The sequence below is a fragment of the Peromyscus californicus genome, unplaced genomic scaffold (assembly GCF_007827085.1).
Source record: "Peromyscus californicus insignis strain IS unplaced genomic scaffold, ASM782708v3 Scaffold_24__1_contigs__length_46423439, whole genome shotgun sequence".
NCBI classification, from domain to species: Eukaryota; Metazoa; Chordata; class Mammalia; order Rodentia; family Cricetidae; genus Peromyscus; species Peromyscus californicus.
In genome coordinates this window covers 31,221,220-31,365,398 of record NW_026294535.1, presented here as the reverse complement: position 1 = coordinate 31,365,398, position 144,179 = coordinate 31,221,220, and positions in this window count along the sequence as shown.

Here is a 144,179-nt window from a genome sequence, read left to right as displayed (position 1 = left end):
ATTAAGTTTACACATATAAATTCCAACATCAGTTACTTTATTGTCATGAAAATTACTTAAATCAACTTGCAGGTAGAGAGAGAATGAATGGTGAGAAATAAAGATTTCATTCTTTTTTATTTCACAGTTAAAAATATACTAGGATCAGTATTAATTTGTAGGGGGAAAGGCTTTATTATTTTTAAAACATATTTTAACTCAAACTTCAGACTAAAGTTTCTCTAAAGGAATGAACTGAGGTACACTTTCAATTATATAACCAATCTGATGTCATCATATTAATTTACATCTAAGTACAGAAAACATAAATAAGTAATCTGTGCTTTGAATGACAATTAGAATTCCTGCAATTGAATTTGTTAAGGTAGAATGTGGGATAAGAGGTGGTACAGTTGTGAGGGAATGTAGAAAAATTGTAAAAAAAAGAGAAATGCTTTAGGTAGGCTATCAATTTTTTTCCAGTTCCTGCTTCTTTTAACTCTAATTTCTTTTGTATCCTCATTCTTCTTCCACTTTGTCTTTACTCTGTCAGAAGAATGGATTTTTATTTTATTTATTATTATTTTGTTTTTGTTTTTGTTTTTTTGAGACAGAGTTTCTCTGTGAAACAGTCCTGGGTGTCCTGGAACTCAATCTATAGACCAGGCTAGCCTCAAACTCACCGAGATCTGGCTGCCTCTGCCCCCCAAGTACTGGGATTGAAGGTGTGCACCACCACCGCCTGGAAGAATGAATTTTAATTAGCAAGAACCTTATGCTTTTCTTTTTTATACATTCATATAACCTTTATATTTTTCAGTTACCTTGCACTTTTTGTTAATATGCCAAGTAGTAGGTTTTATTGGCATTAAAAAAAAACCCTGTTCTCATTGATTCTTCTTCTCTCCCCTGTCTTCCTCTTCCCCTCCAATGGAATTTTATTCAGTAGTGAAAAAAATCAATTGATCAGAGAATGGATGAATCTGGAAAGCATTATATTAAGTGGAGTGATCCAAATCCAGATAAAATTTAACATTCCATCTAGTACACTTACACGAAGTTTCAGTATATATGTGTACATATAAGTGGGTGTGATAGTCCAAAGAGCCTGTGAAACTGAACAGAAGAGCATGGGAGGGAAACCAGAGGTATTGGAGATGTGTGGAGGAGAAGGAGACATGTGGAATGAAAATGGAAGGATTCTGGGGGTGGAAGCAAGAATCTTCTAAGGAGAAACTTCTTCACACCCACAAACAAGACGGTGAATAAGAAAAAGGAAGGGCTCCAGACAGAGTCACCTGAATCAGTACTGTGAATTCTTATTGTGGTTAAAATGGGAAGCCTTCAGATGCCCTGGGAATGATACTGCATTGTAGTAATTGTTGCAGTTCTGCTAGATAGACACTGCTTCTTATTCTTTCCTTTTTAAAAAAATATTTTATTTTTTAGAGAATTCTTTTACTTAAATACTTTTCATATATTCATGTTTCTGTATGAGTTTGTCTCTATATAGTATCAGTCATTGGAATTCAGGTAATTTATGGTCATAATAATGACAAAAAATTAGTGTATAATAAGATCTTCCTTAAAACCTAAAAAGCAACTTCAGAACCAGACAAAGGACATATGTGATATTGGGGAAGAATTGCAGTGTGCTACCACAGGATGATTTAGGCTACTCAAGTAATCTTTACAAACCTAAAGCAACATCTATTATTTTGAATTATATTCTGTGTTGCCTTACATTTATAAAGTGGCCTGGAATTCAACAGAGTAGTTTAACTTAGAGGCCATATATTTATATCTTAACATTTAAAAGCTAGTACAGTAACTTAAGGCAAAGAATTAATAAAGAATTAAGACAGTGATCACATACAGAGGTACCACAGTTCAGAAATGGAATGCCACTAATTAGTTAACATTGATGTGTGGGCTTCCTTATAGTATCCTCTGTGAACCAGATCTACTAACATCCCATAGTTGGTAATTATTTTGTCTATAATTTTTATGACACACACACATATACATATCTATGATGTTATCTGCAATACCATCACATATATAGATAAATATATGCACATGTATACATATACACAGATGTATATTTTTGTAAATATTGCCTGTGCATAGTCTTCAAAAGTACAATACATTCTTTGCAATTTCAAATATATATACAAAATTGTTATTCCTTACTATAATTCTAGAACCTACTTTTTTCTGTGTGTGTGTGTGTGTGTGTGTGTGTACCTGTGCATGAGGGTATATGTCCATATATATTTACATGCATGTGGAGGTCAGCAGTTGATGTCAAGCATCTTTCCCAATCACTCTCCATTGTTTAAGCTCTTATGGTAATAGCAGTTCCTAGGCAATATTCAGAATTCTGTTCTTGGATAGGAGTAGATTCTCTTCTAGTTTTCATTATTTTAAAAATACACTAATTCATCACGTACTCTCATTTCCATATTAGTATGCCTGGTAGTGTACCTAGACAGAAAGCCCTAAGTCAAGACAAAAAACACAGTTCACACTGTAGTTGCCCATATATTCATAAAACCCGTGTTAAAGTGGATTCATCATTTTGATTTCAACAAAATGTATTGTTACTTTGGAGAGCTAATTAAATACTGTCATTGTTCTAGCAGAAGTTCACATATAAAAGCCAGGTTACATCTACAGGACATTCTTACATTCTTAAAGTGAGTAGGTGCTAAAATACCAATGTTAAAGCATGACTCGAGAAATTAACAACATTGTTAAAATGCATGAGTGATTAAAGCAGACATCGCAGTAGAAGTATTTATAGGATCTCCTGATGAGTTTAACAATGCTTCCAATATTTCTGTTTAACATTTGTGATATTAACTGAGGTTTTTCTAAATATGTCTTATAAAAATCATCCTTTCAATCCCTGTGATCAATAGGCCTTTTGTGCCAATCAAAGTAGTTTAATTCTCCATCTCCCAGTTATTTTCAAGTGTATTCTGCTTTCAGAAAATTAATGTAATCGTATACATTTCTGGATAATTGTTCTCATTCTAGTAAGCTGTTTCATAAAAAGATCCATGATCACATTCTTCAGAATAACTGGCTCCCTCAGCACACCTAAATGTTGATTTACACACACTAACAATTCGCACAGCAGGAAGCATTGGGAACAAAGGAAAGAAATTTAGAATAATGCTATAGACTGACTAATAGCTGGATATAAGAATCATGTTTACCTCAAATTTCTGAACTATATCAGTGATGAAGTGTGTGAATGCCTGAACAATTTTAAAACCTATGTCTACATTATGAGGTAAAATATACCTTCATTGTTTTCTTTTTCAAATAATTTAGGATAACCAGCAGAAATTTTCTCAGCTATCTTCAAATCAGAAAAAAAAGGTGATAATAATTTTCCTACTGCATAATTGTCAGCTACATTAAATTCGGAGGTATGAGTTGTTATAGATGCCCATGGCAACTTAATACGCCTACAATCACAGGGTTGGGAATAGTGATCAATAGAACACAGTGACTTTAATCAACATGCAGATTAATGAACAGGGCCATATCCATGAGGGAACACCAGAACAAAAACCAGTTGAGCATTTTAATTGCTAAGTTGCGGCTCAGTCTCAATTCCCCATCAATCTCCATCCATTACAACCATTGATGCATAGCAGACAGTAAGAGGAAAACAATAACATAATGATTCATAAGTGTGAGGGTGCAAATGAACAGTTAGCTCTGGGAAAAATCACTGCTGTGATTATGTCTTGGTGCAGACGGCCTAAAAGATTTGACACATTATTTCCAATTGTCATTGTTGCTTGGACCTGACCTGCCTGTATTTAATAAGTTATTTTCATGGAGCTAGTAGCACAGCAAAAGGTTATCTGAAGAATCTCTTCTCCAGCCATTTCAATATGGGTTTGAATCATCCCCTTAACAGAAAATCAGAGCCAAAGAAATTAGAAACGAGAAGTATTTATGAAGTCATCGAAAATAAAATCATCTGATAGGGGCACAGTTTTCTCACAGTAGAATTCATCTTTGTTTACTGGAATACTGACAATTCAGGTTACACATCTAGTTTCTTAATCCCATATCCTAGAAGATAACTTCCACGAGGTCTGTAAGTATATCTCTTGATGCAGACTGTAGGTGCATTGGAAGATAGAAAAATGGTTTCCTGTAAATTCAAGATTGTATTAGATCATTTACATGGTATTCTCTAATACTTACATTTTACAGGCAAAGTAACTCAAGCTTGATGACTTTCTCAAGTTTTACTTCCTGTAAGGAGTGAAACTGGAATCCAGAACCAGGATGTTCTGACTTCCAAGTGTGTGTCATTTGCCTAGACACTAAATGTGAAATCCGGTCTGAATTGAAAAGATTTTCACTATTGTACTGAGCATACAAAACATATCAAACTCCCATTTCCTAGTCCATCTTAGGGCTTTTGGTGGAAGTCAGCCCTTTACCATTGCATCTAACCTTGCATCCTTGCCTCTTTCCTGGATGGAATTTCTACAATTGCATGACCTCAATCTAACGGCACCTACTTGGAAATTTGAGCATCCCAAAATGTCAGGATTCTGGCAAGGTTATATCTTGATTTGTACAAACGTTCACCTTCACAAAATTCCTCTTATAAGTCCTGCAAAAACTGATCTGTTGCCTTCTCTGGGGATTAATACATTTTTGGGACTTCATTTGCTACTTTAGAAGTTGAAAATTATAATAGTGAAATAATTGTTCAAGGTTTTAAACTGAATTCATCTGACTGCTTTACTTTTCTCTGTTATTTTATGGCTTAAACCCAGGTCTGGTGCATGCTTGGCAAGTGCTTTATCAGTAAGCTACATCCCCACTCCCATTGGACTTGGACTGTGGTGTTCTAACAATTTCTACAAGCAAGCTTGGACTATGTCACTGAATGACTTGCTGAGAATGAATGTTTTTGCAATCCACCTCTATGGAAAGGGCTTCTCTTCGCTTCTTCAACTTCTCTAAGCAGTGGTACAGAGTTTTAGTATTGTTTATAGAAGCTCATACACTAGCAATTGTCTAAATAAGAATCAAGATAGGACTGTGGAGGTAGATCAATTGGTAAAATGCTTTCCATGTCAATATGAATTCAGTCCCTTTCAGTCTCCAGCACCCTTGTGAAAAGCCAAGCATGGCAGCACACATGTGTTACCCAGCTCTGGTGCATGCACAAGTGTGTGTGTGTGTGTGTGTGTGTGTGTGTGTGTGTGTGTGTGTGTGTGTATGTATGTGTTTGGTGGATCATTAAGAACACACTAGTCAGTCAGTCTAATTAGTCCAGGTTCAGTGAGAGGCATTATCTCAAAAACTAAGATGGAGAGTCAATGAGGAAGATACTTCACACCAACGTTTGGCCTCCACAAGCACATATGTGCACATATAAATGTGTGTATATGCACACACGTACATATAGAATATATACATATCATAAACACACAAAATATAAATTCATTTTTAAAAAAATCAGGCTGTTTTCAGAAGTAGGATGCTGATATTTAACTGGACCTTGCAATGATGCAGGATTCCAGCAGAGAAATTAGTAGACAGAGAGTCCAGCCCATGTTCTGTCAAACCTGGGACCTTGGCCTATCACTTTAAGACTTAAAGTGATATAACTTTAAAACTTAATGTTTAGGTTTTTCTGGTATGGTACACATTATCAATGAATTCCTTCATTCCTTTAAGACCACTTGATCTGATGATGCTTCCCTCATAATTTCAGAATAATTACGCAGCCATATAAGAACTCATACACACACACACACATATATAAAGTTGTTAGTGCTCTCAGCCATTCTTTATTGCTACATTTGAAAATTGATCCTCCATTACTTTTACACTAACTAGAGATCAATACATAAGGGGTAATTTGAATCTTGAAAGCACTTTGCCTTTCTGAGGGCATTTCCTTCTAAACTGGATCTCTGGCTGCTTCCACATGATCAGAGGGTTAGCATATTGTGTCGCCTTCGGTTCGAGAGTCATGGAAGTGTGGCCGTCAACTCCAGAATCTCAACTCAGGGACTTCCACTGTTAGATGATGGTCCTTCTTGGATGTCTATTTCTTTCCTACCATATTTAACCCCGGAGTCTATATCCTTTGCTAGTGTGTAATACACCTTTCAATTATGAGACAGCTGTGATTTAATTAACGTGCTGTTGACTCTCATCCTTTCACAGGCCATTAGTGAGGAGGTTAAAGCAGAACTGAGGGATTTTTACCTGGAGTCTCTGGAGGACCTGTGGAATAGGTTCTCCATGACATTTTTTTTAAAACCATTTTCATTGCTTTAAGAGTTCCTGCTGCATGACAATGAATATATTTCAGAAGGACAGCATCTGAGGTGCTAATGAAATGTTTGAATTTTACCAAGAGAATCCCATGTTCTTCAGTCATGTTGTAATTTTTTTTTTCAGAGACCATTCCTCTGGTGGGAATTGCAATCTGTGGTTCAGTGGCATATTTCTGGAATAAGTCATTGATTTGGCCTGTGGGGTGCATAGAGAAGGCGGTAATTGGTATGACATCATCAAACCATCTATAAAACTCAATTGCATAGAAGGTGGTATGGTCTGAGACAGTCACAGGGGGCTGTGGGAGGACTGAAGAGACAGGTAATAAGAACATCTAATAAGCAGTGAACCATTTTAAGTTTATGCTATTATCAGTCTGTTATGTTGGCAGCACAGCTACTCTATAAAATCAAGGGTTTATATTTCAGTACTTATACTTTTGTGTAATGATAAATATAACCAGATATGTCAGTATTCATTCAAATTGGCAATGGAGGAGGTTAGGCATTTTATCCACAGTTTTCCTAAAGGAGCAAAACAAATATTGAATAAAATATTGGATTCCAAAATACAGCTTTACAAATCTTTCCTTTTGGTAACACAATGAAAAGTTTTAACTGTGGGGAAAAAAATTACCTGTAAACCCCAACTTACAGTGTGATTATACCCACTTCCATTTGAATTGCTTTGGCTACTGGTTAAATATACTATGATTTCCAATAAAAGAGTGGTAGGATACGATAAGCATGATAGAGTTGCAAAAGTACCACTGCTCACTCAGACTCCATATAGAACATTTTTTAAAAGCATATTTGGTCCTTTCTGCTAATGAGAGGTTAAAGGGGTGCAGGTCTTGAGCAGACAGGGGAACTAAGGGAAGAGTGGCCTTTCAACCTTCTTTCATAAGAGCATGTTATTGCCACAATGATCCCTCAATGGAAGGATTTCCAGAGAATACACATGCCATAGTTTTCCTTTATTTTCAATTTGTTTTCCTGCTTATGATTTCTAATAATTGCAGAGATGATTCAAGTAAAAGAGAATTTCTTCCTATTCTGAAAGGTAGCATAAAATGATTTATAAATTTGGAGGGTTCCTAGAGTAAATTATTGCAATTAGATTGCTTGAAGTAACGGAAATGGGCACTATCTCACTTTTGAGGTCACAAATCTGGCAATATCACTGCCGTGATCTCTCTCGAGGCTGACAGGAAGAATCTTTTCTTGCTTGATGTCTGTGGATGTTCCTTGAATTGCTGCTGCCAAGCTTCAACCCACCTTCTTCTTCATAAGGCCTTTTCATCTTTTCTGGGCATCTCCTCTTAACACATTTCTCAGTGGGTCAAAACCACCCTGATAATCCAAGGTGGCATACTCCCCAAAGCCTCCATCAAATTATGCTTTCAAAGACTTCTACTTCTTTTCCAGATAGGGCCATGTTCACAGGTAGCTGGACATATTTCATATCTTTTGGAGAGTCACTCTTCAAGGTAATATGGTAGAAAATACAAGAGTAAACAAGAATGAACAGAAGCCATTTTTATAATTGAAGAGGGAAAGATAGAACTTGCCAATACATGGTTGTGCCATACCATTTAAAGAAACTCATCTTCCAAAAACTAATCGTGAAGTGACCTGTTTATTCCAAGGCAGGAGATAATTATCAGATGCTTTAATTGTATATGGTATGTTCCTAACTCAATAGGTAAAGCAGTATATGGAAAAGTTTAGAGAGAGGTAATGTAGATGGAAAATTCTGTAATTCTGGCTGCCAGTGGTCTTAGCTTTTTCCCTGTCTTCGGGTTGTTAAACAGGGAAAGTCTTCACATTAAGTCATCCAATTCCAGGCTGAACGAGAAGAACTGAGTAATGTTCAGGGAGAATAGGTCATGGATGCAAGCAAACTGTACCTACTCTATTTGAGTCAGAAGAAAGGTATACCTGTGTCCAGTTGTAGAGAAAGATAGAGACAAATTTGAAACAGTTGAATCAAAGACACTGAGACACAAGGAAAAACAACGCCACCTGCAAGAAAAACACAGTTCCCGTTGGAAAACATCTACCTTTGCAAGCTTTTCAATTAAATTCATTTGTTTCTTTCAATTTAGCATACACAATTCATCGCATTTGCTTGGAGCCACTGTGAATGGGATGACAGCATTGAGCAGAAACAGACAAAAAGCCTTTCTAATTTAAAATGGGGAAGTTAGAAAACAAGAAAAAAATAGTTGATTGGACAAAGCACTAAAAAGATACTTAGGCAGAATAGAGTGGCATGTTATAGTTTTAAATAGGACACTTAAAGTAGGTATCAAGAGGCGTACATTGTGCCTCTGAAGCAAGGGATGAAAGGTGTGGTCATATGACTGAAGAGTAAAGACCTGAAGACAAAAGGCAAAGGGGCAATTAAATATGCTGCTGAATTGTTCAAAATTCATCAGGTATAGGAAACTGCTGAACAATCATCTGAACAACTACATAAGGAAAATGAGGAGGTGGCTTAAAAAATGACCAGAGCAAATGGCTGTTCTAATAGAAAAGTCTAGGACTGCACAGACACTGAGAGAATGCGGCAGTGTGCTTCCAGAGAGCCCAGACTCATTGGCCTGAAATCGATTCCAAAGTATCCGAGTCACGTCAGGCTGTGATGACAGTCTACTGAAGGCTAGCCTCCAGCTACAAGCTTTCAGTTCTCAACGCTCAAGACACTAAATACTATGAGACCAGAGTGGCAGAATTGGTTGTGCAATTTGGTGAGAAAAAGAACCTCCCCTGGTTCTGATCTCATGAAGCTTTCCTGGTGTACATGAGCAGAGGCATATGGAGAGAATGTTTATTTCCTCTTTCTGTTAAAGTGCTAATTCCAGTCTATCAAAGTATGGTGACATCCCCCCAAACTCTATCTCCAAATATATAGGAATTAAGATGTCATTTGAGATGAAAATCAAATTTCCACAAAGCAAAATTATTTATGTATATCACTCATTCCCTCCAAGTTCTTATACATCTGAATTTCTGCATGATATCTCAAAATAATTGTTTATGCATTGTATATTTAATTTCCTCTAAACTGATAAATCTCTTCTGTAGGGAGGCTTATAAAACTCAAGAAGTAAACAAAACATCTAAGTCCCTGTAAATAAAGGAAATTTACAAGGCTAATGGAGCTCCTGAAATTTACAAAACTCCCAAGGACCCCTCTAAGGTTATATAAGCAGAAACAATTATTATGGGAGAGGAGAGTGATAAATCAGCTATCTGCAAGTTATGTAGGAAACTCTAGGGATGCTGTTTTTGTGAGCAACCACCCATGGTTTTATAAACTCTTTAGAAATCCAGCTGTATTTGAGTCACTCCTATTCCTCATGAGTTCACTGAGCTACACTTGGTGGAATTATTTCTTTTGTCTACGACCAGTGTCCTATGTGGGGTGAATTGTTTTTATTTCTTCTGAGGAAAAGTCACAAAATGCCATAATACCATGTTTTATCCATGTTTCAATCTTCCTTGGGAGGAAAAGGATATGAACCAATAAGACACTGTAGAAATGGAGCCCCAAGTTCCAGTGTGGGATTCAGGGTAGACTGTCCTTCAGAGCTTCACTCACATGGCAATTTACAGATTCAAAATTCATGTTCCTCCCACCCTTCACTGAAGTAAGATTTTTGCAAGATACTGAAAACATTTTTATAAAACTTACTTCAGGGTTAGAGTGGATATCATTATCCCTTGTATGAGTTGGAGTAAATGACAAGGAAAGGTTTATAAAATATGTCAAGTACCTGGTGGAAAAAAAATACATATAATGTCAAAACATACCCTTGTGTACAACCTAATTTGAAAGGCAAGATGTTATTCTTAGGGCATTTCTCAACAACTATAGTGAATGTACTGCAAATACTGCCTTTTCCTGACACCTCTTTGAGGACAAATTCTTCACCTATCAGTTCCCTTGTCTATAAATGGGTGTGAGGAGCATCACATAAAATACAGACCCCATAAGTAATCTAAAGAATATTCCATTCTATTATTTGTATCTAATAACTGAGAGCACAGAATTAGAGATGCTGCGGAGTCAGTCACATGTCATGAGCAGGGGGATGCTAGGGCAAAGGCTAGATTTCAAGTACAGAAATTTCTACTTTAGCTTTAAACTTGTAAAAATTCACTCTTTAGTTATTTCTTACATGAATGCAATGTGTGGTTGGCAGTTCATAGAGAAAGTCCCAACTGGCCAAAGTGAAGGAAGAAAATAAGTGTCTTCAAAGAGTTCAGCTCTCATTCAGACACCGATGTTATACATCTCCCCCTCAAGACTCTTGGAAAATCACAGAAAAGGGGATGGGAAGATTTGAAACGTCAGAAGTCTAGAAGACTGCTACAAAATAATATCAGCTGGATATGATAGGGATGTGACACTCATGAACTCTTGGCAACCATGATTACCCTCACAAGACTTGCACGAGATCCTGTTGAGCTTTCTGTGTTGAATCTATAACAAGAGGCAACTAACAGTGAGCGCAGTATTTGCTGCTTCATGGAGGGTATAATCTGGATTTTTCAGATCCCATCAGGGGATTTGGAAGTACAAAAATTTAGAGTTGGGGGGACCATAAAATGAGTTTGGTTTGGAGAAATTCGAATTGTCAGTTTTTGTACTTAACAGCATTTCACTGCACATTTCTACTTAACAGCATTTCACTGCACACATGATAAATTGTAAAACTCTTCCAAATGGCCAACAAAACCTAGTGTTAACTGTTGTAGATATGTATGTCATACCATATATTTCTTCTCTGACCCACTTTTTCTTTCTGCTCTACACTTCTGTCTGTCTTTCATTTTTATGACTATGCCATGCCTGTGTTTGTTAGTCTATGAAAGATTATATTTTCCTTCTAGAATGCTCTTTCCTCCAGAGTTACTTATTGCAAAGTTGCAAAGTTACAAAGAGCATTTCCTCTTCTCACACAGGTCTTCCATCCACAACAGTCTCATATCTTGTATCATTACTATCAATTTCCCTGTATTTGTCTTCAAAGCATTTATGCTAACTGAACTATGTTAGTCTGTGTACATTGTGGGCATGTGTGTCTGTCCTTTACATCTCATTCTGAATTCTGTGAGAAGAGATTTGCCATGGAACACTAAAGATTCATAGACACTCATCCTTTTTAGTACTGAACATATTCCAGGTTCCCAATAACTGTTGAAAGAATAAATGAAATAAACTAAATGGCTCTTATTTAAGAAGAGGTATCTAATAACCTCTTAGAATTTAGTGCTGAGGTCTTGAATGGGCTTTATTTACCCTTCATTTTTTTTCTTTCTTTCTAAATGTTGGTTAACACACACATGGAAATTTGTCTTCTCTGTTCATTTTTGATTTTGAAACCCTTAAGATATGAAGAAGGCAGAAGAATAGTACAATTTACCAAAAAGAAAGCCAACCACCACTCCTCAAATCATGTTTTATTTCATTTATATGACTCTCTGATAAAACAGTGTACTATTTTGTTAGGAATAAATTTGAAATCTTTTGAGTAAAAACTGGGTTAAAAATCAGCTTGTGAATGTGAGGTTGGGTATTGTGTTTGTCTGCTCTTTGTAAACAGGATTTAGTGCAATTAGGTTATCAAACAGTGGAATCTCCCCAAGGTATCTAAATATAAACTGCACCATTTCCTGAATGCTTAATTCCCAAGAATAACTCAATAATACCCACAGATTTTTGCACTCTATACTCTTCTGTGCTGGATATTTTACCATCAATGATATAGCAAGAGAAAAGTACTTCACTCCCAGACATGTTTCAACATTTACAAAATGTATTGCTTGCAATTCCATTTTCCTTCTTTTGCTCAGGGCTGATGAATTTCCAAAATAAAGATATTTGTTTTAAGGGGAAAATTCAGAATACACCAGTAGGGCAGGAATAGAATCTTGCTTGTTCATTATTTATCTGAAGGACTGACATGAAGGAGGCTTTAATGTATAGCTAATAAATAAATGAGTATATGTATACCATCAAAAAGAATAACGAGTCAATTTAAAGTTAAAAACAACCATTTTTTTTAACATTTTGATAGTTCTTATCTCCCCTTTTCTTTTAATCATATAATGTTACTTTTATTTCACCTAAGGTTTTATTGTTCTCTCCATTTCAATTTATTTGTGAAGCAGGAAAATTATATTTCAATCAAATACTTCCTTTTCTGCCTCTATCCATACTTTTATGTGGTTATAATTCAGTTTTCTGTACCCTTTAATCCTTTAAAAGAACCAAGTTTACAATTAGGCCATTGGATACATTTATGCTTTCAAATAGATGTGTGTGTTTTGTTGCATAGAAATGCTTTTATTGTCCCTTTATGTTACTTGAATGATTATAAATAGATGTGAATAGTTATGTTAACTTCTCAGTTGTTGTCTTCAGGCATTTAATGAGAAGCTTTCCTTCTTCTTGCCTGTGGGTGAAAGAGGCCCTACTTCCTGCCTCATTTTGCTATAACTTCCACATAATGTAGTAAGGGATTACTTTTGGCTCTGAAACACATACCATGAATGATTAGTATATCATTGTATCAGATATTTTAGAAATTGACAATGATCTCTGACTTCAAGAGTTTCCCCAGGCATGCAAAAAGCAATTAAAAAACCGCATAGTTGAATGATCTAACATGGCTTACATTTCACAGTGGAAGCTGTATGCTGGGGAAATACAGAAATTTCAGCTTCATGCCTATTTGTCAATGCTGGCCACATAAATTGTAGAAACAAGCTTTTTAAGGCATTCCTGATAGAACCTCCCTGGAAAATCTATGCTCACATGGATTGGCAAAATAATTTAGCAGGAAAAGGGAACTAATCTGCTTCCTTGGAGCCCACGTGGTAGAGAGAGAAAACTGACTTCCACAAGTTGTCCTCTGATATCTGTAAATGGTCTGGTACGTATTCACTCCCCCTGTCACACACCGTACACAGAATAAATTAATGTTTTAAATATTTATGGTCACATTATATGTGTTTGGCTTTTAAGGACCTCATATAACTGCCCATCCAATTATTCATTAGCAACAGCAGCCATGGAGGCTTAAAAGTATGATGTATGATATAACCAAAGTAGACAACTGATATGTGGCCATAGAGTTCTTGAATGTTAGGCCCACAGTATCTGTGTTTTCTACCATGATGTTTAGAGACATAGCCTGCAGAGGAGCAGAGATGGCAGAGAATGTATTTGGCTATACGCCTTGACACCTCCTTGCTTTCATTTATTATCATAACAAATCATTCCAAAACATGATGGCATACGAAAATAATACTGAGTATATCTTGTTGTTTTGTGGAATGAGAATCAAAATAAGACCTAACTGGGGAGTCTTCCGGGGCCTTTCTGTGCTGCAGTCAATATATTGATTTCAATGGTGGCCATCTCAAGGTTGGATGGGTAGAAACATTTCTAATATCACTCATATATTTGCTGTAGATCCCAAGTCTTCTCTTCTCTTAGCTTGAGATTTCAGTGTGTTGTGAAATGGGTTTGTCCACAAGGCACTTGCTTCCTTAAAGACTCTTTATTAAGGGTCTTAAGATACAGAGATGTGGAGGAAAAGAAGATAGAAGTCAATATTCTTTCAACCTATCTTGTAACTGTTGTCAGATCACTGTTGCTCCACTTTGCTCATTATAGTTAGTAAGGTCAACTTCAGCTTATGAATAGGAAGCTTACAGGAGTCCCTGAATACAAAAATAAAAACACCATTAAGTGCTACTTTTGTGGGTACTACTATAGCCCGTGACTTAGCTATCAATGATTCATGACTTCACTATATACAAAAGGCACACGGGCCCTCCTCAGGTCCTCTGACATCTCATTCTATTCTAATATCACCTCAAAGCTCTCTATATACATCAGATTGAGATGGAAAGATTCTGAAATACAGTTTCTTAAATATATCTCCTTATATGTATTTTTCTATTATCTGTAAATCTGTAGAATTGCCAAGCTGAAGAGAACAGCTTTCTATTTATCCTCACATACTTACCACTATTATTAGATGGTAACTGCTATGCCCCCTTAAGTAAAAGATGCGAGTGAGGAAGGAAGAGGATACATATTAAGATAGGCATTGTTATTAGAGTGATTTAAAACCAAATATTTGAGATAAAATTCTATCATTTTGTCATTTTTTATTTACCAAAATTGAGTCGCTAAATCCATCCTTCATACATATGAGAAGAAGATTAAAAAGAGATAGTAATTCTGGGAGATAGGAATCATAGCAATTATCAGAGGCTGATATGGAGATTGGGTACCACTCCCTTCTAGAGGTCTAGGTTCCAGAATGTATTGAAATACTTAAAGTTTACAAAAATTCCCAGCATGTTTCTAAGCTAGCTGATATGAACTTCTGCTTCTTGAAACCCCAAAATCTGGCTGTGTAAGTCAGATCTTTTCTTCTCTTTTTTATTTCCTTGCTTCCCCCCAATACACAATTTCATTGCACGCGAATTTCATATGTGCATATAATGTGTTTTGATCAAATCTACCCATCGTTCCCTCTTTTTCAGGTCCTACTTTATTCTCCCATCATTTTCACGTGCTCACTCTCTTCTAGTTTTGTACCTGTAGAGGCATGTTAATATTACCCGTGTGTACATTAGTGTAGGATCATCTATTAGAACATAGGCAACCTTTCAGAGGCTGCACCCCTGAAGAAAACTTACTCTTCCTACCTCAGCAGCCTTCAATTGTCAATGCATTCTCTTATATGTACCTCCTCCCCATGCATGAAGGGATTTCATGTGGCTTGATGTTGTACACGTCTTGTATATTCAGTCAAAGCCACTGTGAGTTATTGTATGCAATGGCTCTGTCAAGCTCAGCAAATAATGTTGCACTGTAGATGTCCACATTCCAGCTCATACTGACATCTGGTCTCTCCTTTAAAAATAATGCCTGACCCTTGTGTGTAAAGGGGTTGATATAAATGTCCCATTTAATTTTTTAATTTTTATTTTGCAATACAATTCAGTTCTACATATCAGCCAAGGATTCCCTTGTTCTCCCCCCTCCCGCCCCCCTCACCTTCCCCCCAGCCCACTCCCCATTCCCACTTCCTCCAGGGCAAAGCCTCCCCCGCGGACTGAGATCAACTTGGTAGACTCTGTCCAAGTAGGTCCAGTCCCCTCCTCCCAGGCCGAGCCAAGCGATCCTGCATAGGCCCCAGGTTTCAAACAGCCAACTCATGCAATGAGCACAGGACCTGGTACCACTGCCTGGATGCCTCCCAAACAGATCAAGCCAATCAACTGTCTCACCCATTCAGAGGGCCTGATCCAGTTGGTGATCCCTCAGCCATTGGTTCATAGTTCATGTGTTTCCATTCGTTTGGCTATTTGTCCCTGTGCTTTATCCAACCTTGGTCTCAACAATTCTCGTTCATATAAACCCTCCTCATTCTCGCTAATTGGACTCCCAGAGATCCACCTGGGGCCTAGCCATGGATCTCTGCATTCAGATCCCTCAGTAGTTGGATGGGGTTTCTAGCACGACAATTAGGGTGTTTGGCCATCCCATCACCAAAGTAGGTCAGTTCGGGCTGTCTCTGGACCATTGCCAGCAGTCTGTTGTGGGGGTATCTTTGTGGATTTCTGTGGGCCTCTCTAGCACTTTGCTTCTTCCTATTCTCATGTGGTCTTCATTTACCATGGTCTCCTATTCCTTGTTCTCCCTCTCTGTTTTTGATCCAGCTGGGATCTCCCGCTCCCCCAAGCTCACTTTCCCTCAACCCTCGCCCTTCACTACCCCCACTCATGTCCAGGCTGTCCATGTAGATCTCTTCCATTTCTCTGAAAAGACGGTAAAAAAAAAAAAAAAGAATGTTAGTGTGTAATCTGTGTCTTGAATGTGTTCCCTCCAAAATAAAGTGTTTCTAATGGAATAGAAGCCCTTAAGAGATGATTAGTTCATCCTTGCTCATGAAGAGGAGTAAAGAATTTCTAAGAGTCTTCTCTCTTGCCCCTCAGCTTTCAAACATGTCACAGTGTTTCTTTAGTCCAAGGGACAAATATCAAAGCACCATCTGGGAATCATTTGAGAGCAACCTGTACCACACACTAGTATTATTATGGTCATAAATTTTGGTGTTCCTTATCACTAAAATTGAGAAGATGAAAATTTCTTCTTTATAATTGGTTGTATGTAATAGGTTAAGGCAGCATGAAAAAAAATGTATTTAAAGGTGAGTACTCTACAGTCTCTTATTCTGTGCATGTTGACCATTTATGGGGTGTCTTTATTAGCTGAGATCTGCAAAAAAAGGAAGCTTCTCTTGTGAGTGTATAAATATAAGAACTTAATATGATGTCCACTTAGTAGAATATTAGTACTATGTTATTCCTTAGTGCCTAAGACCTGAGTAGTTAAGGACTTTGAGCCAAGTGGTACCACCACAGTTCCATCTTGTATAGCTGGCTTTAAGTCCAATCATAAAGTCGTTGGCTACTACCATAACCTTTGTGACATTGTTCTACCAGTGAGCACAACCCAGTCAATGAAGATAACAAGGTTCACAGTTAGGTAAGATTGTTAACTTCTTCTCTAGACTTGTAGTATATACAGAAGCTTCCATCACCATGAAACCTAGCCACAGGTATTTAGCTTCCAAGTCAGTACCAGCTCAATTTCTCCAGTTCCTATGACTCCTGCATGTGATGTCTTCAGCAATAGAGTCTTACCATCATGTTCTGGAGGGTAACCAAGAGCAATGGCAATAGCCTGTAATGTTAAGCAGGTGTCTATGGGGACCTCACTGACCGATAACCTAAAAAGAAACCCATATCTGGAACCATTTATTTGATAGCTTATGGTGTCTAGGAGAGACACCATCTCCACTGTAGGGTAAATACATTTAAATTCCTTTTATGTATACATGTGTATGTATTTTAGGAAGCTCTGACTATAAAAGGTTTTCACATGGCTTTTTCAGAGGTCTTTAGTGTTAATTGTTCCTCTACATATCTCCCCTTCTATGCTGCCCTCCTATCTCCCTGCCACGCCACTTAACCCTTCCTGTTCCATTGCCTCCCTTACTCCCATCTTAGCACCTGTCTTATATCTTCCTTCCCTTGAAATCTGCTTCCCCATGTGTCCCTCAACTAATTCCATGAATTCTATGGGTACTCCAGTTCACACATACTTATCTAAACATTCAGTGCTAGCAGCAAGACCTGAAAGAGAACATGGAGTAGTTGTCTCTCTGGGTATGAGTTACCTTACTCAGAATGACTGATTCCAACTCCATCCATTTACCTGTGAATTTTATAACTTCAGTTTTCTATACAGCTGAATACTATTCCTTTCCTTTTATGTACCACATTTTAGTTATCCATTAATTAGTATATTGGCTAGATATCTACTAGATGAACATCTAGTCTTTTTTTCCATTTTCTGGCTACTGTGACTAGCGCAGTGATGAACATGGATCAACAGTATCTCTGTAGTAGGAAATAGAGTCCTTTGGGTTATGCTGAGGAGTGATATAAGTGGATCACATGATTTCTGTATTTCAGTAATTTGAGGAACCTCCACAGTGATTTCGTAGTGCTTGCACTTGTTTGTATTCCTACCAGCTGTGAATAAATGTTACTCTCCCCCTTATATCCACACCATCATTTGTTATTTGATTTTTTTTTTTTGTCTTAGCCATTCTGACCAGGGTAAGATGGAATCTCAAAGACATTTTAATTTGCATTAATATGATTGCTAAAGATGTTGAACACTTAAAATACATTTCTCAGCCATTTGTTCTCCTTCTTTTGAGAACTTCTGTATAGTTCGACCACCCAAACTTTTAATTTGTTTTGCTCATGTTTAGATTTTGAGTCCTTTGTATATTCTGCTCCAATCTTCTGTTAGATGTATAGGTGGTAAAGATTTTTTTCTCTTTCTGTAGTCTGCTTTTTCACTCAAATGAGAGTGGACTTTGCTGTGCAGAAATTTTATGAAATTATATTTCTCACTCATGGGTCTTCATGACTGTGCTACTGAGTCTAATTCAAGAATTTCTTTCCTATGCATATAAGTTGATACTTATTCCCTATTTTTCTCTTATACTGAATTCCTATCTATTACTTGCATTTTTAAGCAAAGATCAACTTTACTGAGAACATCTATTATTTCCTTTAAATGTCACATTATCAGTAAAATTCTATCCATTTTTTTTCATAGTCACTAGTTACCTCCTTGCTGTTGTTTTCATTGGGTAGTTTCATCCTTTCTTATTCAACATCTCTGTTGTATTTGAAACTGTTTCTGGCTGTTTCTTCCTTCAAACACTTGATTCCTCTGGCTTCTATGACATCACACTCTCCTGAAATGGCTCATCTGTTTCTTTGTGGGACTTTTGATTTTCATGTACATTTTAATTACATTCTCCCCAAACCCACTGTATAGTCCTCAAATAAGTATATACTCATTCACTTTAATGACCAGCTGAAGTTGATGACGTATATCTAATTTGCATTCCAGATTTCCATCAGCACCAGTGTCTTAAGTACCTATTCAACATCAGTTGGTACTGAGCCCACATTAAAACTTACATGTGTCCCAATTTCTTCCTACACTCAGCATCTTTTGGTACTTGCTCACTGTCTTAAGCTAGAAACTTGAATTTATCCTTGAATCTTTCTCTTATCCATCTTTTACTCATTTAGTTCACATCCAAATTCATTTTAATTTTTCATCCTTTACAAATTTCTCAGCCATTTTCAGTCATCAGTCCTTCACATAAAATAATAAGTAGTTATGATTTTTCTTGTGATGTGAAATATAAAAAAGTTTAAGCTAGTGAATCTTGAGCAGGGTTACCTGGCTTTGAATCTGGTTCTGTTACCTAGCAAGCAATTTGTGAACTAGAGAAGACTCAACTTTGTGATTCACCATTATCTTCTGTAAAAGACATAAAATAATCTTATTTACTTTACCAAGTTTTTTTAAAATCAAATATGATAATGCAATTATTTACTCCTCTGTTACTGTGTCACTCTTGACAGTGTGTCTGATATCTACTTCTGCTTTGCTTTTGAGTAAAGTCTGCCTGCTGCTTTGCAAAATGTAAAAATAAAAAACTTTTAGAATAATATCAGACTCACAGTAAATAAAAATAATTATTAGTTTTTTCCCCTGTAGTCTTTAATGATTACAGTAGTCTCTTCAGCAGAATCATTTCCCCATTTTTCTCTTGGTCATCAATCAAAACCATTCTAAGTGCAGCAAAAAGTAATTGAATTATGTTTTTTAAGACTCATTAAAATTTCAAATGGCATCAACTGATGTTGATGCTTGAGGTATCATACTATGACTTTCATGTCATTTCTGCTGTTAGTTCTATGTGTTTAAAACCTTCACAATTTGATCATTAGCTCAATCTTAGGTTATGTGGTATATAATCATACTTTTATTCATTCATTTTATTCTTCCTGAGTAACTACTATGTGTTAGGTACATCTTAGACATGTGATATGCAGCAATCACCCTGTTTTCTCTATCTCCTTTCTTTCTTTCTTTCTTTCTTTCTTTCTTTCTTTCTTTCTTTCTTTCTTTCTTTCTTTCTTTCTTTCATTCTGCAATTGTTAAGTATTAAGACAGTCTTAGACATGTGTGCAGTTACCTTGCTCATTCATTCACTCATTCCTTCCTTCCTTCCTTCCTTCCTTCATTTATTCATTCATTCATTCAGAGTAACTACTATGTTAGGGCAATCTTAGGCATGTGGTATGCTGTCCTCCTGTTCTGAACTTGGAGCTTGTATGTACTTCATGGAACCATCTGTATTATCTTCATCTTCAGTTCTCTAAACTATCACATTTCATCTTTGTTTTAATCCTTTGAAAATTATATTTTCTCTGCCTTTCTTTTGGTTTTTATTTTTGAGTGTGGATATTTGTTGTGATAATCTTCCTATTACATGTGTTTAACATTACATATGCTATTCTCCAGGAAAAGCTACTATAATTATTATAACTCACTTGTTCTACATCATTAGGCTCATATAGTATATTAGAATTAGCTCAACTATGATTTCCAACATACTCTTCAGTTGTATCCATAGACTACATACTCCTTGAATGCTCACATAGAGTTCTTATTTATCATTCTATCTTCAATACTTCATGCCCAATAAAGAGTGGGATTTCAATACACACTTGTCAGATTTCTGGAAATGTTTTACTAAAGTACTGTTGAGACAAATGCTAAGTATATAAGACACGTGGATACATCTTGAAAAGAATTCTGTAAAGTGACAGATGCTGGTTTCAGCTGTATCAGTGCTATCAGAAGTAATGAGACCACTTTAAATATAGAGTAGAGCTAGTTTCAAAGCCATTGGTTCAGTACAGTAGCGAAGGGACATGGAGGAGTACCCCCCTCTGGACCCAGATAAGGCACAGACAACACCCAAACACCAATATCTTACAAAAAGATATCCCGTTATTAAGCAATGCAAAAAATCAAGTTGGCTGTGTCTGAATTGGGCAGAAACAGAACCAAATAGTTTTGCAATGTTCACTTTGAGATGAAAAAGTGGTGTGTGTTAGAATGAGCTAGGACATGTTGGTAAGTTCTTATTTGGTGTTTTAATTATGTGGATTTTTGATTGCTGGATCTTGATGTTTTGATCTTTGGACCTTGATGTTCAGCTTTGGGAATGAGTTAAGCATAAGAAAGTGACCAAATAAGGGAATAGATATTGGTGGCTAGCTTTAGGAATGTAATCTAATGGTTTAGCAAGACCTGGGGCACCATGTTTGCTATGCTCCAAGAGTCCTTCAAACAGAATTATCTTTCATATGAAGAGAAAATCTGAAAGTAAGTGAATAAAAAGGGAAGGGAAGAAGAGAGGGATGTAATGATAGACTGAGATGGAGTGAAAAGAGGGAGAGGGAGAATATTGAGGTAATGAGCTCTTTTATCTAAATTTCTGAAGGGCACAATGGTATAAAGGAGCAACCGTATCAGTGATAGCAGCTGAGTTAGCAATCACCACTTTACCAGGGACATAGTTCATGCAGCTCTTGCCGACATCAGCTCCCTGGATATGTGGCATCAGATGCCTCAGCCCAGACTCCAGGAGACACCAACAGCAGTGACGATGCCCCTGGAGTGCACTAGCTGTGGAAATCATCTTTCTTATGCTGGCAGATACAGAAGACATCTGTTCTGCAATCCTAGTCAAAAAGGGGGAAATAGGTAATTGTTTCAGGATAACCAAGACAACTAATATTGCATCTGCCTTTAAACATTCCAGATGTGTTTCCAGAAATGTGTGGAGAGAAGTTATGCATTAGGATTCAATGAATGTAGTGCCATTGTGGCAGAGAAAAATAAAATTTTATTTTTGGTGGTTAACATGGATCTAATTTTATCTTCAATATGCTGCAGTTGGTGATTACATATACAATGTTGGCTTTTATAGATGCATATACCTTTTTATCTTTACATGGAGTTTCTCTAAATTAGTTAAAATATCTTCTTTAGACCCTGTTCATATATGTTTATGAATATATATTGTTTAAATGCATATCATTAGTCAGTATTTGCAAGGCAATGCTGCAATAATAAACTACTGCAAATCTCTTTTTATTATAGCAAAAAGAAAAGTATACTGAGAGCTGGAAAAATGGCTGAGCAGCTACTTCTTTTGCAGAGGAACTAAGTTTGTTTTTCAACACCCACATCAGGCATCTCATAAATACCTGTAAATTCAGTTCCAAGGGACCTGATGCCTTCTGGCCACTGAGGCCATACACATTTATATGGTGCACATAAACTCACACCAACACACACATACCCACCCCCACCTACCCCCACACAAATAAATCTTTGAGTTATATTAAGCCTTTCTTCTTAATTGTATATTAGCTGTACATTATCTTTGACTTTATTCTGTTTCTTCATTCTAGGATCCGATAGCAACAAAAAAGCCTTTTTGACAATACACTGTTCTTGTAACAAAACAAAAGAATGCAAAACCTCGCAATAGTTGCTGATACACCATAGTAAATTTTCCTTCACATTTTACTTGCTTGCCTGATACCATAGGGAAGGACTCTGTAGATACCAGAATAATAGTAAGGATGGTTAATCTTCTCACTGTACTTGCAAGGAGTTAAGAATGGTAATCCAATAACCCACATGCTTAATTACATAATTATATACAAATTAAAAGTACTTTGTTTTATTCCTTTGCGAATTATTTCCCCAGAGAGCCACAGTAGAGCATCTGTGGTCTATTTACCCTCTTGCTATATTTTGTTCTCTTCCCGCGGTGGTGATTTTTCCACCTTATTTTAATCATTGATTAGGGATAATAGCAAAAATAGCAGCTGTTGAATTCTCGCAACTCCACATCCTCAGTTTTTCTAGATACATTGAGAGCTCCAAAGCCACAAATCTCCTTTCAAATAATTTCTTCTTTTCGAAGGAACACATTTTATCTGCTTGCATATTATTTATATTTAGATATTGGTACAGTTTTAGCTTTTTATAATCACTAGTCTTGACTTCGAAGTTTACTCATTTGCTTAACTAATTTATTTCATTTGTAGACTATTCACACTTTAAAGGATTATTTTTATGTCATATAGCAGACAATTAAATGCTCCCAATTTAATGTATAAAAATAAAAAAAACAGTTTACTTTCCTAAATTAAGACACAGATAGTCTCTATGGGTATTCCAGAGAATTAAGGTAACTCCATAATTTTGTATATCCATGGAAAGCATGATGTATTCTTTGAAGTGAAGATTGCTCAATGATCCCATTTACATTTCTATGTCTTCTATGCAATTTTATCAACATTTGTAATCTTCTTTGCATATGCATTACATATCTTCATTTATGCAAGTAAGAGAAAACCTCAATCAGAAGGGCCCATCCTAAGCAGTAAGAAAATTTATTAACTCATATAAATGGAAATTTTCTATAGGACTGGTTTTAGGATAAACACAATATACCTGTGAGTATTTGAATTCTTCTCTCTCCTTGCTTTTCTTCTTTACTTTTGGGCTGATAGCAAGAAATAGAAGCTTTATATTCACACACAATAACAACTGGAAGATGAAAGATATTGTCAATTTTAGAAGCCTTTTCAAGAAAAAGAAAAAAATAACAATAGACTTACTATAAGCATTGACAGCTCTGTAGTATTTCATTGTCAGAAATCTGATCACAAGTAATCCCTTAAACAGTTACCAGTGGCAACACTGTGATGACCCATAAAAGACCTCATCTAAAGAGTTGGGCTACTCTCAACAGTCTTTGTGACATGAGATTTTGAAATAAAGCATGGCAGCCCTGAAATTATATACATGCAAGTAACTTTCTATGTACAGAGAAGGAATATGTGTGTGTGTATATAAGTATATATTTTATATGAACATATATTACTTATATATATATATATATATATTACATATGTAACAACAATTAAAATAAATAGTGGCCGTGAATTTGAGAACAAGTCTGGGGGTATATGGAGAGGGTTAGAGGAGAAAGGGGATGAAGGAAAATGATGTAATTATATTTTTATTTCAAAAAGCAAAATAAATTTTTTAAAACAAGGTGTGGCTAGCAGAGCAGCATCAACATTCACACAGTGAAAAATCAAAGGTATTAAGCACTAACAGCCATCCTCAGTAACATTCAATTTGTGTTTTCATGGCATTTTCTTCTTACTTCTTATCATTAAATCCATAATGATATCAATCAAAACATTAATTTTGTTAGCAGACACAACATGGATGTCTGCTTTCTCTGTAAGCATTTCAGCCATTTCTCTAATTTCCAAATGGAGTTTGAGCGTTGCCTATATTCTATTTTGACTCACATCCTGATAGCTCATCACAATAGGTGTTCTGTAATATGCATACTTTAGTTCCTTGGCATTCTTTCCTTTGGGGACCTTTTCCTGGAGTGTCTCTTGTTTCTTTCTCAAGGTCATTGTTCATATTTGACCATCCTCAAAGACCACATTTTGGCCTCTGTCTTTGTTTTAAAATCTCTCTCTTTTTCTCCCTCCTGTCACAATCCGCCAAACTGAACGTGATTTTTATGTCTTCATTCACTTCTGTATTCCAAATCCAGAAAAAAAAAACCCATACAGAAAGACCTTCAATCTTTTGATTCTTCCTTTTTATACTTAACTGCCCACGTCTTCTCTTAAGTCCCTCAGTAATCCTTTTTGGCCACTGTACTGTATAGCGGTTTTAAGTTTTGTGTTGTGTTCTCACACAGTTATACTTGTTCAGGGAAATGGAACCCTGATTAAATGAAGGTCCCTCTTACTCTATGCATGCCACCACACAGCCAAACAAACTGGAGCCACTGAGCACTTTACACGTAAAGAGCAGCGGCTCCTACTTTGAAAGGTTGTCTTCTTGCGATTCTTCTTTTTCACCTACATCTTTCTTCCTATCTTTGCCTGTAAACATATGAGCTAATGTTTTATGAAGAAAAAAATTCCTTTGTTGATCCTGTAGCCTTGGCTGACTTTTGTCTCATCTTGCTTCCGCCTGCCGCAAAACTTCTCAAAATCATGGTCTAACTACTGTCCTCTCATTTTCGCTTGAATTTACTCCATTGGCCTTTGATCCTGACAATTGCAATTGTATTGTCAAGTTAATTAGTGGCATTCCATATTTATTGTCAAAGTAAAGGTTAATTATCCTTTTTCACCTTATTTAGAATATGATAACATTATTTAGCACAGTTGACAATTATCTTATCATTTCTAGCTTTGTTTCCATGGTTTTCATATGTTCCTGGTGACTTTTTCTTCCTCTCTTTTTCTTTTTGAAACACTTTGTTGTTGCCCAGTTTGGCAGGGGATGACCTTAAACTTCTTATTTGCCCACCTCTACCTACCCATGGCTGAAATTTTATGTGTGTGTCAGCAAACTAAGTTTTATGTGGTGCTGGACATCAAACCCCAGGACTTCATCCATGTTAGGAAGGACTCTTATAACTGAGCTACATCGCAAGCCCTTTGTGGTTCAATTCTTCATCGTTACATTTTTTTTCCTTTTAGTCTTTCCAATCTTCCTTATCTCATGTTCTAAATTTAGAATGGTTCAGTTTCTGGTTTCTAAGTATAACCTACAAACTCCCCAAAATTCCAAAAGTATATTTCTATTTAAAATGATCTGCCTGGATTCCAGACATCCAACCTTTACTTGGCTTCTATGTGTGGGTAAAATTAAGGATAAGGAAGAAAAACAGTGAATGGAGCTAAGGTTGAAAGTGAAGATAACTATTACGTCCTCATAAATGTTGGTTGAAGTTAAAAAAAATCTATATACTCAATGTGATTAAAAATCCCCTGATAAGTATAGAACTAGCTGTTACTGAAAATCTAGTCTTAGCATTGTGTAAAATTGGAATTACATTAAGGCAAAGAAGTCATGTTTGATCTTGAACAGTTTTCTAAGATACTGTCTACAATGGGTCTCCAGTAGCCTATTGTATAATACTGCCACTCTGCGTGTCTATTGTCTGCACATACTAGCTGATGATGCAGGGGATTCAGCTTAATCTTTGAGGAGCAGTGATGTTCCTTGGTAAGGAGACTAATATTCAGAATCATACTGTGCAAAAGCCCTTAAAACAATACAAACCTGGGTGCAGAAAATCTTTATCTAAAGAGTCATACGTGCCCAGTGTTTCGTGAACTTATTAGAATAGAACAATGAAACTCCTTCATGAGGCATGCATCTATAAATTTGTGTTTAAACTAAGCTTGACATAATTTCTTAGAAAATTAGAATGCGTCAATTAAGGAAAAGGGGTATACTGCATACACGGTTGAGCTAATTAAGATATCCAATCAGCTTTATTAACTGTAACAGGATTGTTATTGAAAACTCTATTAGAGTCAGTGTTTGGTTGAGAGCTTATTCTCCTCAGTAACTAGACATTTAGGTGATGAAGAAGTCCAACAGTGGGAGCCTGAGAGGAAGGTTTTGAATTCTGTTTAAAACACACAATCAGAATGTTAGTGGGTACAAAGCTTCTAAGGTGTAGATGCAATGGAGAGTCATCAAAGGTTTGTAGGACCTAGAACTAAAAACAGTTTTTCATTCCCACACCCATAACATCGCATACCTCCCAATCTCTTACTGCTAGAGAAATAAATCTGGGGAGAGGAAATTTCAGCATCAAAACTACTGAAGAAGCACATCTAGAGTAGTGGGGTTGTAGTAGCAGGAGAAAGGCAACAGTTCAGATTGAGAAGGTTGACATTGAAGCCTTCCTGCCAAGTATCAGGAACAGAAAATCCACCTTAGGTAAGGAAGCACATCCCCAGGAGAGTCCAGAGGATCTATCCAATGGCTTTGTAAATAGTAAATAGTTCTAGTTAACACAATTCATTAAACCATTCGACCAAATACAGAAATTGTATCCTGATCCTACTTATGAGTCGTAGGAATGGTTTCAAGTTATTTTGAGGTAGTATATTCAGAGATAACTAGAAGAAGTCCTAGAAATATGTGAAGCATAAAACAAAACAGGTAAGGCAGACTAGGAATAGTAGGCGATGTTATGTTCATAAAGAAGACAAGACAATGATGGGCTCTTTCAGATGTGAAAGTCAGAAAGCAAGGAAGATGGACTGGGGTGACAAATGATTTTATAGCATGAGAAAAATGAATTGCATCAAAACTTCCCATTTAGGACACATAATGTCCTTAATAGTTTAATCAAATAACTTAATACTGAGGGTCAGGCCTTGGAGGACCAGGAATAGCAGAGACCTCAGGCCCCTGAGCAGGCGCATTCATTTCTGTCTCTTCCTGAAACTCCCTTATCTTCTGGCACCAAAGGAAGGAACAAACACTGGCAATGGAAATATTTTATTGGGTTGTGAAATGCGCCCAAGTGGAAGGAGAGAATGCTTTCAAGTACTTGGATGGTCTGCAGTCACTTGCTGTTTAACTGTAATTATGGATGCACCAAATGACAGAAAAAGAGAGGGCTAGAACCAGGATTGCTGCCCTCATGACCTAATGGCAGCTACAGTTGACCTTCACAAAATCAAGACAGTTTCCATTCCTGCATGATTAGGGGCAGAGATTAGCTGAGGGGCTATTGAGAGCTAATGACTGCTAAGGGAGGAAGTAGAACTTAAAGTTGTGGCCCCTGGTGCTTCAACCACATTCCAATAGGTGGCCCCATACATGCATACATGTGCAGCAGAAATTGAACCCATTTTTTTTTTTTTTATAAAAAGAGAATATGAAGCTGAGAAGAGGCTGAGAGTGTGGGAACAGATCAAAGAAGAATTTGTCTCTTAGAAAAAAAATTTAACTTTGGCAGATGACATTGTAGGAGAGGAATGGAACTGAGACAATGATGGGCTAGGGATTACAACTTGGTTAGATTACCTAGTTATGCATACATCTTGCCTTTTATTTAAATCTAGAACCCTCAAGATGTAGCCCCAGCCTTTCAATAATGTTGTGGAGTGCAATCAATAACATCAGTAATAGCCTGTGGTGTTTGGGAGATTAAACATTGGCCTATGACTCAACAAGATATAGCCCATTCCTAGCACTGGAGGTTTTAATTATTGGCATACAATGTCTAGTTGGGGAATTCTCTCAATAATTATATGGTATATTAAGATTTTCTAGAGGAACAGAATATATATATATATGTATATATACATATATATGTGTGTGTGTATGTGTACATGAACTATATATATATATATATATGAGAAATAGAAGAGAGAAAGGAGAGAGAATAGAGAGATTTGTTAGAATGGTTTACAGGCTGTGCTCTAGCTAGTCCAACAATGGCTGTCTATTAAAGAAAGATCCAAGAACTGGTAGTTGTTCAGTCCATAAGGGTGGGTGGATGTCTCAGCTGATCTTCAGTATATGCCAGAGTTCCAAAGAAATGGGCTCTAAGGCCAGTGAAGGAATGGACTTGCCAGCTAAAGTGAGTGAGAACAAGCAGGCAAAGAGAGAGCAAGCTTCCTTCTTTCACATCCTTCATATAAACTGTCAGTAGAAGGTGTGGCCCAGATGAAAGGTGGATCTTCTCAGTACAAAAGAGTTGAATTAAAGGTGTATCTTCCTACCTTAAAGATCAGGATTAGAAATGGGTTTTCCAACTTCAAATGATGTAATTAAGGAAAAAGAAATCCCTCACACATATTCCCTGATGTTTGGATTTTGGTTAATTCCAGATTTAGTCAAGTTCACAACCAAGGATATCCATTATATATGATGACTCCATTTGAATTTCTTTCATGTATGTGTATATTTTAGAAAACTTCTATAGTAGTGGATTTCCATTTGGCTTTATAAAGGCCTTTAGTATCAGTTGTCTTTCCCCATAGCCCCTCCTTTACCCTGTTCTCCATCCCTCTCCTCATTTAAACTTTCTGTTATAGTTCCCTTTTGTCTCTCCATAACATTATATTCTATTTGCTCTTCCTTGGGAGATCCTCTCTTCACCCAATCCCTTACTTGGTATGTAACCTCTGTGGTTATTTGGATTGTAGAAAATATACAAAAAGTTTAAAAACTAACATTTTCATATAAAATAATATGCTCACTATCTTTCTTTTTACATCTGGGTTACATTACTCAGGGTGATTTTTTTCTAACTCCATCCATTTACTTGCAAATTTTATAACTTCATTTTTCTTAACAGATGAAGACTATTCCATTGTATAAATGTACCCAATTTTCATTATTCATTTATCAGTTGATGGACATCCAAGGCCTTCGTATCTTAGTGAGACCCTGTTTCAAAAGCGAAAAACTAAAGAACCTCAGCAACAAAATCAACCTAAAGCAAGGCTGGAGTTATGGCTCAGTGATAGACACACAAAGCTTTAATTTCAATTGCTAATATTACAAAAATAAAACCCAAACCAAATGTAATCTTTGCAATGAAACTTCTATCATATAAGAAATTTCACACTGTGTTTCATATTCTAGAAGCTCTTGACCATGTTCTAACAAATAGTTTCAAAACTATATTTGCCCTTCTATTTTCAAGATTATTTTTCATTCATCCATTGGTAATTGATCCAGTCACCAAAGAAACCAAAATATATTTTCATATTTTTATCCAGGTCATGTTGGCATACGTGAACATACTTCTTTTACTGATGAAAACAAGTGTTTAATAAATGACTCTGGATCTATGTAGAGAGATGCTATACTGTATTTATAATATTATACTCTGACTAGTCTTGACATAGCTACCATGGCTGACCTGGATCACTGAGGTAACAAGACTGTTCTCTTGATTACAAAAGTATTTATTTTTCCCTTCTGGTTTGAAATTATTTTGGCTGGTCTAACATGCAGTTACTAACAGCAGAAAGCAAAGATGTATGTATATGAAAACCATCATTTAGAAGTGAATGATGGGGTTGGAGATTTAGCTCAGTGGTAGAGCACTTGCCTAGCAAGCACAAGGCCCTGGGTTCGGTCCTCAGCTCTGACAAAAAAAAAAAAAATAGAAGTGAATGATATGGGGAATTCTTTCACAGTTTAAACCACAATGTGAAGCAGCACTTAGGGTGGAAGTTTTAATTCAGGGTGCAACTTATCTGGTGTGTTAATAATATTCTTGGCATCTATAATAGTCTCGAATTAACTTAAATGTGCATGTTTTATATCAAAGTATACCTTAAAAGGCTAGATCTCAACTAGTAATGAGCTAATTATGATTTTCTTGCAAATCTTCAGATCATCAAAATCTTCTATCATTTAAGGTCAAGTATGACAAGGAACTATACATAAAACCATATAGAACATTGGCTTAAGCAGTTGGGTTCCTTCAAGTTCCACTTTTTATAATGCTATCTGCTGTGTTTTATTCAAAAAAAGGCATTGAAATATAGTAAAGTCTTGAAAATTCACAAAATAAATTAAAAAAGGAAAAATATAAAAGATGTTTCTTCAAAGAATGATAGCTAGGAAAATAGGAAGAGGGTTGATATAAATACATACATTGCTTTCTTTCTTCAATTATTTGGGAAAACTAGTTTATTTACATTTTGTTGAATCCTTGTTTACTTACTGGAAATGTGACACAATTGGATAGGGTGGTTTCTTTCTGCAGCTACAATTTCTCAATTTGGCTTATTGTTACTTTTCTGAGGATGTGTTTTTCTTCTTTGTACTTTGTATTTCCATGCAACATTGTAAAAATGTCATTATGAAAAACAATGATTGCTAATAAATGTAATGATGATATGATCTCAAGACACTTCAAGAAATCCTTTTTTCCCCAAAAGGTGTTCACATTATTCAAAAATTAAAAGAATCAGATGCAAAGTCATTTAAAGTAGGCTTCATGACAATGTAAGAATAATGCAGTTTTGCTGTTTATATTTTGATATGAAACACCTGAAAGCTATTTCATGTGCAGGGAAAGTTCGACTGTTCTAACTTATTTTATTGGAAATCATGGTGATATTAACATCTTGATATATTGTCTCTATTGTGGAAAGATGAGGAGACACTCCCAAAAAATGTGCTGTAAGGGGGACCCTAGGGAAGTTCAAAACCTGACTAATTTTACTTTTGATTTTTGTTTTGCTCACGGTTTCACAATCACAGCTCCTTTGTTGGAGTTTGTCAAACTTATCAATGTTCTCAGTTTAGGGGATGAACATCATATGTCAACATTGATTCAGAGTCTTTTAACAATGGCCGAAGTTCCTTAAATAAGATTGACTAAGCTGTAGGTTACAGTATCTTCTGAAGGCGCTGTTTCGAAGGTGTCATCCCAACCCTTCACACACTACTTTCTTCTACTGAAAACATACATAGAAGCCAAGGCCAGATGAAAGACTTTCCATGGCTTCAGGGACATTCTTTAAGTTGGACCAGCTCATTAGTTTTTCATCTCACCAATGTTTTGATCTGTTAGCATTCACAGAACATTCCAGATATTTTGCAAAGATTATTTGCCATTTTTCATTCTACATTCTATTTTAATGGCCTATAGTTATGTATGTGGAGGTATTTTGAATTTTTTCTTAGAAAAGGTAAATCCAATTATTTAATGTATTAAAGCTCTGCATTAGGAAACTTATTTCTGAGTTCCAGTGACATGAGCAATTTAAAAAGTTACATGAGGGTGGCACACTTATGAGAAAGAGCTCCTGGCTACTAATCATTTTCTAAGTAGATCTGAGCAAATAGTGAGACTGTGACATTCTAATTTGGTATATTTTGCTTGCTATTGTAGTTTATGCTGTTAAAGTTCCTGGTAATTCCTGTGGCCAAGTGAATGTTACAAAGACAGATTTTGCAGAATTCTGTAGGCTATTATATGAACTTATATGATACAGTTATAAGCATTCACAGTAGCCAAGCTTATAAGCTTTATAATCATATAATGTAGGTGTCATTTCTTCCCAGAAATTAGAATACTTATCACAATTTGCTTACTGACAATGTTTTCTCCTCATGTTAACTATCATCACTCAGTTTTGTTTTTGTTTTTGTTTTTATTTTTTGATACAAGAGAAATGGAGAGTATTTTTCTTAGTTTCCCCTTCATATATAAACATATGCAAATATGTTAAATAATCTCCATTATTTAATATATTTAATCATATCATTGCCAGTGGCTTTTTCTTTTTTTTGTTTATTTTTTGAGATTGCAAATTAATTATATTTCTCCCTTTCCTCCCTGTAAACCCTCCCATATATACTCCATGTTCTCCTACAAATTCGTTTCTTTTTCTTTTCAATGCATATGTATACAAATTGTATATACATATGTATTTCTAAATATAACCTGTTGAATCCACATAACGTTACTTGTATGTATGCTTTCAGGGCTGATAATTTGGCACTGAAAAAACCAATTGCTGTTCTCTTCTCTGTCTGCTGAAGCCAGTTAGTTTTTAATGTGCAAGTAGAAGGAACAGAATTAGGGGCAGATGAGTCCCTCTATTGTGTGCTTTAGTCTGATACATTCAGTAGAAACAGAGAAATACAAACCTAGGCAGATGCTCCATAAGCATTCCTGTAGACCATGTGATTGGAGATACACATTTCTGGCTTTTCCACTCTTGCTCTGTTTTTCTGTTTCTGGAATCTTCTTTGTCCATGGTACATATCTTCTTGTGGGGATTCTTTCTTAATCTACCCACACATTAGAAGGGGCCAAGTGTTTCTAAACTCAGTTACCCTTAAGCTGCAAAGTAAGGTCACCATCTTTGCTGTTACTGTCAAAGACTCTACCTGTGACAGTTCTTTGTGTTCCTGTGACTTAGCTTATGAGCCAGGAAGCAAGAGGAAAGAGGGAAAGATATGACTATCTTTTCAGATTATTAAACCCCTTTTAAAATTGCTTGAATTTTATTTGTTTTGTCATAAGATCTCTAGTACACACTAAAGATAGAATTGTTAGGAATCACAGAATGGGGTTTGGCCACATATTTGTAGGTTCTTTGGAGATATGTCTTACAATTCATTGACGATTGTAGACAGATTCCTGATTAAATATTGTTTTTGGATGAGAGTCCTCAATGAAACTATGAGGCAACAGAAAGTCTAAGGATCATCCATTAATTTGTTAAATTCAATATTATACTTCTGAATGGTTTATTTTTTTAGACTCTTCTCTCTAGACCTCTTCTACTGTGCTGATGGCCAAAGTAGAATTACTTGGAGAATTCTGGTGGGAAAAAGAAAATATGTCATCCATCTATCTATCACCTATTACCTTTCCATCTATCATCTATCCATCTGTCTATCTATTTATCTATCATCTATCATCCATCTATATCTATCATCATGTATCTATTTTATTTTAAACCACTGGGAAATAACTCTATAACATGAGAACTCAGCCTCAGTTTCTTCACTTAGAAAATTAACTTTAATTGTCCCTGTCTCCTGGGCATAATATGACCTTAAAATAATAAATGTAAAGTGGTTAGTTCAGAGTCTGTTGCATACTTAGTTCTCAACATATAATTGTTGTAATTAGTCTTATACCCAAAGGTTTCTCACTCTTAATTACAAAATTAGAATCTCAGTCCCTTTTTTTTCTCTCTCCCTCTCAAAGGCCACTCAATCACTAAGCTTCATTCATTAAAATGCAAATACCTCCTGGCTAAGATTACCTTCTAAGCTAATTTTAACACCTTGTAAGTAATAGTTTCTAATGGACTAGCTATCTGAAAGTGCAATGTCTTGAGCATAAATGCTAGAGTTGCATTCCATGGTGGGATGATTGTGGAGATCAGAAGAAGGCTAAAGGAGGCTGGACATTGGAGCTGTGACTCGATCCTTGTCATTTTGTAAGCTTGACTGCATAGTCAGTGCAAAGAAAGGGGTATTTGAATACTAATTAAGACAATATATTCTTCTATCCATTTAGGATAATCATCCCTCTTTACTATATCCCATCCATGTTTATGAGATTTCTTAGACTTGTGGTATTTGTGGAGTTAAGAGCAACTATCTCAACTCCCCTTACATTCTGACTTAACACTTTAATCTGCAGAGTTTATTTTTCAACTTCTTTTTCCAAGATAATATTTTATTGATTATTTTGGAGTTTCACATAATGCACCCTGAAAAGGCTCACTACAGTCTTTAAGTCTGAATGAGATGTGGAATCTTTCTTACACTGAATTCTTTGAAGCAGGGCTTAGGAGCCAGGATTTGTCATATTGACTATACGGCACATCAAAATTCACATTTATCCACATCTCTTGGGAAGAAATAAAGAAACTACAAATGTCTCTGGGCATTTCAGGGACCCAGCTAAGAAACATATTCATAAGGTCTGCTCATATCCTATAGGCATTTGACCTTAAGCTAGGTCAGGAAGTTATATCTCCTTGTGTAATCAAGATAAAGAGACAAGGTCCTCAAGGAGCTGACTTGTTTTTACTTGTATCAGGAAAACTAGAGTGTCTGCGTGGAACCTATATGAAGGCAGTGGGAACATGGACATATTTGTGAAAACAGGACAGTATAGCAATGTAGGAAAACACTTGGAGTAAACAAAATAAATAAACATACAGAAACAGATGAACAAAATCTAATGAAGATGAACAGAGAAATAATCTGTTGTTAGGCTTCCAAGTTTTCAGATTTGTTCACATTCTAAGCATGAGTAAGGCTCAAGAAAGCAGTGGCAAGCTTTGTTCTGAGGAATCACGCCAGAAGCAAATAACCGCTTGTATCCAGAGAAAAGATGTTGTCTGTTTGCGGCAGATGCCACTCTACACATTTGTCAAGCTCGGTAAACATAAATCCCAAGAATCTGATGAGTATGTGAGAGATGCAGGGGCATGTAGCAGCCTCCATCCAAGTGTCTGATCCTGGAGGGAGAGCAGCAGGACAAACGGCAGTGGTCTTTCTGAAGGAAGCACAAAGACTGAATTCGATTACTTACTACTTCAGTTCTAATATAAATCAGCCTGAGCTTGTGGGTTCCCAGTAATTGTAGATTTGTTTGGTTCTGAAAATAAGAGGTACCTATTAGGACATCTGATGTAAGCCCTTAATGACTGTCATTTGTGAGCTTTGGGAAGCTGTATATCACACTTAGGGACATGGCCTTCTAACATCTGCTGGGAAACTCCTACCTCATCTTCTTCTGAGTCACTGGTGCTAATTTTATAGTGTGACCAATTTCTGGGAAGCTTAATATATGGGGTAAGCAACAGATAGCTGTTGATAGTTACTGAGATTAGAGCCAATCCATTTCTCCTACTCTTGCAATTTTAATTTAGTCCATCTTACCTCCAATTGGAAAATTAAAAACAACAGCAAAATAGAAATATAACATTGCCAGTGGGCGGCTTTTCATTTTGAAATTAAGGTCATGGCGTTCCAATGAGGGGAATGGTTGCTGGTGATAAGGTACAGATCCCATTGGAGTGTTAAGTGTGTGATATTTCAGTATTGATTATGTCATTTCAAGATAGTAAAGATTCATTGTCAAAAATACATGAATACAAATAATAACTAATACAGACACTGTGCATAATATTATCCCAGACTTACTAAGGATTATGTGGCTGTACATCCTTTTCTCCACAAACTCTATCCTATTGTACATTCCTGAATTATTGAATTCTGATTTTAAGCAACATATTTTGAACATTTTTTGGCTAATGTTCTGGGTGTTTAACAACCACATGAAATATCTTGAATAATAATATTATTAGTATTTCCTTGCCTGGAATGCTCTCTTGTCTTTTAATATGAGTCTCTTCTTTATGTTGTTCATTTCTTTTCAAAGTCAGTATGCTGAGACCCTGCACATTGACCTGATGTAGCCATCCACTTATTCCTCATCACACTACCCTAAGCATTCTGTTGTCTGATGCCTTCTTTCCATTTCTCATTCCCTTTGTCTTCCTTTCCTTCTATTATTTTACTTTTGGAATTCTCTCTCTCTCTCTCTCTCTCTCTCTCTCTCTCTCTCTCTCTCTCTCTCTCTCTCTCTCTCTCTCCCTCTCTCTCTCTCCCCCTCTCTCCCTCTCTCTTTTGATTTTCACTTTCCTTTAAGTCAAGCATAGCACTTCCTTTAACCTGCAGGATTCTAGTGACTATGTATTTTCCCACAATATAAAGTGCCTTGGCTTTTAAAAATGTTTCTTTCAATTTTATTTATTTGTATGTATCCATCTTTGTGTGCTTGTCTGTGTGTGGGTGTACACAGAGGCCAGAAAGGGGCAGAAGTTCAATACCATGAAACAGCAGCTACAAGGGACTGGTGAGTTGTCCAACATGGGTGCTGGGAATGGAATACAGCTGCTCTTCAAGAGTAACAAATGTTCTTAACCACTGAACCATCTCTCCATCCTCACGACTCTATGATTTGACAAGAAATAGTAGAAAGTCATAACTAAACAGATGCTACTTACGTGAGATATTTTGTATTTTAACATGTTACTGATTTCAGCAAGACCAAAACCACATATATTATTCCTTGTCAACTATTCAGCCAAAATATCTCTGGTTGACACTATAAGAATAATAGTAGGGAGGCGTTAAAGAGATTCAGCCTGTTCCAGGCATGATCTCCATCACGTCTCAAAAGATAATCCAAGAAATCCCTTCATCAAAATAAATAGGAACAATTCCCATGCCTGTTTCCTATCCCCTTTCCTCTGTTCCAACCATTTTCTACCCTTAAACTATTACTATAAAGTTATCTAGTAACTTGGTATCCATTACAAGACTTTAAGTCTTTAGTAAAAGTAGACAAATAGACTTGTCAGTTTTTATACGAACTTGACAGCTCTTACTAATTAACTATAATCCCTCCCCCAACACACACTGGGGTAAAGGCCAATGTGAGTTAGTAGGAACTTAAAAATAATTAAATGATGTGGGCTAAAATGTAAAATAAATAATCTATTGATACACCACAATCTGTGTTTTTACTTACGAGTATTGGGTAGGAATATCTAGAATGTAACTAATAGAATTTAAAATATTATAGAATTTCTTTTGGTATATAAGAAAAGGATATACTGCTTTAGGGGTATTTTGTTTTGTCCTCACTGTTTTACTTGTTTATATTAGGGTGCAAGGCATAATTAAATTGCAGCAGATATGAATAATATCAACAGCCTTTGGAAAAGCAATCATTTCAATCTCTATCCATAACCATGTCATGAAAATTTTATGGATTCAAAAATACAGAAGTGTCCCCATAAACTATGAGAGTGTCTCTGTGGAAATCAGTAGCCCTGGTGAAAACTTAATTTATCCACTAAGAAGCTGATGCTAAAACTACTACTCTGAATGAACTTTCCCTGAACTTAAGTCTCATGATCCACTCATATTTAGCATTAACTTTTGGTCCCTGAAGATGATGTGAACATTTTAAAGTAATGATTTCTGCCTCTTTCCAAGCCATTGACAAATATTTTTTCATTTACTAATAATGTTTATAACATATGGTTGAGTGCTGGGGGAGTACAAGGTGCAGAATGGGCATGGCTCAGAAGAGTTTCTCTGCACTTAAAGGCAAGAGTGTCTTCAATCACAGACGACAAATAAGAATGATAAGGGATGATGAGACACAGCTTGTGATGAATTAATGTATAAATTTATGAAGTTCAATTGCCATAGAATTTAGAACATGCTTGGTGGACGTATTGCATAGGAATCTTGGACATGAGAGAATCCAGAGATGCCTTGAAGAGTTGGGCAGAAAGGCTAGGCATCTTAAATGTCAGATAACAGCTATGGAGCAAATGGAGTTGATAACTTACTTGCTTTATATGAATATTCATCTTTTGAGAAAATACAAATTAATAATATTTTAATTCTTGACTCTTAAAGTCTCTGATAGCAACAGAAATGATATTATTAATTCAAGAACCATACACATTAGAGTTACTAGATTTATTATTTCAGATAATGTGATGAGCAATGACATATTCTTAGCTTTGCTGTACATTAGAACAGCATGACAAGTAAAACAGACACACAAACAGAAACACATAAATCTTGAACATTGGATCTAAACATACCTAAGTGGGGGGTCTACTTACCATTTCATGGATGACCCCATAGCAATTGCAACACCAAAAGGCCCACTCTATTATGGGTGATGACTCACAAAAGCTGCATTTGAGGAACTCCTTTATCACCTGTAGGCAGCTCAGCTAGTCAGAAAGTACTTTCTCTGGCAATCAATACTGCTTCTATATCTTTATGGGATACCTTATGAGTCTTGTAAATTTCAGGAATTTCTGAGACTGCTGAGATGCTTACTTGCTGGGTTTTATAGTATTGGCTTATGACCTATATAATGAGTCTTTTTCTTCCATCTAGAAGAAAATATTTTAATTTAGAGAAAATAGCTAAATAGCACCAGTACTGCCAAATGCTGTGGAAGTACCAAGATAAGGAATTGGTTAAAATAAAATTGAAGTAATAATTAGTAACACAAGCATCATATGAATAAATTCCATGCTATAGATTAAATGACTGTGCTAAGAAGATGACATCTCTATTAATATAATAAGTGGGAAAAGGACATTGTGGGTTGACATATATAAGTCTGTAAGTTCTGTGTTTTGTGGAAGCAATTTAAAGGAGTTCCTGTTGGATGGTTTCAATTTTCTCTGCTGACCAGTTTCCCTGAAAATCAGCTTGCCTAGCTTTTGGGATTTAGAGTCAAGGTATTTTTTGATTACCATGTGCAGCTATAAACAACTAAAGGTACTGTCTGTGGTATTTAAACTATTTTAATGATTGAACAATTTTCTTATACAAAGTTAGCCTGAAACCTTCAGGGTAAAGGTTGTATGCTAAAATCAATAATAAAAGCTAGATCTGGATCTGGTTTAATGGAAAGGATCAATATGCTATAAAAGAGCTTTTGAAAGTGAAATGTTTCCACTGGAAAATAGAAGTTTATTTTTAGAAAAACAAATAATGGTATGAATTACTGTACTAATTAAAAAAATGCATATATATATATATATATATATATATATATATATATATATACCTTTTATATTTACATGCCTGAATAAACTCATATGTATTATAACATTTTAATGTCATTCATTACTTCCTAATCATTTCCCTTGTTCCTGCTTGGTAAAATATGCTGCCTCACTTGGCGCTCCTTTCTCTTTCATATTTATCCCTAAAAATGTGTGTCAGAAAAATAACTATGCATACTCATCCATATCTCTCTCAAATTTTCTGAAGAGTTTATGTGTAAATAAATTATTTATATGTGCTTATATGTTAATTAATTATTTACTCTGATAAATCAACAGATACAGTCTAATTCATTCTTTTGAGTATTTCAGGCTGGGATTAATTCTAGCCACTGTTCAGCTGCTTATATATTAATCTTTTTTTTTTTTGGTTTTTCGAGACAGGGTTTCTCTGTGTAGCTTTGCGCCTTTCCTGGTACTCGCTTTGGAGACCAGGCTGGCCTCGAACTCACAGAGATCCGCCTGCCTCTGCCTCCCGAGTGCTGGGATTAAAGGCGTGCGCCACCACCGCCCGGCATATTAATCTTAATTTAGAATTTTGTGGCTTTTTCTTCTGTGAACCAATGCTGCTAAAATATCCTTGATACAAAATTGTAGGCTGGTGTCATTTCAGGCCATATGCATATATTTGCATATATATATCGATATCTAGATAGAACACATAGCTACTGGTAAGGAAAATACATAGATATGATGAGTTTTCACAAGAGAAAAGTTTCCAAACTTCATATGTAAATTTCATGTTAACAGACTTGCCAAATTGATTATAAACATGAATTTACATATATAATTGTTTATAAACATAGTGTAAACAATTGATACTATGTGGACATATATGTGTACATTTAATCCTTTGTCCTGTGTCTATACTAAATTGTGATGAACATTTTCAAATTAAATATTGAGGAATGTTTTGAAGAGTGGTGATTGTTGATAGATTTTTTTTAAAGTTTTGTTTATGTGAATTAGTATACATGTCACTCATTTCTTTTTTTCTATTTTTCTTTTATTAAAAATAAATTTTTTTGATATATTATATTCTGATTATGGTTTCCCCTGATCCAACCCCTCTGGTATGCTTCTAACACCCTTTCAGTATCTCATTAGAAAACAAATAGGCATCTAAAGAGTAACAATAAAATAAAATTAGATAAAACCTAAAAACAAATAAATTTTGTCTTTGAAATAAGACAAAACAAAAAAGAAGAAAAAGAACCAGAGAAAAAGCACAAGATGCAGAGACACACATTTTTGTATACACAGGAATCCCATAAAAACAAAACAAAACAAAACCAAAAAAACTCCAAGCCATAATATATATGCTAAAGACCCATAGGGTGAAACAAAATACCTGACAAAACATCGAGTTTATTCTGTGTTGACCATCTACTGTTGGGCATGGGACTTGCTCTTAAGAGTGGTTTGTATAGTCTCTGGTTCTTGACCACCCAAAGAGTGTCAGATATGTGTTTTGTTTCATGGTTTGGACTTTAGTCAAATCAGACATTGGTTGGCTATTCCCACAAGTTCTCTGCCACTATAGCCTTAGTGTATCTTACAGGAAGGATATATCGTAGGTCAAAGGTTTTGTGGCTGGGTTGGTGTTTATATTTCTTTTCTTTTGGTAGCCTGCTGAGTACCTTCCCACACCAAAGAGATTAGAACACAAGGGTGAAAATTCCGTGTAGGCTTTGGCTCAATTTCTCCATATTCAATGAGTTGTGTGGGTGTTGTCCTTGGCAATGGAGCCCTGCAGTCAGCTTGCAGAGAACAGCCTCATTGTCCTAGGAATAGCCTGGGGGTTGGGGGATTTCCATGGGACTCCATTGGCTAGGCTAACAACTCAATTGAATACAGCCCAGTCCCACTATTGGAGGACACATTTGGTGACAAGGGATAGCCAGCTGGAACTTCATCACCCCCATCATTAGCAGACCTCATGAGGGATGCCCCTTATATTTTGGGGATTTTCCACAGCAATATGTTTCCATACCATCCCTCAAATGTCCTTTAATTCTGGTTATCTTTCTCTGCATTCCATTGCTCAACCCCATGTCCCCTCCCCCTACCACCTGTTCCTCTGATCCTCATCCCAGTCTACCCTTGAAATCCATTCTATTTCCCTATCCCAAGGAGATCCATGTGTCCCCCTAGTCCCTTCCTCTATACCAAACCTCTCTAGGTCTAAGGATTGTAGGTTGGTTATAATTTATTTAATGGCTAATATCCACATATAAGTGAATACTTATCATAATTATCTTGCTGGGTCTGGGTTGCCTCACTTAGGATGAATTTTTCTAGTTCCATCAATTTGTCTACAAATTTCATGATGTCATTTTTTTTTAGCAGCTGAGAAATACTCCAGGCTATAAATGTTCCACATTTTTTTTTACCCATTCTTCTGATGATGGACATCTAAATTGTTTCCAATTTCATGATATTATGAATAGACCAGCAATGAACATGATTGAACAAGTGTCCTTGTGGTAGTATGAAGCATCCTTTGGGTATATGCCCAAGAGTGGTATAGCTGGATCTTTAGATAGGTCTATTGCCAATTTTCTGAGAAAACACCATATTGATTTCCAAAGTGGCTGTACAAGTTTGAACTCCAACCAGCAATGGAGAAGTGTTCCCCTTGCTCTACATCCTTGCCAGCATGAGCTGTCATTTGCATATTTAATCTTAGCTATTCTGACAGGTGTAAGATGGAATCTCAGAGTTGTTTTGATCTGCATTTCCCTAATGGCTAAGGATGTTGAACATTTCTTTAAGTGATTCTTGGCTATTTGAGATCACTCCATTGAGAATTCTTTGTTTAGGTCTCTATCCCATTTTTTATTGGATTTTTTAGTTTGTTGATGTCTAGTTTCTTGAGTTCTTTATATGTTTTAGAAATTAGCCTTCTGTTTGAGGTGGGGTTGGTGAAGATATTTTCCAAATCTGTAGACTGCTTTTTTGGCCTTTTGATGGTGTCCCTTGCCTTAAAGAAGATTTTCAGTTTCATGAGGTCCCATTTTTTTTAATTGTCAATGTTAGTGCCTGCTCTATTGTTGTTCTGTTCAGGAAGTTGTCTTCTGTGCAAATGTGTTCAAGGATATTCCCCTCTTTCTTCTCTATTACATTCAGTGTATCTGATTTTATGTTGAGGTCTCCGATCCACTTGGACTTGAGTTTTATACACGGTGATAGATATGGATCTATTTGCTTTCTTTTACATACTGACATCTAGTTAGGCCAGCACTATTTATCCATGTTGCTTTCTTTTTTCCGTTGTACAATTTTGGCTTCTTTGTAAAAATCAGATGTCCATAGGTATGTGGACTTTTGTCTGGGCCTTTGATTCAATTCCATTGATGCATATGTCTGTTTTATGCCAACACAATGCACTTTTTCTTACTATAGCACTGTAGTATAATGTAAAACCAGGAATGGTGAGACCTCCAGCATTAAAATGACTCCTAGTGACATTTTGCTATATGCATGGATCATTGCCTTATTCAGTCATCATCAGAGAAGCTTCCTCCTGCAGAAGATGGGAACAAATACAGAGACCCACAGCCAGACATTATGTAGAGAAAGAGACCTTGGAACACACAACTCTAAATGGAATGTCTCCATCATATCATTCCCTCAGAGCACATGGTACCCTGTGGAAGAGGACAGGGAAAGAGTGAAGAGCCAGAGGCGATGGAGGACACCAAGAGAACAAGGCCCTCTGAATCAACTGAGCAAGGCTCAGATAAACTCACAGAGACTGAAGCAGCAAGAACAGAGCCTACACAATTCTGCACCAGGTCTTCTGCATATATATTATAGCTTTCAGTTTAGTATTTCTATAGGACTCCTGAATGTACAAATGAGTGGGTCTCTGATTCTTCTGCCCACTCCTGAGGTTTTTGTCCTTCTGTTGGATTGACTTCTCCACCTTGATGGGATGGTTTTGTTTTCATCTTATTATATTTTATTTTGTCATGTTTGGTTATCTCCTAGAAGCCTGTTTTCTAATGAGAGATAGAAATGGAGTGGATCTAGGGAGGAGGAGAGGGGCTGGGGAAATAGAAGGAGGGGAAACTAATGAAGATAGGTTGTTTGAGAAAAGAATATATTTTCAATAAAACAAAAAATTTCAAAAAATAGAAAATAATTTAAAAATTAAGTATTCATTTATTAAAAACAAAAAAGAGTGGTTTGTATACCTATTGAGATTCCATTGGAGAAACACTAAATTTTCATTTGTGGGCACTTATCAATAGCTTCTGGGTTAGGGATGGGGACTTGTGTCTGCTTTTCCTTTCAGCTCTGGGATCCCCTCTGGCAAAGATTCATGAAAGCAGAAGCCTAAGGGTGTCCTTTCTGTACCTATAGCTAAGATGTTGACATCAACAGTGCCCCCTCCTCTCTGCCATTTCATCAGTGTCTTTTTTGTAGTTCCTCCCAAATATGTTTTATTTTCTTCTCATGTAACTGGTTGGATTGTACGGTTGTACCTTCTTGAGTTTAGTATGGTCACTTGTGTTATTTGGTCAGTGAAACACAGGCAAAAATGTTGTGTGTCACCTGTATTATTTCCAACTGCATTTATTATTGGAAACATTTTAAGACATGTTGATCAAAAGGCCCCCCACTGGTAGCACACTCACCAAACTCTAGCTGGATATGGGATGTGGAAATAAACTCATTGATACAGGTCGTTTAAATTCAGAGGGTATCTAGGGTGTCTAGTATATTGACCCAGTGTGGTTTATTCATGAAATAATTCTCTCTCTCTCTCTCTCTCTCTCTCTCTCTCTCTCTCTCCCCTCTCCCTCTCCTCTCTCTCTCTCTCTCTCTCTCTCTCTCTCTCTCTCTCTCTCTCTCTCTCGTGTGTGTGTGTGTGTGTGTGTGTGTGAGAGAGAGAGAGAGAGAGAGAGAGAGAGAGAGAGAGAGAGAGAGAGAGAGAGAGAGAGAGGGAGAGAGCGACAGATGGAGAGAGACAGATAGAAGCAGACAGAGTCAGAGAGCAGAGAGACAGGCAGATAATCTTACCCAGTTTTCCTGCTCTCAACCCCAGAGAATCTTTTTTTTTTCTCTTTTACTAACTGAATCGTTTCTGAGAACAACATGATAAATTAAAAAATGCTGAGATGGAATTATTTTACTGTCCCTTTTGCTATATATAAAATTGTTTTTATTTGAAAATATAGACATTCTACATAAACACAGCTTAGGATATATTCAGAACTTCTTTCTTATATTATTGTGAATAATTTTAAGAATGGTGAGGCTTTTCTGCTGGGTTTAACTTTGTTGGGTGATATTCAACTATATCTGTGTGACAAAGCAGATTCTTAAGATGAACAATTAGTCACTCTGATAACAGTTTTCTGTTTGTAATTTACATTTTTTTCATTTTGTTTCTTGTTGGAAGATTAGCAATTTAATTATTCCTTTGATCACAAATTTAAAGTTGGTACCCATGTGGCATAGGCTCCTCTATGTTTGATGCACGGGTTCTTTAAATATTTTATGTACCTTAAGAAGAAAAGTGTTAACTGGCATTTGTTGACCTTCTAGTTGAGTTATAATTTAAGTTTCTGGTATTTATTTTCCCCCCTCACATTTCTTCCTACTCTGTAATTCATGTGACAGAACAAAAATCACCAGTGAATCAAAATAGAGACAATTTATAGGTAACATTTAAGCCAGTCTGCTTTGGAATATTCCTTGTAGTTATTTCCCATCACTTATCTAGTTTATTTTTCCATTAACTTTCATTGTATCTCCTAAAGTCATATGTTCTCCATTTCTCTCTTACCCTGTGTGTGTTTCAACATGTATGAAATCTTTGAAATTTAGCTATAATATTCATAGGTCTTATTTGTTCAACAAATATTTGTCTTAATAGACTCTCATTCTGGATATATAGCATTATTACAAAGTCCTAGTCCTTAAAAATCATAACTCTGTAACTGAAAGTTTTTCTTGTGTCCCACCTGGCCAATATTCAGGACAAATCTCTCCCACCCACCAGTCCTGCAGCTGCTCAGACCCAAGCAAACACACAGAGACTTATATTAATTAAAACTGCTTGGCCATTAGCTCAGGCTAACTATTGATGAGCTATTACACTTAAACTCAGACCATTTCTTTTAATCTGTATGTTGCCACATGTTCTGTGGCTTTACTTGTGTGCCATTACATGCTGCTTCCTGGATGGCAGGCTGGCATCTCCTGACACAGCCTTCCTCTTCCCAGAATTCTTGTCTGCTTATCCCACCTATACTTCCTGCCTGGCTACTGGCCAATCAACATTTTATTTACCAACCAATCAGAGCAACACATCACAGCATACAAAACATCCCATTGCATAACTCTAATATGTAGTCAACCAAACTAAAAATTATGGCAAATGTAATGTTATTGATGATGTAGCCAGAAAAGAGGAACATCTCATGAATGGATGATATTACCTTGACTAAGACTTTCCAGAAAAATCTCATTGACTAAACTTACCCTCCTCTAAGAAATCCATTGGTCTTCATTAATTGAAAAGTAAAATATTTAGCAGATATTTGTAAACCAAATTACCAAAAAAATTTTCTACAGGTTCGGAATCTCTCTTGCCCTATGCCTTACCTCATTCAAATTGGTTTTGTTATGTTGTAATATTACTTTCTCAATTATGTCAGCAAGATAATCTTTTTTTCTTGTTTTTTTCCCTCTTCCCTCCTCCTGCTCCCCCCAACCTCCCCTTCCAACCCATCCCCCAATCCCTCCAACAAGGAGGCAAGGCCTCCCATGTGGAGGCACATTCAGCCCACTCATTCACCAGAGATGGGTTCTGATCCTACTGCCAGGGGGTCTCCCAAGCAGATCAAGCTACATAACTGTCTCACCATGCAAAATGCATAGGGCCTACTCCAGTCCCATGTAGGCTCCACAGTCATTGATCCAACTTTCATGAGTTCCCTCTAGATTGGTTTTGTTTTCCCTGCATGTTTCCCCATCATGATCCTGATGCACTTGCTCATAGTATCCCTCTTCTCTCTCTTGACTGGACTCCTGGAGCACTGTCTAGTGATTGGCTATAGAACACTGCATCTGCTTCCATCAGTCATTGGAAAAAAGTTCTGTGATGGCAGTTAGGGTATTCACCAGTCTGATCTCTGGGGCAAGCCAATTCAGTTCAGGCACCCTCTCCACTATTGCTAGTAGCCCAGGCTGAGGTCATCCTTGGGGATTACTGGCAACTTCCCTAGCACTGGATTTTTCCCTATGCCCATGATGTCTCTCTCTATCATGGTATCGCTTTCATTGCATTCCCCTCCCTCCCTGTTCCAGTTCAACCATCTTATTCCTTTATGCTCTCATCCCCTACCCTCCATTGCCCTCTCTCACCTCCAGTTCAATCATGGAGATCTCATCTATTTCCCCTTCCCAGGGCAGTTCATATATCCCTCTTTGGGTCTTCCCTGTTAGTTAGCTTCTCGGAAGTTGTGAGTTGTTGCCTGATTACCCTTTGCTTTATATCTAGTATCCACTTATGAGTGAGTACATACCATGTTTGTCCTTCTGATTCTGAGTTACCTCACTCAGGATGATATTTTCTAGTTCCATCCATTTGCCTGTAAACCTCAAGAGGTCATTATTTTTCTCTGCTGAGTAGTACTCCAGTGTGTATAGGTACCACATTTTCTTTATTCATTTTTCAGTTGAGGGGCATCTAGGTTGTTTCCTGGTTCTGGCTATTACGAATAATGCTGCTATGAACATAGTTGAGCATGTGTCCTTGTGGTGTGATTGAGCATTCCTTGGGTATATGCCCAAGAGTGGTATAGCTGGGTCTTGAGGTAGATTGATTCCCAATTTTCTGAGAGACTGCGGACAGGGGAGGGGGTGGTGGACCAGCATATAGATGTTGATGATATATTTTGGTGGTCTGTCTTTTACATTTTCAGAAAGAATATAATTGGAAGAAATTTTTAAAGTGTTTTTGGTATTTTTGCAAGGTGAATGCATGTATACATATTTATATGCATATATTTTTGAAGGCCAGAGTTTTATACCAAGTATCTCAAACATCTATTTTTGAAATGCAGATGTTCACTGAATCTGGATTTCACTGATTAGGCAAGACAAGTTGTCCAGCAAGCTCCAGGTATTCTTCTATTTCTTCCTCTCCCCCAGTGCAAGGATTATAAACATATATGGAAGAAATTTATTGGGCAAAAATGACTTTAACTTATATAATTGGCAATTCTAATATTTCCCCAACCATTTTATTTCTCTCTCTCTCTCTCTCTCTCTCTCTCTCTCTCTCTCTCTCCATATATATATGTATATATACATATATACATATATATATGTATACACACACACATACACACATATATATATATGTGTGTGTATGTGTGTGTGTGTGTGTGTGTGTGTGTGTGTGTGTGTGTGTGTGTATCTGGCACCTATGAACAGGGAATATACCTAAGTATTCATATTAACACTGTTCACAGAAACAGCCTTTAGTGACCATGGATAAATGTCTTATGGTACCCAGTGAGAAAGCCAGTAGGAAATAGGTGATTAAAGCAGTGAGGTTTCATTACCTTTGCCTGTTGACTCTGAGCTTGGCCACATGCTTTGGCCAATGGAACAATAACAAATGTGATGCCAGGGAATACTTTAAGGGATCACTCATTGGAGCCTGTTGATCAAAGAAACTGAAACTCCTTTTCAGTCTACAAATCCAGGCCAATCTGCAAGGAAAACAAAACCTTTTCCAGTTCACTCCATCACCCTGGCATGACAGATGTGACCTACTCTCAGCTGGCATCTATATGCACTGACCTACTAACGGCCAGCATCTAACACCAGATATGCACAAAATGCCATCTTACAACATCTTCACATAAATCTCTAGCCTCCTCCCTGCCCCCTCCCCACCCCCACCCCTGCCTCCGCCTGCAGCTATTCGCATGTGCACAGAGAAGCCGGCAAGAGGTCTGCCAATTGGAGTCCAGCCTGGATTGCTGCTGACCAATAAAATTGTCAGTTAATAAATGGCCACTTTTCTACACCATTGTGTTTTTGAAATGGTGTTGATACACAACAAAGAAATCGAATGAACACATTTAACACCTTGTTATTTCAAGTTAGTTTTCTTTTCTACAAATGTAAATACATATGACAGAAGACAAACTGGGCACACTTTTGTGTTGCATTTTTCTTACTTAAAATACTGCTAAATTTCCAGAAACATAAAATTGTTCACAGGGCATAGTATCGGGTAACACTTTTAACCAATGTTCTATTTTTAATATTTAAGTTATTTATACCTTTTTACTACTAGAAGTTGCAATGAACATTTCAGAATTTTATAAGTGCTTGGGAAAACCTATAGAATAAATTCTTAAAGGTGGATTTAAGAAAAGCATAATTTAAGAAAATTATGTTTGTTATGAATACCATTTTAGGAACTGTATTTACAAAAGTCAAAAAAATACTCCACACCAGAAAATATGTATTTACTTGTTTTGTTGGGTATTTGCAAATATTTGCTACTACTTTATCCAATTTTTACAATATGATAGGTAAAAAAATGACATCTCACTATTATTTTAATTGTCACACTGTAAGCAGAGTGTACTGTCTCAATCACTAGTCAATTTTATTTTTACACCTTTGCATTATGCTATCATATATTTTACTCAAGATACAATTTCTTTGACAATTCCTTCATGGTTGATTTATTAATCACAGCCATTCCTCCTGCTAACTAAGGAGACTCTTTTCCCTTGTCTCATACTCCAGTATTTCTCAGTTCTTAGACACATCTTTAACAATGCTCTTTCACCCGTGATAATTCATTTATTCTTACAGTGGACTTTCTTAACTTAGAAGTTCAACACCAACACAAGGGAACTCATTTTGAGTTGTTTATTTTTCTCTTTATTATCTATTTATGTATTTATATTCAGATTTTCAAGACAGCATTTCTTTGTATAATAGCCCTAAGAGTCCTGGAACTTGCTATGTAGACCAAGCTGGCCTCAAACTCACAAAAATCTGCCTGCCTCTGCCTCCACACCTGGCTCTTGCGGTGTTTCTTTAATAATTACACAGTATACGATTTTTCTACAATCAAAGGTTTCATTGCATGATTTCTTGTGTATGCCACTTTCCTATCAGCAGCCACACTGACTAAGGCAATCGAGAGGAAAAGGTTTTGGAAAATAAACTATAGTATTTTCTCTATAAAGTCTAATACTTGGCTTATCAGTTGTGACATCAAATCAGGGTCGTCACAACAGAGATGCCATTAGGGAAAACTAAAGTAACTAAACCGGCACGTTATCTTGATTAATGCTATCATTAGTAAAACTAAATAGCAATCACTTTGCAAATGGAACAAATTGATAAGGTTTGGAGACCCATGGACCTGTCACAAAGCTCTTCTCTCCGGTCACTTGTGCTGTTTTGTTTTTCCGCCACTCTTGCCTGGTTAAATGCCTCAGTAATTTGAAGAAAAGAAAAAAAGAGGCAGCTTCTGTGCCTGAGAAGGATAAAAAAAAATGCATTTAATCAAGCATAAAAATTGGAATAGAGGACTAATAAATATGGAAAAATACCAAAAGGTAAAAAAGTAAGGAAATTATACTATGATCCCACTAAACAATAAACACAAACACACAGAATGCAATAAAGCCCCTATTTCTTTCCATGAATCAGTAATTTGTCAATATTTATTTGAAATCTAATTTTAACAATCATTGTGCTTCTTTGCTGTGTAGAAACATTTTGGATGTGTTCTTTTTTTTTTATTAAGAGATTTTCTATTCATTTTACATACCAGCCAGAGATTACCCTGTCCTCCCTCCTCAAAGCCTTCCTCCCCAACGCCCCTCCCCCAATTCCCACCTCCTCCAATGCAAGGTCTCCCATGGGGAGACAGCAGAGCTTGGTACATTCAATTGAGGCAGGTCACAGCCCCTCCTGCCTGCACCAAGGCTGTGCAAAGTGTCTCACCATAGTCACTAGGCTCCAAAAAGCCGGCTCATGCACTAAGGACAGGTCCCGATCCCACTGCCTGGGAGACCCCTAAGCAGTTCAAGCTAAACAACTGTCTCACTTATCCAGAGGGCCTGGTCCAGTTCCATGGGGGCTCCTCAGCTATTGGTCCATAGTTCATGCGTTTCCACTAGTTTGGCTAGTTGTCTCTGTACTTTTTCCAATCATGGTCTCTATCTCTTGCTCATAGAATCCCTCCTCTCTCATCAATTAGACTTCTGGAGCTCTGCCTAGCCCCGGCCGTGGATCTGCTTCCATCAGTCACTGGAGGAGGGTTCTATGATGACAGTTAGGGTAGGTATTCAGCCGTACAATCACCAGAGTAGGCCAGCTCAGGCACCCTCTTGACTATTGCCAGTAGCCTATGGTAGAATCATCCTTGTGGATTCCTAGGAACCTCCCTAGCACTCTGTTTCTCGCTATTCCCATGGTGTTTTCATTTATCATGGTATCTCATTCCTTGCTCTCCCATTCCTGTTCCAGCTTGAACCTCCTGGTCCCCTAAGCTCTCATCCCCCGTCCCTTGCCCTCCATTACCCCACCCACCCACCCACACACTCCTGGTTTGCTCATGTAGATCTCATCCATTTCTCCACTACTGGGAGATCCATGTGTCTTTCCTAGGGTCCTCCTCACTAGCTGGCCTCCTTGGAGCTGTGGGTTGCAGTCTGGTTATTTTTTGCTTTACATCTATTATCCACTTATAAGTGAGTACATACTATGTTTGTCCTTCTGAGTCTGGGTTACCTCACTCAGGATGATATTTTTCTAGTTCCATCCATTTGCCTGCAAACTTCATGAAGTCATTGTTTTTCTCTGCTGAGTAGTATTCCATTGTGTATATGTACCACATTTTCTTTATTCATTCTCCAGTTGAGAGGCATCTAGGTTGTTTCCAGGTTCTGGCTGTTACAAATAATGCTGCTATGAACATAGTTGAGCATATGATTGAGCATTCCTCGGGTATATGCCCAAGAGTGGTATAGCTGGGTCTTGAGGAAGATTGATTCCCAATTTTCTGAGAAACCGCCATACTGATTTCCAAAGTGGCTGTACAAGTTTGCGTTCCCACCAAAATTTCTATTAAGACTGGAAAGGTAGAGGAAACACGGTGTATGGGTTATGTGTAGAAGTGTTAATATAGTGTCCTCAAGCCCCCACTATGGCAAGCTGTTCAGCAATTGAGATGGCATAACAGATACACCAGAAACAGCACATTTCTTACAATTATGTGCATGTTTCTTTTACAAAACCTCATTTAAGCATGTAGACATTTGAGAGCATATAAAGGCAAAAATGGTTTCATCTTTTTAGAAAGTCCAAATAATTTCTAGAAAGGTACAGTCTCCAACAGCCATAAATGTCTCAAATGTTAGCCCTAAATGTTTTATTTAGGACAATATTTTGACTCCCTAGGCAACTATTATGCCATTCTTCCCAGGGTACTGATCCAGCAATGGAATTAAAATGGATGTAACTAATTGAGGAATAAACTCTACATATCAGAATAGTCCTTAAAGATATGAAAGATATTACTTGACATGTGGAAAACCATCATAAGAGCCCTGCAAAGTAGCATAATTAAATACAATTTAGCTTTGTCCTGAATCTGCCTATCCTATCAAAACTATTTGTTTGAAAATCAGGTTCTTTATATCTGTCTGAATATGCAGCAAGTTCTTTTCAATCAGTAATACAATAGATGATTATTGTGCTCTTCACAGAAACCTTTAGCATTCATTAGGATTTCATTATGGAGTTAAGGGGGAAATGGAGAAACGCAATTGCCTTCTGTCAAAAGAATTTACCACATAGTTTGCTTTGGGAGACTGATTGCTACAGAGAGAAGAGAAAGATAATATGATTTGTTAATGATAACCAAACAATATTGTGGACAACCTCGTCATCAGTGTCTTTCATTAGAATGTCATTATTCAATGCTGAGAACGCTACCCATTTTCCATTGTTACACTTCTGAGTTCAGCACACATCCTTCCCTACAGCCGTTCTGCCTTTCACTTGAAACAACCACTTGTGGGGAATAATCAGCTGCAATTAAAAAGAGAAAAGGCGACAGATAAATATTTGCTTAGCCCCACGCATGCATATGGAAGTTGTCCCTCTGAAACCTCTAAGTGCTAAGGAGACAGCTGTAGGTAATTGGCAGTTTGCTCTGGGAGGTGAATACAGAAATCAGCATGGTACCATTCTCTTTTTTAAAGGCTTTATAATTTGAATGATATTGTTTTAATTGACAAAGACATACTCATAAAGCTATGGATACCATGTAGATAGAAAATTGAGTTGGCTCAAAAATGCTTTGTAGAATTGTAGTTTGTTGGCTTTTGAATTTGTTTGAAGTTCAAGCCTAGAACTTTAGACCTCCAAGCAATGTAGTCTTAATAATTAACTCATTTTTTTCACTACAAATATTAGCAAGAGAGAAAGAGAGTCTAGTATTGTCCTACACCCAGAACCAGTATCTCTCAGAAATGGCTGCACACACCTGTGTGCCATTGTGTGGCTTTCAGAGTGAAGTTTCCTCCCTAGTGAAGGTGAGTTTGGCATGTTGGCCTGTCTAACTCAGCATGTCATCTACATTGAAAAGAGATTGCTGCCTGGTTTCCTTCAGGAGACTGATTGCTCCAAAGAGAAAGGGAAAATAATATGATTTATTAATGAGAGCCAAACAATATTGTGGGCCACTTCATTGGTTTCTTTCATTAGATTCCTAATATTCAACACTGGGAGTGCTTTGTGCATGAAGAACCATGGTGGTTTTTTGCCAGCAGACTTACTCTTCTGTTTTACCCTAAGAGTAGTGTTGTCTATAAAAAATTACTCATTGGTCTTTTTTTTTTTTTGGTCCCAAACATCATGCAGAAGGTAAATGCTGTAATAGTTATTATTTTCATCACACCAAGTTTTAGAGTACTTTCTATGCAGCAGTTGGTAGACTGTATCATATATTATTTATATGTATGAAGCACTGCACATATATTCTCAATTGGAAATGTATTTTGTTTCCTCTGAAAATTATGTTTGGAAATAATCAATTAACCACAATTATAGAATATAGCATACTAGTGTATTTCTTAGGCCATCATCATATATATAGGGGTCCAACCTTTTGACACTGTGACAAGTTATCCTCTATAAATGTCTTGGGCTTCATTTATAGCTACCCTGGGATACATGTAGCTCATAAACTGTAGGGTGGATACTCCTGCACTGTTCATGAAATCAATCCTTTGTATGTATTGTGGTAAAATATACTTAAAATAATTTATCCTCTTAATCATTTTAAGTGTACAAATCACTGGAATTAAATAATTCATTCTGCTGTGCAATCAAAACCATCATCATTCTTTATAATCATTTCATCAAAGCCAAAATTATAACTCTTCATCTACTCCCTCCACCTACCACTGCAAATATTTCCCTGTTCTCTGCCTGTGTAAATTGGATTGCCTCATATAAGTAGAATCATGAAGGATAGGTCCTTTTGTAACTGTCTTATTTCACTTCAACTAATGTTCTGTAGGTGAATCTGTGTTGTAGAAAGTTATTTATCCGTGCTGTTTCAGGACGCTTCTCCATCCTCATGTGGAGTCTTATCCCATTGTCTTCATGTACGTGTGAACCACATTTTATTTATTCAGTCATCTGTGTATAGACATTCTCCTTCTTCAACATTTTAGCTTCAATGAATATTGCTGCTATGATTATGGATGCAAAAGTATCTTATTGAGATTCTGTTTCCAATTCTTTCAGGCATATGTAATACGTTTTGGAACTTCCTGGCAATGTGAAAATTTCATTGGTAACTCTTTGAAGAATTATCATAATGTTTATAATAATGCCCTCATTATTTAACATTCCATTAATGGTGTCACATAAGCTTCAATTTCACAGAATTTTCACCAAGAATTTTATATTATTTTTTTTACTGAAAATAGACTTTATAATACAATATAATTTGATTATGTCTTCCCCTTTTCCAACTCCACCTCCCCTGCCACCCAAATCTACACTCTCTTTCCCTGTGTCATTAGGATGCAATTTTAATATAAAATTAAAAATACAAACTAGAATAAGGCAAAACAAAAAAAATAAGAACAAGAGTCAAAGTAAAAGCTCAAGAAACATATATGGATACAGACATACACATTTGCAAACACTGAAATCCCATACAAACTTCCAGGCAATGTGAAAGTTTCATTGGCAACTCTTTGAGGAATTATCATTATGTTCATAGTAATGGCCTCACTATTTAACATTCCGTTAATGGAAAACCAGAAACTATAACATATATGAAAAGGATCTGTAAGAAAAAAAAAAAGCCCTGAAAGAGCATTATGAGCATTAAGAGATAAAGAACCTCCAAAAATGCCTGGCAATAAGAAGAGATTCTGACAATAAGAAGAGATTTGCAGACCCAATGATTCTCCATTAGAGAAAATTAAGTTTTCCTTTGTAAGGAGTTATCATTTGTAAATAGCTTCTGGGTTAGGGATGTAGGTCTATGGCCACTTCCACTCTTATTACTGGGACTCCGTCAGACCCAGACCTGCCCAGGCCTTGTTTGTACTGCCACAGTCTCTATGACTTCATGTGTACACTGGCCCTGCTGTGTTTAGAATGCCTTGTCTCCTTGACGTCCTCCACACCCTCTGGTTCTTACTATCTTTTCTTCTCCTCTTCTTCAGGTTGCCCTCATCCCCAGAGGAACAGATTTCACAGACATCCCCTTGAATATTGAGTATTTCAAGGTCTCTCACTCTCTGCCTATTTTCTGGCTGTGGATCTCTGTATTTATTCCCATCTGCTTCAGGAAGAAGCCTCTCTGATGATGGCCCAGAAAGACACTGATCTATGAGTGTAGCTGGATGTCACTGGGAGTCATTTTTATTGCTATGTTCCACTAGCAGAACAGCAGTATTTTGTTTTATCTTAGGTCCCTGACCTATCTAGTCACAGATTCTAAGCCACCTGAGCAGTGTCAGGGATGGGTTCCATCTCATGGAGTGGGCTGTAATTCAATCAGATTTTATTTGGTTAGTTCCAAAAACTTTGTCACTACTGTACTGGTGCATCTTACATGTAGGTCACCATTGTAGATTAAAGGGTTTGTAGCTGGGTTGGTGTTTACTTTTCTCCTTTGGTAGTGTGCATAGCCCCTTCCAGTATCGTGAACACTACTCAGTAGGGGTGAAGGCTCTAGCTAGGCAGAGGCTCAACTTCTCCTTGTTCAGTGAGTTGTGTAGGTGTTGTCTTGTGCAATAGGGATTTACCATCAGTTTCTGGAGCACTACCAATTGCCTTTGCAAACAACCTGGGTTGTTCAGGGACTCCCATGGAACCCCTTTCGCCAACCACTCAATTACATGTAACCTATTACTGCAACTGGAGTCTTCATTTCATGGGGAGAGATGTCCAGTTGGGGATCTGGCTGCACTGTTATGTAGTTGGAAGTTTTCCTATGTCCCGGCCATCCAGACAAATCTCTCACTTGCATCCCCCAAGTAAGGCTTATATTAATTATGATTACTTGGCCATTAGCCCAGGCTAACTACTGACTAGCTCTTACACTTAAATTAACCCATAATTCCTATATATGTTTAGCATGTGTCTTGGAACCTTTTCTTAGTTCTGCCTTCTCATCTTGTTTCCTCTGTGTCTGGCTGGTGACTCCTGATTCAGCCTTCCTCTTCCCAGAATTCTCCTTGTCTGCTTATCCTGCCTATACTTCCTGCCTGGCTACTGGCCAATCCACATTTTCTTTATCAACCAATCAGAGCACCACATATTCACAGCATACAGAATGATATTCCACAGCACTGTTATTTGGTGATTCCATTTTAATCACTTAAATGTATACATATGTGTGTGTGTATGTATGTATGTATATGTGTATGAAACTTCTAGTACATTAGGTTTTTTTTAATACCCCTCAAATGGCCCTTAGTTTTAGCTGACATTACCCGCATTCCCTCCCTCCCCCTCTTCTTCTCCTTCCATTTGATTCTCCTGTTCCCGGTCCCCCTCATCCATTCATAACTATCTATTCTATTTCCCCTTTTGAAGGTGATCCACCTGACCCCCAGTCCCGCACTCTATACCTAACCTCTGTGGTGTTGTAGAATATTAGTTTCAGATGTGTTACATTTGTTTATGCTGTGGAACATTTGTTTAATGATGCAAAGATGTGTTGCAATCTTTTATATTGCATTTGTTTAAATCCATGAAGCCGTGCTACTTTGCCTGTCTAAAACACATTATGGTCTAATAAAGAGCCAATAGCAAGGCAGGAGAAAGGATAGACAGGGCTTGCAGGCAGATAGAATAAACACAAGGAGAAATCGGGGAGGAAAAGAAGAAAGAGCAAGAGATCAAGAAGCAAGAAAAGTAGGGGCCAGTCACCTAGACACACAGCCAGCTGTGGAGTAAGTAAGAGCGAAAGTAAGATATACAGAAGTGAAAAAAGGAAAAAGCCCAGAGGCAAAAGGTAGATGAGATAATTTAAGAAAAGCTGGCAAGAAACAAGCTAAGGCCAGGCATTCATAAGTAAGAATGACCCTGTGTATTTATTTGGGAGCTGGGTGGTGGACCCCCCAAAAGTGTGAAGAGCCAAAAGAGAAAAAGTTTAAAAAAGCTACCCTGTGCTTATATATTTATATGGATTGTAGACTGCTTATTGAAGACTTAACAGCTAGCATTCAGATTTGATTGCAAAAGCTGTTGAGTTATGCCAAAATGTATATTTTAAGGGTACCTTGACTTCAAAATTTGGATGTAAGGATATGTTGCTTTGGAAAGGAGGCTCTGCTTTTGTTTCCACAGAAAGCCAGAGGCTATGGATTTGTTCCAGATTAAGATACATCAGGTTTGACCAGCCAAGACCCCCTGAAAGGTCTCCAATGACCCCATGGCCCAAGATCCAGAACCATTTCAAGGCAACTGGCTCAGATGATATACCCTCATGGACTACTCCATAATACTAAAATTTTCTTTGTGTCCCCATAAGATACAGCACCCCCCTCCAGCAGGAAGTAGTAAGAGAAGCTACACCCAAATTCCCAAATATACCAAGCTGGCTTTAGAGATGTGTAAAAGTTAAAACCTTCCTCTTTAAAAAAAAAAAAAAAAAAAAGAAACAAAGAAAGAAACAAAGAAAGAAAAGGGGAATTGCTGTGGGATGGTCTGTATGTCAAATTGCTCTGATTGGTCAATAAATAAAACAGATTGGCCAGTGGCCAGGCAGGAAGTATAGGCGGGACTAACAGAGAGGAGATCAGAGAAAACAGGAAGGCGGAGGGAGTCACTGCCAGCCGCCACCATGACAAGCAGCATGTGAAGATGCCGGTAAGCCACGAGCCACGTGGCAATGTATAGATTTATGGAAATGGATTAATTTAAGCTATAAGAACAGTTAGCAAGAAGCCTGCCATGGCCATACAGTTTGTAAGCAATGTAAGTCTCTGTGTTTACTTGGTTGGGTCTGAGCAGCTGTGGGACTGGCAGGTGACAGAGATTTGTCCTGACTGTGGGCCAGGCAGGAAAACTCTAGCTACAGCTGAATAATATGTTGGTAAATGTAGCGTATTTTCTGTGTCCATTCATTTGTTGACATACATCTAGTCTGTTTTCAATTTCTGGCTATTGTGAAAAGAGAATGTTACCATCCAAATGGATATGAGGGACTATACCATTGTAATTGCATTTTTAATTTTTTGAGAATTTCTTACTATTCCACAATGAAATATAATCATATTCCCTCCTCTCCATTTCCCCCTTCAACTTGCCCCATAACTTCTCCAACATGTCCTCCTTCCGACTTTATGTCTTTTTTTCCCTACTTTTATTTACAAACTTGTAAATATAATCAGTAAAGTGCATATGTACAGAGATGTGGGGACATCCACTGGAATATTGAGAACCTCCCAGTCAACACATTTTCAGAAAAGAAAGAACTCCTCCACTGTTGACTATCCAATGCCAATAGTTGCTCAGTGAGGGATGGGCTTAGAAATCATATACCTCATGTATGCTAGGATTTTGACCATCTTTCCCTTTTGCAGGTCTTGTTCAGGTAACCATAGCTTCTGTGAATTCATGGGTGTAAAGGCCACATCAAATCTGAAGATAGCATTCACTTCTCTCCATTTATTGCATCTTATATTCCTTTTGTCTCCTCTTCAGTGTGCACTGGGCTGTGGTGGTAGGAGTCAATATAGATGTCCTGTTTAGAGTGAAGCACTCTGTCTCTTATTCTCAGAACTTTGACCACTTATATATCCCTTTACTGACCATTTTCTACTACCAAAAGAAGATTCTCTGACCAAGGATGAGCGCAGCCAGGTCTATGTATATGAGAGTAAATATTTAGAAGGCAATTTGACAACAGGACCATTTAGCAAAATAACAATAGCAGGTTCTGTCTCCTATGCTATGGGCTTTTTGCCAGTACCAGATTTAAAATTCCCTACTGTAGATCAGGCCTCAAATCCATTCAGAAAGCAGTTGTGACTCTATTGTACCAGTACTCTGCCTGGCAAGTCAATGTTGTAGCATGCTGGGTCCAGTGCTAGAGAAGACCACTGATGTCCTTTCTCCCCTAGAAGCCCACATAGCCCCTTCTGACACGATGAAAGCTAGCCATCAGAGAGGAAGATTCCCAGTTAGTTTGAGATTGATTTTTCTATGTCCTGTGGTTGAAGTATGTAGTATCTTTAGCAAGAGGGTTTTACAAACAGTCTGTGCTCTTTTGAAGACTTCTTGGACCTCCTTAATCATAACTTGTAAGGAGGTATCTCATGCTTTGTACTGCAATTTTCATTTCATAACCCATGTATTCTGGGAGAGACACTGTCTACCCACATAGGGAAATTCTCATTGTTTAAATTTGTATTTTTCTAATGGGGACTCTTCAGCAGTTTCTGAATGCTTATTTGCCATTGTATACAAATTTTAGAGACATGTCTACACAAATTCTCACTTACTCCTTTGGACTTCAGCTTTTTGAGACAGGGTCTTTTCTAAGTACTTCAGGCTGGCCTTGAACTTGCAATGCTTCTTTTTCAATCTAACCAAGGCTGTGACAGAGACATGCATAACCATTCTCAGATATTTGCCCATATTTATTTTAATTTACTGTTGCTATTGACTTTCAGGAATGTAGCTGGGCGGTGGGGGTGCACACCTTTAATCCCAGTCAGTACTTGGGAGGCACAGGCAGGCAAATCTCTGTGAGATTGTGGCCAGCCTGATCTGCAGAATGTTTCAGGACAGCCAGGGAGGTTACACAGAGAAACCCTGTCTTGAGAGAGAAACAAAAGTTTTGGGAATATTAATCCCTATTAAATACTAATTTCCAAGTATTATCTCCCATTCTATTATGTTGATAACATCTTTTGATGCCAATTCCCTTTTTATTTTCTCAAAATCCATCTGTCTATTTATCCTGTGGCTATTCCTTTGGTCTCATATTCAAGAAACAATTGTAAATGATTGACATTTTTTCTTTGTGTTTTGAATATTGGTGGGTGCTCCAACCAGGGATTCCGAAGGACGTGTTCTACCACTGAACTATGTTCACAGACCTACTGTGAGTCTTGTCCTCATGTTTTCTTTAAATAGTTTGACATTTAAGTCCCCTATTTATGTTTGGGTGCATTTGCACTCATTTTTAATAAAGTGTTAGATAAAAGCCCAATTTCACTAGTTTGCATATGCATGTAGAGATTTTTCAAAATATTTCTTGAAAAGAGTGTGTTTTTTTCAGACAATAATTGTCACACCAGTCTTGAAAACAACTTGGCTGTCCATGTGAGGGCCTCCAGCTGGGATTTGCTGTGTGTCCTTTTGTTCTATGTGTCTGTCTTTATGTCATACTTGACTGTGTTACCTTTTGGAGCTTTGTGATAACTTGTATTGTTTTTGTAAACCTTGTGATTGAACTCAGGGCCTGCCTCACTGAAGTCAATCGTCAGAGCCACAGCTTTATTCTCTTTTGGTTCTGGGTTAAGTATTCAGAGTCCTTTAATCTCATATAAAATTTATAAGTTTATTTGTATTTCTTAAAAATAAAAGACAGTGGAGTTTTGATACCATTGCATTGGATCTATCACTTCAGATGATATCAATCAATATCTTTTTTTAAATTTTATTTTAATTTTCTTTATTAAGAAATTTTCCATATAAAGTTAAGTACTGTTTCCAAGTCTGTGAAGAATTGTGTTGGGATTTTGATGGGGATTGCATTGAATCTGTAGATTGCTTTTGGTAAGATTGCCATTTTTACTATGTTGATTCTACTTATCCATGAGCATGGGAGATCTTTCCATTTTCTGATATCTTCTTCGATTTCTTTCTTCAGAGACTTAAAGTTCTTATCATACAGGTCTTTCACTTGCTTAGAGTTACCCCAAGGTACTTTATATTATTTGTGGCTATTGTAAAGGGTGATGTTTCTTGGATTTCTTTCTCAGCCCCTTTTCATTTGTATATAGGAGGGCTACTGATTTTTTTTTAGTTAATCTTGTATCCTGCCACTTTACTGAAGGAGTTTATCAGCTGTAGGAGTTCCCTGGTAGAATTTTTGGGGTCACTTATATATACTATCATATCGTCTGCAAATAATGAAAGTTTTACTTCTTCCTTTCCAATTTGTATCTCTTGATCTCCTTTTGTTGTCTTGTTGCTCTAGCTAGAACTTCAAGTAATATATTGAATAAATATGGGGAGAGCGGACAGCCTTGTCTTGTTTCTGATTTTAGTGGAATTGCTTTGAGTTTCTCTCCATTTAATTTGATGTTGGCTGTCGGCTTGCTGTAAATTGCCTTTATTATGTTTAGGTATGTTCCTTGTATTCCTGATCTCTCCAAGACCTTTATCATGAAGTGGTGTTGGATTTTGTCAAAGGCTTTTTCAGCATCTAATGAGATGATCATGTGGGTTTTTTTTTCAGTTTGTTTATATTGTGTATTACATTGACAGATTTTTGTATGTTGAACCATCCTTGCATCCCTGGTATGAAACCTACTTGGTCATGGTGGATAATTGTTTTGATGTGTTCCTGGATTCAGTTAGCCAGTATTTTATTGAGTATTTTTGCATCAATATTCATCAGAGAGATTGGTCTGTAGTTCCCTTTCTTTGTTGCATCTTTGTGTGGACATCAATATCTTAACAATACTAAGTTTTGCAATTCAGAATATCAAATGTGCCACCATTTATTTATGTTTTCCTCAGTATCTTGTGACAATGTTATTTTTCTTTTTTGTATAAATAGCATAATAAGCTTCAGTTGTCAACTTGACTCATTTGGGAAGACTGAATCTCAACTGAAGAATTGCCTGAAATCAGATTTACCCATGGGCCTGTGGGTATGTCTGTGATGCATTTTCTCTATTGCTAATGTGGGGAGGAGAGCCTAGTCCACTTTGAGTGATACCACCATGGGCAGGTAGCCTGAGTTGTATAAGAATGCTGGCTGAGCATGAGCCAGGATAAGCGAGCCATTAGCCAGCATTGAGCATAAGAAAATTGATTAAAGTAACACATTATAATAAGAGTCTAGAGGGATTAACAGAATCATCTCACCAAAGAAGTAAGACTTCATTTATTTCAATACCCCTACCTAATTAAAAAATAATCAATGAAGTCAGAAGAGAAATTATTTACCCAAATAGAATGGAAACCCCCAACAACAAAAGTCATACTCAATGGTAACTGCATGTAAAATGTTCCTGTAAGATGAGGAGGATAAGAAGATAAGGCAAGGCCCCTTTCACCATTTCTATAATATTGGAAGTTCTAGCTCAAAAATTTACCAGAAAAAAGAAACATAATAAATCTAAAGTAGAAAGAAAAATATATCTATTCAAAAACAAATTGACCGTCTATGGAGAAATCCCTAATGAATACACAGACAAAAATAATTTTAGAACACAGTAATAGACACCAGTTGCATTTCACACAATCTAAAAGGAAATTGTGAACACAGTTCTATTTATAATAGCATCAATAAAGATAAACACTCTGGAATTAACCAAGAGAGGAAAGACCTAATGAGTGTTGTAGTTTCCTTTTTGTTGCTGTGATAAAACACTAGTCAAGATCAGTTTGGGGAGCAAAGCGAATTGGCTTTCAGGTTACAGTTCATCCATTGAGAAGTGAAGGCAGGAACCTCAGGTAGGCAGGCTTCAGGCAGATACCATGGCTATCAGAGTAATTGCTATTACTCTGTTTTTTTTCTATTTTCAATGCTCCAGTCTTTCTTATTCTTATTCTTATTCTTCCAAGCTTTAAATTTAGTTTGTTCAACTTATCATTCTGTGAATTAAATAAGTTATCAATTTTAGGTCTCATTCTGTGTTGGGGTTATCATTATGTATTTCTTCATTAATTATGTTTTTGTTTCTTTTTACCATGTTCCATGCACATATTTCAGTCCTTTGGTCATTGCTTTCTAATTTTTCTCATGAACTCAGTTTTCATCTAGTTGTTCGTAAGACTGTGTTGTTTAATCACCACATATTGGAGATTTTTTTTCTTCCAGTTTTACTTCTGATATTTATTTCTATCTTTGTCCTATTCTGGTAGAAGAGCATATTTTATATGCAATTTAAAAATAGTTTGAAACTTAATTTACAGCCCTGTTAGGGATCTCGTCTGTTGTCCCAATGTCACAGAGGCAAAAGGGTGTATAATGCTATTGGGTAGTATTCTGCATACCTGCTAAATGTAGTTACCTTGCTGAGTTTAGTCTTCTATTGTCTTTATATTGTGTAATATATTTTTTAAAATTTATTTATTTTCTGGAGTTTTCAAGACAGGGTTTCTCTTGCAGCTTTGGAGCCTGTTCTGGAACTTGCTCTGTAGACCAGGCTGTCCTTGAACTCAGAGATCCACCTGCCTCTGCCTCCCAAGTGCTGGGATTAAAGGCGTGTACCACTACCACATGGCATGATATATTTTTATATCCATTATTGAGGCTAGAGTATTGAAATATGAAGCTATTATTGTAGAACTTTCTATTTGGCCCATCAATTATTCCTGCTTTTATTCGGCATATATTTTCAGTCACCCATTAGAGGTAAATATGCCTAAGATGTTTGTACCTTCCGGACCCAACTGAGCTTTTATCGACTTATAGTATACTTTTTGCCTCATGAACTTTGTAATTTAAATTGTTTTGTGTGATATTAGTGTAGTCTCTTTTGCTCTTTTACATGGAATATCTATCCTTCACCTATTTTTACTTTCAACTTATTTTGTCAGTGTACCCAAAGTGAATCTTTAGAAAGATAGCAAATAGGTAATTTGTAGCATGAATCTTAAAATGTCTTATTAAAAAAAAAAACCCAGGGCCAGGTATTGGGGTGAATGCTGGAAGATCAGAGAGACAGAACTGGCCACAGCTAACCTTACCTGGCCAACTTCTCAGCCGACCCTGTTTCCTCAGACTGGAAGACTCTGTATTTTCATCCAAATGGACTTCAGCTGAACTGCTGCTCAAAAGCCTAAAAGCTTAACCAGCTCTAGTTCTGGTTTTCATGCCTTATATACCTTTTTGCTTTCTGCCATCACTTCCTGGGATTAAGTTGTGAGTCACCATGCCTGGCTGTTTCCAGTGTGGCTTTGAGCTCACAGAGATATGGATGAATCTCTGCCTCCCAAGTGATAGGATTAAAGGTGTGTGTGCCACCATTTTCTGGCCTCTATGTCTGTCTAGTAGTTGTTCTGTCCTCTGACCCCAGATAAGTTTATTAGGATGCACAATATATTGGGGGACACAAAATATCACCACAGTAATTTTTATCCATTTTTCTATTCACTGCATAAAATCTTAAGATACATTTTATCAATACCAGAAATACAGTGATATTACAAATTTTTGAAAAAAAGGTGTTAAATTTAAACATGTGACATGAAAATATTTTAGATGTAAAATCTTAAACAAGATGAACCAAATATGATAGTTATATATACTTTTAAAGAACATTAAGATCTAAGGGGATGGCTTAATGTGTAAATTACTTGTCACATGAACATGAGAACTGGAGTTTCGATCTTCGGTATCCATGTAAATATCAGGTGAGTTTGATTGGAGATCTGTAATCTTAGCTCTCAGGATCAAGCCTGGGGTCCTTGAAGCAAGCTAGCTAGCCAGAATAGTAACTGAGTTCTGGATTTCAGTGACAGACCTGCCTCAATATATAAGATGAGAAAGATCAATGAAAACATTCAACATCAATGTCTGATCTGAAGACACACATGTATTTGTATCCACTCAAATGTAAACACATACACAGACACATGCATATATACATGCACACACATCCTACACCCATATCAACACAAAAGAAATTAACTTAATAGAGAAAAATAATTCAGAAACCAGATTAATATTATGTATGCTAAATATTTCTGAAAAAAATGGGCACATCTATCATTTTATTTTTTTAAGAAGTTTATATTTTTTATATGTGATGCCCTATTTCTACCATGATGGTTCTGTCAATATAATTCTACTTAGGTTTATTTTATATGCAGGATATTTTATATTTTTTATATAGTACCAATGTTTAAGTTTAAATTGTATTGTTGTAGCTGGATATGGTGGTGCACAACTTTAGTTCTGGTACATGGGAAGCAGAAGCAGGTAAATTCCTGAGTCAAAGGTCAGTCTGGCCTACAAGGAGAATTCCAGGACAGCAAGAGCTACACAGAAAAACCCTGTCATCAAATACTTGCATATATATATATATATATATATATGTAAGTATATATATGTATATATATCCAATTATGTAATTATATATATTGCTTGTTTAAATATTACATTTTTAAAAGAAAATTCCATTGAACAATTGTTCAATTATTTCATGAAATTTATTAATTTAAGTCATTAAACTATTACTTTCTTAACAATGTTTTTAATAATTATTGTTTGAGACAGGGGAATATGAGGTCGCTCTGACTCTCACTGTGTAGACCAGGTTGGCAAAGAGTTCCCCATGCCTCTGCCTCCTATGTGCTGGGTTTAAAGACGTACACTACTGTTTCCGACTATTCTTTGAGAATTTCATTCCATATTTTTGGATATATTCATTCCTCCCTCACCTCACTCTATAATCACCCTCTCGTTATTAATCTTCCTTCACAGACAGCCTTGCATTTTGTTCTTCTACATCCTGGACCCTTATTGAGTCCAGCTTGTGTTCCCCGACTAATCTTAGGAGTGGACCCGCTAAGGGGTTGAAATTTCCTTGGCAGTGTTTATTTTTAGGAGCCAGTCTTTTTTAAAATTAATTTTACTCTTTGGTAACATACACAATTTTAGTAGAGAGCCAGCCATTGTCTCCAATTGTGTACTCACTGATGAGCCTGCCGGCTTCCATACCTGTGCTCACACAGATGGTCACAGTCAAATTCAGTGAGTTATAAGACAAACAAACAAGCAAACAAAAATCCTGTGGTTGGGAAAGGGATTCGCAGGGATAGGAGTGAATTGGCAGTATGGGAAGGAGCTCAGGGAGGGTGTGGGGTGAGAACAATCAGACTGCCTAATGCATGATATGCATGCATGAACACAATAGCTTGCTTTTCTATGTTGTGGGAGAGTCTGCACAGCCGCTCTTTCTAAAGCCTGCCTGCTGTGAAAAGTTTCAGTGTTCATTTCCTTTTTCCACATTCATTTTGCTGACTCTCTAGAAACCCCTGTTTACCCAGCAAACGTAGAAGGAGTATTTCAAACATGGGCTTATTGATTCTACCGGGCCAGACAGTTATGTGAAATGCAAGACATTGGATAAATTTGAATAAATTTTTTGATGAAGAAACATGAAAGTTCTCTGACTCCTAATTCTTCCCCAGTAATGTTTTTTGATGGGAAAAAGTTCGCAGAAGATTGCTTAGTAAGTGACATTGAACATAGTGAAGTAGTCCCCAAATGTAGGGACAGCCTAAAACCAAACATTGAATAGGGTACCAATTAAGACACTTGCAATAAAAGGCAATCACCTCTCAGGATGAGGAACAAAGAAACTACCCAGAATTCAGGAGCCCAAACTGCATCCATAATAATGCATCTTGTGAAAGCTGGAAAGGTGGAGGATGAACAATTACTTCTAGGGAGCCAGCTGGTGCAAAAGAGTTCCAGGAAGCAGGTGGTGCTTTTTCCTTTCTTCCAACCATTCATTCCTGACAGGAGCTCCCCATTTTAAGTATGTTCAGAAGTCAGTTTGACAAGAAACAGCATTTCTTACTCACAAGTGGGAATCTGAAGTTCAGAGTCCATTGTCATACTACTTTGGTGAGTTTCTGTTTATTAAATCTGAAGGGACTACAATAGTAAAGGCAGATAGATGAACACTCTGAGCTTCAGACAGTCTTTTTGTCTCAATATGTCGCCAGAGTTTAATTTCTCTTGGTAATAGAATACTCAGAATGTTATTAACTTTAACTTTCCATTTCATTTGAGCTTGCTGGCCAGGAGGCAACAGAAATCCAAATGTCAGTCATAATTTTCAATTCAGCAGAATCCTGGTTACAGGCATCTTCATTTGAGAACTATGTGCTATGAAGAGCCAGAGTTAGAATTAGACAAGAACTCATCTGTCTTCAAATGTGTTATCACATCTGGTGTGAGAAGGACCACTGCATCTTCCAACTCTTGGAAAAACTATACATTATATTTCCTGGTAAATCTATACACTTATTCCTTAATTTTTTCAGATTACTTTCTTTTCCTAAATGACAATGTAAGTGAATTGGCAAAACTGTATCCCATGAATTTATTAGGTCAACTGTATTGGAGAAATGAGGTATTTGCTGAAATCATCAGAATTAATGGACTTCATTCCTCTATTAGACTTACTGTGGGGAAGCAAAGTTTGTATAGTATACTAGCCTGGCAAATGAGACATTTCACAAGTCCATGGGTAGTGACAATGTCAAAATATGGTAGATAGCAAAGGCAAGTCACATTGAGTGACGTTCTCAGAAGGATATGAGAAAGGAATTTACCAGTAAAAAGAAATCTCAGAGATTAGTAAATTGTTAGCAGGTGGTTGGTCAGAGATCTGAAGAAATATCAGCCTTGGAAAGTGGGAATGTTGGTCACTGCTTTTGGCAGTCGGCACATTCAAAATTATTAGAAGACAAATGAGGCTTGGTGAGATGAGTTATTGCTGGCCCCTTGTAGTGTCTTTTCGTTAACACTGCTATTTTATGTGTGAGCTGTTGCACACTCACCAGGCTATCTATTTGTTAAGCCACTTAGTAGTGGCTGTAGTTCAATAAACAAATGACAAAAATACATATAATTAATGTTTGGAAATATTTTTCAGGCTGGAAATCTGCCTATCAAGGGGTTTGTCTTTACTATTAGATTTATAGGTTATCTCTGAATTAAGATGTATGTCAGCATCTTACTACATCAAGTTATACAGCAAAGACGTGTGAACAAAGTGAAGTATTTTCAGTTATACAGATCCTGGAGGAGAACATCATGGTGGGGAGAAAAATGGCAAAGATGTAAGAAGGTTACATCATATGGGAGTCTAAGCATCCTGCTCACCGTAACTATGTTAGCCCTGCAGACTGGCACAGCACATATCCCATAGAAAACATTTTAGCTTTCTTGAATTGTGACTATAGAAGACAAGACATGTAGATCAATGGCTTGGACGATTCCAATTCAACCAGAGCAGCACAGATTTCACATCTCTTTGTGTTCTATGGACAAGTGTTCAGTCTTCCTAAGGAACCAGTTCTAATGTAGAAGCAATTTTCTCAAAGAAAATAAAATGCTAATGTAGCCAGAAGTTTTCCTGTGTCCTGCCTGGTCCACAGTCACTCAGACCCAAATAGACAAACAGAGGCTATATTACTTTTAAACTATGTGGCCTAATGGCTCAGGCTTCTTGCTAGCTAGCTCTTACATCTTAAATTAACCCATTTCTATACATCTATACTTGGTCACATGGCTTATGGCTTACTGGTACTTTACATCCTGCTCTTCTTCTGGCGGCTAACTGTGTCTCCTCTGCTCCATCTTTCTCCTTCCTCTTTCTCTAGTTGGAATGTCCCACCTAACCTTATTATGCCTCACCATTGGCCAGCTTTATTTGTCAACCAATCGGAGCAACATATATTCACAGCATATAGGACAACATTCCACAGCATACTACCAGGTGAGATAAGACTTTTTTTTTTTTTTTCAAGTAGTAGTGAATATCTGAGTTGGAAGTTTCTGGACATGTGGAATTACTCTATCATGAACCTCATCTTCAGAAAGTGAATTGGAACAGCAGAATTGGTTCTGTGAAATCTGTCTCCAAAATTCAGACAGACTAATAAGCATTGTAGTTTGTTTTTAGTGTTGGGAATTTCTAAATATCTCTTTAAATACACTCAACTACTGAATGTTTAGAAGCTTAGCAGTGTGTGGCAAGGTGCTGAATTTGGAATTTATATAAACTTTGAAATCAGCCTTCTGTAATTTGGCTCACACATATCTTAGGAAAGAAGGTAACATGTTGCTGTTTTCTGCTCACCACGACCAATGAGTGAGCATGATTGATGTGATGGACTCCAGTGACGTTCTGTAGAAGAACCAAGTGACCTATTTCCTGAAGATTGTATTATGACAGAGACAATAAGAGTTTATTTATACCACAAATTAGATTTTTCTCTTCCTACCAGTGAAAGCAAACTGCCCCCTTTCCCTCCACATTATAAAAATGTCAATAGCTATATACAGGAGTTACTCACTATTTTCAGCAGATATACTCCAAGACCCCCCAGTGAGTACCTGAAACCTCAGACACTATCAATCCATATAGACCCTGTTTTTATTTCTTCTACAGACGTTGTGATGAAGTTTACTTTATAAATCCAGCATGACAGGTGGTTTAGAACAACAATGAATAATAAAATAAGACAATTATAACAATATGCTGAAAAAAATTTATTTCAAACATAAATTATTTATTTCTGGAGATTTTTCTATGAATATTAATGGACCATGGGTAACTGTGGGTATCAAAAACTGCAGAGTGGATATATGGAGGAGGTGTCAGCACCAGGTTTTTGATTTGTGAATCAATGGTAGATCTCTGCTATGTGACAGCCCTCTACTTTCAAGGTGATCTAATACAAGGGCTGTCTAATAGCTTAGAGTTCTACATATAAGGAGTTTTGACTGGCATCACTGGGCAGTTCTACATATAGCACTCAAGAGTTATTCTCTGATCCCAATCTTCTCTGAATGGTTAAAATTGTGCAGTCATCATGCTATAAAGAAAGTCAGATTATATAGTTGTACTATCTCCGGTCATTTCTAGCTATCCAGCTTTCCAGTGAGGTCTGAAATACCGGGGACTTTCATGTCTCCAAATAGAGGGATGGTTTTCTATTGGGAAAAGAAGCTGCTGTAGTAGCTTGAATTTAATTAAATTAACCCATTCTAATATAATGTTATATCTGAAGTAGTCATTTTGTCACAGTGAAAGTATTGGGCTGTTGCCAATTACTGAAAATACTTTCCCTATATTCTCTAATGAATTTTGATTTTTAAAATGTCTGACCCTATAACAATGTTGCGTTTTATAAAATCTATTTCTATGTTTTCTTCATTTCCATTACTCATTTCACTCTCACTCTCTCTGTACATATCATGTTGTAAAACCATGTTATTCTCAGTGTACAATATACTCTGGTATAAAAATATCATTCTATATCTTGAATCCACACAATGAAAAAATTTATTATATGTTTTAAGTTCAAAGGACCTTATAATCATTTTTACTTATTTCTAGTTTAATTCATGGGTGATTACATTTGTATAACCTTTTAAGTGAATATGAAATTTTATTCAAACTATTTATCTAACCTATTTATCCAATCTATTCTGTTTTTCATATCACAGATAATTTTACTTACTTTTATAAAGTATTTGAATAATTGCATTAAGCTTCAAAATCATTTAAGGCTCAGAATAATACAAGTATTCTGCTAGACCAGAAGGTACAATATTCTGCCCATTTTTGTGGTGCTAGGTGGAATTAGTAGGCTTGAAGAATTAGCACAGAATCACATTACATGACCTTTAGCACTGTTTTGCAATTATAAAAGCCTCAGTTGCTATTTGCTTCATTTCCATGCTATGAACAACCATTTCAAACTAATCTCAGAGAATAGAAATAAGATCATTTTCACATTTGTGAGTGGTTGGAAGATCCTAGTCCTGAGCTTTTCATGAGCTCTGTACCCTCTTTCATACCCAACACCATTCTCATAGAGAGTTAACTCAGGAGTAAAAGGTCCCTTTCCATGGTTCCTTTTTTTTTCCTTCTGTGAGTTCAAATTATTATACAGCTCTAAAACATGAATGCTTATCCTCTTAACTGGTTTAAAAAAAATCTGACTTCCACAGCCAACTTTATGTTTTACATTTCTGTTAGTTTGTGGAAAGCTCATATCATTGTGAAGCTCACATCATTTAAAAAAAAAAACCACTTATTCTGATGGGACATGGAAGAAACTCCTATAATGACCACGAACTCTCTGCTCCTATGTGTGCAGTTAATTCCTTCATTTCATTTGCAAAAAGCCTGTATTTCTCAGTTCACTGTCCACTACCACTCAGGGCAAAAGCATAAAGGTCAATATGGAATGGTTAATGACCAGAAAACTTGCAAACTCAGGGAATTTAGAAAGTGTGAAATTGAGTATTTTCATCATCTGATCATGCCTGGAAGAAATTTATAACTTGTTAGGGCTGATATTTAAAAACATATGAAAGTATAGCAAAACGCTCTTATTCCCCAATACATGAGATGTGACATCCTCTGCAGTCAGCTTTTGCCTTGCACCTTTTCTAGGCATAAGAAAACATATAATTCACAGGAATAAGCTGAGACACTACACTGTTGGATGATAGAGAGCTTTTGAATATATAAAGTTCAGCATTTCCCCAATTGGGTTTAAAGACTTCCCTTAGGAACAGTTTCTGTCATAGAGTATTTATTACCTTGAATAATGTGACAGAAAGAAATGGAACAAAGGAAATGATTTTTACTAAATAAAAGCAGCCATCAACTCTCAAAAGATAAACTCGCCATATTTCAGGAAGAATACAGTGCAGTGGAAAATGCTGCTGTTTTAATGGCAATTTGGAGGAGCAGGATTTATTTATTTTCAGTGCCAAGCAGGCTCCGTTTAACCGCTCAAGTGTACACAGCTAGATGTCTGAAAATCGTCAAAAAACTACCATTTGGTCTTGGTTTTGTTAGTTCTGCCCTAACAAGCAGGGAGGCCTTGCTCCCTAAGCTCAGCTTCTCAGCACAGACAGGGACAGTGCGTAAAAGAGCAGTTCTGAGAGAAATCAAGGCAGAGATGAAAGCTCTCAGAGACCCATGGGACCGGGGCTGCTGTCAGGATTCATGGGGCTTCTGTGAAACGGGAGGTGGGAATGGCTGCCAAGGAGCAACTAGAATCAGCTGCTGGCTTTTTACTTGGGGTGGATGGCATGTTCTTTATTCTAACTCACGTATCTGTGGAAGGTTGAAGTTAGCTTTCTCATGGGGTAAAGGCATACCACAAAAGAAAACTTTCTCTGATTTTCTTTGTATCCCTTCAATATATATGTATGGTAAGATGCTAAGTGAAACTTGGTGAAAATTCTTTTCCACTTGCAATCCAATTCTTTTCCTCTTAATTTAAATTATTGGTCGGTGTTGTGACCCAAAAAAAAAAGCTTATTAGATTTGGTTCTCAAGAAAATTTGAATACCTACAAGGTGTGGTGGAGAGGAAATACAGATACAAAAATAAAATTACAGGAATGTCCACAGATAGGTTTGCCTGCCCTTTCAATACTTGTCTAAAATTTCTAATCTGTCTTTCTCTGCCCTAAAGTCATTTAAAAGATATTAAAATATTTTCTCCTAGGAGGCAACTTTCCTTACTGTCAAATTATGTTATCACTTGGTAAATCATGTGGTTCACTTTTATTGTCAAGTTGCTAATACTCACTGTACCATATAAATGAATATGAAAATGATCGTGTGTAGCCATTATCATGTACAATGTTTATGATGTGACAATTAAAATATTTTTGGTAGATGTTAAGCATAGTAGTCACCAAGAGAACCTTCAACTTTGTGACATAGAATCTCTGCTCTACTTAGCAGATACATAACCTATGAAATACTAAGGGGCTGAGGCTCTACTGTGTGGCTGTCATTTCTTTTATGGCTTCTGGGAGTTTTATATGGCTTACAGAAATGGAATGCTCAGAGGCAATAAGAGAGAATATATTATAAGCCATGCAAATCAGTATTTATGTATCAATTTCTTATGTGATTTCAGAGTACTGATGTGAAATTCTGTGCAATAGCTCGTAATAGGTACCTATGGAAGTCAACACCTATATCATAAATAATTCAGGAATTCTAAAATATTATTGTGCACTTAGACAAATCACTAAGAAAATTCCAGACATTAGAGAAAGCAACAATAATCAATGCCATTTATGACATCATCTATGTCGCTTGTGGAGATCTTTACAATTCCTTAGTTCACTGAGGGGAATCTTTTGGGTTTAGTTTCATTAACATAAGCTGCCATAAGAGTACTCATCTCAACATAACGAGAAATTCTCAAATTAAACTCATATTTAACATATGAAACTTCTAGATAGCACTCCCTTGGCAATGAATGTAATTCAAATTTATTGTGTTTTCTTCTGGATAGTAGAATTGTCAGCTATTTATCTTGAACACTTCAAAATGAACCATTTAGTTTTGTCCCTGCAATTAAACTTAAGCTTCAAGTTTGCTAAGTCTTATCAAAATGCAGTTTCAATTATTTGTAAGAGGTTCATTTGAATGCCCTCTTTGAAAAGTTTTATTTTATTGTAAAAGAAAAAGAAACCATGTAATTTAGAGCTCACTTTCTCCATACTTTAAACTGTGTCAACATTCTTGGAAGACTACAGTTTTGTTTTAACTTTGTGTGGTTTTGATCCTGGGTGTCTCTGTTCTTTCTGAGGAGGGTAAATCTTGGGCATGAGTCTCTCTTCCTGCTGATTCTAAGGAAATCATGTGCCATTTGTCCCAAGTATTTCACTTTGTGGTTGAACTCATATCATCCCTTTGACAGTTAATGGAGAAACCCATAGGTTTCAGGCAATATGGATTAGTGACTGAACAATTTTCCAGAAAAACATAAAGTAAACTCCTTATATCTCTAGAGTCATAACAGATATCATGAACAATTTTTTTTCTTAGATCAATGAATACAGATATTTCCTGCCACTCTCTGGCTCTTCTGTAGTTATAAATGAATACTTAGACAATGAAATGTAAAGAAGACATTTGAAAGCTTTATAATTTAAACATCTATACATGTCAGCTTTTTCCCTTTGAATTGCCATGGTCCATGCATACCTGGAGCAAGAGGCAAATTTTGTAGTACATGGTGATGTCATTTCTGTAGGTATTTCTAATAATATTATTTTGTTGTTGTTGTTAAAGGTACAGTAAGAAGGACTAATTTATTTGTATCTGGTATGATTAAAAATCTGTACCATTTGATATTTTTATATCCATAGGCTCATTGGAAGGGCATGTTTGCCAAAAATGTGATTTGTGATGAGTAAAAAAGAAAATAACTTTCTAACTATGTCTGTTAAAGAAAAGTAGCAATCATACAATTTTTGGAACAATAAAACATCACCCATAAAGTTCAAATCATAAAAGCATCTAAGTTAGAGAAATGGTAATCCAATTCAGGATTTATTGGTTATACACTGTTATTTTCAATCAAATATGCAAATTTGATGATTGTTATGGCAAACGTCAAAATAAAATTATGACCAATTCTGTAGGATCTATGGGAGCTCTAGAATTTTACAGCCATGCCTTTTACAAATGACACTATTGTTGGGTCACTTCCAAACCTGACCTCTGTAATGACACATAAGTTATGTACTCAGAGTGTTAGACTTTAGACATAGACATGTAAAGTAAACTCTGACTCATAACTTCACTAATTTTTTTGCCATAGTGAACCTGTTAATCATGACTAAATATTGAGCAGCTCCATGTTTTTAAGTTCTTTAAAATGTTCCTACAGGGACCTCAGTGATGTTTTAAAGTGCTTTTGGTAAGGAAGGGGTTATTGAGTCAGTTGGTATTTCAATTACATGGCTGTGGAATGTGGAGATGAGTAGAGAAAAGAGTAACCCTTCATATGGTAAAATTGGGAGAGAATGCTAGTTTTTTAAGGGAAACTATGCGGCAATGTTAACAGAATGTAACTGGAGTCTTTTCTCTGTCCTGCCCTGTCCCATGGCTGCTTGCAAATAATCACTCAGGGGCTTACCAATGACTCAGGCTTATTACTAGTTAGCTCTTACAATTAAATTAACCAATTTCTAATAATCTAAGTATTGCCACATGGCCATGGCATTACCAGTCTGCTGGCAAGTTGTTGCTTGGGCAGCTGGATGGTGTCTCCCAGACTCCACCCTTCTTCCCCTGAATCTCTACTTAGATTTTCTCTGACATTTCCATAGAGCTGAGAAAGCTTAAAAAAAAAAAAAAAAAGGATTCTAGACACACAAAAACAGAGTCAGACATGGCTTCTTTTTAGCCGTGTTTTTCCAGATAGGCCCAGTTTGCTGGCAGCTAGTGGATGCAAGGCACCTTTAAGAGAGGGCATCCTGCCTCAGTACTGGAAGCACAGATGGCTCTTTTGGGAGATCCTGCTGCATCCTGCATGCTACTTGGTGGCATCACGGATCCCAGAGTTGAGGTACCTGTGCCATGTTGGGAAGCCGAGCAGGGCAAATTCAGTAGCCAAAGCCACTGCTTTGGCCCTAGCCACACCTGCTTAGCAATTTAAAGACTCTAGCAATCAAAAAACTATACAGATACACAATAAGGACAGCTTTAAACAAAAACAAAAACAAGAAAACCTTCTAAACGGGTCACAGTGTGGTTAAAAAATATGTATAGGCTTAAGAGAGAGAAGAAAAAGGATAAAGATAGTCATAGATTAAAAGAATAATTTAAAGATAATAAAATGAGGTCCTTTAAAAAGTAATAGAATAATTAAAAAAATATAATAAGCCACGTAGACATGGAAAATACACAGGGAATCTGTATCCTGTATGTTATTGTTTTGGTTTGAATTTTTTGATGGCTGATGGGTAAGAGACAGCTGCTGGAAGACATGGAATTGAAAGAGAGACTGATAAAATATACCAACCTAAATATTTTAAAAATGCCTGAACTTTAAAAAGAAGTCAAAAGATACATTTTTTAAAGTGGAATTTAAGAGATGCATTGCTTTAGAGAAGCGGTTTTGCTTTTGTTTCCATAGGAAACTAGAGGCTATGCATTTGTTCCAAGTGAAGATGGACCAGATTTGATCAAGGGAGACCTCCTGAACCTTGATGGGTGATATCTATCAACAAAGGTTATAACTAGTCTTCCCAGAAGTTAGTCATTACTTCATATTTTCTCACGGACCCTAAAGATGCTTCATCTACAGACAGCAGCAAGCAGTTTGGAGAAAATGACATCCACATTCCCAAGAGTTGGGGGGGGTATGGATGGTCTTTGGTTATTTGGTGGGCTATGGATGTTTGTCATATTTAGGGACTATAGGAATAAAGAATGAAAAGACAATTGTTAATCTCATATATTTTGGATTGGCATGGATTTGGTATATAGATACAAATTTAAAATTAATTTTGTTATGATATATATATATATATATATATATATATATATATATATATATATATTTCTATATTTATTTCTACTCTTGTTTAAGGTATCATGCTTATGCAGTTCATTTAAAAATGGAACTATTTAGGATAATTAAGTAACACAGGTCAGCTGGGCAGCGGTGGCGCATGCCTTTAATCCCAGCCTTTGGGAGACAGAGCCAGGTGAATCTGGCTCTGGTCTGCAGAGTGAGATCCAAGTCAGGTACCAAAACTATACAGAGAAACCCTGTCTTGGAAAAACAAACAAACAAACAAACAGACAAAAAACACAGGTCAATAGTTATCTATAACAATCAATTTTATAGATATATTAGGAATGTTTTTAAGATCATATAGTGATATATTTTGATAGATAAATGGTTTTCAAACACTTCAAAAACCTATGGAATATGGCATTTAAAATGTTTTGTTGACCTAAGGTTTTTCATGACAATGAGACACATCTGCTCCTGGCAATACCAATTTACTTCAGAGATGATGGGCATTGAAGAAACTCCTTATTGAGTTTGCTTTCATTGTAGCAAGGTTAGCTGCTGGGCAAAGAAATTGTTCTTGCCTTTGACAGCTGATCATGTTTTATGTATACTGGATATGCAGGACACACAGAAAAAAAAAACTGTTGAACTTTGCCAAAACAAGGCAGAACAGTCCTTCAAAATTCTTGCTTCAGAGAAGAGTCTGCTAGATATTCTGCTGGACACAGAAGTAAGCAACTTACAAACTTTGCTAATATAAGGCAGAATAGTCTTTCAAATTTCTTGCTTCATTGAAAAGTCTGCCAGATACTCTAGGCCTCTAGGCTGAAGGTGGATGCCCCAATGTTACAGAGGAGATCTGGGTGACTGTCTAGAATGTCTCTGTCATTTCTAGAGTTTTGGAAGCTGCATGCAATGTACTTCCTGTTTACTCAGGTAATATTATATCCTTCTTGGGTCTTTGATGAAGTTGAAGACTAGATAGTTACAATTATAGTTTTCCTTAGTTATGATAAAAGATAAATTAGATATGAAACTTTAGACTCACAATGATAGGATAGATGATAGAGTGCTTTCTTTAATTTTACCAAATACAAATAGACTAGATATTATAACTATAATTATTGCTTGATAACTGTTTTGTTATATGTAATTTTGCTATGCTAAAGTTAAAACTTTCCTTTTTGATTAGACAGAAAAGGGGAAATGTTGTGGGATGTCCTTCTGTATGCTGTGAATATATGTTGCTCTCATTTGTTGGTAAATAAAGCTGCTTTGGCCTATGGCAAGGCAAGATAGAGCCAGGTAGGAAATCCAAGCAGAGATACAGGGGAGGAAAGATGGAATCTGGGAGAGAACATACAGCCACCTAAAGAACAAGATGCCAGCAGACTGGTAACATCATGGCCATGTGGCAATACTTAGATTAATAGAAATGGGTTAATTTAAATGTAAGTGCTAACTAATAATCGGCCTGAGCCATTGGCCAAGTATTTATAAATAATATTAAGCCTCTGAGTGATAATTTACAAGCAGCCACGGGACAGGGTAGGACAGAGAAAAACCTCCAGTTACAATAGGAAACAGCTGTTAGAGATTTAGTATGTTCAGCAAACCCATTTAATAGTAACACAAAGCTTCAGTCGCCGAAAACAATAATCACGATTAGCTAAAGCTCAACATAGGGAATAAACTATGTGCCATCTAGCTTTGTGACAGGGTATTGGAACATTGTTGATGACATGTTTTGTATGAAGTCCATTTCTAGATGAAAACTATCAAAACTGGGTATTCCTCAAGTAACAAAAACATTCAGCAAAGTGTATTGCACTAATTAATACTTTTAAACATAATATTTGTGAAGATGGTATAATAATATAGTCACTCAAAAAAACCTGATGTCTGATCTTACAAATGTTTTTTTTTTATATGCAGAACCAAGACATATAAAGGTCTTTAATTTTTGATATGAGAAAAAAATGATTTTGGATTTCCTTGATATTCAATGAGAGAAGGCAAAACATGATTTTCCTGCCAAATGTCAAAATTGAGTGCATGCCATTTCTTTTTCTTTGAGAAGTGAGAGCATGTTCTTGTGGTATGAGCTTCTCTTAGAGATACATCAAAACATTGACATAACACATGATTTTAAAGTGTTTCTGGATCCACTATGGTGACAGTTTCAATTCATATTTTTTGCTTGCAAAGTGTCCTACACTTATGTAAGATTAAAGACCAACACTAAGAGGTTATTTCACAATTCCTGTGGAAATGTTGAGGCAAAGATGGCTAATTTGTTTGTGTTAGCTTGTTTGCATAGTGCTCTTTCTTTGGATCTTAAAATAGATAATTGATTAAAAAAAAGGAAGCTCAATCTAAATTGCAACACATGTACATGTTGTTAATTAGTGCTGTGCCGATGCATTGGTAACCTTAAAGCCCTTTAACCTTCTTGTAGTCACTTGAGATAAAAATAATATTGGAATTTGCGATGCTATTGATTGGAAGTTCTGAGATCCCTCTTCCACTGCACTCACTCTTAAAATGTGTGCAGAGAATGCAATTGGGCTGAATCTAACTGCCCTGTAAAACAGAGGAGGGGAGGTGTGGGAGAGGGCATGTTCCTCCAGGTTGGGTAGATAAAGAGCTTAAACTTGTACAGCTTTTATTTTAAATTTTCACTAAATGATGATTAAAACAATATTATTTTTAATTTCTACAGAGAAATTTACTTTATTTTGTTGTCAGAAACATTTTCAAGTAACCCACTAGTTGAAGTCCATATGACATTGTGAATACTGTTTGCAAAAGGAACAGACAGAAGGTATCCTTCCCTGCCGCTAAGCAAAGGATTGGCTGACATTTGATGCGGTCAGTAGATACTGCAAAAATACTTTCTCAAATATGAAGAGTGAAAATTCAGTGACCAGCAATGCTCTCCAATAGGACATAGAAAGGGATGTGGAGATGCCATGGCCTCTTTTATTAGGCCTTGTTACTAAAAAACCTTGGAATTTTTTTTAAATGAAGGTTACTATGTAGAATATTTTCCTTTAATTTAGACTCAGGAAACCAAGCAAGCATTTTTGATGTACATCTGTGATAGCAAACAAGTAAAGACAGCACCAGTGGGAAATGATGTAAGGGTAACAGCACATGTCTAATAAAGGAATGGGAAACAATGGAAGGGTAACAGTACACATCTAAGAAAAGAATGGCATCTTCTAAGTAAATCACACATACAATGAAGCTGCTTTAAATTTGCTTCCTCAACAATATTTAAATCTGGATGAAACAATATGTGCAAGTTTGGAATGTTAAAAAGATATGTGATAAATCTTTGCTAATACAATGTAGACATTTTCTACATAGCACACATCCGAGGATTAGAGCTAATTAGGATACAAGCTAATAGCAAAACATATCTATAATTTCAAGTCTTTGCATTTAGTAAAATGGTGAATCATGATCTATTTCCAGAAAGCAAATTAAAACCCAGCAAGCAGGTTAAGGTGGCAAATATTTGCTTACTTGTTTGTCAAAATATAACTAAAGAAACATTAGTACTAGACCATTTAGCTTCTTTATGAAAAAATATATATAATCAGTTTTTCATACATGGTAGAAACATATTGTTTACTTTAAAATCTAGGATTTTTCAAAGCAATGGAATCAGAAAAAAAATAGAAAGAAAATCTCAGATAGGCATATCATATGGCTCTCTCTCTCCTTGACACATAATTTGTAGGTCTTGATGTGGCTGCTTTGACAAAATGCTAGGCATGTTAGAACTGAAAATGAAAGTTTTCCTGCTGCCTGGCTTTTAGAGCTAGCTTCCGTTGGTGGTAAGTTCACAAATCAATGATTTTTCTCATTGAAAGATAATACATTTTAGTAATACTGGAAAAGTTAGATGCTGGAGAGGTCACTGTAGGGGGTTAAGGGAAGCTACAGCAGTTGTCAGAACAGCAATTACTCCCAGACAAACTTTTGTGATAGGAGGGGTGGCAGCCTAGCTGGGCTAGAAGGCTTTTCTATTTGACTACACTTATTAGTAATTAGGACAAAGTATTGGAAGAAAGAAAGACTGGAAAAAGTTCTCTGGGACTGTCTCCTAAGATAGTAAAATATTCAAGTCAGAAATAACCAGGTGGCTTTTTTTTTTCCAGATAGATGGTACCAAGTAAGAGCTTTCGAGAGTTTATAAAGCCAGAAATTGATTATTAATATTTATTGGGATCAGTGCATATCACAAGACAATTTGAAATAAATGTCAGTGAAGAAAAACATATAATTTAGGAATTACTTTTTGAACCTTTCAAAATATGTGGAATATGAATCCCTTTTCTTCAAGACCTTCACTCACACTTGAGTGTCTTGTATTACATTTAACACCAGATGTCCTGTGAGTCTTCTTGCATGTTCTTACTTCCTCCACAGCACAGAAGTAGGTCTTCTTCGACTTTCTATGCCTTCTAAGAGCAAACAGCATCTGACGTTGGCCTTTTGTAGGCTGCAGTCTCCATGGAGCCTCTGCTTGCCTAAGGTCCTTCCTGATACCCAGGAAAGAACTACAAATGAAAGATAAAGCCATCACCACCGACAAACACAGGGTTTAATCATCAGCATCCCCTGTTGCCTAGTAGCTTCTTTCTCCTCTTCAGAGCTAATCATTGGGAAAGATACCTAAATTTTTTTTCCAAATTTCTTCACCTTCTACTTATTCTTTGCCTTAGAGTAAATTGGCATCCAGCAACTAATTTTCACTGAAAGGTGTCTTTCTACGGCCACCAAAGAACCCTCAATTGTTGACACTAAATGATCAATCTGCATTTTCTTTCTTTAGTACCATGGAACTCTGAAAAACCTTTTTCACTGTTTTTCTTTATGTTCAGTACTACATTCTGCTGCTACTACGTACTCCTCTTCTTCTTTTTTTTAATGCTGAAGAAGGAGCATGTAGCCTTGCATGTGCTAGGCCAATGCTCTGCTATAAGGCTTTAATCCAAAACTCTCATTTATTTCTATACAAATATTGTAAGTATAATCTATCTTAGGAAATAATTGGCTCTATTATAGAATTTTTAGGTGTATATGATATATTTTGATGGTATCTGCCTCCATTGTTGAGGTTCCCATTGCAGATTTCTTTCATATTCTTCTTTTGTGCATATTCGTTTCTATATGGTTCTACTTTAGGTTCTTGTCTTATTCTGTAATGTTCCCCATATAATCATATCCATTCCCAAGTCTCCAATAACCTCCTTCTACTGATTCATTATCCTCATGTAATACATTCACATATAAACAAATTTGCAAACATTCTGGCCTCTAATGCTGAAATAGAAAGGGTTTATAATTTTATTATCAATACTGTTGTAAATATAAGAAGGAAACAAGTGATGTAATGTACAAATCATGTCTTTGTTTTATACCTTCAAAATCTAACATTTTGTTGTTCAAAGATTTTGGCCCAAAGTCTGGATATAAGAAATCAGGAAAGGGAGGAGAAATATATTTCTATTCTTCTTCTCCAGATACATTGATGATACATTTGAATAGAAACTGCCTATATTGGATTGTTGTTAGAGACAGAAAGTTTTATACACAGAGATAGATTGTGTGGATGGATGCAAGTGGCAACACAAGGGAGCTGTGAAGTTGCTTGGTGTAGCTGGAAGTTTTCCTGTGTCCTGCCTGGTCTCGCGGCTCTGTGTGTCCCAAGTAAACACACAGAGGCTTATATTATTTTTAAACTTTGGCCACAGCAAGCTTCTTGCTAGCTAGCTCTTATATCTTAAATTAATCCATTTCTATAAATCTATACCTTGCCATGTTGCTGTGGAATAATGATTTTTTACACTGGTTTAATAAAACACTAATTGGCCAGTAGCCAGGCAGGAAGTAAAGGCAGGATTAGGAGAAAAAGTGAAATCTGGGAAGAGGAAAGACTGAGTCAGGAGACACCAGCCTGCCATCCAGGGAGCAGCATGTAATGGCACACAGGTAAAGCCATGGAAAACATTGTGACATATAGATTAACAGAAATGGACTGAGTTTAAGTGTAAGAGCTAGTCAGTAGTAAGCCTGAGCTAATGGCTGAGCAGTTTTAAATAATATAAACCTCTGTGTGTTTAGTTGGGTCTGAGCAGCTGTGGACAGGGCAGGACACAGAAAAACTTTCAGCTACACCACATGGCTTGTGGTTTACTTTACATCTTGCTTCTCCTGGCGGTGGCTAGAAGAGTCTGCCCCATTCTCCTTTCTTCTCTCCTATCTCTCTTGGATTTTCCCACCTGGCTCCATCCTGCCATGCCATGGGCCAATGCAGCTTTATTTATTAACCAGTCAGAGCAACACAAATTCACAGCATACAGAACATCTCACAACACTTCCTCCTTTCTTTCTAATCAAAAAGGAAGGTTTTAACTTTAACATAGTAAAATTACATATAATAAAATAGTTATCAAGCAAGAATTACAGTTACACTATCTAGTCTATTTGTATTTTGTAGCTTGGTGTGTTGAAAAGGGTCATCTGTACTTACTGTTGTTCAGATAAAAGAGCTAGGCCACCAAGCACGTTATTACAAGAAAGGCAGGGTGCATATTCCAAATAAAATTGATTCCTAGACTACCAAACTCTCACCTATGCATGCTGCCTCAGTAAGAACTGACTGACTTATGTATCTTCAATATCAACATCTCTTACATTATTTGTAGTGGTGTTTGCTTTGTCCATGACCTTGGGTTATACAGCCCAAAGGAGGAGGTGCTTCCTGCCACTGTACGTGACCTCTTATAAAGGGTTGGAAAAGGGTCACATGCTCTGCTCCCTGCTCCTGCTTTTGAGGTGGATTCACTCCTGGTCAGATCAGAGGATGAATTCTGCTGTCTACTCCATTCTGTAATCGTGAGTGTATTTCCTCAATTTATATCTTAATAAATTCTGTTACCATTTTAATAGACGCACATGGATTGATTGTAACAATTATTTTTCTTTTTGATGAATGGTACCCACATCCAAAAACCAGGCTTCACACTCTAATTTGTATTTCATTGTCCTCTAGCTTGCATTTGAGTTCTTTCAGTCCACCTTTCCTCTTCAATTACTATTGACATCATGGCAATAGGGATCTTTGTAAAGATATAATTACAAAAAGATGTGTGTGTGTGTGTGTGTGTGTGTGTGTGTGTGTGTGTGTGTGTGTGTGCACATGCACAGCTTTCTTTTGGTGGTATCAGCAATAGGAACTATTCTTTTTGTCCCTGGAATAGTTACCATCTCTGTATAGATGTAATTCTTCATTCTAAGGTATATACTTGTAGCAGGCACTGAGAGTGGCCAGGGAGTGAAAATGGATAAAAATCCCTGAGTTTCTTTGATTTTTTTTTTGTTTAAGAGCATAGCTGATTTTCCTTGAGTACTCTGTTTTCTGAGTCTCTGTTTATGTTACTAAATCCATAAATAAGCCAGAATTCATATCTTAGTGTTCTGTACTCTGTTTTATGTTCAGCTGCTAAAACTTAGAAAAATTAGTCAGCAGCACTAAAATCCTTCCATAGTTTTCCATCTTAAATCAGTTTCCAAAGAGTCTTATATCTTCACAGTGTAGTACAAATAGTAACAACTCATTTCAGCATTTCTCCAAAAGCATATTCCCTCTTCTCTGTCCCCTACCTCATTAATGGTTGTTGGATTGAGTCAACAAGTATTTCATCTGGTGACTTCATTCATTTAGTCAACACCTATTCAGATTCCTAAAATACAACACAGGTCTGGCCATTAATTGTTTTTAGTTCTTTGTTTTTACATTTGAGATTTCTCTCTCTAGGTTTGGTAATTTTTCTTACCTTACTTTTTGTTGTTGCTGTTGTTTTTGGAGACAGGATTTCTCAGTGTAGCTTTGGATCCTGTCATGGAACTTGCTTTCTAGACCAGGCTGGCTTCGAACTCACAGAGATCCACCTGTCTCTGCCTCCTAAGTGCTGGGATGAAAGGTGTGTGCCACCATTGCCTGGCACTCTAATTTTTAAAACCTTCAACAAAATTATCATCTCTCCCCTGGCCCGTGGTTATAGAGTCTCAGCTACTTGGCCATCTTCTATCTCGTTATACTGCAGCTGCAATACACTTTCTAAAATGCAAACCCTATATTGCTACCTCTTCCCTCACTCCTTTGAATAAAACTCAGTTACCTTGGCCCATACTGAAAGATACCTATGATGCTTTATGGGACCTCTATTCTTTTTCTAGGCTTTTCTGTTGGTACTCTACAGATGAAAACTAACTGGAGTGGCAGGAGAGACAGGTTATATCACTTGCTGTTTCTGGGGAAGACAAATCTAGTTCTCTTCATGGAGCACTCACCTTGATTGCCATTTTACTACCATTTTTAACTCCAGTTCTGGAGGATCGAACACTCTCTACTGGCTTCTGCATGTGCACACACTGACCCACACACAGACACACAAACAAAAGTAAAAGAATGTTGGGTTAGCCTGTCGAAATAACATGAGAGGGAGGGAGGGAGAACAGGGAGGGAAGAAGAGATGGGAAGGAAGAAGAAATGGGAGAGAGAGACAGACAGACAGACAAACAGACACAGAGAGAAGCTTTGCATATTGGAAGATTAGGAAATAGTAAACATAGTTAGGAGGGGGATATAATTGTGAGTAGTAGAATGGTCACTGATAACTGGGTGGTTCAAAATTTCTGAAAACCACAAATTTTGGGTAGTTCCCCACTTAATAAGCATAGCCCAGTTTCTCTCCATTTAAGTATGGTCCTAATTTAGGGACTTACTTCCAACTGGTAGGATGTAGGCAAGGTGGTGGTGATTGTGTGACTTCTGACATGGAGAGTAGAGCATGCTTCAGTATCCTCTATGCCTTTTCCTTGAATCGTTTGCTCTTGGTGAAGCCAGCTGCCATGTTACAAGGATATATATGTTATTCCATTGAGGCATCTTTATGTCAAAAAGTGAGTCCATTTGCTAAAAATCTGCAAATAATTGATGTGACAGTGAATTGTTTTTCAAAGAATGCTTCAGCTCCAGAAAAAAACAAAACTTTCAGAATTCTGAGTATTTTGACTCTAACCCCACGAGAGACTCTTAGGCTCAGATGCATTTGAATTTGTCATTTGTAGAAGATACATTGGGAAATTTGTTAGAAGGAAAAATAGGACTAATGCATATATGAAACTATAACATGTTTGAAAATTTGTATTTTGAAAAGGCTTTTAGATTAATGAAAGATATTTGACTAAGAAGTTGCTAGACTTATCTTCTAATTGTAATAGTTTCATACTTAGATATATAGACTATGGCTTCTAATTTTGATCTTATCATTCAAGGTGGGCCAAAACATCTCCATAATCCTGAATACTTGTGCAGCATTACCAAGAAAGCTCTGGAAATTTTCCATTGTAATAAGGGAGTTGGATATACACAGCTGAAATCATTCAGTGAAGGCTGAAGATGGTGTGCCAGTGTTTCCCCATATAAAATGTTATATTTGCATAGTTGATCACTGTAACAGTAACTGGGATGTAAAATGAATGCTTAGATCTCTGAGACAAGGCAATCCAAGTAGATCTGTTATGGAGCATAAGAGGTGTCTGATGCAGAACTGTCAGTGGTATCCATTGAAGGTTCTTTTTTATCTTCAGTTTAAAGCACTCTCTAATACCTACATCTCTCTTGCCTATCTATGCTCATCTAATGATGCATCTACACCATACTGCATATACTGTATACTCCAGAAAAACTTACTTCTTATGATTCTTCAAATAACCACCACATTTCTTCTCCCTCTGAAAATTCCCTTCTGTCTTTCAAGGGTATTCTTTACCCCTCTTCCTTTCATTCAGTTTGATCAGGGATCACACTCTGAAGCCTCTGTGATCTTTTACCATTCTTTTTTTCCATAGTACATTGTACTTACATGCTATTATCACATTCCAGGAAAGCTGTGTGGTAACTTGTCTGTTCTTATAGTCAAAGACACTATCATCTCTTTAAGGGTAGAGTCTTGATGTTATTCAATCCTGACACCTCCTCCAGTGACATGATAATCCAAGGCTTAAACAATATTTAAAATGTAACATTTTAGAGCCTGTGAAATGATCCTGTTTGATATGGATTGCTAGAACTCGGGGAAGAATGTTTTCATTTTGTAGAAATAAAAGGCACCATGTAAAAAGTAAAATACACCCGAACCAGTAAAGGTCCAATACCTTATTAGTGTACAGCGGTGTTTTAGAAAGAACATCTTTCAGGGGTACCAGAGATACTATAAAGTGTGATGTAGCAATTACTCTCTTAACTACAGTACATGATGTAAATCAATGGTGGCATTAAATCTTGTCTAAATGGCCAGAACATGAGCTACAGCTCCTTTTGTAGCACTTATTTCTCTTCAGTTGATTTGGCTTCCGCTGGGCTTGTGGTTTGTGAACTAAGTCTTTAATGACAAGGAAATCGAGGATCATTTTATTTCACTGTTTTAAAAATAACCTTCCTAGAACAGCCTATAGTTTAAGCTAAATGCCTGCTGGATTATACGCCTGTTTGCCCTGGAAAACAAGAGACTCTTGAGATAGTGATCCAGGAGGAGAGAATTAAGAACTTTCAAATAGTTGCCATAATTATTTTTAAATGCTCAAAGTAATAAGATAATGAATACTGATGTTTGTTTTATGAGTTCTGAGCTACCTTGAAGAAACTGCAAATATTCAAAACAAATATATTTAATTCTCTGATTATTTTTAATGGACTTTACAAGAGACTGTTTTCAGAAAAGGGATAATCTAATAAACAAACAGTAATAGAGTTCCATTTCCAACATTTAGGAAGATTTGATTTAAAAGCACAAATAATTGTTCCTCTCCTAGCCCAAAATAGTTGGAATTAAATATTGAAATCTAATGAAATATGTTCAGTTGTGTCTTACTTACTTTAAGCAGATGTCTCCACATGTTTCTCAACTTGATGAGGGTTTAAGCCTCAATTTCTTGACACTGGAATCCTATGATTTGATTCCTCTTCTACAATGCTATTTCTAATGGACTCCCTATTCAATATTCTCATTATTCAAGAGGAAAGGAAGTGACATCACATATTCTCCCTTTGCAGAGGATAGGGAGACAGTCAGCTCACATCAAAAGAGGCAGGGTGGGTTCCAGAGAACTGCTCCTGTGACTTTCATAATTTTCCTGATGAACCCACACCCGCACCATGAATATAACAGAGAGCTTCCCCTAAAGTACATCTGTCCTGCTCTTCCACGCTACTCTGATACCTTAGTCAAATGCGTCAATTAGAGCAGGATAAATGAAATGATCACAAATTAATTGCACCTGTTTTAAGCCAGAACAAGAAAACACATTAGTCTAGCAGGCATTAAAGTATCATTCTTCACGACAAACATGCCTGCCTTCAAACATCAGATTAAAATGCTCTTAGGAAAAGGGAACAGATGACTTGTGTTTTTTTTTTTTTTTCCAAAAGTCTCCATCTCCCTTTCCTCTGCCACCTCGCTGCACTCATTTTCTATGATTCAGCACAGTCTACTCCTAAGATGACAGTGTGGAATGTCACTAAGGGACTTGGACTGCAAAGTTCTCCAGTCCTTTAACATGTCAAAGAAAAAACACGCACGCATGCTCTCACACACACACACACACACAGAGAGAGAGAGAGAGAGAGAGAGAGAGAGAGAGAGAGAGAGAGAGAGAGAGAGAGAGAGAGAGAGAGAGAGATACCACTTTCAAGGGATAAAACACAGGAGTCTCCAGCATAAACAACCACAGTGGCATCTTGCAGGGGGTGGGCACTGTACTAATTCAGAAACTTGCCTGGCTATGTGCCTCAGCAATGCACTTAAAAAGGAAGATTAGGAAGACCTTAATAGTTATTTTTAGAATGTGCATCTAGACTTTTTTTTTTTAAGTTTTTCCCCTCATTTGGAAATCACCAGTCTCATTATTGTATTTTCTTTTTCTAAAATGACTTTAAAGTGAAAACTTTAAAAACATATATTAATTAAATATCCACGTGCTCGGGTTTTTCTACCTGTAAGAGTATCCAGAGCCTGCTTGTCTTTCTTTGTTCCTTCTAGCTCCTCAATTTCCTGTACATAAGCTGTATGTGGCAGTGGTGGGCTGTTCACACAGGGCACGCACACTTTTAATTTGTAGACCCGTTAAATTTCTCCCTCAAGTGTTAATATCAACTCTCCCATTCCATTTTAGTTATTCAGAATTCCAAGATCCTTGTATTCAGAAGAATGTTTAAGTCATTTGAGTACAGCTCCTTGAGGAAAACAAGACCCAAAGATTCGGGGCAATTTCTAGATGATGTACGTGATAGTAGGCAACCTGTTTCTGGATCCCGCATCTTCTTGGTTGAAAACTGGGTTTGTTCCTTTGTCTCTCTATACCTCAGACCTGCCGCTGCGAGGTGAAAGTGGATGGAGAGGCTTAGCCTGTTTATTTAAAACGAACACACAGATGTTGGTCCCGAGAATGGTGCATGCATGCTCCTTGGACAACAGAGGAAGACGCGGCTGCCGGCTGTCCTCAGGCTGCTTCCCAGAGTGAAACCTCTCTCCCTAGGGAATCTTTTCTGGCAGAAATCTTGCGAGCACAATCAATTCTCAAGGAAAGTGATCAAAAGACAACTGTTTCTCTTAGGAGAACTCAACATCATTTTCGGTCCTGCGCATTGAGGCAGTGAACTCTGTCTCCACTTGGAGCACCCACACTGGCATATTCTCCCTGGAGGCAAAGCTGTAAAGCAGACAGGAATTTAACATCCTATAGTTTCCTCGTTGTCATAGAATCAGTGTCAAGCCAGTTAAATGATCACCATTTCAATGAAATACCGATTAGAAGACAGCATTTATGAGCACTTGCTTGGTGGTTGTGGTTGTGCTAAGTGCTTTGTTAAGAAATTACTTCCTGAAATACTTCCGGGCAGGATTCTTCTCAGAACCGCTTGGCAGAAAGAGAGAAAAACCTAAGAAGTAAGGATGCTTGCTGTTCTTCAATCTCACCTGCCATAACAAGCCCCCCCCCCCTCACTGCACAATCATCCCTCCAGGCACTCCTAACCTTCAGCTGGTTCTTGGATCACCAGTCTTTCCCACATCTCTAGCTTTGTACCTGTTTTGTTCGCCTTGTTGTTTTGACAAGGTGTCCTATTTCCAAGTCTGTCCTGAACTTGCTCTACAGCCAAGCATGACCCTGAACTTCTGATACTTCGTGAGTGGTAGGATGTATGTCACCCCCACAGGTTCATGCAGTGCAGGCTGGTACATGGTAGGCAAGTACTCCCCTACCAAGCAAGAGCAAGATTCATCTCCAACCTCTTTCCTCTTTCTCTAGTAGTGCTGGGGATTGACTCTGGGCCTCATGAATGCAAAGCAAGTACTCCACAACTGTGCTGTCATCTCAGCCTGTACCTGCTCTTCTCTCTGCCAGGAATGTCTTCTCTGAGATTTCCCCCCAACCCCCCAAGGGCTGTATTATGTTCTTTCAAGTCTTGACCACAAAACAACTTTGTCAAACTTTCTGATTGAGCACCGCCCATTGTTTTAATATACTCTATATATGTTTAACTGTAGCAAACATGGATTGCAGTTCGCTTGCATACCATTTTATCTTTTGTATCTCCTACAGGACAAAAAGTTCCATGGTGATTTTTATGCTTTGCATGCTACTACATCTCCGATGCATCTGTCCCAAACACTGAATTCTCAATAGCTATTTGCTTGGATGAAACTAATGTCCAAAGGAAAAGCTTAGGTGCAGAAACCGTCTGTGCCATTAAATGTTAGCCACTCTCTTCAAGCAATAGGAAGGACCAGCGCTAGTGACATTGGTGCGTGTCCCACCTCAGGCTATGGACATTCTATTACTGACTAATTTGCAGCCTAATTAACACATTTTTTTTCTTTCCCGTGTTGAGTCTTCTCTTGTCATCTGAGAACCAACCTTTAAGGGCACCATCTCACAGGGAGTTCTCTCTTTCATGAGGACACAATTTAATGAAGGTAAATGACAGCCGCAGAGAAATTGTGTAAGAGAGGGAGTAAATTTTCCTACAAAGCTGAAAAAGAAAGCATTCTTCTACCTTGAAATGAACAGTTCATTTCACTATATGTTTAACAACATGTCTTTCACTATGCTATATAGAGGATGAATGATTCAAATAGTGTTGTCTGTTTTTTGAAAAAAGGTACAATAGTGTGATGTAATAGAATTCTTTACTTCATTTGGACTTTCTCCAAATTGTCATAATCAGATTCATTCTTATGTTTCTATGAGGTTAATTTTTTTTAATTGCTTTAATCGTTTACTGTCTTGCTATTTCTTCTTTGAGAGATTCTTTGTGTTATCACTTTCTTTGATTCCCCGCACTATTTATTCCTGTGTATGAGCACATGTTCTTATATGGGGGAGTGCATGAAAGCTAGCCTAAGCTTCCCGTATTGTTCCTCAGGCTCTGTCTGCCCTTACCCTTCTGTTTTTGAAACAGAGTCTCACGCTGACCTAGAACTCGCCAAAGAGGGTAGCTAGGCTTGCCAGTGAGCCATATCTACCTCCCTAGCTCTGGGATAGCATGTGGTGCCATTGTGTCTGGTTTTCTCAGGTGAGTTCTGGGAATCACACTTAGGCTCTTGTCTGCAGGGCAACATTTCACAGATGAAGCCTTCTTACCAGCTCTTTCCCCCACCTTTCTAATTTAGCTCATTGAACTGCTGCACCTTCATTTCTGATAGCATGTTTGTATAATACATGGTTGTATTTTCTTTGTATTAGTTTAGTCGTAATGATATCAAAATTTGCCTGAGTGCATAGTGAAGTTATAGATGGTTTATGAATCTTGTCAAGAGCAACTCAGTTTTGTCCTTGCTTAGTCCTTCCATATCTATCATTCACCAGGATATTATTCAGAAGGTATTGTTTTCATAGTTACATATGCACTTTATTCCCCAAATATTTAGGCATGATGAACTAAATCCCAATACTCAGCTATTAAATGAATACCCTTCTCTCAACTCCACACATACACCTAGCTCTTCCAATATGAGGCTAAATTTTGAATAAATGAGCTGTTATAATGGGACTTTTTTTTTCAGAAGGGCTCCATGTAGAAATCTGTTTCACCAAATCATTTCGAACTGGCTTGCCCCAAATCTTCTTCCTAGAGGGTCATGTTCCTGAATGTATTAATTTAGAATCCCATCCAGCCTGCAGTTTTATGCCCAAGACCAGTAACAGCAGAGCTTTGTAAGGAAAGTAGCAGTGCGTTTGGCCCTGGAGCACCTGATGTCCAGTGTCTGGGTGTTGTTCTCCTTCTCAGTAACCTGGGAATAAGGAATTTTCCCCTGGGACTGACTGCTGAAGCTCAGGGAGGGAGATGAGTTTCATGTGAAGTGGCAAATATTTTTAAGTCATTATATGAGAAGACGAGGAAGCAAATCTACTTGAAAAATAAAGTCCCCTGGCACAGCACCTGCAAGATTGCCTGCCCATTGTTTGCAAATCTGAAGAAGATTAAAAGAATATAAAAAGGAATTCACATTGCCTGGTATCTGTTTCCTGCAAGCACCAAAAAACCATGCACTCAAAATGTCTTTAAAAAATGGGTACATTCATTATCCTACGTAAAAGGAAATAAGAATACAAGCAGGGAATGCCAGAATTGCACTTCTAAACTTTATCAGCCTTAGACTCTGGCTTCTTCTCTCCTTGGCTTAGCCTATGGTCAAGGAGAAATGGGCCATAGGATTCTAGGAGTCGTGATTGGCCAAAGACCTCAGACCCATTCTTGCAACAGGATTTTGCTCTTACTTCACCTTTTTCCTTCCTGAGTGATCCCCCATCTCCGAGTTTTTCAGATATCCTCCTGGCATAATTTTTGCACAGCAAAGATTATTTGGAGGCAGAGATTTTTACTTCTATACTAAAAATTAAATTTATTGAAGCTATTATTTGCTTAAATCACACTTTTAATAGGTCTAACATTTGTTGTATCACCCTAATTTACAGGCTGATGATTTTAATGATTGCTTTTAGAGAAACTGAATATTTATTTCCTTTTTAAATCTTAGCTAAATTTTACCAAATATTTAGACTATATTTTAAATTTTGATGTCCTTAAATTTGCATCTGAAATAGTTTGCTTCCTTCATGTAACAGACTTTCCCAACATACTTAAACAAATAATCTTTATACTAGATTTTACATACTAAACACATCAGAGACTGGGTGAATCACTTGGATAAAATGAATTCTTCTTAACATTATTTGTCAGCCATACCCTGTGTTAGCACATATGTATAGATTTTTAAATACAAAATGTAAATAAAATTGGTTTCAGTATTTTGTGCTACATATTATCCAAAGTTAATTATAAATCTATTAAGGGTCTAAGGAAGACGTCAATATAAACACTGTTGCATTATATTATACTATATACAGGGATAACTTTCAAAGTAAGTTTAGGGGATATTCTCTCATATTGTAAAACTGAAGTGAGTGAAACGTAATGTAGCTTGTATACCATCCAAAGCTGAGAAAATAGAATAAAGTAGAGTCGTGTCCAGGCATTCATTATTTTTAAGTACTGTCATCACTGATGTACAGGTGAGATTAGCCTGGAATTTCCAGTTAAATGGATACATCATTTGAATCAAGTTTCTTGCTCTTTGTCACTTAAGACATGCAGATCCTTGTGTTCCCAACATAAAGATAAGCAGGCAGGATAGATCCCAAATCATTTTTTTATTCTTGTTTCTTAGGACATATAGTAATTAGAGTTGTTAAGGTAATTTTTGACCATTCTGGTTTTCTTCATACCATCTTTATGTCACAGTTTCTGTGTCATGTGACAAAGAGCCTTTGAATAAAGTTATGTGTTGGATCCAGAGCGCTTTTTCTCATAATTTTCTTTTTCACTTTACTTGACTTTATTTTACCACATAGCACTTTTTACTCCCTGAGACTTTAATTATCGATTTATCTTTTAACTTCCACCTTTCCTCAAAAATATAAATTCTATGAAATACAGTGCTTTTACTTCCTCCAGGGTCCCCAAGGACTCAAAATGCTGGCACATTGCAGACACTCCAAGAGGATGGTTGACTAGATGAGTGAAAGTATGCAGTGACCAAGTATGACAACTTGCTTACTCATAAAGCCTTATATTGGGAGAGAGTCACATGCTATGACTGTTGTGGGTGAAGGACCTCAGAGCTGAAGATGCTTTCATGTTCTCACTGGTGCGGATGCTAGAATGGGTATCATACACGATTATGGTTCTGCAAGAAAACAGCTAAGAGAGGTCCAAGTAAGTGAGAGAAAGGAACGGTACGCAGTCATTTTAGGGTGATAAAGCACAATAATGTATCTGAGCTAAAAGGAAATAATTTTCCAGTTCCTAATTTTTTTGACCAATCCTGGATATTCCACAAATGAAATCACACAGCTATTTGATTTTTAACAAATACAACATGTGGCTAAAGTGCCTCTTAACCTTGTAGGTCAAATCAGAGGGATAAAATGAGATTGAAATTTTAACTATTTTTTACTTGTGATATGAAAGAAAAAAATATGCTTAATTTATGTACTTTCATCAGACATTTTTCCTTAGGAAAACCATAATAAGAAACATAATTTTCTATTAACAATTCATCTTTAATGTATTCTTTAATAGTTTGAATACTATAATGTTCAAAGTACAACATATCACTTGGAAGGGTGATGGGAATGATTCTGTACTGAATAAATTGCTACTAAGATAACCTAAGCAATGTAACTGGTTAGTGGAGGAAATTAATTGCTTCAAAATTACAACAAAAATTAAAAGCTACTTTTTAACATGTAGCAGTAGGCTTTTATGAAGTAGAAAGTGAGTTTTCCTGAATAGTACAGGATATGCTTGGGTGAATGTATCTTAATCTTGGGATTAGCTAGCAGTACCCACATACATAAGACAACTGAGAAGTAAGTCAAACATCCACTTCACTCACAGGATTGTAACTTTTGGAGTCACAACTCTGATATAGTGAATATTTCCTAGCGATGGAATTAGGAACGACATCATGCCATCCTGACTTGACACAGAGAACTGATAGGTTCAAAGACAAGTTCTTCCAATAAATGAGAATTTTTCAGTGTCTATATTTGAAAACAAAAATGAGGATTAACCTTCAAATAGTTTCTAAAACCATCTGACTGGAGAGGTAGCTTAGCCAGTAAAAGTTAGGTTCACAATCCAAATGTCAAGGACGATGCTTCTGTTCACTGATAACTTGGGAAGCCACTATCACAGAGCTTTGCTATAGGGGTCTTTACTCCCACTTTTACCTGATAAAATCTATGGCAAAAAATAAAGTTTGAAGAATAGAGAGGTAAGTATATGTCTATCCCAAGAGAAGAAACTTCACTCATTTGGGCTAAATGTGAACTATATTAATTTTTAAACTCTCAACATTTATTAAATGGGTGCTATATGTTCTATGTTTATTGTAGGCACTGATAATGAAGTACCAAATAAAAAGGATAGTTTCCCTATTTTTATTTCTCTCCCTCCATCTATCCCTTTCTTTCTTCTTCCCTAATCTCTCCTTGTTTCTTCTCCTAACTGACACATGGGTATGTGTGTGTGCATGTACCTAAGTGTAGATAGGTACGTTTTCTTTAAAAAAACACATGGAATCTCAGTATTAAGAGTAACTTGCTTTGTGTGATAACAAGATAACTACCAGGAAGTTGTAACAAATACTAAATATCAATTCAACAATTGCCAAGTCACAATTACATGGTTGCTATTTATGCAACCAAAAAAAATAGGCTGTGAACGGATTTCACTGCTTGCTAGTAAGTTATGAGCCCTTGCACTAGACAGTCATTTTGCATATGTAAATACCAAGCATTAAAGAAAAGATTAATTTTTATGACCTTTTCAGAGTGAATTGCCTGTAGTGACTAAGAGACCACATTTACTCAGCTGTGCCACCTGAAGACTCAGTTTGTAATTTCATAGATTATCAGATTCATTCATTCATTTGACAAACATCTGTGTACTTCTTTCTCTTTGTTATGTCTTATTCTCAGGAAAGAGATAAAAGGAAATAAACAGTTTATCCTGTATAATCAGGTTACATAACAGGTTAATAAAAACATAGATTTGCTCAGAACAAGCACCATGAAGATAATTAACCTGAGTTTAAGGTGGATCTAGAAGAGGGGAGTCATAACAATTAGTCTGGATGCGTGATAATTCTTCTCGGAATGAGGACACATTTTATAAATGCAAACCCATAGAAAATGTTTCCAAAGAATTGACTTAACGTCAATGTTTCAAAATTCTAGGTAATACTATTTTTGATCAAAAATCACAAAATAATGATCACATAAATTAATATAGGAATAAAACATAATTTATGGGGAAAAAAATCTTTACCAGTTACACATCTTACAGGGGGTTAGTATTTAGAACTCACAGCAAACTCCAAAAACTAGACCACCTGAATCGATTGCATGAAGTGAACCTTCATCTAATAACTGAAGGAAGCAGAAACAGAGACCAAGCACCGGGCCAAGCTGTAGGAGTCCAGTTGAAGAGAGAGAAAAGAGATTATATGAGCAAGGGGGATCAAGATCATGACAGAGAAACCCACAGAGACAGATGGCCGGAACTTGCGGAAGTTTGGGGACACTAGACCCATGACAGCTGGGGAGACTGCATAGGACCTACCGAGGACCTCTGTGTGTGGGCAACAGTTTTGTAGTCTGGTCTGTTTGTGGGCCCCCTGGCAGTGGGACCAGAATTGATCCCTGGTACATGAGCTGGCTTTTTGAAGTCCATTACCTATGTTGTGACAATGCCTTGCTCAGCTCTGAAGCAGGGGGGTGGGGAGAGGTGCTTGTTGACTCCCCATGGGAGGTCTTACCCTTTCTAAGGAGTGGATGTGAGTGGGTTGAGGGAGGTGGGGGTAGCGGGAGGAGGGAAGGGAGGGGAACTGTGGTTGGTATGTAAAATGAATAAAAAAATAAATTAATTTTAAAGAGAGCTCAAAAAACTAAATATCCACAAAACAGCACAATTAAAATTGCGTTGTATAACTAAACAGAATTTTTAAAAGATGAAACACAATTGGGTGAAAACAGTGGTTTTTTTGTTTTGTTTGATTTTGTTTTTTTTTTTTATGATGATCAATATCATTAGCTATTAGGGAAATAAAAAGTAAGACTATTTTAAGCTTCCATGTCACCCCAATCAGAATGGCTTTGATGAAAAAGTAAATGATAACAAGTGCCGGTGAGTGTGCAAGGAAAAGGCACACTTACTCATTAAGGGCATACTTACTCATTGCTGGCAGAAGTGCAAAGTGATGCCGCCGCTCTGGAAACCATTGTGGATATTCCTCAAAGAGCTAGAAATTGATTTACTACATGAACCAGCTATACCACTCTTGGGAATATATCCAAAGGACTCCTTTACCTCCTCTGGAGATACCTGCTCATCTGTGTTCATTGCTGCCCTGTTCACAATAACCAGGAAATGAAAACATCTTAGATGTTCGTTCATGAATGGATAATCAAAATGTGGTATATGATTCAGCTGTTAAGAAAAATTAAATTATGAAGTTTACAGTAAATGGAGGGTGCAAGAAACAGTCATCCTGGGGGAGGTGACTTACACCTGAAATGACAAATGTCTTGCGTTGTCTCTTTCATGTGAATGTTAGCTTTAAATCTTTAGATCATATGGGTGTTTCAATTGGTCGTTCATATCCATGAGGTCAGAAAACTACTAAGGGGTCACGGGGAAAAGGGAAAATCTCTCAAGGGAGGAGAGATAGTGTGCAGGCATATAAGGGGGCAATTGTAGAGGAAGACTTAAACGTGGTTGAATTAGAAGACAGGGTAGAAGAGGGAATACAGTGGTGAAGGATAAACAACATTGAAGGTCTTTGGTAAAAGTAATATGGAAACCTACTACAGTAGAAGCTTTCTAAAATATATGCATATATATGTATATAAACTTCCTAAAATATGTTTATATGAATATAAACTCCCTGAAATATATACAAATATATAAACTCATGTTATATATATATATATATATATATATATATATATATAAACTCATGTTATATATACATATATAACTCATATCTATATAAGAGTTTAAATAAAGATACCCTAGAACATGGGTGGTGATGGTTATAATGACCCCAAGTAGACACCACATGCTAGCAAATAAAAACCAGAGTACCAAGAATGGGGTGTCACTTTTAGAATTGTTGGCTGGTGGGGTCCTATAGACTCCCTAAACCGTACAGACTATTGCAATTGCTCTTGATTATCCTCCACAATTTGATGGTAAGACCCTATTTCTGAAGATACCACATACTTAAACCATAAAACATGGAGAAATCAAGTGGGTGCTGACCTGGAAGCTTCGTTCTTATCTTCTAGTTTTCACAGTGCTGTAAGGTTCTATTCACTCTGTCAGAGGAGGAAAGGAACCAAGAATCTTACCATGTTATACTCTCCGTGAGCTACAATACAAGTTTCCTGGTAAAATGTGTCCACTGGTGCCACAAATGTTGGAGGGAGTGATCAACTACATTCTGATTGGATTTAAAGTCTAATCCACAGTATGGAAACTGCATTTGCCACTCATATCAGGGCCAAGAAACTGGCAAGATATGCCATACACCCCAGGGAACATATCAGTATTAATCTGCTAAACGAACAGGATTAAAACAATTTCTAATGACTTATTGCTATACTCATAGATTAAGTGCATCTCTGACCCTCATCAGAGAAGCTTTTAGTACAATAGATGACCATTAATATTCAGACATCCACAACTGGTCATGGCTCAAAGAATAAAAGACTGATGGGTTCAGCCCTAATTGAGACATCTATATTGCACCTCTCCCCTAAGGTTCAGGCATCATCGTGGAAGAAGGCTGGAGGGATTGCAAGAACCAGAGTTATGACTACAGGGAAAGTGTTTTGGGGATGAAAGTTGTCAGTTGCACATTTGAACACCTAGTGATTGCAATAGCAGGTACAAAACCTGAGCAAGCTCAAGTCAGACTGAATCCCAGTAAGGAGGAGAGGAGGTCACAAAGAGTCTCATGTCTACCTGTGATGCTGTTGGCATTTAATAATTACTTGGAAAAAGAGAGTCAGGATTTTTTAAAGTGTGTAGTTCTTGGTAGATCAACTACACTCTTGCATATTTATGTAATACAGCACACACATGAGCACACACATACACACAGTACACACATGTTGGGTCTCTGGTGACATGGAAGATAAATCTGGGAAGTGTTGGGGGAAGTCGTTGAATGTGATCAAAATACATTGTATCAAAGTCTCAAAGAATTAATAAAACATTATTTTGAAAAGAGCCTAGTCCTGAAATACTAACAATGTTTATTATTGCACCTGCCTCTTAATGTGGCCTAACATGGCTTTCCTAGTTTAGAACTCGGCACCCTCATTCACATACATTACACCACATGCTTTCTATATTTGCTACATATTTGGAATGGATGTTATAGATTATAAAATACAGGAGGAACAAAACACAGTGGGCCTTTCATAAATATAATAGAAAGCATACATGTTACCATTCATAAGGAAAATTAATAAGGGGTAATAAGGAGGATACCATGGAGAGACATTAGTCAGGCCACGAAAGATGCCGGTGAGCACTTAAGAGACAATAGCTGCTCAGGAAGGGAGGGAGGGCCGTTCGAAGACATTTGGGGTAACTGTTTAGATAATGGTCAGAATCAATTACAAAGATTCAAAAAGAGGATTTCCTAGTATAGATACGCAGAACAGGAGGGCCCCAGTCACAGCTGAATATTTACATAAAGGGAAATAAAGCCAATGTTGTGAGAGTTCCATGGACTCAGTGATGATGCTAGAAGGTGATTCCAGAGATGGAAGTAGGACCCAATCACCCAGCTCTTTGTAGCCCTCGACAAGACTTTGCAATATAATCAGGCTGCCCTAGGGAGCCATGGAAAGAGTTTCAGTACAGGAATGTGGTGATCCCTTTCAAACTTTAAAAGGGTTTTCCCTGGCTCCTATGTGAAGAATGGATTTCAGAAAATGGAGACAGGATGCCAAGCCGACCCGCTGACAGGCTATTGTAAGAGCCCAGCTGAGAGTCCGTGTGGACTCACTATAGCACGCGGTTGCAAATCGACAGAATTTATGTCAGCACAAAAGCCTGTGACCTGCTCACAGAGTCCCTTTCATCTGAGTCCTAAACAGATATTGATTGAAAAGTGGAACTACAAAAGGAAAGCCCTTTCTTTTCATCTGTGGCAGTTGTACCAACATAAATTTTGTCTATTTGCAACTGTGTGCCGCGTCAAAATCCACCTTTTAAACATCTCTAATAAGAAATCAATGATGCCAAACAGCCCTTTCTGTCTATAAAGCCACACAGAAACATTGGCGAATATTCCAGGTGTGTTTGTGTACGGAGTTAATCAAATTCTGAATATATGAAGCTGAAATATGCATGGATGTGTGGAGATATTAGGAACTCGCACCTGGAGACTTCTCATAATACGAAGCCGAATGACTTTAGATTCATATGGAAAATAATGCAGATCTCCCTTGAGACTGAGACAGCCTTTTGTTTGCCTGCTGAGAGTGCCACCTGCCAATGATTAGAAGAGCTGATATCATCTCCAGGACTGTCCTGGTTTAAGTGAAGTGCCTTGACCCAGGTCCTGTCCCTTCCCTGGACACCAGATCCAGGGACTTATACCTGGGAGACTATAGACTTGGAAATAGCTTGCTCGTAGGTGGGGCACTGAGAGTCATCCTCTATTGAACTCAGTGGCAACTGCATCACAGACTGCCCTCTGGTCAGTGTTATTTTCTCACTCCCACAAGGCTTCTTAGAAAGACCCGGCCCCAAGACAACTCCAGAGATGGAAACCCAGTTTTATCGATGTTCATTAAAGGAAGCAGACCGAAGATTAAAAAGAAGCATAAGCCTGGCCTGAGGTGTAGCTTAGTCATAGTGTCCTTGCCTGGCTTCAGGGTTTCATCCCAGCACTGTCAAAGAAATAAGTGAAGCCTCGCAAACATACTCTATCTCAAAGGAGCTATGAGAAACACAGCTTTCCTTGTGCTTTCTCAAAATAAGTGAGTTTTTTTTCAAGAAATGGACTTTTTTAACAATGAAAGTTTGAATTAAATGATGTATTTTGAATTACTAAGGCATTCTATCCAAATTATGGAATTAGTGTTAAACAAGCTTAATACCACCAAGGGTTATGATACCATGTATTTGCTTGTTGTTTATTTATGTATTTATTCATTGGCCTCTGCTCATCTGTCAATGGCAAACATTCCTTGATAAAATGTGATGTTTAGAGGTCCTTTATTAAATCAGAAACTCAATTAAATTTTGACCTGCTTTGAACACTTTGGAATTATACTTTGAACAAAATTTTAAAATAGACATGTAAAGCCTTCCCCGAGAACAAATATTTCTAAGAAGAAAGGGGTCAGCAGATGAGCTTCCAGCCTCTGGTGTGTTGTATGGTCTGTCTGTAGCCAGGAATCCAATGGACTTGGTGCTCAGCTAAGCATGTGACTTTTAGCAAGGGTTCTTAATCTACTTCTGATAGAGCCATCAAAAGGCTAGTTGAGTGGACATATATTTAAAGATATGCCCACACTTTCTTTCAGTCTTGAATGGGATGATAATTGACCTAAATATCACTGCTTTGCCATGTAAGAAACTTCAGCCAGTATTCAGTCAGCCCTTTTCCAGGTCTCTCTGGTACAAAGCAGTTCTTGAGCTATTTATCACCTTTATCTGGAAAGGAAATGAATCATGCTTTTGCTGTTGTTGTTGTTGTTGTTTAAAAACTCAATGATGTAAACATATGAAAACTGCTACTTAGTAGATTTAGGAGGGAACTGGAGAGTCAATATCATTAGCAGCACTGTCTCTCAGATACTTAAAGATTATTTTCTCTCAGTTTTGCTCAGTGCCCACAGAATTCACAAGACACGAGATTATTATCATGGCAACAACTGTCCAAATACTGTATGGTCAAAAAGCTTATTTTCAGAATCATTAATAAAAATGACACAAATGTTTGAGTTTCTCCTGATCTGGAATGGACAAAAGAAGGAACATCAACTTGTTCTCAAGTATCAGTTCTGATGGCTGAACCTCCTGGTGATCATTGCAAAATAATGTTTTCATCCATTTGGATGGAAAAGTTTCCTCTTGACACTGATATTGCTATGTTCAAACAAAAACTGGGGTTGAGAATTAGACCTTAAAAAGTCTTTACTGACTCCTCTCTCACTTGGAAATTACTATGAGTTTTGAAGTGTATGCAACATTCAATATTTCATTAACAATTTCCATAATGCAGTCCCAGAATCAACAGTCAAGACAATAAAATTTGTAAAAGCATTGTATCTCTGGACCAATATCCTGGATATAAAGGCTTCTGGAGGAGAAAGTGAAACATGCGCACCCTTCTCTGAAGTGTGAGGGGAGTCTGGGGTTTCCCATCCATTGCCATCTTGCATCACTGACATGAAACAATAAAACATCCCACTTATTTTCCAAGGGGCAGAGAACCAAACTGTTTTCTTGCTTAAAAACAGTTGAATAAGGATTTTTCAAATTTGCTTAAATAAGGGGATTTATGGAATAGACTTCTGGAGCAGTCACAAACAAAAAACACAATGAAGATTCATTTTCAACTGGTCATTTCCTTCCTTGTAGGGCCTGCTTACGCTACTGTATGTGCTTAGGAATGGAGACAGAGTACACAGAGTCTTTGAATGCCATCCATGCAAATCATACATACACAGGTGGAAAATGGACTCTGGGGAATCATATTGCTATGGTGGGGGAGAGGCAGCACCAGCCAAAGTAATTTAATTTACCTGACTTAAATCAAAATCGTAACACTCACTCATGGGAGGAAGTTGCATATTGCTCCCATTCCTCATCTTTTTTTTTTTCTTAAAGCTTGAGCTCTTGCCTCAGACTCAAATCAATGTTAAATACGAGGATTACCATCTGAAAATTATCTGTTACATAATTTAATAGATGGCATAATAGATTTTTTAGTTTTACAAATACCCCGTGTTATTTTCAATAATGCCTACTGCTCTTTTGCATATGCAGGCACATAATCTTTTAGGAAGTTGATTGCACTATCTTAGTAAACCAGATTATGTTAGGTGGCAGCCAAAGCTGTTTGAAATCTACCATTACAAACTTACATATTTATTTATTCAGAATGAGTAATAAGCTTCATTTCTCAAAGGCAATGCACTAGGAAATGTACATAAAATCTTGTCTGCTGATTAACCTAACAGCTAATAAAAGAATATGAGTATCATAAAAATTTTAAAAGTGTAAATGAGGACTTAATATGAGAGATAGAATTTACAAATCAGAAGAGGGAAAAAGCAAATTCCAATCCACCTTATATGGTTTTTGCATTAGAGGTAAAAACACAAAGTAGCTTACATTAAAACAATGAAATTGACTGCATTCATCTTCTATTTTTTTTAAATCTCAAGAGGTCAAAATATAAAAATAGCTAAATGCTTGTGGAAATATTAAGGACTCTATTTGAATTATTTTGAATTTGAATGTAATTTTTACTAATACTATTGAGCTTTGGGGATAATTAGAATGAGAAAAGCTGAAAACTTGAATAATTAAAAAGATAAGATTAATTTCAGGAGAAGCATCATTATCTAAAACCAAATATTAGAATTCTTATAAAATGCAAGGCAGTATAGAGATGGAGAAGAGCCAGAGTAACATTCTCCATTTACTTCTCCACATTAAAATAACAGATTTTCTTGAATATATATGAAATTCATTCATCCTGCATAGCATTTCAAAGACTTACCATGCCCAGCTCTTTGATCCTTTTTAAAAACTCTATTTTAATATTGATTTATTATAGAGGGCAGTAATTAAACAATTGCATCTCCAACTTTTACATATCATTCTAAATAATTTTTTGAATTGGTAATACATGTGAATTATAAACACACGAGTTTCCTGGAGCAGCTGTTTTCTGAATTGCACTTCATATAGTCACACATCTTTGTGTGAATATTTTACACACAAGGACTTTCCAGCACACTATTCTCCTTTATTTGTCACTTATTTGCACCTTATTGATTACTCGTTGAGCTCCCACACCAGGTTCAGTTGGTATCTGATATTTCTCCTTCTGCTTTTCCCGTTAAAACAAAACACTGAATTGATTGTAACCACCAGTGCATCTTCAAAGCTCTGAAATGCTCCTCTACAAGTTTGACTTCTGGTCACATGATTGATAACTGCAAATTGCTGCCCAGAGAGGCTTTAGCAATTATATTTTATTAGCAATATGGAAGGGAGTGTATATTTTTAAATTAGCTCCAAATAGTGTATTACTATTTTCGATTTGAGTTGATCTGGAGAGTGAGCTATTATAATTTCACCATAGCTTCACTTTCAGTTATGTGTTTCACGTGGTTGAGATTGTCTTATGTTCTTTTACATCTAAATAGTATAGTATTTTTCTCTTCTGAAAGCTGTATTTTCACATCATATTTATTGGAAAAATTAAAAACTTAAAACTGTCTTTGGAGCATTTGTAAAACTGGTGAAATATTCACCAGAATCTGTTTTGTGACCAAGACTTGTCTCCTACTTTACACATCTTGGGCAGTCCCTATTTGAAACAAAGAGTGAAATAACTTTTGAGTTAAGATAGACAAGTCATGAAAAATACATATTAATATCAGCAACATCTTTGTGCAGGGCTGAGATAAAACTTTTTCAATAGCAAATAACTATTTGATAAAATACAGAAATGTGGAGAAATATCCTCCTAATGAAAATCAAATAACTTCTGTGTTCAGAATAGAGCACCCCACTGCACCACACATAAATACATGACTGGTTTTCAATTTCTGAATGTTCTGGCTTCCATAAGTACCTGAATTTGATGAGCATTGTGTGTGCCGTGTCTCTTTGTTTAGAACTCATGGGGCTAGTAAATATAATCCTCTCCCCTGAGGCCTGTGTGGTGAAGGTGCATGCTGAGGTGGGCTTCCGCATGAGAACAGATTCTCATGAATAAGGATGCCATTCATTTATTACAATTTTGGGGAAAGCAGCAGGTCTGAAAGCTGTCTACTTCAAGCTCTGGACAAGAATAATGGCATGGGAGAAAAACTGGATCTAATTTTGAATAATATGCCTGAGGATCTTCTCAGCAGGACCCTTTGCCACTTTTTTGTTATGCTCTCTGAGAATATTTTTTCCTGTACAGTTTCATAAAGAAAGAGGTAGAGAGTTAAAAACGCAAAATACAACTGTTACTTCTCTGATTTTAAATGGACTTCGCATTTTAGAAATTAATTTTGTGTAGTATTAAGCACTGAAAACAAGATAGAGGGATATCAAATGACACCTCTGAAAATTCACATCTTTGCTTTTGCTAGTGTTTAGAAAATTAAAGTAAAATAACGCATGCATTGCTTATTGTAGTTTGAAAAAAAAGCTTTACTCTTTTTTTTTCATTTAAACTTTTTTTGTCTAAGAGTCTTTATAAATCTATTTTGGCCATTAAATGTGAGGGGAAGCTCTAGGTTGAAGTAAGTAGTAAGTGGTTTTATTGACTTTAATTATGTGTGATGTTTGAATTGCCTAGTAACATTTGTATAGTTTATTAAATATGTTATACAGGTCCCGAGAAAGAGAAACGTGGAAAAAAAACATGAAGAATTTAAATTCTATGCATGAGGTATTCAAGAAGTCCCCTTACATGTAGCAACACATGTTTAGTTCTATTGGAATCATCCAGAAAACTTGAAGGACAGTCTGTGTTATACTCTTTAATTATCCCCTAAACCAGTGTTTCTCAACTTTCCTAATGCTGTGACCCTTTAATACAGTTCCTCATGTTGTGGTGACCCCCAACCATCAAATTATTTCATTGCTACTTCATAACTGAAATTTTGCTGCTCTTATGAATCGTGATGTAAATATCTGATATGCAGGATATCTGATATGTGGATCCCGTCGCAACATACAGGTGGAGAACACTGTCCTAAACTCAAAATAAGTACTCAAAGACTTGCTGAATAAAGACATAGGAGCACAAAACTGTGTAAAAATGTCTAAACCTCCAAGATTAGCTAGATGGTGGCAGGTAGACAAGATGTTTTACATCAGGAACAAAATTATTGATTGGCAAATACACAGATATTCCTGCCTCAACCCCTTGTAGGTAGGTAGGTGAGATCATGTAAATTGCTCTCTACAATGGTTGATGAGGGAAATGATAGATCTTATCTCAATCAATCAATCAATCAATGTCATCAAACAACCTTTATATCCTTCAAGACATCAAAGGAACAAATACATTCTAGAGAACAGTTACAGAGGGCGGAATATCAAAGTTCTTTGTGAAAGTGGTAATGAATGAGGACATTGAGTTCAAGTCCAGACTACATATAAGACATTGCCTCAAAAATTAAAGCACATGAAAACAAAGGGAGCCTAAAAGACCTCCTGCAACATCATGGAGGAGCAACAGTCTTTTCAAATTGATTATCTGCTGTTTGACTTACTTGTATTTCTATCAAACCCCTGGGAGTTAAAGATTAGCATCTAGAGATGTTTGTTAAAATCAGACAAGATAACAGCCATAAAGGCAGCATCTTGCTCTGTTTCATACTGTGAAAACATCCTTTTAAATTTTTTCCATAGTTGGAAAATAAATAGCTTGAACTTTGACATCTGGCTTTCTCTGCCACTACTCGATTCTGTTATCACAATGCACAAAATGAGAATCTATTGCATGTAAGAACTGCATATTGTATGGCAAGAATAAGTAGTGTTGTCTTCTACTACAGTCCTTTATGGGAACAGGTGGTGGCTTGGATTTAGCCCAAGGGCTATCCTTTGCAGCCCCCTCTCAATACCATTTTAATTATAATGATGTTGGGGAAAAAAATGGTTTGTCGAAATGAGTTGAATTCAAATGGTTTTAGAGAGTGTATAAATGTGCTCAGAAGGCTGTTATTTGCTATGGGAAAGACATTTATGTGTATTGAGTATTCTCCATGTGGCAAGCAATCTGTTAGGTACTTTATGCACATAATTGCATTTAATTTTTATAGTTTGGCATTTTGAAGATAAGAATATTGAGACAGGTTAACTGAGGAGCCAAGTTAACATTGATAATAATTTCCCAGTGTAGGATTGGGATTTGTTCATACCTGACCCTAAATTCTGAGTTCTCTTCATTCCCTTTTGACTGTTATGTTGACCAAACACCACACAGAGGTAAAATCACAGTGACATCTTTCCCCCTTATAATTACCAAACTAATGTATAGGACCATTATTTTCCTCTCATATAAAATTCAGGCAGATAGTCCAAATATGGTATGAGTTAAACTCCAGGACAAATATATATGTATTTTCCACTAGACATTTTGATTCCTAAAATTATCTCAGTTTAGTGCTAAATATGATCTGATCAGTATAAGAATAAAAGCCATAAATTGAAGGAAATGGAAATCATTAACACAATTTTAATGCAGCCGTGAAACTACTCAGCCTTCGGTAGCTTTCCTGACTTCCTCTCCGGTATCCTCATCTTTTAAATTATTATAAATGTTATATAGCTCATGGATATGCAAAGGCATGCACTGGTCCCAAGCATGTGTATGCCCCCTCAGGAAACATTCTCCTGGCGAGAGATGAAGCAGAAGAGCAACATTTCTTTCCTTTGACTTCCCAGTTTCTTTTCACTCTTCTCTGTAATATATATATATATATATATATATATATATATATATATATATATATATATATATATAAAATAATTTCTATTCAGCTTCTAACCTGTGCAGCTGTAGAGATGGAGGCTGCCTTAAAGAACTTCTGCAACCCCTTTTGCCCTCCACTACCTTCCCTCTTGCACCCTCTCTACTTTCTTCCTATCCTTCCTCTTTCTCCCCCAATCTCAAATATGGTACTCATGAATCTTACTAGGTTTTCTCAGGTTCTAGTGATCACTTCAAGCCCTTCTCATTTGATTGGGAGGGGGCTAGAAATGTACTCCCTACAGCTGTTTCTAGCCTCTGGCTCCTGTTTGTTGAAACTGTCTAGGATTTAAAAAGCTGCGTTTAGTCGTCTGAAAAGCTGTCCCCAACAGACAAGTTGGTCATAGCCCTGCCCATGAAATGTGGGAGAAACTTGTCTCTTATCCTAGGGTGCACATAGATACCTTCAAACAATCATGTGGAAATACATGCAATGTTTTTTTCCTTAACACACTGGCAGTTTGGTTGTGAATTGAAAATTATTACTCTAGACTTGTTTATAAGATTGTTATGGATCATCAGGGACTTGGAGATCAATAAGTTCATTCTGTAACTGAAAGGATGAATATCTATTCATTTCCTAGTATTTCAAAAATTCTGAGGCTGCTGTGTAAGTAAACCATGAGCTACTGTATTGTCTAGTTTGTGAGAATTTACCACCTTTAAGAAGTCCCATTTCCATTGTTTACCTAAACCTTGGGGTGTTTCTGATATTCTAGATGAATGTACCTGTCTCGTAGAGCAAGATTAATGTTGAAAAAATGGAATAGAATTCCAGATTTCCACTGGTCAAGAAGGCTCATGCTGTCTTTTCATTTTACTTTCTTAAAATCTTCACATTTGCCTTTTAAAATAAGTCTTCATATGCCACACAAATGGCTGAATTTGGCCACTTCAGATACATACAAGTAGAGATGCTGATACTCTGATCTGGAGACGTCTCCTACTACTGTGGTGAAGATCCACTCTGTATTTCTGAGAGTGTAGCCAGAGATCTGGTCATCTCTTACTGTGACTTTGAATCTTTACATATAATCTGTTCAGATCCACTTCCTTCTCCCTGGCTTTCTTGGCTTTTATTAGAATTATCTCCATCACTGTCATATCACCTAGAATCCTAAAATGCCAGTCTTTGGAACATTAAAAAATTAATGGAGGTGTGGGACTAAACAAGTCTTTAAAATTATCCACAAGCTGTTGAAAAGTAGAACATGATAAAGTGAAACTAAAATGGCGACTGTGTATCAGAAAAATATGTGTATCAGAGTAGTGATGAGCTCAGAAAGAAACATTGAAAGTGTGTAGAATGACATTCACAGAAATTTAATTCTGTCACTTGTGAATGTGGCCAAGAACATTGAGGAAAAAGTCATATCTATGTCTAGTGAAAGTATAATTTAGTATTAAAAAAAATAAACTTTAGAGTACAATTCAACACTCTCCAGTAAAGGCAAAAATGATCTCACCCTGCTGTTCTGCATTTTTTCTCTTAGAAAATAAGACATGAAGACATGCTCAAATGTGTGGACAAAGATAACTGTAAAATTATACTGTAGGAGAATTCATGACTGAAAACTAAAAGAAATAAAACTTGAGACCACTCTAAAACTCATGATAAAAAAGATTATAAGCAATAAGGCAAGACACAACAACTAATACAACTAGGCTTTTGTTCTTTCTGCTCTGGAGTTTAATGCTAAGGGGCCAGTTCTCATCTTCAGGTGTTCATTTTTTGTATCATAAAAATACACAAAGCCTTGTATGAAAAGTACAAGATGTAGATAAAATTAAAATACCAATACTAAGACAAAGTAAGCAATGCTAATAGTAACAGCATGGGTCTAAAGCAAAACAAAAATATTCAAACTCAACCCTTTTAACCAATCAATAAAAAGAACGACATTCAGGCCTCAGTTGCAAAGCACAGTATTATGGTTGACATTCTATGGACACAGACAGAATGAATGGGTTGACAGTATGAATAGGTTGGGATCTACTTGAGAAAGGGAAGATTAGTGCTACATATATTGAAAATAGTTTAGTAAGTAGACCCTAATAGGAGCTAATCTTCAAGAGCTTTCATTAATGTCTCCCAGAATTTACTTAAAAATAAGATAAGAGAAATTTTTTTTCTTTCTTGGTTTTTTCGAGACAGGGTTTCTCTGTGTAGCTTTGCGTCTTTCCTGGAACTCACTTTGGAGACCAGGCTGGCCTTGAACTCACAGAGATCTGCCTGGCTCTTCCTCCCGAGTGCTGGGATTAAAGGCGTGCGCCACCACCGCCTGGCGATATGAGAAATTTTAAATAGATTTAGATCATTGAATTAATTTCACGGAGTAAAATTGGTGTTTTCATTTATATGCATATATTTAGATGTTTTTAGATACAAATGTGTTTGTGTTAATAAATGTAAATTCATTCATTTATTCAATAATGAGATAATGTAAGCACAAGTATATGTTTGTATGCACACATGTATACGCATATATGAAAGCCAGAGTAACAAAATTAAATATAGAATAGCTATAGATGCTATTGTTCTGCTTCATCATTCAAAATATTGACTCTTTAAATTATAATCCTTCTACAGTTATTGTATACATAACTACTAAAGTCAAGTTTTACAGTAAAGTGAGTTAAATACTAAATTTTTCCAATGAACTGTAATGATTAGATGAGTTTTATTTATGATAAAATAATAAGTAAAAAAATCACATATTAAATACATTGAAATATATTTAATGAGAATTCTTTAAGAAGCTTAAAACTATTTCTTTATCTTAAAATGATTTGTTTTTGAGTAATCAAATCTTGATATGTAATACTCTTTGTCTATGTATTAAAGTGATTCAAAGACCATGAATCAGAATGAAATTAAAGCCTTAGGGTGCTTTCACTGTAGGGTACCCACAGATTCAGGGATAGAGAAATTTTCTTTGTTGCCTGCAGAGAATATTTTAACCCCATAACTCAGAATGCATTTCCCTTGTTCCAGCAAGGAGATAGTAATGCCATTTTTGTTCTGAACATACAGCATGTGTGTTTTGTTGTAATGAAGTACTATATTGGATGTACTGAACCCCTGACATAGTGAATTACAGTATAGGCAGGCTCTCCATGCTATGAAAAGTACTTTTCTACTGGATATGTCCATGAAGAAACTAAAAGTTTCTCAAATTAATTTTTCTAAATGCCCTAGGCCCCAGTCATCTCCTGTTCCATGTTCTTCACAGCTTCTTAACACTGTTGGACCAGTTGAGCTTGGATGAGTTGGCTGCCTTCCCCTATGGCAATATTTCTTTTTTAAAAGGAAGTCGCCACAGTTGCATAATTTTTGTGCAGGGAGTGGGCGCCTTTGTGACTAACCAAGCTGTGTTAAAAGATAACAAGCACAGAGACTCAAGTTTAAGCTGTGGAAAAACTTGGGTCAAAGTCTCTGTGGAATGCTGGAAGAAAGAATTGTTTCCATAACTGAAAATATCTCAAGTTTTAAAATTCTGTTGGACTCGCAATGGGCTCTGAACACTTTCAAGAGCTTTATTGAAGTTGATCTGACTTCTTAGCCTCCTAGTGAGTACGGAGAGAACAGAAGCATGTAGACAGAATGAGGACAAAAAAAATATCAAGAAAAGAAAAATAAATCTTGGTCTCAATTATTGTCACAACCTGTGTCATGATACTAGTCACATGTCTTCGCTTTTCCTGCTCTAGGTTACACACGGTCATTCTCTCTGATAGCCTTATCACTATTGGTTACCAGTGTCAGGCAGGGTCCTCTGCTGTGGATAGCATTCTGAATAAATAAAACACTGATTGGCCAGTGGCCAGGCAGGAAGTATAGGTGGGACAAGGGAGAGGAGAATTCTGGGAAGTGGAAGGCTGAGTGAGAGAGACACTGCCAGCCACCGCCACGTGGCAAAGTATAGATTAATAGAAATGGGCTAAATATAAGAGTAAGAGCTAGACAATGATAGGCCTGAGCTAATGGCCAAGCAGTTTATATAATGTAAACGTCTGTGTGTTTATTTTATAAGTGGGCTCCGGGACTGACGGGACTTGGTGGGCCTCGGAGAGAAATAGCTCTCCAGCTACAGTCCTCCATGTAGAATTCCCTTTTTCTGTCTCTCTCATCTCTTCCACAGCCTCACATACATAAGAGGTGACTAAACAGATAAACAAGCAAGCAAACAAACAAATGAAAAGACAGAAAGCTTTGCTGCAAGGTATACAGAGAAATGGTCCAGTAGATAGTGAAAGTAACTGATGTTAGAGAGAAAGGGACATAATCCTGAAGTAACTGGATTTGTATTTATCTAAGGCAAAGGGTTAGAAATAAATGAATAAAATTAGGATATAATGTACAATAAATAAAACATAGGATATCATTCTCCAAGAGGCTCTGTTATTTCTGTAGGTTTTGCTTTGTGGTCTAGACAACATATCAAGAGTATTTGTGTATTCAACAGCCTTTTTAGAGAAAGGTAGAATCTTCATGACAGAGGACAAGCTTATTGATAATCATGTAAGCCAGAAGAAGCACAACACTCCTCTCTGCAGCAAATGACTGACATGTTTACTGATCTTTTAAATATTTGCATTCCATATGTTTAGCATTCCCCCTGGACTGAAGCTTACTTACTATGTGTTCAGGGTCATGCTTCTCTCATGTCACCTTAAAGAAAAAGGAAACAGGATGTAGAGCAGGATGCTAGTGTCTGACTACTGCTGTCTGTTTTACGAGAAGCTATTTTCCATTTTTTATACAATAACTGATGTCTTCTATGAATATTTTGGATGACTAATTTACTTGGAAATAGGAATCTTGTACAATTCCTGATAATAAGCATTTATAAAATCTAAAATAATAATGACATAATTGTAGACAAAAATTCTGTTATGTTTTTGATGTTTATAAAATTTAAACTTTTTTGTAATCAAATACATCAGTCTAATACTCTATGACCCAAGAGTTCCACTGATTTCTTCTCTTATATAAAGACTCTTATTTATTTTTATACTTAATTTTTAAATATCAAAGCTTGAAACTGTATTTTTTTTACAAATCTACCACTCTGAATTTAATATTAATAATTTCAAAATCCTGTAAATTGTCCATCTTTACCTGTTTACATAATGTGTACATTTAATAATTCAAATTTCTTGTATGGGAGCTTTTAATGCATCTGGTTTATTCATATTTGCCTGTACATGCACATAAGTACATTTGAAAATATTTAATTCTGTTTTCAGCATCTGTTTAGCTAATGCCTGCTCTGTACTATCTTGTGTGTGCACTGACTCTTCTACAGTGGTTAATCCATTGAACCTAGTCTTGGCTCTCAAAGGAAACAGAACCTAGCTGAGAAAGTAAATGCTGAAAGGTCATTGAATAAGGATGCAACTTAAAAGTGCTAGGAAGGGAATGAAAAAGGCACTTTGACAGAATGTTGTGGTAGAAAGGAGATTGATAAGTCTCCTTTGATGATGTCATTTCAGCCAGTACCCAAGTTGTAATGATTGGAGCAGCAGAAGAAGAGGGTGGAGAAGACGCCAGGGCTGATGGAAGGACACAACCATATACACTGTTTATCTCAGGAAAAAGTCTTTGGATGAGTTTTGATAACTGTAGTGGCTGGCTTTATATGTCAACTTGACACAAGCTAGAGTCGTCAGAGAGGAAGGAGCCTCAGTTGAGGAAATGCCTCCATGAGATCCAGGAGTAAGGCATTTTCTCAATTAATGATGGACGGTGGAGGGCCCAACAACACATGGTGGGTGCTGCCATCCCTGGGCTGGTGGTCCTTGCTTCTATAAGAAAGCAGGCTGAACAAGTCACAGGGAGCAAAACAGTATGCAGCACCCTTCCATGGCCTCTGCATCAGCTCCTGCCTCCAGGATCCTGCCCCATTTGAGTTCCTGTCCTGACTTCCTTCAGTGATGGACAGCAATGAAGCATAAGCCAAATAAACCCTTTCCTCCCCAGCTTGCTTTTTGGTCATGGTGTTTTGTAGCATCAATGGAAACCCTAACTAAGATAATCACTCCCCAGCAGTCTTGCATGTTGTGTGATATTCAGTCACAATTCTGGAATTGCCATACTTTTTGTGTGCCACATTTCATCGGTTGTTACTATTATACGATTGGATTTTCTTCACTGTTTGTCTTTAAGTGATTTCAGCAAGGTCCTATTGGGTGCTGCATCTCTAATATCACATCCTTTCTCTCCCATATATAAATCAGGGATAAAGTAGACTAGCAGTTTTATAGAGTCAAGACTTCTAATGGGGAGTGGAACTACCCTGAGTTGCACAATATTCCTTCCCTCCCTGAGCTCCTGCCCAACATTTCCAGACTCCAAGTCTTACTTTTCTTGTGTTTGCTGCTAGGTGGAGATTTGCGCCATTCTCGTCTCCATTATGAGTCATTCATTTTTTTCTCCTGATGTTACAGTTTGCAAGTAGAGATATCTCCTATTTCATAGGCCCACCATTTTAGAGTTATTTTCCTATACTGCAGTGATGGGGGTATATAAGGATAATATTACTAAAATTCCCTATTTTTATATTTTCATACCAAAAATATACTGGGAAAATGTTTTTATTAATATTTACTAGCCTTAAAGTGGTTCTCTAACATATTGGAATCATTTAATATGAAAGTCAGCATAACAATTGGCCTTGAACTGCACCCAAATATATTAATTTAGTCCATAAATCAGTTTAATCCATTTCTGTATTTTCCAGTGAGAGAAATTAAAGTCTTCCTCTGGCTATTTTCTAACTTTTCCATTACTGGACAAAAACACTGTTAGGTCAAATAGATTATTTTCTAGAGAGATGTTATTGATGGTCATTAGAAATCACTGGTATGTATGGGGAGTGGGTGAATGTCTTACTTCTGGAAAGGTAGATACAAAATGAGGTGGTAATGAAATGGCCTGAAGGAAAAATTCTGTGTGTGCTATGAACAAAATTCTTACAGGCAAAGAGGCATGGAAGAACAGCAAAATAAGATATACAATGTTTTAAACATGTAGCACTTACATCATTAATTTATGAGCTGAATTTGGTATTTTGGGATAAAAATGATGAAATGCAATTTAAATGTGTTATGCAGAAATTGAGCAGAAGGTTCATTTTTTTTTCTCTAAGTTTTATGTGTGTTCCTCTTGTGGCCTCTAGGTAAGGTCCCTTCATAAAATTCCTTGTGGGTCATTTTATGGTCCATGCTGTCATTTTTACTATTTATTAGGTCCTTATAATACCTGCACTTGAATTTATCATTCATATTCTTTACTTCTTTTAGTGAATTGTTGATCCTGTACTTTTCTTTATACAAATAATATTCACTATATCAATTAATGTATCTGATTAACATCAAAATTATTCATCTTACTGTTTAAAAAATGGTACTTCCTAGAGAAATGGAAGATTAGATCATTTACAGGAATCACTCTCTACTGAAAATAACAAAAGAGTTAGGTATAGCATATTTTAGCTTATTTTAAACCACAAAATAGTAGATAAAAAATTAAATTAGCATAAGGACATTATGTGACTAGACAGCTAGATAAAACCTTAAAGCCACTCTGTCCTAATAGTACATGAAAATCCATGTACAGGTGAAATTTCTGTGTCCTTCAATGTCATGGGAAACAGAAAGTAGGGTGTTGGGTTTCCCAGTGTTGACTCCAGTAGAATTATGAGACCTTCTTTGAGAGTTCTTAAGTAAAATCACCAGGTACAATCACTACTAAGAATTTCCAGGGAAATTTGTTCAGATTTTGCTGGTAAAAGAAGCAATTCCCAAAGCAATGAAAATGAAAAGTTGTGTTTCTGTGTATTTTCAGTTCTAACCAAACTTACATCTATGTACAGACCACTGCAAAGGAACAGAAGGAGATCAGCAGAGAAAGTGCATACAAACTGAGTTAGCACAGACTGAAAAGCATCTTTGCATCAAACCTAGGTGAAAGAAGTGGAGAATTAATCACATCCTTAAATTTGAGGCTTTGAAACTCCCTTAGGATTCAATGAGCCAAAGGTGAGATAATGTTCCCAGCATGTTGTTGTTTTATTTTCTTACCTGCTTGGCATTGGGCAGATGCCAGATGCTGTGGGGTGAATTTTATCCCCCAAAGACTTGTGTTGAAGCTTTCATTCCTAGTTTCTATGACTGGAATCTACTGGGAAACAAGGTCTTTGAGAAGTAATGAAATTTAAAATGAGGTCAACATACAGTATAGTTGATTTTAATTAAATTTAACTGATGCTTCTATAAGGAATGACTAAGAGGAGGCATGTAGGGAAAGTCACATGAAGAAGAAAGAAGCACGAATTGGATTGATTTGACCACAGGATAGACGCTTACAGTGCTAGAAGATGCAACGAACCTTTATAGAACTACACTGCAGAGCAGATCCCTACTGACCTGTGCTTTTGTATGTCCAGCTTCTAGGCATATAGAATAAATTTCTCTAGCTTTCAAGTAAGAAGAAAACTAGTACACCAGGTGCACTCTTCCTACCCAATTTCTATTATTTTAATACCTTTTTCTTTTGAAACAGAATCACACATCGCAGGCCAGGTTAGGCTCAAACTCCAAGAAATCACACTTCTTCAGCCTCCTGCATACTGGGATTGGAGGAGTGCACCACAGTACTCAAGTCGTTTCTTCTAGACTTCTATTTCTTGGCCTCACCAATTTCCAATAAGGTTTTATTTTTTTTTCCCTCCAGTAAAGGCATGCTGGATGAATTAACTTGTAGGGTTTATATTAAAATTATATAAGATGTTGAATTAAAAATTTACTTGAAATTTGACATTTTATAATTTGTGGTTAACTCCCCAAATATTCAGTTACAAACTTACAAAAGGCTCCGTTGTCTGTGAATTTCTCTGCTGTCATGCTGAGAAGCCTCTTCAGTGGTCAAAAACTCTCTGCTGGGGAGACATCAGACACTTTCTCCGAATTTCCTGATAAAATGTATGGATATCCATGTATAAGAATATTCTTCAAAATAGCATATAAGACTCATGACATTCACAAGTGACGGCCAATACCATTACAGAGAGGATCTGAGAAATGGGATCAGTAAGTCAGTAGTGGACAGAGGTCAATAAGGCAGAATGGACAAACACGGCATCTGCGTGGAGCTCTGGTATTCAGGAGCACAAATATGTCAACACACCAAACATAACATCATACTCTAATTCTAATTGCTTCATTTGACACACAATTATAAATAAAGGAAAGGAAAACAGGAACTATTTACTGCTGGGTTGATTTTTTTAATTGCATATAAATCATTAAGTAAATAATTGTGGTGGCTGATAGTCAACTTGATAGACGTGAAAATCACCAGAGATGGACCTCCAGTGAGGACGGTGTTAGCTGAGGTAGGATAATCCACCCACTGTGCGTGATACAGTTCCCTGAGCTGGGATCCTGGGTTATATATATAAAAAAAAATGAGAGCTAAACACAAGTATTCAGCATTCTCTACAGTAGATGCATTGTGACTAGCTACATCCAGATTAAGCTGCCCTGGATTCCTTGTAGTAATAGGACTAAAATCTTTAATGGTAGGGCAAAATTCACCCTAAGTTTCCTTCTCAAGAAACCAGGTCAAACTAATTATGTAAAATACTGTAATAATATCATAGAATTGTTTTGCTCTATATCTTAAAAAATGTATACCAGTTGGCATATATATCAATAAAAAATTTCCTCAATACCCGAAAATATATGTTACTAAAGAGTTTTGCTTTTCAGTATGGTTTAGTATTTTCTGTTGTAAAAGTCCTATTTACCTTAATTGAAGGATCACAATTTTATGGAAACAAAAAAGTATGATTATTTAATGTTGGCTTAGTGAGTTATATTTTAAATATCATTTATATATCATTTTAAATATAAAACAATATGGGTAAATATATTTATGCCACCACCTCTAATATTTTATCAGTTCACTGATTTTATTCCAGACACTGAGGAGTCTATCAATATAAACATTTCTGTAAAAGCACCTGTTCTGCTCATATGCCCTGCCTTTTCTGTCTATATATTATAGCACTTTTAAATTTGCTCAATACAGTTTATGACACTTAAACTATGTAATTAATACACTTTACAGCTTGTTTCATTAGTTACTTTTATTTTGGCCGTGACAGCATATATGACAGAAGCAACTTATAGAAGAGAAGATTTCTTTTGGCTCATAGTTTGAGGGAGTGATCCACCACGGCAGGGAAGGCAGAGTGTCAGGAACATGAGACATCTGGTCATAGTGTGTATGCAGAAAGATAAACAATGGGGGATTTATTAAGGTAACTCCACGTAGTTAAACAGGAGGTTTATTTTGGGGATGAACTTACAACGAGTACAGGGATAGGTTATAGGATCTGGAAGAGGTGGAACACAGTCCAGAGGTGTTCTCTGGAGAACTCTGCTTGGTCTACCATCCAGCAGCCAGGATCACCAGAAACCAAGAGAGCTGGCACATCTGGATCTCCGGTCTTAAGGGCTCCCATCTTGGCCCCGCCCTAGGGGCAGGTCATAGGTAGGCGTGGCAGTTACTGGAAGCCTCACTGGGAGTAGTACTTCCAGGTCAAAGCTGGAACAGCTACCCACTACAGATAAATGTTGAAACTCAACTCTTCCCTTTTTATTCAGTCAGGGATCCCAGCCCATGTCATGGTGCAACCACGTTCAGAGTGGGTCTCTCACTCTCAGTGCACCCAGTCTAGAATTCCCCTCATACACATACTCAGAGGTTGATCTCTTACTTGACTCTGTATTAAGTGATCACACTCGAGTTTCAATATAGTGACCTGAGGAAATAAATACAGTTCAGCTTGCTGCTCAAGTTCAGGTTCAAGTTCAGATCCTAGCATCCACATCAAGTGTCTCATGACCATATAACTCCAGCTCTAAGGGATTTGACTCATAAACACACAATTATAAAAAAATATTGACTTGAACACAAACTTAATTCTTATCTTCTTATATCTAATATGTAGAAGCTACATGATATTTAAGCCATGACTAAATAAACTCAATAAAATCAGGCTGTCGCTGAATCAGAAACTGTAATGATGTACTAAAAGTCAGAAAACAAACACAATTAGAGATAAACCTCATCCTGCAATACATAGAGAAAAATGCCACTATTAATGGTACCGAGGTCTAGAGAGTCAAGGGGAGAAGAAACGCTGCAGTGAATAGGCTCCATCTATTATATACACTCATAACAAATATATGTGTATGCTAGGTAATAACTATGAGATTTCTGCCTCAGCAGAGTCTTTAAACAAAGAAAAACAAAATGCACTTTTCTTAGACACATTATACATAGGCCAAAATTTGGTATGTTTAAGTGGAAACTCAAACACATCAAAAATTGTTAATGCTGAGTGTAAAGGATCATAAAACAATGACTTTAAAGGCTGATGAAAGAATTCACAAAATATTCAACTATGAAGCTTAAAAGGAGCAACCTATTTGCTCTTCCAAATAAGTTTTTTTTAAAAAAATATAGAACAGAGACCCTTATCTGGACCTATAAAAGACTAATATTCATTTTTTTATATTTGTGGCTTGTAATTAATGTTAAAATGTTATCTTACACTGACATATTTAAATTGTAATAAATCCCATGTAACTAACATTATTATTGATTTCATTAAGGATACAATGTGCTTAAATAATTTGCTACATTTTTAATAGCTATCCTTTAACATACTTGGGATTGGAATTCAGACAATTGTGGTACGAAAACTTTACATCTTCCACTCTAACCAAGATAATACATAAAAAAAAATAACCTGACATTTGATCAAAGTGACAGAGAAAAACTCAACTCTTCTGATAATTATTTGAAAACAAGGTGAATAAATTCAAAGAAATATGCATTCCATAACCTAGCAAAGCAACAGAGATATAAACCTCTAAACTGCAGAAAGGATATGTACCTCAACCCAGAAATTAATGAAACAGGAAACAATCAAATAAAAGCTGCCAAATTGACCAATAAAAGGAAAAGTCAGTTCTTTGAAAAGATCAATAAGACACACAAGCCTTTGGCAAATATGTTCAAGAGCTAAATAAAGAGAGAAGGTACAAAGGAGAAAAAAAAAGCTGTCAAAATGAAAAAAGGAGGTCATGACTGCAGGTGGAGAGGAGATTAAAATACCATTTTCAGAGAACAGTATACACAACTTTATACAGAAAAAGTTTCATCCTAGACAATTTGGGAGGGAACTCTAAAATGCCAGCATTGACCCTGGAAAAAGGAAGAAATCTGACTAAAACAATAATCTTCTAAAAACCAATAAAAGTGTCTGTAAAAGACAGGCCTTTAGGAAGGTCATATGGTCCATGACACTTTATAGGAAATTTCAAGCAAAATTTGAAGCAATAGATACTTTGAGCCTTATAAGAAATATTTTAGAACACGGAAAAGCAAGAAGTTGCACACTCTATTTGATAATACCACATATATCTGTGACAAAACTGGATGGAAAGATTAGGATCAGGAAACCAAAGAGCCAGTTTTACAGGTGAGCACTGTGACAGAGTTAATGGTCAGCTTGACAGTCACCTAGAAGAGAAGTGTCCTTGGGAGACAGGATTCTTGACATGGCTCTCAAGGATGTTATAGACTGCTCCTTGATATGGAAAGACCCCTGTATTATGGATGTCACCAGTCCTTAACTGAGATCTTGGGATCCTGGAAAAGGGACAACATCAGTGTATACTCATTTCTTGCATGCTAATTGTGATGTAGCTCTCTTCAGGCTCTGGCTGCCTTCATTCACTACCACAACGGACTTTATCCTTGTACTAAGAGCTGGAATAAACCCTTTCTCCACTCAATTTCTTTTGTCATTCACTTTTAATCATGGCAATAGAAAAGTAGTTAGTGAATTAAAATCTTCTATTCCCACATTCATGTTCTCTCTGTCTTTCTGTCTCCCTCTCTGGCTATATATCCTCTAAGGCTCAGATGATAAGAGGACAATCAGTGTCTTCATACTCATCTCCTGTGATAAATGTCATTGAGTAGTGTAGCTGGAGTTTTCTCCAGTCCTGCCTGGCCCACGGTCATGACAAATCTCTCTCACCCACCAGTCCCGCAGCCACTTAGACCCAACCAAGTAAACACACAGAGACTTATATTGCTTAAATACTATATGGCCATAACAGACTTCTTATTATTTAGTTCTTATATCTTAAATTAACCCGTATCTATTAGTCTATAAGTTGCCACTTGGCTTGTGGCTTACTGGTACCTTACATCTCACTTTTCAAGGCGGCAGCATCTCTCTGCCTCAGCCTTCCACTTCCCAGAATTCTCTTCTCTACTTGTCCCACCTATACTTCCTGCCTGGCTACTGACCAATCAGCATTTATACAGAGTGATAGCCACAGCAGAGTAGTCATAGAAAAACCTATTATCTGAAATCATGGATCTGGGGAGTTAGTAAGGTTTCCAGTACCAGAAATGATTTCTTTCCTGTTGAGTGGGCTTTAACAAGATTTGAATAAGGAAGACACCAATAGACATGCTAACATAGAAGGGGGTAAAACTTACCAAGGCCTTAACCCTAGACAAAGAACCACAGGAAATTATGGAATGCTGAGAGCAGGGGCCATGGTCTTCCCCACGTAAAAGCCCCACAATAGATGATCTATAAACTGGTGGACAGCTCTGACAACACATATGTACTAGTAACATTTGTGGACAGAGTAGGAGCATGTGTGCGTGTGTGTGGTGTGCGCATGCACGCACAAATGCCCACAAGGGTCGGGGGGAGAGAGAGAGAGAAATGATTTAAAGAAAAAGAGGACACGAATTTGAGGGAGAGGAGAGGAGGGGTTTATATAAGAGAGGAAAGTGAAGGGAGAAGTGATGTAATAATGTTTCAATTTCAAGAAATTAAGAAATGTTAATTAAAATTATCTTCAGTTAAATTAGCGCTTTCTGCCTTTATTGTTGCAATTGTTTTATACTCATTTCCTTTATAAGAAATAATATCAAATCCTCTTCCATGTCACCTGTCACCCTGCCTTAGGAGCTGGTCTTTCTATTTTGTTACATGGCCATCTACAGCCACTCTTATATAATCATTTGCTGTATCTTTTGCTAATTTTTCATCAATGTAAAGTGTAATGAGACACTTTGCAAAACTTGTATCTTTTATTTCATGAGCATAGTTAATTGTTCTTTTTTTTGGTTTTTCGAGACAGGGTTTCTCTGTGTAGCTTTGCGCCTTTCCTGGAACTCACTTGGTAGTCCAGGCTGGCCTCGAACTCACAGAGATCCGCCTGGCTCTGCCTCCCGAGTGCTGGGATTAAAGGCGTGCGCCACCACCGCCCGGCCAGAGCATAATTAATTGTTAAGTAAAAACTATTTCACTGAATTTTTACATCTGCAAAAACAAACAGACAAACAATAACAACAACAAAACTACTGCCTGACCTCAGAATTTGTCATGTAATATGACATGAATATCAAAAGAGCACAGCAAGATCACCAGTAACATGTTTAGAGGAAAACATTTAGTATTTTGTTTCTATGGAGGTTTTACAACAAATAAAACTGTGAGGGTTGGGAGTACATTTCAGTGACAGGAATAAGGATTTGGATTTACTCTCCAGAGATTAAAAAAAATAGATGCATTGTATATGATATTATACAAATACTATGTATGGTATGCATTTAATTCTTAAAACAATTTTTTTGGGGGAGTCAGGATTTGCTATTCAGCCCAGGCCTGCTAGGTTCAAATTCACTATGGAGCCTAAGATGGTCTCAAACTCATGGCCCTCCTTCCTCTGTGTCCTGACTGTTGGGATTACTGCTCTGGAAATCATATGAAGTTCAAGATATGTATTTCTTTATGCTCCATAAAGTATCAGCCAAAACATTTCATAAATTTTGCAATTTAATACTATGTATTCATGTATTGAAATAAACCAATAAGCAAAGCACATATTCCAGCTTAAATTTCCATGTCATATACTGAGATATTTGCATTAGGCGTTTTATACATCAGTCCTCTTGAGTATGATTTCCAAACAATATTTCCTCCTTGTCTGTTCTTTCTTCAATCTCATCCTTTATTTCCTTCCCTTTTTCCCTTGTTCTTCTTAATTTATTTTGAGGCACATATACCAATATGCCTTATGCAAACTTTACCTTAGTTGAATATGATGTAATGCACTTGGTTCTAGTAAGGTAATATACAAATTTACAGTGTTATTTTTCTTAAAGATGAGATAAGTAAGTAAATGGACATTTGTAAAACATGCAAAAAATAATTTCATTCATTATGTGTTCTGTTAAGAAAGTTCAGCTTTATCAAATGTCACAGTCACATAATCATCTTTTGTTAAATTAGAAATCAAACCATGCCTATTTTTTAAGGTCATTCCACAGCCTCTGACAACTAATTTAAATATCTCTTTCTTATGACCTCAAATATTAAATTCTGACATATAAAAAGCCAAGACAGATAAAATTAAAGGAGTAAAAGTTTTAATTAAATAAGACTTATCCCATATTTTCTGGACAAACTGTAGCCTGGTTATTTAGATTTTTAAAGTAATTCAAGTATTGGCAATTCAAGTATTGGCAAGAGTTCAGTGACAGAGTAACTGACCAACACATTCAGGGCCCTGTATTGCAAAGAAACAAATAACAAAAAGAATAACAATTGAATAAATAAATGTGATGCAGTGAAATTGTATGTTTTAAATAAAAAAGCATTTAAGGCTTTTAACAGGAATTTTAAACCTTCCTCTCAGGATTTAGGTGTCCCACCATGCTGCTGTTCTATGCTGTAAATGTTCCAAAGTCCAATTCTCTGCAGATCACTTTACCAGGTCATAATGTTTGCTTCTAAAATCTGCTTGAAGTTGGAAGAAACAGCCCCTGCCATTACAGCTCATTTTGTTTTGAACATTGTCCTTAGATCTAATCTTTGTCAGAAGAGCAATGTCATCTTGAAAGAGAGATTTGTTTACAGAGCTTTTTTGTTTAGCTACAAAACTAATAAAATTAATTTTCTAAAAAAAAAAAAATCCCAAAGCTCTCTATGAGTGAGATGTCTTCTTGTTTTTTTTTTCTTTAATGTTTTGCAGCATGATTTTTAAAAACTCTGTTTTGAAATTAGCAATTGGCATTTTACAAGTCTCTAATGAGAACAACCAGAATTCAGGCCTGACCTTCCTTGAGTTGTTCAGGCAAAACCTTGATGGTAGCAATTTACAGTATTCCTGAATCAGCAGGGGATACATTCCCAGACACTAGCAGCAGGTTCTTGAAGCCTCAGATATAATTGAACTTTATATATACTGTGCTTTTTGGTATGGAAACATTATCTATGATGCGATTATTATTAGTTAGGCATACCGGGAGATTAACAATTCAGTAACAATAAGTGGATATTTATAATAACTTGAAAAAGGTTATCTGGATGTATTTAGGTAGGGTAAACAAAACCACAGGCAAGGGGCCACTATGCCATTTCAGTCTCTGGATAGAGGGACTCACTGTTTCCCCTTCACTGTTTCCTGTTCTATGCTTTTTAAACACATTACTGCAAATTCCTTATTTTAGATTAGACAGGTTGAATATTCATATTATACATTTGGGAGCTTTGGAAATCATAAAATTTCCTACTTTCAATTTATCAACAATTTCCTGGTTTTCTCTAAATGCATTTATTTCTTTTGGTGGCTTCAAGAAAAATGTAGTATGCTGTTTAGTACTTTTGGTGGTTTGAATAAGAATGCCCCTGCTCCCCCTAGAGGCTCATATATCAGAATGCTTAGTCACTACAGAGTGGCAATATTTGAAAAGATTAGAATGATTAGGAGGTGTGGCCTTCTTGGAGGATCTGTGTTACTTGAGGGTGGGCTTTGAATTTTCAAAGTCCATGCCAAGTCCAGTGTCTTTCTAACATCCAGATCAGTATGTTGCCCTGGATCTTAATTATTGCTCCAGCTTAATGTGTGCCACTGCCATGCTTCCTGACATGATGACAGTGTACTAAACCTCTGAACTATAAGCACACCCTCCATCGCCCCCAATTACATGCTTTCTTTCCTAAGTGTTGCCTTGGTCATGGTGTCTCTTCACAACAGTGGAACAGTGATTAAGACAGTACTCACTGTCAACTTGACACCTGTGAGGAACAGTCTTGATGCTTGATGATGATTAGCCTCTGAGATAGTCTGTGAAGGGTTGTATTGGCTAAGTAAACTGATGTGAGAAGATTCATCTTAACTGTAAGGAGGAACATTTTTTGGGCAGTGGCTCCTAGCCTGTATGAAATAAAGAAATCCAGATAAGCAATAAAGAAATCCAGATAAGCACCAGCATGCATGCATCCCTTGCACTCCACTTGACTAGGCAACATAACCAACTCTTCCAAGTTGCTGTAACTGCAGCTTTCCCATAGATTATACTTTTAAACCATGGGCCAGAATGATCCCTTCTCCTCTAAGTTGCTTTTGTCAGGGTATTTTTATCAAAGTACCAGGTAAAGAAGCTAAACCATAGACTATCCAAGTCAGCTATATAAAACTTTTTTAGTGGGGGAAAAATGATGTTCAGGATGCTTGAATCCTCGTTAATCCTCTCATTTTTTAGTCAAATCTCTGCCATCACTTGGCATTTTCAAATTTCTTCCTCTCTATGTGTCATCATTCACTTCCATAGTGTAAGTACCCAAGGCAGCTTCTTACTGTTTTTCAGCAGTGATTTCACTATCTTCTAGTCAATTTTGTACAAGTACTCATTTCACACATTCAGACACCAAACACCATCAACAGCACTCAATGTCTCAGTGATTTCAGAAGCACAGTACCTGAATTCCATGCAATACAACTGAACACCTTTCTGATTCCTCATATTGCTAAGCAGCCTTTCTAGCTCTGTTTTTTCCTGTGTTCCACACATAGGTGGTGACTGCACATTTCACATTTCTTAGACCATTCTACATTGGTTTAATTTTTACCAAAATAAAAAAAAATCTTTTTTTTTTAAGACAGGTTTTCTCTGTATAGTTTTGGTGCCTGTCCTGGATCTTGCTCTGTAGACCAGACTGGCCTCAAACCCAAAGAGATCTGCCTGGATCTGTCTCCTGAGTGGTGGGGTTAAAGGCATGTGCCACCAATGCCCAGTCAAAAAAATCATTCTTACATATATGGACAATGTATGGAGTTACAATATTGGTAAACAAAGAAATCAGTCTTGTTTAAAAATTTGAATTTATGATACTCTTTCAAAACCTTCCACAGCCTTCTGATTTATGGGTGACTGTTAGTCTTGCTTATATACCCTATGAGTTTCTAAACTTTCCCCTTGCCTTCTTATAAATAAATTCTGGATATTATCATATTTAAGCTATCTTGCTTGGGGTAAGCTCAATAATATTACTGTAAGTAGATGACCTAGTTTGTAAGGAATGTAAACTCTTTTGTCCCCTTTCTCTGAAATATCAACAACTGGAATGCTGGCACACCAATTCCAAGGACCAAGGATTCTGCTGAAAGATGGCTTCCTGCCTCCATCTTGTTCACATGGAATACTTAAACATGATGTAGGATATAGGAAAGGGCTCTTCACTGAGCATCCTCAGGAATGATGTCTCTTTTCTCTTTTGCTTCATGCACCTCAGTAGATACTCATCCATATCAACCAAAGAAGACAGAAAAACATCATGACTTCAGGAGTATGGAAGTGATAAGAACACAAACATACCACTCTGTCCCCTAGAGCCACCCAGTCTTTCTGTTCTTTATCTAGATATAAACCATTTTCTTGCTCTGTTTATTTTACTGGCCTGTCTAGAGATGACATTAGGAATACCATGTTTTAAAACATAGTTGACAGTATTTAATTCTATTCTTTTCTTTGTGTTTATTTGCTTGTAAAAAAATAATATCATTCACCCTATTGGTTGGTATTGGCCTACATCCTCTCTGTAGGCACTATTGAAATCCATTCTGATTTTAAACCTAGAAAATAGTTGATAAACATAATAAGTTTCATATGTCTGTATCATATACTTTATATATATATCTTGCATGAAAGGGGGCCACTTTATTCTCCAACACTATTTTTTTGTAACTATGATGGAAAGTTTCCTTTTTGCAATTTGGAGAAGTTTGAAGTGCTTGCAACAACAGATAGGGCACAGATGACTGTGAGTTCTATTGCTCCCTCGGCTTCTGGCATTTCTAGCCTTCCTGCTGCTGAGCTCACATCTCAGGTTATAATGACCATTGGTGGGTAATTTCTGCCTTTGGCCATGTTGCTCTATTGGGAAGTATACCCAGAGGAAAGTATAAGAAAAGTTTGTAATAAACTCATGGCCCCTCTGTAGCAACCTCTGAACAGAGCTATGTAGTTAAAAAAAATACCCCTCTAAGTGAAGTACCTGGGTGTTTAAGACAGAAGAATTCAGTAGGGGGTCAGGGCAATAACATTTAAAGCCTCACTGTCTTGATGTTTCATTGCCATCTATAACATGTGTTTGTTACTAGAACTTTCTCCAGGGTCTTAGTGGATTTGTCCAACACTGAAACTTTCAAATTCTGTCACTCCATTCAATACTTTCTAAAACTCCTTTGTCAAATACCAAATTTTTTTCAGAGCTGTTTTGAAAACATTTTTCAAATATTATTTTGCTTGCCTTAAGTATTTAAAAATTGGAAAATACCTTTAAAGGAATGTATTGCTTGATTCCAAGGCAAGAATCCAAAGAACATAGTGACAATTATCTTACAGTCCCTAAAAGGAAAAGGATTTTCAGCTTCTGACTTACTCATCATGTTTTCTTAACATTATTGATGGCTTAACTTGACACCAATTGACCTAGCATGGCACCACAGTCAACATCAACATCCTTCACCATAAATAGGCCATTATACATGCAAAGCTTGGCCATTAATGTAGAGGATTTTAATTAGAACGAAAGATCATAGAGCAGGGGGACACATGTAGCAAACCTGAGATATGCCTTTTTACTTAACAGTCTGATCATTTCTTGGTGCTATGAATTTTGTTTGCCTCCTTATCAGAAAATATTATATATACATTTATTTCTTCCTCATTATATGTACACCTATACAGATAAAATGATATTTAGTCATTTATTTGATTGTAATTGATAAAACCAGAGTTAACCACCAAATATTTCCTGTGAATAACTTTGAAACCATCCTTAATAGGAAATATATTTATTCAATAAATTGTTTTGTGTCTACAACATATTGCAAAAATGGAATTTTTTTTTTACAAGGGACTTTTACGTAATAGTTTCTAGTTTGAAAAATAATGAGAAGAGTTTGAATGCTAAGCACAGGACTTTGAAAGTTTTGACATCATCAAAGAGTTTTAACACTAAATTAAATCATTTTCCTGAGCATCAACACTTTTCTACTTCCCACTGGTCAAGCAAATTACACAAGTTCAGCCTTGTTAAATGGATCTGACATTTGGCTGAACTCAACCTACCTTGTAATGCATTACAATCCAAATTTATTGAAAAAAGATATTTAACATAATTAAATTTAGAGTTCCTTTTCTGAACTCTACTTCAAATATCTCATTATGTTAGCAAAGTTTTCCTTTTATCTCTTTATCATTCCTTTTGCCCCAGAGATAAGGGTGTTGAGGTCACACACTGTCTAATCCTGGCTCATTTAAGGTGAGCTGTAATCTGCCCATACTACTTTCGCATGTTCTTGAGAGAAAAGCTTCTGTTGTAGAGAGTGGACATCTATGCATTCAAAACTTTGAGTGCAGGGGCTTTAACTGTGGAGTGAGATAAACTGTAACCTCAATCTTCACATAATTATAATCTTAGCAGACTTAGAGAGAAGAGTGCCAAGATGAAGTATGGGTTTTAATTAGAAATGTGGCTTTTGGACTAGTTTAAAGTATCTATCTCAAAGATGGAATAAAGAAGAAACCATATTATCATTGTAATAACATTGTTGGTGTAGACCAAAGATAAAAGTTTAACTCCTGCAGGGATTGCTATTTACTGTGAAATTAATGTATTAGTAAATTCATTCACACAGGAAATTTCCTCTTTGTTCCAATCAGCTTTCCATAGAAAATGACTCATATGGTAAAAAAAAATGCATTGATAGAAGCATTTCAATAGATATAAAGGGTATAAGGCTGTAAAATTGGTACTCACATTGGAGAGATCTGCATGTTTTTTAATAGGAAGTTAAAATATTACAGTATTCCAGTTTGTTCTGTCCAGGAAGCTGGATTAAAGAAGGAAGAAATACATTATTTTTAATGTATCAGGTAAGTCAGAAATTAGACCTTTGATGTCACAGAAAAATGTTATAAAGTTTCATACCAGGAAGAGCATCTGAATATTAAAATATGATACTTCAGAATTTATTTCACCAATGGAAATTTCTTGTTGTCCATCTCCATAGTGGTTTATGTCTTATGTATAATCTGTATTTTAATTTGTAAGGCAGGTAATATTAACATAGAAAATACACATTTTTGTCAGCTTCTACATTGGATTCTGGTTAACCTAAAATAATTATGTTCTATGCTCCTTCTATGCCCCCATGTCCACCAACAGACATGTAGTAGAGAATAAATTGAAAGATGGACTTCTTGACATAGCTCACTTGGCACCAATACATATTAACCACTTCATTTTATTTTAACTTCTATATTACTTTCTTCAAAATTACTTTCTTGGTCATATTTTGAGTAGTGTAACACTGTCAATGTTCTGATTTATTTACCTAAGCTGATATTAAGTAAGTAATGATTGGTTGTTTTAAGCCAATCTCCTCTAAAATGTGAAATGATTGGTTGGAGGATACCCAAAATAATATACTACAAAAGTCTCATGAAAAAAGGATATTTTTGTAGTGATATTTTATTTGTGCTGCAATGTGGTGATATTTTATTGGTGCTTTAATAAATAAAGCTTGCCTGGAGATTAGAGGAAAAAGGCCAGCCATTATAAGTAAACAAAGAAGTCAGGCAGTGGTAGCACACACCCTTAATCCTATCACTTAGCAGGCAGGATCTCTGTGAGTTCAAGGCCACACTAGGGAGCACAGCCAAGCATGGTGGCACATGCCTGTAATCCTAGTACCAACCATAGAGGTCTCGAGGTCTGTCCAGACAGACAGAAAGTGACAGAGCTGTGTAGAAAGAGGAAGTAATGTAGCTGGGTTAAGAGAGCCAACGAGAAAACAGAACAGAAAAGGCAGATACACATGAGCATACAGAAAGAAGCTCTCTTTGGAAGCTTCGGAGTTGGTGAGGTGAGGTTAGCTCATGGTTTGTCCTAATCCTCTGATCTTTCTCTAAGTCTTTCACCTCTATATTTGGCTCTGTGTTTTTATTTATTAAGACCGTTTAGAGATTTGTCTACATGTTTTGATAAGAATTTCTCTTCTGATTTAACAATTAATTTGCAGGATTAATTTGCAAGAGACTTTCAGATTTATTTGGTAAAGCACCATTCATGTCAATTCATAGTCACATTGCCTGGATTCAGTTTTGCTATTCCTTAATAATTTTTCTTGATGAATATCAGTTATGCATTTTTGCTTCTAAACTGCTGACACACAGGATACATATTTACCTAGGGCCTTAAAGTACCAGTTGCTGTGGCTACACTCTGGTTCCTCAGTCTGTTTTCTTCTTCCATGAGTAATCAAGCATCTACTACCCCTTCCCCTCACATTGTACCTATAATGCTTTATAGATGACATTAGCATAAATAAAATGTACCCAAGATGTCTAATTGTAATGTTACTTTAGCTTCTACTGTAAGAAGGAAAACTTTAGTTTACTTTATTTATTCAAAAAAAATAAAATGAACCTTGACAAAGGAGACAGACTACAGTTCAGGATGGAATTCTGATAGAGTGCCTAGAATGTGCAAATAGCTGAGTTTGATATCCACACCATAAAATAATAGCAATCATAGTGATGATGACAAGAACAAAAAAGCGATCTCAACCTTTTGCCCTGAAATTTTTACTGGGTCATATTTGAAGGAAATGTTAGAAATATGGAATAATTGTGCAGTTAAGTCTCAATTCAATTAAGATATCCCTTTAGACTGGTTCTATTTATGTATTGAAATTATTGTGACAAAAAGCAAATAAAATCAATTTAAACACAAAACAAAAAGCAGAGACAGGGAAGTATGGTAGTCAACAAATCATAATACAATATCAAAGGGAACATGGGGAGATGAGAGCAGAAATAAGTATGAGTGTGAAGAGTAATATCTGCTTTCTCATTCATTTGGGATTATTTCATTTCATTGAACCACTTTGGCCTGTGGTTCCAGAATTTCAGGTGCCAACATGACTTTGATTTTTATCTGCACTCTGGGGTCTGAGATGGATTTGAATGTGTATCTATCAATAGTTCTGAGAGCTGGTGATGTATTTGGATCCTGGATCACAGGGATGAGTCCCATGGGAGAGCAATGTGTTTACTAGTGAAGCGGGACACCTTTATTTATTGCTGTTCTGGATTAATCCAGTTCTGTCTGCTGATAGTAGCCTCTCTGATCATCATGTATTATAGTGAGTGATGACATCAGTGGCTTATTTGGGAGGTGTTTACACCATTCCGTATTCACTTTATTATGATGTTTATCAGGATAGGCTTGCATGAAGTCCCTGGCTCCAGCAGTGTTGAGAACAGCCAATGGCACACATGTAAGGTGTGTGGGCATTTCCTAATCTCTGCCTCCTTTCTTCCTTGCCTTATTTATTTATTATTTGTTGCTACTACTACTACTACTACTACTACTACTACTACTACTACTACTACTACGATGATGAGCGGAATCTTAGGACAGCTCAGGTTTTCCCACAGTGCATGGTGATGAGATGACCTAGAGAACTTAAGATAAGGGTTTCCTATGTCCCCTTACTATAACAATATTCAGTTCTGCTTTTTGTTGCTGTCCTGTGTTATTCAGCATCAAGTCTTTCTGTAAAAATGAAAATTATATGGACCTCAGTAGAATTATGGTGATCATATTGCTAATTTAGTGAACTGTAAAATCAATGAAGTTTGTTTAATCCACTCAATTTTTGTTTTGAAATGTAAATATGACTGTGCATAGGACTCTGCCAGTGAGTAAGTCACGATCAGAGTTACCTGGTTTCCATCTTGTGATTCTTCCAACCACAGGCAAAGTAAACTTTAAATAAAAGAACACTGAGTATTGTAGTTGTTTATTTTTGGTTTTTTGTTTGTTTGTATTCTTTGGGGTCCCACCACCCAGCTCCTAAATAAATACATGAAGACTTATTCTTACTTATGAATGCCTGGCATTAGCTTGGCTTGTTTCTAGCCAGCTTTTCTTAATTTAACTTACCCCATCTACTTTTTGCCTCTGCTTTTTACCTTTCTCTATTCTATATACCTATCTTTCCTTCTTACTCCAAGGCTGGCTGTGTGGCTGAGAGGCTGATTTCTGATCGACTCCTCTCCTTCTTGCTTTCTTGCTCCTCTCTCTTCTCTCTGCATGCCAGGGCCGCCTATCCTTTCTCCTGCCTTGCTATTGGCTGTTCAGCTATTTATTAGGTGTTTTGCCTATCTGGTATTTTAGATGGGCAAAGTAAAACAGCTTTACAGAGCTAAACAAATGAAACATAAAAGTGTTCAATACATATTTGCATCTTTAAACAGATATTCCACAGCATTAATGAATGTAACACATCTTAAGCTAATATTCCACAACAGAGTGTATTTGGGAAGAATACATTTGTATTTTTTTGAGTAGATAGTTGCCAGTGGATGTCTTTGAGTTGTTCACTCTTAACTCTATTTTTTTTTTGGTTTTTAACACCTTTGTTTTATAAAATATCTCATGTAATTCACCATATTTCAAAAGTAAGAAGAAAAAAACAAGCGCCAGTAAAATGCTATAGGATATATATGGCTAAGAGGGTGAAGATAACATGGTAAAAGATATTAGTATAAAGTTTATGAATTGAAAGGAATGAAGCCCTGCTCTTATATGAAATTTAGCTCTAGATTTTCAAATGGCAAGTATAGAAATATTTACATTTAGGAATCAGAGGCTCCTTCAACTAAAGATGAACTTGTGGCTCCCAATTCTGTGACCAGAGATGCTTCTCCTTGGAGCCACAATAGAAGAAGACTGTGCATAGTGTCTCAACCTACTGCCTAGACCATAATGCAGTTCAGATGGCAATTCACATTGTACAAAAACATTATTAACATTTACCACAACTGTGAATGTAGGAAAAGATGGAAGTGGGGAGGATCTAAGAAGATACAATCCAGTTATAACGTTTTACAAACATCTGATTTAATTTCATACTCTTGTCTGCGATTGAACAGATGACAGATTTTCTAGGAGCTACCTTGAGTTTAAGATTAGGTTCCTTGAGATTTGCCTGCAGATAATGTCACTAAAAATAGTACTATATGCTTTAATAATTAGCTAAACTTGGAGTCAAAACTGTCATGTTCACATGCAAATTGAAGTACATTGAGTTAACAGCCTTCATTTCTAATAATAAGTGTACCATACTTATACATAGGTCCCAGAATAAAATTTCCTTTTTAGAATAATATGTGTGCCAATTTTAAACTCCAGTTTGTCTCATTCTTAACATTTTTGAGGTTTTCTTAGTTGTACAATAGGTTGCTGTCATTCATGGTTCAAGCTTTTCTCGCATATTCAGTAGGGTTAGATTGTACTTTCCCTATTCTGTTCACAGTTAACTAATTTTGGAGTAGGCATGAAGCATATGTGTATAGTTTAAGTCATATTCAGTCCTAAGACTAGATATAAGCCTGTGCATTAACATATTTTACATGTGCAGAATTTATTACTAGGTTCTATTTTGAGTGTTTATGTTCATATCAGAGATTTCTTTTACCTTGGTGGTGAAGGCATTGCCTACATTTACAACCTCTGCTTCTCAGCCATTCTTTAGTAATATGCATTAACTGAATGCAAACATACATTTTGAGGAGATATTTAGTTGCCTGTATGATGTGAAGATTTCCATCTGTGAAGAAATCTTTTCATATATTGAACTTACTTTCTTCAAAAAGATTGTTTATATTCATGAAGGCTTTCACATCTTGTGTGGTGTTTGCTTTTATATATTTTATTTCATTGCTTTTAGAACTTCCTTTTTTAATTTTTGGGTATTATAGTAAGTGACTTTTTTCCTTTGCATTTTGGTTCATTTGGTAACTCTTTGCCTTCTCAAGTCTAATTAGTTCCAAAAATATTTCAGTTACTGGGGATTCTATGTAAGAGTTATATAATAGTAGGTTTTTTGCCTCCTTCTTTTGATATATAGCCTTATTTTGCTTTCTGATGCATTATAATCAATTGCTGTGGATACTGAACCAGTAGAGAGAAGGATTCTATGAAGAGGAAGGCAGAGTCAGGTGTCGCCAGACAGACAGAGAGGAAGCAAAATGTAAAAGTATTGGTAAGCCACAAGCCATGTGGCAACTTATAGATTAATAGAAATGGGTTAGTTTAAGATATAAGAACTAAATAGCAAGAAGCCTATCATGGCCATACAGTTTATAAGTAATATAAGTCTCTGTGTGTTTACTTGGGACTGAGTGGCTGCAGGAGTTGGGTGGCCATAGGAAATTTCCAGTTACAATCAACTCCTATCTATAGGATAAAACACTATTACATAATAACAATAAAAATTAAATAACACTGAGTAAACAAGCATCTTTGTTTTATTTCTGGTTTAATTGAGTAGGCTTTAAATTTCCCTGGATTCAGCTGCATAATAGATTTATATATTTGTGTATAGTGTGATCCGCCTGGCTCTGCCTCCCAAGTCCTGGGATTAAAGGCATGTGCCACTACTGCCTGGCTCTCTCCATTTTTTTTAATGTAACCGCTTAGTGCTATGAATTTTCCTCTTAGCACTATTTTCATTTTGTTCTGTGAGTTTTTGTATTCTCTATATTTATTTTCATTAAATTTTAGAAAGTCTTTAATTTCTTTCTTTATTTCTGTCTTGATTCATTTTTCAGTCAGTATAGAGTTGTTCAGTTTCCATGAGTCTGTAAGCTTTCTGTTGCTTTTATACAGCTTTAATCCATGATGGGCAGGATGCAGCATGTTATTTCAACTTTCCTGTATCTGTTGAGACTTGCTTTGTGTCCAAATTTGGAGAAAGTTCTAAGAGGTACAGATTAGAAGGTATACTCTTTTGTGTTTGTGTTTTGTGTTCTGCAAATATCTGTTAGGACCACTTGGTTTATAATGTCTGTTAGCGTCAGTATTTCTCCATTTGTATTTGTTCATATGACCCATCCATTGGTGAAATGGGGTAATGAAGTCTCCCACTCTCAGTATGTGAGAATCAATATGTGATTTAAGTTGTAGTAAGGTTTCTTTTACAAAGTTCTGTGACCTTATGTTTAGGGCATGGATTCTCCTGGATTGCCTCATCCAGCCTTAATAGAAGTGGAGGAGGCAAGAATGCAACTTGATATACCTTGGCTGGCTGATATCCATAGTAGGCCCACCTGTATCTAAAAAGAAACAGTGAAAGAGGAGTGAATGGGGGAAGGGGTAGAGTGGAGGTGAGGGAGAATTGGTGGGGGGAAGGAGAGGGAACTTTGGTTGGGATGTAAAAACAAACAATAATAACAAAATCAAAGCAACAACAACCAAAAGAATTGAAATGCCCTGTTGATGGATTTTTCCTTTGATTAGTATGATGTGTTCTTCCCTATCTCTTTTGATTAGTTGTGGTTTGAAGTCTATTTTGTCAGATATTGACATGGCTATACTTTTTTTCTTAGTTCCATTGGCTTAAAATATCATTTTTCCCAATACTTTACCCTGATGTAATATCTATCCTTGGTGTTAGGTATTTCTTGGATGAAGCAGAAGGGTTGATTCCAACTTCACATCCATTCTGTTAGTCTGTGTCTTTTTTTTTTTTTTTTTTTTTTGTTTGTTTTTTTTTTTATTAATTTATTTTGCAATACAATTCAGTTCTACATATCAGCCACGGATTCCCTTGTTCTCCCCCCTCCCGTCCCCCTCACCTTCCCCCCAACCCCCCCCCCCCCCCCCCATTCCCATCTCCTCCAGGGCAAAGCCTTCCCCACAGACTGAGGTCAACCTGGTAGACTCAGTCCAGGTAGGTCTAGTCCCCTCCTCCCAGGCCGAGCCAAACAATCCTGCATAGGCCCCAGGTTTCAAACAGCCAACTCATGCAATGAGCACAAGATCTGGTCCCACTGCCTGGGTGCCTCCCAAACAGATCAAGCCAATCAACTGTCTCATCCATTCAGAGGGCCTGATCCAGTGGGGACCCCTCAGCCATTGGTTCATAGTTCATGTGTTTCCATTCATTTGGCTATTTGTCCCTGTGCTTTATCCAACCTTGGTCTCAACAATTCTCGCTCATATAAACCCTCCTCATTCTCGCTAATTGGACTCCCAGAGATCCACCCGGGGCCTAGTAATGGATCTCTGCATCCAGATCCCTCAGTAGTTGGATGAGGTTTCTAGCACAACAATTAGGGTGTTTGGCCATCCCATCACCAGAGTAGGTCAGTTCAGGCTGTCTCTCGACCTCTGCCAGCAGTCTGTTGTGTGGGTATCTTTGTGGATTTCTGTGGGCCTCTCTAACAGCTTGGTACTGGCATAAAAACCGACATGTGGACCAATGGAATCGAATTGAAGACCCTGACATTAATCCGCACACCTATGAACATATAATTTTTGACAAAGAAGCCAAAAGCGCACAATGGAAAAAAGAAAGCATCTTCAACAAATGGTGCTGGCAAAACTGGATATCAACATGTAGAAGGCTGCAAATAGATCCATATCTATCACCGTGCACAAAACTTAAGTCCAAGTGGATCAAGGACCTCAACATAAATCCAGCAACTCTGAACCTGCTAGAAGAGAAAGTAGGAAGTAGTCTTGAACGCATTGGCATAGGAGACTACTTCCTAAATAGAACACCAGTAGCACAGACTCTGAGACAAACAATCAATCAATGGGACCTCTTGAAACTGAGAAGCTTTTGTAGAGCAAAGGATACGGTCAACAAGGCAAAGCGACAGCCTACAGAATGGGAAAAGATCTTCACCAACCCCACATCTGACAGAGGACTGATATCCAGAATATATAGGGAATTCAAGAAATTAGACATCAAAATGCCCAACAGTCCAATTAAGAAATGGGCTATAGAACTAAACAGAGAATTCTCAACAGAGGAAACTCAAATGGCCGAAAGACATTTAAGGAACTTTTTTGGTTTTTCAAGACAGGGTTTCTCTGTGTAGCTTTGCGCCTTTCCTGGGACTCACTTGGTAGCCCAGGCTGGCCTCGAACTCACAGAGATCCGCCTGGCTCTGCCTCCCGAGTGCTGGGATTAAAGGCGTGCGCCACCACCGCCCGGCTTCTGTTAGTCTGTGTCTTTTTATTGGAGAATTGAGACTATTGATATTGAGAGATATCAATGACCAATGATGGCTGATTCCTGTTATTTTGTTGTTGGTGGTGGTGGTAGTGATGGTTCGTGTGAGTATGTGTGCGTGTGTGTGTTCATCCTTTCTTTTAATTTTGCTGATGTAAGATTATTTATTTCTTGTATTTTTATCGGTGCAGTTAACCTACTTGTTTGGATTTTTTCCTTCTAGAAAGAAGGTTTGGATTTTTTCCTTCTAGAAGATTCTGTAGGGCTGGATTTGTTGATAGATATTGTTTAAAATTGAATTTATCAAGGAATATCGTATTTTCTCCATCTATAGTGATTGAATGTTTTGCTGGGTATAATAGTCTGGACTGGCAACTGTGGTCTCTTGGGATCTGTAGCATGTCTGTTCAGGCCCTTCTGGCTTTTAGAGTCTCTATTGAGAAGTCAGGTGTAATTATAATAGGTCTGCCTTTATATGTTACTTCTTTTTTCCCTTGCAGCTTTTAGTATTCTTTCTTTGTTCTTTAATTACTATGTAGCAAGGGGACTTTCCATTGTGGTCCAATATATTTGGTGTTCTGTTTGCTTCTTTCATCTTTACAGGCATGTCCTTCTTTAGGTTAGGAATTTTTTTTTTCTATGACTTTGTTGAAAACCTTTCTAGGCTTTTGAGCTGGGATTCTTCTCCTTACTCTGTACCTATTATTTTTAGGTTTGGTCCTTACATAGTGTCCCTAATTTCCTGGATGTTTTGTGTCAAGAGTTTTTTAGATTTAACTTTTTTTTTTGACTGACGTATCCATTTCTTCTGTTGTGTCTTCAATGCCTGAGATTCTTTTTTCCATCTCTTGTATTCTGTTGGGGAAGCTTGCCTCTGTTGTTTCTGCATGAATTTCTAAATTTTCCATTTCCATAATTTACTCAGTTTGTTTTCTTTTTATTGCTTCTATTTCCATTTTCAAGCCTTAAACAGTTTTGTTTGTTTCCTTCAACTGTTTGTGTTTTCTTGGCTTTCTTTAAGGGATCCGTTCGTTTTCTTCAAGTGTTTGTATTTTCCTGAATTTTCTTAAGGGATTCATTCATTTTCTGTTTGCAGACTTCTATCATCATCATATAGTTTGTTTTAAGGCCTTTTTCTTGTACTTCAGTTATATTAGAGTATTCAAGGCTTGCTGTGGTAAGATAGCTGGGTTATAATGGAGACATATTGCCCTGGCTGTGGTTCATTGTGTTTTCACTCTACATCTAGGTTTGGTATAAATAAAGGCCTAGGTGCTGATTTCTGGATTTGTCTCTGTTGGGTGGGTATTTTGTTCCTTGGTTTCTGTTTCCTCTCTGGATTTTCAGAGTGTGTGATGGCTGTATGTTTCCTGTTTTCCTGGCCTGCTCAGCTGGTGTGTTCCCAGGGAGTGCCTGCTGGTATTGGAGGCTGGGATACTGAGATGAGTTGAGAGGGGGAAAGTCAGAGGAGAAGGTCTCTGTGATCTGCTGGGGATGGGGTCAGAAAGGAAAGGGTGATTATAAAAGGTTTCCAACTACAGAGGTGGGGATATGACTGGGGGAATTGGCTCTCCAGAGCAGTAGGAAAGGTATGGGTCTGCCTTCAGCCTACTTATTGACCTGGGAGCAGCTGCCCTTAGGTTAGTACAGGGTATCTGCTGGCGTCAGGGGCTGGGATGCAGTGATGAGTGAGTAGAGGGAAATTAGGAGGGGACAGTCTGTGAGATCCAAAGGAGATGTGGGGAGGGGGTCAGGGAACGCTGCTGCTCTGCTGCTGGTATTCTATGGCAATGCTTGGGACAAGACTGGGGGATGGGGTCATGGGGTTGGGGTGGGGGGGAGAGAGCAAGTTATATATTTCTAAAAGAATAATCACTGCTGAAGGAAGCAGACAACTGATTCAAATAGAGCCAGGATAATGTGGTAAGAAGATGGTGATCACGGACCATGGACAGATGGGGGGGTGGGATTGGGGGGGTGGGGGGGGGAGTAGGATAGGAAGAAATAATTTCATACCGATGTGGAAGCTGATAAGTTGAAGATGTCCCTAACAGGGCTGCAGGGAGAAGACCTAGAGAATTACCAGCTTCTCAGTCAGATCTTCTTAGAGTTAGAAATCTCCTTTAGCAGAGTTACTCAGCCCTTTTCTTTAAGGGCATTCAATTTACAGGAAGCGGCCAACCCATATAAGGCAAAGAGAATCTTCCCTTGAAGAGACTACTAACTAAATGTTAATCAAAAACCATACCTAGGTGTGTCAATCAAGCAACATACCTTCACAGTGGTTTAGATAAATTAATACTTTAAATGAGTCATCCTGTGAGCGTAGATAGATAATAAAACTGGTTAAAACAAAAGAAAACAAAAAGCCAAACACTTACAGTAACTTCAACGAACTTTGAGCATGAAAAGCAGGAATGACTTGAACTTACATTCACACCGATTTCATACACATGTTCTTCACTGCCAGAGAACTATACAGATCTGTATTGAATTTGCCTAAAACTCACATTAGCCAATTCAAGTCTGTGGTACAATAATTAGCTTATATTGACATAGCTGGAACTACATTCTCCAAACTTAAGAGTTCACCTTACCTCAGCCCAGTGATTTTCCTGACATTGAATATCATTTCATTCACCTCTTTCTGTTATCTGTCTTTCAGTTTAGCTATTAGGGAGCTTATTTTATGTGTGACTAATAATGAAGGTATATTTTCCCCTAAAGTCTACTTCCTTTTATTAGTGGAGAAGTGTGAAAGATGACTAACAAATAAGATAAAAATAAAATGAAGAATAGTCTGTGTGTACTGGAGTGAGGCCCAGCAGTTTAAATGGGTAATAATTCTTGGTATTGAGAAGCTGAATTATAGGTGAAGGGACTCTGGCCAGCTCAAGCATGGTGAGCATGGCTCTGGCAGGCCTTGCCCTTCTCCCCCATTCCCTCTGCCTTACTAAAACCCATTAGATTACATTCTTAAAGCTAGCCACCAAGGTCTATTCCCTTCTTTGGCCACGTATTCCTTCTAAGGCTAAAAATCAAGTTCCAACTATCAAAGTATTGCAGTCCAACAATCCGAAGTCCCCTTTGGTTCTCCTATTTAACATGCCCAATTACAATTAAACACCTCATGGTAACATGGGGGTTCCCATTTCACATTTATAAACTGCCATTTGCCTGTGGACCACATCTGTCTCCTTTCTATCCAGAGGCAGTCCTTTGTTCCTCTGGAACAAATACCCTTCCACTTTTCTCTTGTCCCCTTCCCCTTCTCCCTTGTCCCCTATCTCCTTTAACACTGTATTCTAGCCCATTCTAACAAAGACCTACCCTTCTTGTCCTCTTAAAAATTACACCTGCAAGGTCATTTTCTTTTCTTTTCTTTTTTCCTGCTAGAGTCTTTTCTTCCCTGCTTAATAAAGGACCTCTTCGTGAAAACAGGTGTTTGGGTGTAGTTCATGCCTAATCAGGGGTCTGGAAGCCTAGACTGTGAGGAGGTTCCCTTCAGTAGGAATAGAAAATTTGAGTACATTGATGGAGATATTACAGAATGGTTTAAACTCATTAATAAGGAAATAGTGTATCTCACAACTTTGTTTTGACCATTATGGTTTTGACAGTCTTGAAATTTAGTTGAATTATGGTTTATCCTTCTTAACTAGTGATATAACATTAGTCAAAATTCTGCACTAGTATTTACTTTTCAAAAACAACCATCTTTTGGTAATGAAGGAAACACCTTGCCTCAGTAGGCAACTCTTTTCTCAATGACAATAAAAATACTCTTTCTTTCTCTTGACCTCCTTAATATCTCTGGATGATGACTGACTGTTTGCTTGTGATGAAGTCCAATACACACTATTGTCTGCATGTCTGAACCTGTGGACAAAGCCAGTCATACACAATCCAATATCATATCCTCTGTTTCATAAATGGTCAAAGCTGAGAACTGCATGTCCCCTGAAATTGATAGACACAGACTTAGATACTCTGTTTTGAACTGTTTCTAACATCTGATTGCAAAGAGCAATACCCATCACCTTACCTCCCTCCCGTGAAAGCCTAGGATTAAATCTTCCTGCAGAAACTTCGGAATGTGGATCTGGAGGACACAATATAAATTCTCTTGAAAAAGCATGGGTAAAGCCAAATGTCTTGATAGTTCATTTTCTTCTTTGACAACTGTTTTTGAAATGTCATTCAAGCACAGACATAAGCATAATAGAAAAGTTGTCTTATTAATATACTACTGCTTAAAAAGGTATAGTAGTAATTTCTAATGAATTTTTTTGTGCTTATCTGTGTACTTTAACATTGTGTGGAGTAAATATTGAGATTTCTGCTTCATTTTGGGATGGAGAAAGCTGTAGTTGCAACTCCATGTTTAACACAGCAATACAACTTTGATTAAACTGTCAGACAGTTGAAATTTCTTGACAACTGACTTTGCTGTATTCTAAGGAATGAAAAGCTCCTTCAAGCAGAATGCTTGAATGCCTGGAATAAAGTAACTAGAAGTACAATTCAGATAACATTGTTAACAAATTTCAAAAGGCAGGTATAAAAAGGAGTGAAACAATGTGGACCCTTTGGAGGGTGTAAAGAGAACTGGAAATTCTTTTGCTCAGGCATCTCTGAACCACAGACCTCAGTGAATGCTCACAAAGTTGATAAAGTATATAATAGTTGTCCTTCATGATAGAAGACTGAGAAAAGAGCTAGTATAGAGTGCACGCAATAGAAAAATGCCCAGGAAAGATGAAGCTAAAGCTTCCTTAGCAACACTTTTTCTAGGACAATATCCAATTGGGCTGTGGGGACTGGGTTGCTCCCAGTTCTCAGAATTATGTTCACTAGAGCTTCTGCATCAGATGAACTTAGCAAACTCATAAAGATGCAATTAACAGAGGCATCTATGGAACACAATGTGCACCCCCATACATGCAGAAGACTTAAGCATGGAGTCAAGAGATGTCTTTCTGGAGGCTTAAGATTCTGACTCTTTTACTGGCTTTTCGGACTCTACTCCTCATATTGGGTTGCCTTGCCCAGTCTTAATCCATGGAGGTGCTTAGTCTTACTGCAACTTGATATGCCATGTTTTGTTGATACTTATGGGAGACCTGCCCTTTCTTAAACAGAAAAGGAGGAATGGATTGGGGGTGGGAACAGAGAGGGATTCAGGGAAGGGACTGGCAGGAGAGGCGAGAGGGGAAAAGATGTAAAAAGAGATTTAATACTGTTCACCCTGTTGAGTTTTAGCCTCATTTAGGTAAGCTGCATCATTATTTGTCTCCATTTTTTCTCTTTTGCAATGAAGATGTCTATCCTGTCCCTCTTTAACCATCTTTGGAAACACATAATTATTTCATAGGCTAACAGATGGAAGGAATTTGCCTCAGGAAAAACCATGCCTTGAATTTCATTTTTTGATTTAAATAAGTCTGTGGAATTTGAGTTTACCAAAGTTTTGAGTTGGTCCTGGAATGAGATAAAAGTTTTAATACTGCAAAGATAAATGTATTTGGTGATGAGGGTGATGGGGACTCATGAGTTTGAGAGACTGGAGGAAGAAAATATGGTTTAAATGCCTCCTCACAAACTCATTGATATTTGCCATTTTAACAGTATTGCTAGGTAGCGTTGAAAAGAGTGATTAGGATGTGAAGATCACTTTTATAAACACCTAGATTAATGTTAGTGTCCAGAATTGTGTTCTTTATAAAAAAAAAAAGAAGAGTTCAGCCTTCTGTTGTGCTTTCTTGCCTTTTTTCTCTCCTTTGCCAAGCATAAGGAAAAAAGGACCTTGCCAGGTGCTGGATTTTCCAGTGTCTAGAACCTTCAGCTAGTAAATTGGGGTTCATTATGGGGTCCTCCACATGTAGTACTCTGCTATTGGTATACAAAACAAAGCAAAGCTTTATACAAAGTGAACTCATATAATAACTCTATTTTAATCCACTACCAAAACTTTCTGAATTTAAACCAAAACAACTACCATTGACTAATCACTAACAGGGAATGAAATAATTAGACACAAATTTAATAGAATGCTGTCATATTCTGAAAGCGTGAAACTGAAGAACAAATGAAAGAAGACAAAGAATTTCTCTAAAAAGAGATTTAATGTTATCAAAGATTGGAGTCTCAATATTGCGATGATGTCGATGAAATTCTAATCAAAATCACACCAAGATTTCATTGTAAATATTGACAGAATGATTCTAAAATCTATATGGGAAAGGAAAGCAAAAAGGGAAGCCAAATGATTTGAACAATAAGAACAAAATTGAATGACTGGCACTTTTTGACTTAAAGACTTATGATAGTATAATAATCAAGACATGGTACTATTGATGGAAATCAGACTTGTTGATTAATGAAGCAGAATAAGGTGTTCAGACATCGACCAAAATAAATATGGTCAACTGCTTTTCTCCACAAAGGGAAGAAGGCAAATTAGTGGAGAGCAGTCAGTGATTTATTTTTCCAATAATAAATTGTGCAGAAAAATTGGATAGCTATATGTAATAAGCTGGAAAAGACCATACATTGTATCTTATACACAAATAGACATAGTCCTGATATAAAGAGCAAAACTATAAATGTCTTCATTATATGTTTTATGCAAAAGGAATTTTTGGATAAGCAAGTAAATTCAAAGTCCCTAAAATGCAAACACAAAAGGACAAACATAAAAAACAAACAAACAAAAATCTTGGCATAATTAAAATTGCTTTTTCATAAAATTCATTATGAAAGAAGACAGAGATAATATAAACATTGAGACGAAGTACATAGAAATCCTATGCATGTCAAATCACATGAATCAGAATAAACAAGGAATTTAAATAGCAATGATAAATCAAAGAACTCCCCAATCTTAGACACAGGACAAAATGTCAGTAGGCATCTCATCAAGACCTATGTAGATGGTAAGGTGGATTTTGAAAGTTGCAAAATATCCTTAGTTATTAGGAAATGCAAATTAAACCCTCAGTGATATGCCATCACACATATACCAGAGCATGAAAATTTAAGATAAACCAAAACCTCTGTGAAGTGGCAGAAAGCATGTGGGCAAGCTTTCACACTTTTCTGGTGGCAATGCAAATTAACTTTTGGAAGAGTGTGGAAGATTACTAAATGTTACACATTTGTATTAAGCTTAGCATGGCCTATTACTCAGCAGTCTTATTGCCTGTTATCTATCAACCAGAATGAAAATGAACATGTACAACTAAATGAACAAATTAGTGATGGTGCATTTTCACTGTCAACTTGACTAACTTAAAAATCACCTAATACTCCAATCTGGACAAGTCTCTAAAGGCTTTTCCAGAGAGGCCTAACTAAGGAGGAAAGACTCACCCTAATTGTGAGCAGCACTGTCTGAGAAGTATGGTCTCAATGGAAATCAACAAAACCAAGCAAATAAAAGGAAATTGAGCATTCTTCTCTGCTTCCTAATTGCGTGTGCAATAGTATGCAATGACACCAACTACCTCAAGCTCCTGCAGCCATGCTATATCTCCAGGATGGACTATATATCTTTGAATCATGAGCCAAAGTGAATCCTCCTCATCTTTAATTGTTTTTGCCAAGTATTCTGTAAGAGAAATAAGAAAACTTAATAATGAAATGTTTACAGCAAATTTGTTCATAATCATGGAAATTTTTCCTCAGTTAGTGAATGACTAAACCAAAGTTCAACAATCCTTAGTAATATAAAGAAATGAGTACTCATTCTACATATATGTATAATATATTTATATATCACATGTATATAATGTCATTAATGAGTTTCAAGTATGTGTGCATGTAAATAAATAAAGTTAAAACCAATAGAGTATGCACTATTTAATTCCATTATCAAAGACATGGGTATAGAGACATGAACAGAGAAAAAATGAACCATGGTTGACAGAGGACTATAGTAGATATAATATATATATACAATTCCAATAAGAAGGAATTTAGATGGTGGAATGTGGAACTGTTTGCTAACTTAACTGTGGTTGTTAATAGATGATTGTTCTTTT